We start from the raw sequence: 144,179 nt of genomic DNA, 5'->3' as shown, positions 1-144,179 counted from the left end.
TCCCATAAATCCACCTCTAGAGAGCTCACCAGGGGTGTGCCACAGGGCTCATGTCTAAGTCCCACATTATTTAATGTGTATGTGGCCCCCCTGGCCGACTTAGTGAGGTCCTTTGGGTTTACCCCGGTGTCCTACGCCGACGACACCCAACTTCTATTCCCTTTTAAAACCTTTACACCTGCCCTGCAAAAATCCTTTGCAGATGGCATGAGGGCAGTGTCAAAGTGGATGGCTGAGAACTGCCTCCAATGTAATGTGGCCAAAACAGAGGTATTACTGTTTGGGGATGCGGTGACACTATGGTCTGATGAGTGGTGGCCCTTAGAACTGGGACCAGTTCCCATCCCAAAGCAGACCGTGAAAAACTTGGGAGTGTTATTCGATCAATCCCTGACATTTAAAGATCATGTCAACCAAGTTGCCGGCACATGCTTCAGGGCCATTGGACTATTGCGAAGGGTGTTCCCCTATCTTTCCGACAACCATAGAAAGACCCTAGTCCAGGCACTAGTTATCAGTAGAATGGACTACTGTAATGGCCTCCTTTTATCAACCAATGAAGGCCAATTTAACAAACTACAAGTAGTCCAAAACACGGCGGCGAGGTTAGTCCTTAACGTACCATCTAGGACCCCCTCCCGACCTCTACTGGCTGAACTTCATTGGCTGCCAGTGCGGCAACGCACCAAGTTTAAAATTTTGTGTACTATTCACAAATGCTTGTTAGGAAAGGGCCCAAAATACCTCACAAAGGCCTTTTTACCCTATGTCCCAGGCCGTTCGCTACGTTCCAGTAACCTCCAGTTATTACAGATCCCTAAAATAAAGAAATCCCGACAAGGAGGTCGTGCTCTGGCACACGCTGGACCAGCTCTTTGGAATTCCCTTCCTCTTACATTAAAACACATTACCAACCACCTGTCCTTCCGAAAAACCCTTAAAACCCACCTTTTCACTAGTAGTTAATCACCCCTCGTGCCCCAGCAATTCTCTGCAATGACCTGGTACAGTACTTGCTCCTTCTTTATGGCAAAGCGCGGAGATACCCCTTCGGGGGTCTATTCATGCGCTATAGAAGCACATAAAATGAAAAATTTAAATTGTAGAGCAGGAGGTGGGAGGTAAAGAAACCAGCTGGAAAAAGGCAGGGTGGGGAAGAAAGAATAGACAGATTTTGGGCTAGGGGAAAGAAACAACAGACAGCGGGAGGAGGGCAGGTGGAAAGCAACATGAGAGAGCAAGCAGCAACAGCAGGAGGAGAGCAAGGGCGAGACAGAGAGGGACTGCAGACACATGCACACTGTAAGAGTGCATGTAGAAAAGTTAAAAACCTGTGCCTGAAAAACGTGCGGCCAGTGTACGAACAGTGGCTGTAGAAAGGAAGCTGTACTTGGGTCATGCGCCATGGCACGGACAAACACAAAGCCCCAGAAGGAAGACAAGAGGAAGCCAGAGGAGAAGGGGCTGACCAATAAGAAGGAAGGAAACAAGAGTGATGTGGAAGCCAACCAATGATAAGTAATAGTAAGTAATGGGTGGGCTCTAAGCCCATTTTAAACTTTTTTTTGTTACAAGAGATTTTGCAAGCACAGCGCAAACGATGTGATGCAAAAAAAAGTGATAGTCATCATTTTTAGGGATACAATTTACACTATAAGAAAGGCAGATGCAGTTGCTCCAACTGGAGGGTTCCAAAGTAAAAAATTGCCATCTATGCAGAGACTGCAGGGCAAGAAGCCTTGAGAGAACAAGGTAGAAGACTCTGTTCTTAACATTAACATATAATTAGTAAGACAGTAGCAGTTTATGGGGAGTACATAATGAACTAGTGAATGCAAAAGATAGAATTGTAGCCACAGTGGGACATATGTCTTAGAACCTTGGATCATCTTCAAACTGGTAAGAGCTACCTGAAACCAAGCCTTACTTCTGTACAGTATCTACAATAATCCAGTGTTTATGGTGCTGAGCCCCAAGCCTCATTTTAGACTGCCGGGACAGATGCATTTGAAAACATGCTGTGGCAAACAACAAATTGATGGAAGGAATTTTTGAATTAATATCAGTCATGGCCATTGCTAGGGCCAGATTACAGACAATTGTTTTTTTTGCCCACTATGACATTGTAGGCAACATGCAAATCAGCTTTGGTCCTGTTCCAATAGAGACAGTCTAGCCCGAACTGCAGGGCAAAGTCCCCTCTAGACAAGACCATAAGCAACTTCAGATTAGTTTGTGGCCTAATTACACCCTCTCAGTTATAGCATGATTTCTATGCAAGTCCCGCTGGGAACTAAAAGCAGCTTTTGCAAAAGAGTTGATACCAGCCAAGCTCCCCTTGTCCCCTCTTATCTCTTTCCCGCTCTTCTTTGTTCTTTCCTCTCTCTGTTTCCTCTGTCTCCTAAAGTACTCGCTGTGCCATCTGCAATTCGCCTGGTGAACTAGAGAAGCTAACAGGAGTGCCAGCAAGTGCCTACTGCTTTCAAAACTGCCCTCAAAAGACTCCAGTCCACAGAGGAAATGCCCAGTGGAATAATTATACAGTCCAACACTGGTTCTGTGGCACAATGACCACTGGATCCACATCTGGGCATGCCCATCGCACTTAGGTGTCTACTTACAATCAACAAGGTGAAGGAAGCAATGCTTAAATTAATGTGAGCCAGATGTGATAGCTCAGGCTGCATTCCTGACCATTGTTTTTCACTCACTGTACACCTCCAGACAGAGACCTACCAAAAGCAAATCGATGTTGGTTATACTCTAATTGGAAAAGTCCATCCAAAATTGCCAGGTCAGGTCATTTCTAAATGGGAACACAAGTGCCCCCAGATTGATTTTGACTCATCGGTGAAACGTAGCTTGAGTCCTGTGGTGCAGTGAGCACAGGACCATTTCCTGGGCATACCCTGTCACAACAATGTCATTCTGGGCTGTAATCAGCTATATGCATATCAGTTTTGGTCCTGTATCAATCAGAATAGCCCAGGCAGAACTGTTGCGTCAGGTATTCTCTAGACTGAAGCAGAAGCAACTCCCAAACCAGTTTTGGTGTTCTTCGGCCTTGTGAGTAAGTTATAGCCTAGTCCTGTGGTACAGTGAGCATGGAACCCATAATTAGGAGTTGGAGGAGGACTGTTCCTATTGGATAATGACTAAGACTGATTTGTATTATAACCGGAATCTGTCTAAAGTGGCATAATGGGTGAAAAATTATGGTCTTGTTTGCAGCCAAGCAATCATTAGTGGCTGAAGCGAATTTGAGTATTCCTTACATCACCTTGATGTTTTTTGCATCTAAAAAGATGACTCATGTGTCGAGATGCGGGTGATCAAGATCATACAGATACAATAAGTTGCTGCACTATTCTTTATTAGAAGTTCCCTTGCTTATTCTTTGTTCTTCCATATAAGTTCAAGTTCAAGTTCGAGCATTTGTATAGCGCACTACTCACCCAGAGGGTCTCAAGGCGCTTGGGGAGGGGGTTCATTATTTGTCGAATAGCCAGGTTTTAAGATCTTTTCTGAATGAGATGTGGTTTTGAGTAAGGCGGAGGTGAGAGGGGAGTGAGTTCCAGGTCTTGGCAGCCAGGAAGGAGAAGGATCTGCCACCCATGGAGGATTTTCGGATGCGCGGGACTGTGGCGAGGGCTTGATTGGACGATCTTAGTTGGCGGGTGGGTTTGTAGAAGGATAGTCGGGTGTTGAGGCATTCGGGTCCTAGGTTGTAGAGGGCCTTGTGTGCGTGGGTGAGAAGACGGAACGTAATTCTTTTGTTGACGGGAAGCCAGTGGAGGTCCTTTAGGTGTCCGGTGATGTGATCTCGGCGAGGGATGTTCAATATGAGTCTCGCTGATGAGTTTTGGATGCGTTGGAGTTTTTTCTGTAATTTTGCTGTTATTCCGGCGTATAGTGTGTTACCATAATCCAGCCGACTCGTGACCAGTGCGTGGGTCACGGTCTTTCTTGTTTCGAGGGGGATCCAGCGGAAGATCTTTTTGAGGATGCGAAGTACGTTGAAGCAGGAGGATGAGACTGCTTTAACTTGTCTGGTCATCGAGAGAGAGGAGTCTAGGATGAAGCCGAGGTTACGTGCGTGGTCTGTGGGAGTGGGTGCTGTGCCCAGAGCGGAAGGCCACCAAGAGTCGTCCCAGGCAGAGGGTGAGGATCCTAGGATAAGCACTTCAGTTTTGTCTGAATTGAGTTTTAGGCGGCTCTGTTTCATTCATTCGGCTACATCTTTCATGCCTTCGTGAAGATTGGTTTTGGCGGTGTTCGGGTCTTTGGTGAGGGAAAGGATTAATTGGGTGTCGTCGGCGTAAGAGATGATGTTGAGGTTGTGTTGGCGTGCGATGGATGCGAGTGGGCTCATGTAAACGTTGAAGAGGGTGGGACTGAGCGATGATCCTTGTGGTACTCCGCATATGACTTCTGTGGCTTCTGAGTTGAATGGGGGAAGTCGGACTCTTTGAGTTCTCCCGGCGAGGAACGAGATGATCCAGTCCAAGGCTTTTCCTTGTATGCCGATGTTGTTGAGGCGTTGTATAAGGGTGCTGTGGCAGACCGTGTCGAAAGCGGCGGAGAGGTCGAGTAGAATAAGGGCCGCTGTTTCTCCGTTATCCAGTAGAGTTCGGATGTCGTCTGTCGCTGCAATGAGGGCGGTTTCGGTGCTGTGTTTGGCTCGAAATCCGGATTGAGATGGATCGAGGGAGTTGTTGGATTCAAGGAAGGCGGCGAGCTGGCTTTTGACGGCTTTCTCAATGACTTTGGCGGGGAAAGGGAGGAGGGATATGGGTTGGTAGTTTTTAAGTTCAGAGGGGTCTGCTGTGGGTTTCTTCAAGAGGGCGCTGAGTTCGGCGTGTTTCCAGCTTTCTGGGAAGGTGGCAGAGTTGAACGAGCAGTTGATGACATCACGAAGATGAGGTGCGATGATGGAGTCAGCTTTGTTGAATATGTGGTGGGGGCAGGGGTCGGTTGGCGAGCCAGAATGGATTGAGTTCATTAGGCGGATGGTGTCTTCAGTGGTAATTGTGTTCCAGGCGCTAAGGTAGTTAGTTGGCGGAGTGGTATCTGAGGGGTGTGGGGAGGGTTGGTCGTTGGGAGTATTTTCGAAGCTGTTGTGGATGTCGGCGATTTTGTTGTAGAAGAAGGAGGATAGCGCGTCGCAGAGGTCTTGGGAGGGGGTGATGTCGTTAGATGCTGCGGTGGGGTTGGTGAATTCTTTGACGATGTTGAAAAGTTCCTTGCTGTTGTGGGTGTTGTTGTCAAGACGATCCTTGAATGCTGATTTCTTGGCGGATCGAATCAGTTGGTGGTGGTTGCGGGTGGCTGCCTTGAGGGTGGCCATGTTGTCGGTGGTTGGGGTTTTTCTCCATGTTTTCTCTAGGGTGCGGCATAGTTTCTTGGAGTTTTTGAGATCATCATTGAACCAGGAAGCCTTTTTGCTGGTTGATTTGGTCTGGTGCTTTTTCAGGGGAGCTAATTCGTCAGCACTGTGGGTGATCCATTGCTTGAGATCGGTGGCCGCTTGGTTAGGGTCCAATGAGAGGGTGGGAGGATTTTGGTTGAGTGATGAGAGGAGTTGGTCGGAGGTGATTTTGTTCCAGTTTCTCCGAGGAATGGGTTGTGGGCGGTTGTCGTTCAGGGTGGTTTTGTAGCTGAAGTGAACACAGCTGTGGCCCGTCCAATGGAGAGCTGTGGTGTGATCGAAGGAAATGTGCTTGCTGGAGGAGAAGATAGGGTCGAGCGTGTGTCCGGCTACATGAGTGGGGGTGTCAACAAGTTGTTTGAGTCCGAGATTGTCCAGGTTATCCAGAAGGGTGGAGGTGTTGCTGTCGTGTTTGTTTTCAAGGTGGAAGTTGAGGTCTTCCAGCAGAATGTAGTTCTCGGAGGTGAGGGCATGTGGGCTGACGAAGTCGGTGATGTCATCGCTGAATTGAGAGCGGGTTCCTGGAGGCCTGTAGATGAGGGTGCCTCTAAGTGTGGTTCTGGGGTCGGTGTGGATCTGAAAGTGGAGATGTTCGGCGGTTGCAAGATTGTTGTCGGAGCTGGTCGTGATTTTGATGGTGTTCCTATGGATGATGGCGATGCCTCCTCCTGTTTGGTCGGATCGGTCTTTGCGGATAATCTTGTAGTTGTCCGGTATGGCTATGGCGATGTCGAGTGCTGATGATGTGTTCATCCATGTTTCTGTAAGGAAGGCGATGTCAGGTGATGTTGTGTTGAGTAGGTCCCAGAGTTCGGTAGCATGTTTGTGGACCGAGCGGGTGTTAAGCAGGATGCACTTCAGGCGGTTAGAGTCGGAGCTGTGTATGGAGGAAGTGGATTTGGTGAGGGTTCTGAAGCAGTTGAACTTGCAGGGGAGGCAGGCGAATGGGCCGTGGGTACGTCCTGGGGTGGCTTCGTAGCATTGTGGTGTGCGTCCGGGGTTGAGGGCGAGGAGAGTTGCGGCGTCGTATGTGAGTCTAGTGGGCTGGGTACGGCGGGGGCCAGGGGGTCTGGCGCTGGGCGCGGTCCAGGCGCGGACGGGCGTAGACGGGCTTACCTTTGGCGCACCTTCGGCGCGACTGGGGCGCGATCGCTGCGCGCAGAGGTTTTGGTCATAAGTGGATAGTGGGGGGAGGGGCGAGGGATGGTCAGCTGGGAGGCGGGAGCTGGGCGGAGATCTGGGCAGGCACAGAGGGAAGGCACAGAGATCAACAACAACAATCACAAAATGGCCTCAGCCAGAATCGATAGCGCAAATGGGGCAGCGAGGTGAATAGCGCTACTCTGATGGCAGTGGCACCGGTAAAATCAGGCAGCAATTAGAGAGTCAGGCGGCACAGCAATTTAAGTAATGTAAGTTACAGCGTAGATAGGCAAAACACAAGCGCTACGAAAATGCAATGCTCGGCAGCCTCTCAGGCAATCTAGCTCTACTGGTAACTTGCTGTTTCGAGGCAGAGCGAGGTGAAGAGGCAATCAGCTGGTCGGGTGGTGGGCAGAGCGGGAGGCAGCGTCTGGAGTCATATAAGGACTAGCTCATCTTTACCCAAGCTAACCCTGCAACAACAGGCGTTTGAGTTTTTCTGCATCTCCTCACACACTTTGATGAGGTCCCTGGTGCACAAAGTGTTGCCATCTCGCCTGGTTGTGAACCTGGAAATTCCACAAGTAGAATCATAATATCATCATTAGGACATGATAGCTCCCCTTTCAAAGGAAAAACAACCCAACATGACCCCCTTAACACTTGTGCAGAGAGCCCCTTGGCCTCTTTCCAGGCACATGATTTGCTCAATGAAAGGTCTCTTGATTTTGGATCAATCAGTGACTTTGGTAATTCACAGTAGAGAAGTGAAATACTTTTTGAATCAGGGATGATATAAGATGAAGGCCTAGACATCAAGCTTCAGTTATTCTTGAATGCTCTTCCACCACAGATTACGCTTGATACTGCCACATTTTGCATAGACCTGATAAACTCCTATTCTTCACTTTCTCTGTCGGATGACTGCTGTTGACATAATCAATGAGTGCTGCATGGTTTGTTTGTTTGTGTTGTTTATCTCTCATCTCTGTACCTCTCTCCTGAGAACGAATATTGTCTCTCTGTTCATCCCCTTTATGATATTTTTCTGTGGTGTATCAATGTACAGATTTTTCAGATGTGGTTATATTAACACATTTTCTGCAGCTCATTTTCTCTCCACTCTTCCTGGATATGCTATTGTCCATGCCACTTTTGTGCACCTCTTAGGGGGTATCTGTGAGACTTGACACTTTGTTTGACATCCACACCCTTGCTTCTTTCATACCTAGATAGAGTGGATTTTTTTTAGACAAAGCCTGCACTTTGCTCTCCTCTTCTGGTGTGTGAATGGTTGAATGATGGCTTTGGCTGTTATGATTCAGTGATGTCCATTATTTGCTATCATAAGACCTATCCTTGCTTGTACTCCTCCTTCTCCTCCAGTCTCCTGGACTCTTTTTGATGGCGCGTAAGACTGCCCTTCTTTCTTGCTCTCCTTTCCATTGCTATTTTGCCTTTGGCCATCTCAGCGGCTTTGGCTCTCTCAAGTATTTCCTATCCTTAGAGTGGCTTTTCAGAAGACTGCATTGTGTAGTTGCTAACAGGCTGTTCCTAATGATCCACAGTGGATTTGTGTCCTCATTTATAATGGTATCAAATACACAGTGTTGTACTAGATTTCCAAGTCTTGAAACAAAAGCTGTCAGGGATTTGCGTAGCTCTTGGCATGCTTAAATGAAAAGGTGGAATTCTTGAGCTACATTTTTTGTGATAAAATTGTACAAGCAAACCATCTTTGGAGTCTCTTTCTTCAAGCATGGTGGTGCCTTAAGGCACTCTGCTACCAACATGACTTTTCTGCTTTGCAGCTTTTTGTTTGAGATCACTTCCCTTGTTTGATGCAGCCTTCACGCTCACCTGACTCTGTGTCCTACAGTTTCTTTCAAGACTTCTCCCATGTTTGGATGCACTATCATACGTAATGCAAGAATACCTACAGGTGTATACATAGCACATTACATTGCTTTGTGGTATTGTGAGTGTTGCAAGTAACAAGAGATACTGTTACTCAACCCAATAGTGCCAAATGTATCGACCTTGAAAAGATGAGTGGCTTAGTCAGTTCTAGCGGGCTTCAAAATTTGTGGCATGGAGATTACTACTTTCTTCACTGGTGAGTGCTTAGATCACTTACACATGCTGCCTACATTCACTCTGTTGAATCTTTCTTTACTAACTATTCTTTAGTATTTGTTTGCTGCTCTGTACTTTAATCCCCAGTTTCTTTGCATTACATTCACTTGGTATTTAATATTAGTGATATCAGTACATTGGTTTCTTTAGCAGTGTAAGTAAAAGATATTGGCCTACATTTATCAAGCGCATGTGTTGCACTTGTGTCATGTATGGCGGCGCAAGGCAACGTAAGACGTTACACTGCGTTGAGAAGGTGTTCCATGAGTGGAGCATGGGTGTTCCCATTCATCCATAAATGTTTACTAAGACTAGTAAACCTGGAAATGCATCACAATGCTACACCTTCCCAGGTGAAGCATTACAAGGAGAAATGTTTATATTTCCTCTTTAAGAGGAAAATGTCTCTGAGTATTGTTTTTGTATCAGAAGGTCCCCCTTCCTGCACAAAAACAATCCTGCCTGTAACGCAGACACCTTGCAAGGACACCTGTATTAGCAGCCACAAGTGCTCCAACGCAGAGAGAGAGCAGAATTCCGCCATATGTTAGTAAATATGTGCATTCCTGCTCCCTCCATTTGTCGCAGCACAGCAAGTTGTCTTGCTGGGTTGCGTTGCACCAGACATTGACATATCTTGTCTTTTGTACTGTATCTTTGTATAGTAGGGTTGATCTCCAGTGACTCTACACTTTAGGAGCTTGAATCTTGTGGTCCTTGGATTGTAATTTGTAGTGGAAGTATACTGTCCAGAATAGGCTGCCAAATTCCCCTGCACATGAGACACTATCTGGGCATTTCCCAAAACGATTACAAATCATTCCTGGAAAAAGTGGGCTTTATTGAATGTAATATTGTTTTTTACCATCTGTTCTTTTTTTCATGCCTCATTTCTTTGGCTTTCTCATTCGTTTTTTGTATTCTAATAATTTGCATGTTTGTTTACTTGAGCACCTGGCTCACTCCAATGTGGCCACCACCTTGCTGCATTTCACTCATTTTGTGAGGTGGCCTGCGTGCTCTTTTTTGTTTGTTTGTTGTCACAAGACTATTTATGGACAAGTGTCATGTTCCCCCATGCGAGTTTGTGAGATCCATCCACGTGTTCCTCGGAGGATTTGTTTTCTTTAAGGGAAAACAGACTACTTATAAATCGCCCCACTCATGGGCCTGGTGAGTTATGTGTGTTATTTCTGCTTTATTTTTTCGAAGCTTGTGCCTCAATTTCATCCATTGGGACAGCAGCATTTTGAAAAAGGCCACCACTCTCAGAGTCTTGCAGAGGTCATTGCGTTCCCTGACATCGACCTCATTTACCATGGTCGCCGCTACTGTGGGACTCCTTTAGAGTTCCGTGAGCCCTTTCTTGGTGCATGCATCTGTGCAGTTCCTCCTTGGGCACTCACCAGCCATGTGCTACTTTTCACCCGCTTCCACTTATGCCCTGCTCTTCTCCATTTCTATGTGTGTTCTGGGGGCAGCAGCGCTCCCGATCTCCTTCACACAGCTTTGAACCTGCAAGGGTGGACGTTCCCCTGGTTGTGTCAGTGTTGTGCAGCTCCTGTTCGCTTTTAACACCTGACTTCGTATGGTCATGCCGGGCCCCCCACCACATCATCTGCCAATGGTTCCCTTCTATCTCTTTCTTGAAGGTCATACAGCACATGTATGTCACAACTTGTCTAGGCAGAAGTACACAGACAAGAGGCTGCGCCCTAGGCCAGGTACTCACAGCTTCTTTGCTGTATTTCACAATAGGATATGGCAGATGCCTAAAACATCACACTTGAAAGCATATCTTACATCAACAGGATCACATGAATTTGTTACCCATCCTTCTTCGCCAGTTGTTGTTTCCGGGGGTGACCAGGCAATGCAGACGGAGGTAGGTTGTTGCACTATTCATTGTTAGAAATTCCCTCATGTACTCGTTTTTCTTTTAGGTATGGAGGAGCTTATTGTTACTTATACTGTACCTGAGGTGCCCTGAATTGCGATTCTCCTATTAACATGACTAGAGAATCTGGATTTCATTAAAGACACGGAGGCTAACATTATGCATATGACTTTTAATGCAACTCCAAACAGCCGCATATGTCACAAAGCAATAGTTCCAATGGAACATTCTTAACAAAACAATTCTAGTAAGCACTAGGCAATCGGCCTCTTTTAAATAAGGAGTAAAGGAGAGAAAGGAAATGTCCCAATGAGAAATTCAACGATGAGGCTTCATATAAACCAAGGTAGATGAAAGGGAAGTGAAAGCTCCAAGATCCGTAGAGAAGGAATCAGGAACAAAAGTTCACGAGAGGTTATCTGAAAAGAAGAGAAGTGTAAATAAATCTAGAAATATAAACAAAGATAAATCCTGAAAAGGAATTTTAAGAATTAAAATAAAACATTCTATTAATTATAATATGTTCATTGTTAAGGCAAGATTATTATTGCATATAGAAACATATTTAGAAGAAATAAACAGTAAGTAAAATATTAATCATCAACCACCCAGGGAAGGGTGGGAGGGATAATGTTAGCCTCCGTGTCTTTAATGAAATCCAGATTCTCTAGTAATGTTAATAGGAGAATCGCAATTTCATTACAAGACCGGAGGCTACCATTATGCATGTTGGTAGCTATGTAACGCAACATCAGACATATGAGTGATTGGTTTACAATAATGATGAGCAAAAGTTCTAGAATTCGACCAATCAGCAGCTTTAAGAATATCATCCAACTTACCTCCTGACCAGAAAGACTTACTGGCCATAGCACCTCTGATAGAGTGTGGTTTGAAGATATTTAGATCAACACCAGCAAAATTCATAACAATTTTGACCCATCTTGCAATAGAGGCAGAGGAGATACCCTTATGAGGTTTAACAAAGGATATAAGCAACTGATTAACACCACAAGGGCGAAGAGCATGCATTCTCAAATCATATTGTTTCATACAATCTACAATACAAAGTTTTTTACAAATATCAAAACGAGGATAGAAAATGGAATCAGACATAGTTTTAGTTCTTCTGTGGAGTTCAAATTTAACTCCAAACATATCATAAGATCTATAAGAAATATCTAGAGCTTTAACATCAGAAACTCTACGACATGAAATTAAACAAAGTAGGGTAGCTAATTTAATAGAAAGGTTCTTTCTGTTCAAAAGTGAGTTATCTGGCCAATTACAGAAAAGGTCAAGAATTAATTTAACATCCCACAAAGATTGATATCTAGGTTTGGGGGGGTCTTCTAAGTCTGATACTTTTAAGAATTCTACAAATGATAGGATTTTTACCTACCGTTTTACTGTTGACCAGGGAATGACCAGCAGAAATAGCCGATCTATAGCAATTGATAGATCTGTAACTTAAACCTCTGTCGAATTGTTCTCTGAGAAAATTTACTATATCAACGATAGGTGCTTCCACGGGATCCAAGTCCCTTTCCAAGCACCAACTTAACCATACTTTCCAGATGTTGTTATACCGGTAGTGTGTTCCTGGAGCCCAAGATTCTCCGAGGAGAGTTGAAGCTGTAGACGAAAGTCTTGCGAGATCATTGGATCTCCTGACACTCTCCAAGCAAGAAGGTTCAACTTCCCTATTTGAACAAGAGGGTGAATTTGACCGTCTATGTCGGTGAGAAGGTTGTTGAGAGGAGGAATTAGGAAGGGAAGATCGTAAGACATCTCTAGAGTAGTTGGGAACCAGGCTTGTGAAGGCCAAAAGGGAGTTATCAGGACAATGGAGCCATGTTGAAGTCTCACTTTCTGGAGGACCCTCTGGATCATGGCAAAGGGAGGGAAGGCATAAGCGTTGACTCCCGCCCATGATTGAAGAAAGGCGTTGACTGCTAGAGCACCCGGATCGGGCATCCAGCTGTAATAAGGATCTAGTTGAAAAGTCAGTCTGCTCGCAAAAGGTCTATTTGAAAGGGACCCCAGAAATAGTTGAGGGATCTGAATACTAAGGTGTTGAGTTTCCAATCGGAATGATCCAAGAGGAATCTGGAATTCCAATCTGCAGAAAGGTTGGAATCTCCTGGAAGGTATTCTGCTCTTAAAGATATTTTGTGTTCTAGACAAAACATCCAAAGTTTTTTGGTTAAATTTGACAAGTCCTTCGACTTCGTTCCACCCAGGCGATTTATGTAAGCAACAGCGGAAATATTGTCCATTTTTAGAATTACTGATCTGCCTTGAAGAGAGTGTTTGAAGCTCATTAGAGCATAAAGACCAGCAGTCAGTTCCAGATAGTTTATATGGTGAGAAGACTCCTCTCGAGACCAAATTCCACCAGTATTTTGATCTAGGAGACAGGCACCCCAGCCATGAAGGCTCGCATCTGATTCCAAAATAAAATCTGGCGTTGAACCGAATATTGCTCTGCCATTCCAAGCATCCAAATTCTCCAACCACCAGGTTAGTTCTGAAACAGATTCTTGATTCAGGGAAACACGGTCTCCGTACCAGAGACCTGATCTCAAAGCTTTTCCTTTTAACTTTTGGAGGGCTTGATAATTCAGAGGGCCTGGAAAGATGGCTTGAATGGAGGAAGAGAGAAGACCGAGGAGTCTGGCTAGTTCTCTTAAGGAAAGATTTTGATGTTTGAGGACATGTCTTATTTCTTTTTCTTCGGGGGAAGAAGGAGAAGACAATTGGAGGTGTCTACGGTGAAACCTAGGAATTCCATGGACTTTGAGGGGGACAGTATTGACTTCTCTTTGTTTACAATAAAGCCTAGATTTTCTAGAAGATCCATAACAGTTTTGAGATCTTGAAGAATTTGAGTAAAGTCTTGAGACATGATAAGGATATCCTCTAGGTAAATAATCATACGAATCCCTTTCTCTCTTAGAGAGGATGCAACTGCTCTCATTATTTTGGTGAAGCACCAAGGGGCTGATGAGAGACCGAAGGGGAGAGCTTGGAATTGATAAAGTCGGTTCTTCCAAATAAATTGTAGGAAGGATTGATCTTCCTTGGCCATAGGGATGGTAAAATAGGCGTCTTTGAGATGTAGTTTGACTAACCAGTCTCCTTCTAACAAGAGATCTCTCAGAAGATGGATACCTTCCATCTTGAAATGTCTGTAAACAAGGAACTTGTTGAGTTCCCTGAGATTTATGACGGGTCTCCAACCTTTGTCCTTTTTTTCCACAAGAAAGAGAGTACTTATAAACCTCAGAAATTCCATAGGGACTTCTATGATTGCGCCTTTCTGGAGCATTGAAGAAATCTCCTCTTCTATAATTACTTCTTGATATGGAGAAAGAGACATTACTCTTGGGAAAGAAACTTGAATTGGGGTATCTATGAAATCTATTGTAAAACCGGTAACGGTGTTCAGAACCCATGGATCTAGTGTGATAAGTTTCCAGTTCTCGAGAAAGAATTTTAGTCTGCCTCCCACTTTCGTGGGAGGGGAAAAGGAATCAAAGCACTTACTTTGTGGGTTGTTGTCGTTAGGTCCTCCTCTTGGTCTGGAACCTCTCGAGCGGAAGCCTCTTCCTCTTGGGGGGTAAAATTGGGATTGATAGGAGGATTGGTAACTGCCTCTAGTGTCAAAGCCTCTGGATCTACCGAAGGGCCTACGATTAAAACGGACGAAAGATTGGCCCCTTCTTCCGGCCCTGCCAAAAAGGTTATTAGTGTTGGGGTTGAAGACTTTCTTCATATTCTGATGAGCTCTATCCAGGGCTGTAAAGGTTGACACATATCTACCTAATGTCTTGATTAGGTCTTCACCAAAAAGTAGCCCTTTGGGATTGAGAGAGGGCTCTTTATCAGCTAAGTCGCTCAACTTTGGGCTAATTTTAGTAAGGACGACTCTCCTTCTTTCAGAGTTGAGACCGGCATTTGCGTTTCCTAAAAGAACTAGTGCCCTTTGACTCCAACCACGGATAAGGTTAGTATCCAAGGTGGAGCCATTGATGTGACTATCTTCAGCGGCATCAATAATTTTAGTGAGGGGACCTAAGATATCAAGAACTCGGTCCTGGCAAATTTTAAGGGATCTCTCCATACCCTTCCTGGGATCCCTACCGAGTTTGAAGAGATATTTTATCAGCTCTGGATCGAGATTGGGTGTCTGGCAGACTTTGCCTTCAATAGAAGGTCTTGAGCATTCCATTTGTAAGAGATTGCGAGTATTTCTCTCAAGAGGATTCCTGATCCACTTGGTGATAAATTTGCTAACATGTTCCAAAGGAGCCCAATCAGAGCTCCTAGGATGTCTAATGTTAAGAGGAGAAAACATTTCTTGACCAAGAGGGTCTAAAATGCTATCCTTTGAGGAGGAGGGTAAATTATCATCAATAGATTCAAAATCTTGGTCATCTTCATCCAAATCGAGGCAGTATCATTATAGTCATCATGGAGAAGGTTATCAAAATCATCATGACAGATGGATTCATTATTTCGAGCACTTGAATAGGTTGTGCCGCTGAGGACACCTTTAAAATTTGTGCCGCGGTGGACACCTTTATATGTTGTGCCGCTAGGGACACCCGAGGTACTAGGACCTGAAATAGTGCTCTTAGGGGTAGAGTCAATATTTTTAATTTTTTTAGTCTTTTTACCCCTTAAATCAGTGAGGTCATTATCATTATCAAATCCCTGTTGAAATTCATCCTCCTCTTCAGGAGAAAGGGATCTCTTAGATGTCGTGACTTTAGAAAGTGTAGAGAACATACAAGACCTCATTTCTTTATGAAAAGAGATTTAAATGCCTCATTGTCAATGTTGGGGAGAGAAACATTGTCTTGTTCTGAGTCTGAGTCAGACATTATAGATAGGAGAAAGGAAGATATAATAATAATAAATAATTCTCTCTCTTGTTCTCCCCTTTTTTTTTTATATGAATTAAATAAATAGTATTCCCCTTTTTTTTTTGGTATGTGAATTATGTTGTTATAAAGGGATTAAAATTCGTATGTGAATTATTTTGTTATAAAGGGATTACAATTCGGCTTAAATTAAGGTGGTTCTAAGCTTAGATAACGTGAAAATGTAGGCAAAGCGAAGTCAGCTGATCGCGTCGGAAAACTGACAGTTTCCCCGATCGCGATCAGCTGGTTGCTCAAAGACGCTCATTGTGAGCGTGCGGTCCGAGGAAAGCAAGTAGGCAACCACAACACGCAGCGTGTGTGTTGCTAAGGGCTTTTCCTTGAATTTGTGAACGGCAAAGACGGGGAAAAAGGAAAAGCAAGCCGGAGGTGGAAATATACCGAATAATTCCGGGAAAGGTAGGCGATGAGGAGTAATCGGTGATGGGGGTTTACACGTGGTAGAAAAACGGGGAAAACAGAGACATCGAGGGGGAGCCGACCTCCATAAATTGGAGGTCGGAGGCTCGAACAGACAAGGGGAAGGGGAGAAAACAAAGCCTTCCGAAAGGATTGAGAGAAGCAATCAGCAAAGGGCACATTAGCATCCCGCGTGAAAAACAGTAAGGAAATCAAATAAAAACATCATGATTTACCAATTGATAATGGCAGAAATGTAACAGTATTAGGGTAACAATAAATACATGTTAAGAATAGTGATAAATAAACATGAGTAGCAATGAGAGTAAGAGAAAACATTACTTATCTGCTTGGAGCCGCATTTAAAAGAGGCCGATTGCCTAGTGCTTACTAGAATTGTTTTGTTAAGAATGTTCCATTGGAACTATTGCTTTGTGACATATGCGGCTGTTTGGAGTTGCATTAAAAGTTATATGCATAATGTTAGCCTCCGGTCTTGTAATGAAATTCAAGTGTGTCTAGCTCCTCACAACTCTTCATGTTCATTTCCTTGGGGCAGGATGTGGTGTCCATTGTCCTGACTGAGGAACTTAGAGGAGTCTATTTCAGAGGTTCCTTGAGTCCTCTTCAGGGAATGAAAAAATAAATTTGGGGCATGCTTTTTAAGATGAGACATTTACAGACATGCACAAATAAGAAGAAATAATGGCACTTTGTGATGCTTTGGTTGCCCCACAGTGTCAGAACACAAGGCTGATCAATAGCTCTCGGGTAAGGTCATGTAGCCCTTCTGCTAGATGACGTAAACTACATCCTAGCCACCAACCACTGGGTAATTGAGCTGGGTGAGTCAAACACTACCCTGCTTTGCATTCCTCAAAATGTCCTTGGTGACACTTGAAGTGGACAACAATCGTTTTGTTTGTTTGTGGCTGTCACTCAAGCCAGAAGTGTATAGGAGACAGGCTGCAGGCACCAAGAACATTATATACAGAGAACTGTCCACTTTCTTAAAAGTGGTATTTCTACAACAGTAATGATAAATTCAACTTCACCAGTAAGGAGGATTTATCATTACCAATGCAAACATATGAAAACATGAAAAAGCTACTCTTCTCTGATCCGGAATTACAACTTAAAAGTGTATCAAGGAATTCCCAATGCTGACCTATGAGAGGGGTAGGCCTCACAGTAGTAAAAACAACTTCGGCTGTTTGTCACTACCAGGACATGCAAAACATACAAATACATGTCCTACCTTTTACTTACATGGCATCCTGCCCTTAGGGTTACTTAAGGCCTACCTTATGGGTGACATATGTAATAAAAGGGGAGTTTAAAGCTTGGCAAGCAGTACTGAATGCCAAGTCGAAGAGGCAGTATTTCTACACACAGTCACTGCAGTGGCAGGCATGAGACAGATTTGGAAGGCTACTTCTGTGAGTGACACAATCAGTGCTGCAGCCCACTAGTAGCATTTGAAGTACAGGCCCTGGGTATACCACTTTACAATGGACTTACCAGTACAACAAATAATCCAATCATGTATGCACCAATGTCATCATGTTTAGAAGAGAAGCATATGCCCTTTAGCACTGGTTTTCAGTGGTAGAGTGTTCAGAGTCCTATGGCCATCAAAAAGAATCAGAAAAATTAGGAGGCAAAAGACAAAAAGTTCAGGGGAAGACCTCCCTAAAGATGCAGGGTCTAACAACCATCGTCAGCCACCTCTAGTTGCCAGTGACAGCCTGGCTTTGCTTAATATGTGATGTCTTAGGCACCCCCTAAGAAGATGTAAGGCTGCTGAGTATCCACCAGCAGAGGGTCATACGTTCACCACTGCCTATGCACCAACCGCAAAGACTGCTGCCCAGTATCACTAAACCACCTCCAAAGTCCAAGTGTTTAGTTGGGTCATCCTAGCCCGGCACATTCTGTAACTGTGGCTGTCCCTCAGCTTATCTCAGTGCATTGATATTTAAGACCAAGTTTGAGTGCTCTTTGGAGCCATTAAAAATAAGTAACTGTGAAGCGGGGCTTTTCTCAATTAAAATCTCACCGGAATGCACGATCATGGGATATATCATCTACCCCCCCCCTGGGGGCTCTTCACTGTTTGCCGACAGCCTATTGGAATTGGTGACTCAGCCAGCCCTACGCCACAATAAATTTGTGTTACTAGGTGATCTTAATCTTCATTTTGAGGATACGAAATGCATAGAGGCGCAATGTGTGATAGCCTCTTTGAAATCCCTTATGCTGACTCTCTTGGATGAGATGCCTACGCATCAGGCGGGTCATTTGCTGGACCCCATATTCTCTAACTGGGATGGCATCAGGGTGCTCCCTCCTATCAGAGTACCATGGTCAGACCATTATCTTATCCCATTCAATATAACTGGAAGATCTAAAGGGTACTCACCTAAGCGGCCTATTGCAAGTAAGCGTAGGAAATGGAACAACTTTAGTCAGGAAACTTTCGAATCCATGCTTATGCTAGGGAAACCGCCTCTCAGCAAAACTCTTAAGGAAGCATGGAAGGAGTACGAGGATTGGGTGTCAAAGATTGGGTGTCAAAAGCCTTAGACGAGGTAGCCCCTTCGACCCATAAAGCTCCAGCTCGCAGGACGAAGTCCTCCCCCTGGTATAACGAGGATTTATGTGCCGAAAAAGCCAGATGTAAAAGACTTGAACGGCTGTGGCGCAAAGACTATGACGTTAGCTCAAAAGAGCTATACATGAGTAGTCTGAAGGAGTACCATAGGAGTATCAATAAGGCGAAAGGGTTATTCTTCAAAGAGAGGATAGAATCCGCTGATAACTCCTCAAAGGAGCTTTTCTCTATATACAAGGAGCTTACGGTTCTCACTATGATGGAGACCAAAGACCATATCTCTATTGAAATATGCGAATCCATAGCTGATCATTTTGTACATAAGGTGGAGAGGATCTATGTGTCTTTTCTGCAGGGAACTCCTGATAAAACATCGGCCAGGGATATTGTCATTGGATCGGATAGTAACTCAGGACTTAGTGAGTTTATGGTCCCCCCACAGGAGGAACTGACTAAGTTAATCTTGACCATTCAGTCAGGTTCCCCTCTGGATGTGGCACCACCGAGGATCCTTAAGAATCATGTACATCTCCTAACAAGCTATATAGGTAATCTGGCTTCTCTTTCTTTTCAAGAAAATCTAGTACCAGCGGAATGGAAACTTGCTCAGGTTGTACCAATCAAAAAGAAGTCCGCCTTGAGAATCTCTAACCTGGATAACCTTAGGCCCATTTCTCTTCTGCCTTTCTGTGCCAAAGTGGTGGAAAAACTGGTGACCAATCAGTTGGTTAATTATGTGGAAGATAACCAGCTTTTACATCCTTCCCAGTCTGGTTTTAGGGAGAGGCATTCGACTGAATCTGCCCTCCTGTTTTCCACAGAACTGCTTCGTCAGAAAGCGGATGAAGGTCAGACGGCCGCCTTGATATTGCTGGACTTAAGTGCGGCATTTGATACCGTGTCGCACCCGAGACTGCTAGCTCGTCTGAGGGAAATTGGAGTGGCCGGCCCGGCATATGAATGGATGGCCTCCTTCCTAGCGGACCGACAATTCCAAATACACTGTCCCCCCTTCAAATCCACTCCCCGAATCCTCAACCAAGGTGTCCCGCAGGGTTCCATCTTAAGTCCTGTATTGTTTAATCTCTACATGGAACCTCTGGCCAGGCTGGTGGAATCGTACGGGGTGGATATCGTATCATATGCAGATGATACGCAACTGGTGGTCACTCTATCCCACAACCCAGTTGAGACGGCTGGTAAGTTCACGGAGTGTCTTGCGGCATTAGCAAGTTGGATGAAGTATAACTGCCTACGCCTCAATGGCAATAAGACGGAACTGCTTGTGATTGGCCCTTCACCTTCAATCTGGTCATCAGCTTGGTGGCCTACTGATCTGGGTCCTACTCCGATCCCCTCTGACACAGTGAAGAACTTGGGTGTTCTTTTGGATTCCAAGCTTACTTACGCCCAACACATAGGTAAGATAGCAGGGAGATGCTACGGCATCTTGAAAATCCTGCGGAAGATCTTGGATCTCTTACCTATGAAAGATAGGAAAACTCTGGTCCATGCTCTGGTTACGTCCCATCTTGATTATGGGAACGTCCTGCTATGTGGCCTCAGTAAAAGGGGATTGACCCAGTTACAATGCGTTCAAAATGCCGCGGCCAGGCTCGTGCTGAAGCTAACGAGAAGATCTTCAGGTAAACGGGCGCTCCAGCGCCTGCACTGGCTTACTATGAGGGAACGCATCAGGTTTAAGACCTTATGTTTTAGTCATCTTATTGCACATGGCAGGGGTCCGGCTTATCTTCAAAAGCTGCTAACCATCCATCGCCCTAGGCGACTTTTGAGATCTATGGGCAGCATGCAGTTCACGATTCCTCGCATATATAAAACGCGGATGGGAGGTCGATCTTTTAGATTCCTGGCCAGCAAACTATGGAATGACCTTCCTGTCGAACTGCGCATGGAGCCGTCGGAATCCAGGTTCCGGCAGAAACTGAAGACTTATTTATTTCCGGATGAATAGCTTCTTCTTCTCTGAGTTCCCCTCCTCTTCGTGGCCTGCTGTTGGCTCTTTGTGTTGGACCACATCTTAGCGCGGAGACGCACTGTTTTAGTGTATTCAGGCGCTTAATAAATGTTTTTATTATTATTTATTTATTATTGCAACATGTAATTGGCCTTACGTTAAGGAAAAGGTGGGTAAGCTAGTACCACTTCAACTCGCTGCATCAAACTACAGGCAAATATACTTTGTCAAATCATGACTAGGCCTGTGCTTACATTAACAATCCAAGTCTTTTTGTAGCTATTTAATCTCTCTGTTCAATGGCTGGCCTAAGTACAGCCTGATAGTGAGTGAGTGGATTCCAAGTGGTTGTCAGTGAGAGTCAGTGCATGCCAGAACTGGAAGTATCAGCCTGATATGAAAGAAGAAGAAGTACAAATTAATATTGTTTTCGAATTTATCCAAAATGCGAACTGATATTGATATTTTAATGGTGTGAAATTTGAAAGACACACAATGTAAATGTATTATGAATTGCAAACTACACAAATCCAGGTTGTGATTCTTGATATAATACAAATTCCATACTGTTACTATGTAACATAGGATATTAAAGCATATGTGCATGCAATATAAAGTTTTAATTAAAGCAATCTTACGCACTTACGTCTTTCACTGCCAGGATGTTTGGGGATTGTTTGGGGATTGTTAAGTTGTTTAACCACATGTACATCTCTGGTCTCTTTCTTTACCAATAGAAACCATGAGCCTGATTAGCAAAAGACCTCCATGCTCATGGCGGAGGCACCGCAGCAGTAAGGGAGTCTCCGCACTCAAGGCTTAATCTCCGCAATGAGAATTCTAATTGAAGATATTCCGCCCTGAGTGTGGAGACTCCCCCACAACTGCAAGGCCGCTGCCATGAGTGTGGAAGCACTTTATGAATCAGGCCCTATATGTTTTTGCTGCACATTCAGAGCTATGTATTATTGTAAACCATTAATCAATATCATATTGCAGTCGGAAGAAATAATAAAAATGTGAAGATATTTTGATTTTTTTTTCAACAAGTTTTTGGCTGAATTCCTAAAAACGAGAAACATTAATCCCAGAACATTAACTAAGGCAATATTGCCATGAATATATGAAGAATGGCAATGATAAATAAGTGTGGTTTACCCTAATGAATGCAGTCTACGCAATAATTTAGGTAATATTGGTGCAGATCATTAAATTAAGGCAGAATCACTGTTTATGGTGCTACGTTCATTTGATTTCAGAACAAAAGGGGGTTTGGGCCCAGTGGGAAAGAGGGTAGGTCGGGCCACACTATACTGTGAAAATAAGAGGGTTTACCTAAGCTTCTGTGAATTCAAACAATAAATGTTGATTTGCGGATAACCAAAACTTTATTGATTTATCCTGACAATGATTTATGTCTTTTTTCTGAATCATTAAATGCTTTTTATATCTACACAGAACAAAGAACGTCGTCAACTTCATGTATTGCCATATGTTTTAAAACACAATGAAAAACAAATCATCAATACTTACAATGACAAAACATAATAGTAAACATGTGACTATACATATAACAACAATGTGCTTGCAATTTTACTAAAACATGGAACAATTAATAATTGCTGAAAAACTCAATGATCACAAATCTCAATCATCAATACAAAACATGAGGGGTGAAGAAACTTATCAGATCTCACCCCGTGTCCTGATACAATATAAATCTATTCATATGCAGATCAGGGAATAGATGCCGATTGGTGGACAATTCTCGCTGGCATTGAATGTTATTAAAGGAAGAAATGCCGACGCGTTTCGAGTCCTGCTGTTTGATTCAGAGGACTCTCATCAGGGCGGTATTAATCAGGTCCATGGAAACTATTTACAAAAAAAGCAAAAAAGCAGGGGGAAATTTTTACAAAAAGGGTCCTCAATCCATTAAATCTTTAAGTAAGTTGCATCAACACGATGCGGCATACCTTGTTTTTTCGTAACCAAGGGTGCGCTTGCTTTAAAGTGTCGTCAATACCGTAGGTGTCAAACTGCAATAGAGTGAATTTTGGTTCAGAGGAAGTTCACAAAGTGAGCGTACTACTGCTGGTGTGGAAAGGGGGGCAAGAGTGTTATTTACCTTGAATCTTCTTGTTCTGGCGGCGTGTCCGCCGTCGTGCAAGAGAATTAGTTTTTCAAATCGGTTCACATCTCTGAAAGAATTCAGACATTGATTAAGAATTTTGTATGTCCGCGGAGCGACTGAAACTCATTAGGAGGTAAAACACTTACTCGTGGAGGGACCGGGAAAGACGCGGAAATCAATGCCGCTGCTACTTCCGACAGGTTGAATTCTGTGGAAAGTGAAATAGCGGGGGAGAATAACTAAACTGTCCCAACATTGACCAACTGGGTAGGCATACCCCCCTACTTCAGTGGCTTACCGTTGAGGGGTACGGTTGACAGCGTTAGTCAGATTCACTCAGCCACAGATTCTTGCAGCTATTGGGAACCGCGAAAATGCCGACCAGTTTAAGATTCGGTCATGTGATGTTGGTGTGACCAATCAAAACGTGTGGGGCTATAGAGTCAGTTGCGGTGTCTTATGGGAGTTTTAGTTGGGCCAAGCTGCTGAAATGGTACATGTGGCTCTCACGCCCTATTTACTTCACTTAGACAATTAAGTCCTTTGTTGACACTATCAAATTTCATGATGAGATATGCCTCTTTTCGCAACAATTCAGTTTCCACACTGGACTGATATTTAGGGTCAATCCAGACCAATGTTGTCCATTTAAAATCATTTTCACCATGGTTGCTATTCAAGAAATGTTCAACCATCGGTGCGGACAAGACTTTTTTCTTTATTCGCGAACGATGTTGTGTGATCCTTACATTGATGGATTGGCAAGTCTTACCTATGTACACTCTATTGCATGGACACACCACAGCATAGACCACATTCTTGGTCTTACAATTTGTGAACGCATCGTGTTTCCATTTGACCCCATCATGGTCAAAAACATTTCCTTCCAGTGTCATGGAACAGGACACGCAGTTGCCACATTTGTGGTGCCCACATATAGGTTTTAAATACCACTGCGCTATCAAATCACTTTTCTGCTTGGGAATATGACTGTCCGCTTTTATTAGCTGTTGACCTAAACTTGTGTTTTTCCGCATAGCGAAAATTGTTTTTTGTAGGGGATATTCGAGCGTTTCCAATAAATGCCAGTTTTTTAGAATGATGCCTTTAAATTGATTTGTGTGCTGGCCAAAGGTCGTTACGCAAACCAATTTCTCTAGCTCACTTTTCTCTTTGACCTGGAGAAGAGTCTCTCTCGGGATAAATCTAGCCCGTTTTTTTGAATGTTTTTGTAGCTTTTTTGGATACCCCCATTTCGCCATTTCACTGCAGAATGTTGTTGCATGTGACTCAAAATCAGACACATTTGTACAATTGCGTCTTATCCTCAACAGTTGCCCGTAAGGCAAGTTCTCTTTCAATTATTGTGGATGTGAGCTTGTATAATGAAGAAAGGTGTTTCTATCTGTTTGTTTTTTGTATATGGTGGTTGTCAGCGTTGCTTCGCAGGTGCCTACTGTGACGTCAAGGAAGGTCATTTTGTGTTTACTGGAATCCAGCGTGAATTTGATATCATTATGCCGGGAGTTTAGCCATGCGTGGAAATGGTCGAGCTCGGTCTGGCTCCCCTGCCACAGGAGCCAGACGTCTTCGATATACCTAAGCCATTGGTTTATGTGTCCAGAGAATGGGTTGTTATTGTATATGAATCTTTCTTCATATTGTGCCATATAAAGCACTGCCAGCTCTGGCGCATAAGGGCAGCCCATGGTAGTCCCTTTGATTTGGACGAAGAAATCGTTTTCAAATTTGAAGTAATTACTCCGTAAAGTAATTTCCGCCAACGACACAATGAATGAAGTGGGAACCCTGTGGGGTCTGTCACACTGATCCAGATATAGTTCTATCACTTCTAGTGCCTCATGTTGAGGAATTTGAGTATAGAGAGAGGCGACATCAAGTGTCACCATCAATTGAGTTTGTTCATCAAATGTTTGCCCCTCTATTTTAGTGATAAAATCAGTCGTGTCCCTCAGGTACGATTTCACCTGTAGTATGAAAGGTTTTAAAAAGAAGTCAATGTATCTGGAGACAGGCTCTAGTGCGGAGTCGCAACCCGACACAATAGGTCTGCCCGGTGGTGCCCGTTCATTTTTGTGTATTTTTGGCAGGAAATAGAGAACTGGTGTTCTTGGCGATTTCTTATTTAGATATTCAAACTCTTTTGGACCTAGAAAGCCTTCATCCAGTCCTGTCTTTGAAATTCTTGCAATTTTGTCTTGAATTGCGTACACGGGTCCTCTTTTAAAGGCCTGTACCACTCCCGATTGTTCACATGTGATTGACCTTCAACAAGGTACATGGAACGGGGCCACAGCACCACTGCCCCGCCCTTGTCAGCCTGTTTTATTAGGATGGATGTGTCTGATTTAAGATCACGAATGGCTGCAATTTGGCCTTTACTGATGTTGTTTTTCACAAAACTTTTTGTCTTTTCAAGTTTAGTGAGAGATGATAAGACCGCTTGTTCAAAGGCAATGATTTGCCTCGGAATGTTTTGTGTAGGAGTGAACCTTGATTTGACTCTGAGGCCAGTGATTTCCTGACTTGACGTCACCTCGGCACCCGCAAAGAAGGCCTTTAACCTTATTTTCCGACAAAAATCCAGTGCCTCTAGTTTAAGTTTCACAAAATCGGTTCTTTTGTTAGGGACAAACTTGAGGCCCAGGCTCAAATGCATTTCTTCATCTTTCGTGAGTTGTTTATTAGAAAGGTTAACTATAGTAGACTTCCCTAGTTCTTGTAAACCCTGTTGCGAGTTCGCATCTCCCATGGCTGCTTGAAACAAACTCTTGATTGGCCGCCTCTGGCTAAAAAAGAAGATACTGCTGGGGCACCTCGTCTTTTAAAATTATTTTGCCTAGAGTCTGGGGAAGAATCAGATGAGGTTGTGTCAGAGAATGTTAGGAACCTATTCCTTGATCTACCTTGAAATGATGTAAGTGCCCCCCGCGACTCCCCTGAGGTATAGAAATCTTCTTTGAGAAAGGGGTACTTGTTCCAATTTAAATGATTTGGAGTCTTGGTCAAATTGGGCTGCTTTAACGTTAAGAGTATTGTCTTTAAAGAGCGCAATTTCTTTTTCAATCTTGTTGAGGAGCACTTTTGCTTCAGTGGTAGTCTGATTATCAGTGATGGTTTTGAATGAGTTCCTCAATTTCTGAATAGTCTGATTATCAGTGATGGTTTTGATGAGTTCCTCAATTTCTGAAATTGAGGAACTCATCAAACCATCACTGATAATCAGACTACCACTGAAGCAAAAGTGCTCCTCGACAAGATTGAAAAAGAAATTGTCCTCTTTGAAGACAATACTCTTAATGTTAAAGCAGCCCAATTTGACCGAGACTCCAAATCATTTAAATTGGAACAAGTGTACCCCTTTCTCAAAGAAGATTTCTATACCTCAGGGGAGTTGCGGGGGGCACTTACATCATTTCAAGGTAGATCAAGGAATAGGTTCCTAACATTCTCTGACACAACCTCATCTGATTCTTCCCCAGACTCTAGGCAAAATAATTTTAAAAGACGAGGTGCCCCAGCAGCATCTGCTTTTTTAGCCAGAGGCGGCCAATCAAGAGTTCGTTTCAAGCAGCCATGGGAGATGCGAACTCGCAACAGCGTTTACAAGAACTAGGGAAGTCTACTATAGTTAACCTTTCTAATAAACAACTCACGAAAGATGAAGAAATGCTTTTGAGCCTGGGCCTCAAGTTTATCCCTAACAAAAGAACCGATTTTACGAAACTTAAACTAGAGGCACTGGATTTTTGTCGGAAAATAAGGTTAAAGGCCTTCTTTGCGGGTGCCGAGGTGACGTCAAGTCAGGAAATCACTGGCCTCAGAGTCAAATCAAGGTTCACTCCTACACAAAACATTCCGAGGCAAATCATTGCCTTTGAACAAGCGGTCTTATCATCTCTCACTAAACTTGAAAAGACAAAATGTTTTGTGAAAAACAACATCAGTAAAGGCCAAATTGCAGCCATTGGTGATCTTAAATCAGACACATCCATCCTAATAAAACAGGCTGACACGGGCGGGGCAGTAGTGCTGTGGCCCCGTTCCATGTACCTTGTTGAAGGTCGATCACATGTGAACAATCGGGAGTGGTACAGGCCTTCAAAAGAGGACCCCGTGTACGCAATTCAAGACAAAATTGCAAGAATTTCAAAGACAGGACTGGATGAAGGCTTTCTAGGTCCAAAAGAGTTTGAATATCTAAATAAGAAATCGCCAAGAACACCAGTTCTCTATTTCCTGCCAAAAATACACAAAAATGAACGGGCACCACCGGGCAGACCTATCGTGTCGGGTTGCAACTCCGCACTAGAGCCTGTCTCCAAATACATTGACTTATTTTTAAAACCTTTCATACTACAGGTGAAATCGTACCTGAGGGACACGACTGATTTTATCACTAAAATAGAGGGGCAAACATTTGATGAACAAACTCAATTGATGGTGACACTTGATGCCGCCTCTCTCTATACTCAAATTCCTCAACATGAGGCACTAGAAGTGATAGAACTATATCTGGATCAGCGTGACAGACCCCACAGGGTTCCCACTTCTTTCATTGTGTCGTTGGCGGAAATTACTTTACGGACTAATTACTTCAAATTTGAAAACGATTTCTTCGTCCAAATCAAAGGGACTGCCATGGGCTTCCCTTATGCCCCGGAGCTGGCAGTGCTTTATATGGCACAATATGAAGAAAGATTCATATACAATAACAACCCATTCTCTGGACACATAAACCAATGGCTTAGGTATATCCACGACGTCTGGCTCCTGTGGCAGGGGAGCCAGACCGAGCTCGACCATTTCCACGCATGGCTAAACTCCCGGCATAATGATATCAAATTCACGCTGGATTCCAGTAAACACAAAATGACCTTCCTTGACGTCACAGTAGGCGCCTGCGAAGCAACGCTGACAACCACCATATACAAAAAACAAACAGATAGAAACACCATTCTTCATTATACAAGCTCACATCCACAAGTGCTTGAAAGAGAACTTGCCTTACGGGCAACTGTTGAGGATAAGACGCAATTGTACAAATGTGTCTGATTTTGAGTCACATGCAACAACATTCTGCAGTGAAATGGCGAAACAGGGGTATCCAAAAAAGCTACTAAAACATTCAAAAAAACGGTCTAGATTGATCCCGAGAGAGACTCTTCTCCAGGTCAAAGAGAAAAGTGAGCTAGAGAAATTGGTTTGCGTAACGACCTTTGGCCAGCACACAAATCAATTTAAACGCATCATTCTAAAAAACTGGCATTTATTGGAAACGCTCGAATATCCCCTACAAAAACCAATTTTCGCTATGCGGAAAAACACAAGTTTAGGTCAACAGCTAATAAAAGCGGACAGTCATATTCCCAAGCAGAAAAGTGATTTGATAGCGCAGTGGAATTTAAAACCTATATGTGGGCACCACAAATGTGGCAACTGCGTGTCCTGTTCAACGACACTGGAAGGAAATGTTTTTGACCATGATGGGGTCAAATGGAAACACAATGCGTTCACAAATTGTAAGACCAAGAATGTGTTCTATGCTGTGGTGTGCCCATGCAATAGAGTGTTCATAGGTAAGACTTGCCAATCCATCAATGTAAGGATCACACAACATCGTTCGCGAATAAAGAAAAAAGTCTTGTCCGCACCGATGGTTGAACATTTCTTGAATAACAACCATGGTGAAAATGATTTTAAATGGACAACATTGGTCTGGATTGACCCTAAACATCAGTCCAGTGTGGAAACTGAATTGTTGCGAAAAGAGGCATATCTCATCCTGAAATTTGATACTGTCAACAAAGGACTTAATTTTCTAAGTGAAGTAAATAGGGCGTGAGAGCCACATGTACCATTTCAGCAGCTTGGCCCAACTACAACTCCCATAAGACACCGTAACTGACTCTATAGCCCCACACGTTTTGATTGGTCACACCAACATCACATGACCGAATCTTAAACTGGTCGGCATTTTCACGGTTCCCGATAGCTGCAAGAATCCGTGGCTGAGTGAATCTGACTAACGCTGTCAACCGTACCCCCCAACGGTAAGCCACTGAAGTAGGGGGGTATGCCTACCCAGTTGGTCAATGTTGGGGCAGTTTAGTTATTCTCCCCCGCTATTTCACTTTCCACAGAATTCAAACTGTCCGAAGTAGCAGCGGCATTGATTTCCGCGCCTTTCCCGGTCCCTCCACGAGTAAGTGTTTTACCTCCTAATGGTTTCAGTCGCTCCGCGGACATACAAAATTCTCAATCAATGTCTGAATTCTTTCAGAGATGTGAACCGATTTGAAAAACTAATTCTCTTGCACGACGGCGGAGATGCCGCCAGAACAAGAAGATTCAAGGTAAATAACACTCTTGCCCCCCTTTCCGCATGAGCAGTAGTACGCTCACTTTGTGAACTTCCTCTGATCCAAAATTCACTCTATTGCAGTTTGACACCTACGGTATTGACGACACTTTAAAGCAAGCTCACCCCTGGTTACGAAAAAACAAGGTATGCCGCATCGTGTTGATGCAACTTACTTAAAGATTTAATGGATTGAGGACCCTTTTTGTAAAAATTTCCCCCTGCTTTTTTTCTTTTTTTGTAAATAGTTTCCATGGACCTGATTAATACCGCCCTGATGAGAGTCCTCTGAATCAAACAGCAGGACTCGAAACGCGTCGGCATTTCTTCCTTTAATAACATTCAATACCAGCGAGAATTGTCCACCAATCGGCATCTATTCCCTGATCTGAATACGAATAGATTTATGTTGTATCAGGACACGGGGTGACATCTGATAAGTTTCTTCACCCCTCATGTTTTGTATTGAGGATTGAGATTTGTGATCATTGAGTTTTTCCAGAAATTATGATTTGTTCCATGTTTTAGTAAAATTGCAAGCACATTGTTGTTATATGTATAGTCACACATTTACTATTATGTTTTGTCATTGTAAGTATTGATGATTTGTTTTTCATTGTGTTTTAAAACATATGGCAATACATGAAGTTGACGACGTTCTTTGTTCTGTGTAGATATAAAAATCATTTAATGATTCAGCAAAAAGAAAAAAGACATAAATCATTGTCAGGATAAATCAATAACGTTTTGTTTATCCTCAAATCAACATTTATTGTTTGAATTCACATTAGAGGCTTAGGTAAACCCCCTTATTTTCACAACGTTCATTTGATGGTAGCTATCAAATTCAAAGCTATATGAAAAGTATAAATACTATGGGCCAGATTTATTCGTACTTTGTGCCAGGTGAGTGTCACCAAAAGTTGATTAGGGATTTACTTACTAGTAGAAAGCTTGTTTTGCATTGGAAGATAGCACTAAAGTAATGCAAAGTAGTGCTATGTGCTGCTTAGTGGTACTTTGTGTCAAAGGTGCATCCCGCAGGGCAGAACAAGGCCGTTACAATGAACACAATCAAGGATTTTGATGCAAAGCTCTATCTACTAACATTTGAAGACACAGCTATGGATCAAAAATATATACCTCCTCGAAGCAGGTATACAGCTATAGAAAATATTTTTTTCAGCAACCTTTTTAAATATTGCACCTGTGCTGTACTGTATAGCACGCATGCAAAGTTGGAACATTTTTAAACTGTTTCTAGATAGCCTGCCAGTACAAACCTATGCTATATATCTTGCAGCCAACCGGGAGTGCAAGACCTAAGGCAGTCTAAAGAGCTCCAGCAATGAGGGAAAGATTAATAACACCAGATCTGCTCTCTCCCTTTCATGCAATGTTGTGCAGCAACTTTTGGTTGCTGTGCTGTGTGACTTATAAGAAATATGCCTCCAAACATTTTCTAATTCTGTGCAACCTAAGTAAACTATTGGTGCAAGCCAGACCTTGCTTGTTCTCACTGGGTATTGTCCCTGGGCAGCATGGGAACATATCACAAGCATATATTTTTAACAGTTACACATTCTAATGTTTCTTTTGCTTGTTGCCAGACAAAGCTCACTGTGATCGGTTGGCGAGGGAAATCACTGAACACAACGTTTAGCACCTTTTTGCATTTTATTTTTTGGAACATGGTAATTTTCTCCAGTGTCTCTCACAGAGAAAAATATCTCCGGCAGGGCTTGATCCTCAGCTATATTCCTGTCAGTCTCCTGAGTGTGGTGGAATCAGAGAGCATGGATCTGCTATGGAATGAGGGTGCCCACAAGCAGTAAACTGGGAGCAGTGCACTTTGTAAATGTTGAAAGCAACTGCAAGCAAATTGCCCGTTGGCATGACTGCAGTTTTCTTCAAGAAGCATCAGCTCCTTCACTACAACAGAGAAAGGATAGAAAAGAGTGTTGACACACCCTTTAACATGGTGCATGATGGAAGCCAGCAGCGTTAGGAATCGATATATATATATATATTCATTGAAAAAAACATAGGTTTCAGGGGTGTTATAATTAGCTGGACATTTCACTCATACAAAACCATTGAAATTCCTCCGTTATAATTAGTTGTACTAACTGTAACTCTCGCGCCCGTAATCCACTGGTGATGATGCCACACATTACATCATTCATGACATGGTCAGTGACATCATTTGATGTCATTTGAGATCTCGTCAGTGATGTCATCAGTGATGTCACTGACCATGTCATGAATGATGTAATATGTGACATCATACAACTAACTAAAACGGAGGAATTTTAATGGTTTTGTATGAGTGAAATGTCCAGCTAACTATAACACCCCTGAAACCTATGGATAATTCCTAACTATAACCTGCTTAAAACCGATCGTTTTTCAGTGAATTTCAAAGGTTTTTTAAATGATAATTCCGAACTATAACCTGCCTGAAACCTATGGTTTTTTCAATGAATTTCAAAGGTTTTTCAAATGACAAGTTCTAATTATAATATTGACCACTTCCCCATAATTTCAACAAGAAACCAAATCTGCAATGCTACCTAAAAAAACAGGCAATAGTTCCACTTACCACTAACAAATTAACATCAATATTTAACTAGTGTAAGGACATTGACTATGTACTGCGTGAATTACATCCAACTCACACCCATATTTAAAGACGAATATGTGATAGAGGTACTAATCATATACCTCCGACACCCAACAAAATCACATCACCCAGCGCCACCACAACCACCCCCCTGGACCCCTCCCCCCTACTACCTCAGAGGCAGCACAAAACAGGACAACGGACCTTCCCAAGATACCATATCCTCTCAACCGCACAATAGCTGAATGTTCAGAGATGTGGCAACCAACTATGTATAAGGGAAGGAACTCGCACATCAAGAATAATTTACACAATGCCAAGAGTACCGGTGAAATGCTATACACAACTCACTATAGAAACCAAAAACTTTTCCGTGTGTAGATATACTATTGATACGTGTAGTGTACTGCATAGTGAACACAACCATATTATCTCAGAGACTGGTAAGATTTCGGTCATGTAGCTGTGATTCCCCCCCCTTGAAGCAGAAGCGGAGTGGACTGGTCCAACTACGAAACGTCAGCGTAAGACTATAAATAATTAGGCTACGCCTTGGGCGTGGTTCACTTCTGCTAAGAGAAGAGACTCCACCACAGCGAAGGTCCTCACCCTGCCACGTGGCTGCCGCCCTAACCACGTGCCTCCTCGATACAGGCCCATTGCGAACACAGCTCCACAGCACCGCAGACTTATGTTTGTATCGACTACTGCCTTCAATCTACAGTGCAGACAGCACGGTTCAGAACTTAAATTCAGCTTTGGATCTACACTACGGACAGCATTGAAGTTAGCCTTGATGTATGGAAGGCAGAGACAATTGTACTCTATAACCTCAGACTTTGTTAAAATAAGTGACAACAATTCTTCGTCAATATCTGTGCTGACTATTGCCTTCGATCTACAGTGGGGTCAGTAGAGTTTACAACTTGACACCAGTTGCAGATATGTACTACAGACAACATTGAATTCAGTCTCGATTTATTTAAGGCAGAGACAATTGTACTATGTTGTCAGATTTTTTTTAAGTATGTGACAAAAAGCATTCCTCGAGGTCTGTGTCAACTACTCCCTTCGATCTACACTGCGAACAGCAGGCTTCACAACTTGAATTCAACTTTGCATCTACACTATGGACAGCACTGAAGTTAGCCTTGATTTATGTAAGGCAGAGACAATTTTCTTAAAATTATGAAACAAAAAACATTCCTCAATGTCTGTACTGAGTACTGCCTTCAAATGTACACTGCGATCAACAGAGTTCAGTACTTGATACCAGAAGTGCATCAGCTCTACAGACAATATTAAATTAATTCTCGATTTATTTAAGGCAGAGACAATTGTCCTCATATTTTGTTAACTGTGACAAAAAAGCATTTATCGATGTTTGTGTCGACTACTGCCTTCGATGTACACTGCGGACAGCAGGGTTCACAACTTGAATTCAACTTTGCATCTACACTATGGACAGTAGGGAATTCACCCTTCATTTATTTAATGCAGAGATAATTGTACTGTATATGTTCAGCTTTTGTTAAAATAAGAGACAAAAATCATTCGTCCATATCTGTGCTCATTACTGCCTTCGATTTACAGTGCGGACAGCATGGTTCACAACTTCAATTCAGCTTTGAATCTATACTACGGACAGCATGAAATTTAGCCTTGATTTATTTAAGGTAGGGATAATTGTACTTTATGTCCTCATATTTTGTTAAAGGATGTGACAAAAAGAATTTCTTGATGTTTGTGATGACTACTGCCTTTGATCTACATTGTGAGGAGTCATGATTCAGGTGGAATGGCGATTGAACATGACGCATTCCAGTAGGCAAGAGACATTGTACCAGTGTGACCTGCCCGAACCACGAATCATCACAGGGTGCGCACACGCTGAGTTCTTCAGGTACCACTAACTCACTGCACTACAAGTCATCTCTCTGTGGCCTTATTAAGGCAGAATTCACTAAGCAAAAAACATTTCTCCTAGTGCGGCCTTCCCGGACCACGCATCATCGCAGATTGCGTACACGCTCAGTGCCAAAGCTACTACTAACTCAGTGCACCATAATTCATCGCCACGTGACCGTATTGAGTCAGATATCTTATTTTGAAGAAAACATATCATAGTTTTTGGTGATCTACTGCAACTTAGTCCCGTAAAAGGACAATCAGTATTTATAAGAAAACTTGATTTTAAAGAGTTTTCTACCTGTGCGTCCTGCTCGGACCACGCATCATCGCAGGCTCCACAGAACCTTGTTGCTTCAGGTGCCACTAACTCTGTGCACCACTTATCATCACTGGCTGCACACACACTAAATTACCAATACTGTGCAGCTCTACTCAACGCCACATGGCCGTGGGCTCTTGCTAACTGCTGCCTCCTGCCTACACTGCAGTCATCAGAGCTCACAATTAATTAGACTGTTGATTCATTATTTTCAGAGTACAATACCAAACTAAGTATAACATTCATCAAACCCTATACAATATCCCTTTAGTATGCTTTCTTCAAGAACTTCTTTTATATCACTTATAGATGTAGTTCAATAATAAAATTGACGCTGCAAGTGCAAAGGCACACTTGATGACAGTCTACACAGTAGAGAGCATATGTCAAAATTTGAACTTCACTTTTTCTTCATTGGAAACCTGAATTTCTTTTTGGGATACAAAAATGGTCACACCACTGGAAGAATCATGTGATTCTGATCATTTTGTTGCTGAAGAATTGATAACCATCCATGGCATTTTATTTCCACTTAAAGTACATGCAGTCCAGTATGCAACAGTCAATACTTTGAGTGCAGCCCGTTCAGACCACGCATCATCGCATGGTGAGCACACGCTAAACACCAGACGGACCACTAACTCAGTACACCATAAATAATCACTGCAAGGCTTTATTAAGGAAATATTCAGTAGTCAAAAAACATTATCCCCAGTGAGGCCTGCCTGGACCATGCATCATCACAGGTTATGTACGGGCTCAGTACCAAAGTTAATACTAACTCCATATACCATAATTCATCGTCACATAGCCGTATTCAGGCTGAATTCAACTGATTCTTCATTTATTATTTATAGAGTGCAGTAACAAACAAAGAATAACGTCCCTCAAACTTACACAATATCCCTTTAGTAGACTTCCATTAAAAAATAATTTGATATCAGTTCTAGGTTTAGTTGAAAACCAAAATTCACGCTGCAAGTGCAAAGGTACACTCAATGGTAGTGTACACTGCGGACGGCACAGGTCACAACTTGAACTATAATGTCTCTAAAACATACATATTTCGACAATGTATTCCATACATGTTTCATCTTTTATTTCAGTCGTGATTACAGATCATGCAGTCCAGTAGGCAACACGCTGAGTACCATACGTGCCACTAACTCAGTGCATCATAAATAATTGCCACGTGGCCTTATTAAGGCAAAATTCAGTAGCCAAAAGACATTCTTACCAGTGTGGTCTGCCTGAACCACGGATCATCGCAGGTTCCACACAAACCGACCCTACCTTAGTGCACCACAACTCATGAACCCTTTACAATAGAATCTTCTGTGTATTATTTCACATGTTGTGCTCCTACCTTTGTACAGCAGAAGTCATAAACCGTTTACGATTGAATATCTATGTATGATATCATGATTACTATTCTACTTGTTACCAACAGCAACTTAATAAAATGGAGTCAAGCACACATGCCCGTACGAACTTCAACTATCTATCTGTGTCTGTGTATTTATTATGTTTGTAAAATGCTGCTCCTGCGCCCTACCACATTATATTGTGCTATAAATAGCATATACAACCATCTTACCTCTGACAGTAAGTGTGGGCTATTCCTCCTTTTTTTAGCATATTTAAATAGCGCAAAGACAACCCAAAACTATATCAACAATTTACATGAGCACCGTATTTACAGTACATTTTCAGGCACCCGTAGATTACGTAATTTCTCTACAATAACGGGGATGTGGACACGCTTTGAACACTGATTTCCAGCACCAAGTTCGACAGTATACCTGAATGACCACATACGTATATATATTATCTGCCTTTCATGTGCCAAAAACTGCAACTTAAACCTTTCACAGCCATGTATTACTACAGCTACAACACTCCACTGAATGTACAACAAACATTTATATTCGCAGAAATACGTCATGCCCACCATCTTTTATGTGTGCAACTATGAATGAATATAGGGTTACTGATATCCTGTACCTTCCATGTTAGCCATATTGTGGGACTTTACAGACATAATGACACATTTGCGTGTAAGACCCGGGTGACGGCAGCACTACAACACGGACACCCGAATCAGTTGATTGCTCATATAGCTTAAGGACGGAACCACGCCCATAGCTCTGGAGTCATCTTTCACAGCCTCGCGGACCACTGGCATACGTCAGGCCAACCCACTCCGCTTATGCTACCAGGAAAACACAACAACCGTACGTACATGGCCCAGATTTCCATTGTAGTGATTTCTTACTTCCAGGTCTAGTTGTCACAACAGCACACACACACTCCCTCATGGCTGGTATACACCCACACCACACCTATCCAGCACATACGTCACTACACACGTGACCCTACCAATAAAAAAGAAGGGGCGCACGTGCTCTAAACCATTTTAGAGTTGCTCCAATCGCAAGTTCTATGATGGCCCGTCCTAGTGGTTCGGACGCCTCATGTAGGCCAGTGTTGCTTCACAATTCACAATGCACTTCACTAAATACTTTGTGCCTTCAAATGGGAGACGGGATTGTCGGCATTACAAAACTTAGGGGTATATTTACAAGGACAACCGTTAAAATGGTCGCCACTTTAACGGCAGCAAACTATAACTAAAACAGCGATAATGGACTTCAAAATCCTTTGTTATCTTACCGGAAGATTTTTTCAACATTTCTGTTTGCTATGCAAGAGTGAGAGCCTTGGCTCTCGCCCTGCCATAGCAAACTTGGGGGCATATTATCAAGGACATCGTTAACATTTTGGTGTTTCTCAAAAGCCTATTAATAAGCCATTATGGCTGCTTTAACAGCACTTTCCTAACGCTAAAGTGACAATAATTTTAATGCTGTCCTTGTAAATATGCTCCCAATATTGCGAGAAATATAGCGATAATTTATGTTCGCAAGTGAAAAGCTTATTAATATAAGACTGTGGACTTAACATATCAATACACCTTGCATATTAAATATGCTTAAGTCTACTTCAGAACAGATGTTAGGATCCAACATAAACCGCAATTAGCGAGAGTTTTGCTATCGGTCCTCAAATCCAGGGCCGCCTTGTAAATACAACGCTGTTGTCATACCTTCCTCTTCCTTTTTATATTCTCATAGAAACACCTACCTTGCCACTGAGTACACCTACATTGCAAATCAGGGGAGATACGAGGCGGGCCCTTAGCAAACCAGCTGCTAACATGCATTACTGCATCTTAGCGTCACCTAGTAAATAGGGCGATATAATTTTCACCTAATTTTTGGCTTTTTTTAAAAAATTGCAGTGAAATGGCTCTTGTTAATATGCCCTCAAGTTTGCTATGACACAATGCGAACCTCGACTCCCGCCCTGCCATACCAAACAGCAGTATCCCGGGGGTAGACACCCTGAGACACAGCAGGAGCCGCTCCTGGGGGGTGATATTCCCCAAGGCTTTCGACTGCTCCAGAATGCAGACCACGCGGCCCCCTCTCAAAATATAAAAAGCCCCAGAGGGTGGTAATGCTCGGGGCTGAGACAAACCTTTTTAAGACACTACAAGCTCCCTCACCCATTTGTTTTGTAGCACTGAGGAATGGCAGTCCCCGGGTTCTAGGGCCCCTCTGGACCCCCATCAAATGTAATATTTTAGACCACGGGATTTGGCCCTCCCAGGTAGCTAATGCCTAAACAAGTACAGGAGCCCCCGCTTCCTTTTTATTTTTATTACGGCGGATCCATGCACCCAACGCACATTTCTCAGTTTTTTCCAACAACACTTTTTTTGGGGCGGACCCTAAGGGTCCTTGTGAGATCCCATAAGCAGGTCTAGAGGATTAAAATATTTCTTACCTGCCCCCTTTATACCTTTTAAGCACTTGTCCCACTGTTTTCTAGATCCTCGCTTCTACCGAGGCACACAATGGCTGCCAAAAATTCCTGGTTTCGAATGTTAACAACCACTTGACAGCCATCGAGATGGTGCGCTAAGAGTGCGGGCAAGATGCGCGGATCCACCGAGGTCATAAATATAAATGTATTTTTCATTGTAATTTTCCAAGGAACTACTGAACGGATTTACAACATTTAAGCAAAAGGCACTAGTCTGCACCAAGGACTACCACTTTACCAAATTTGGTGTAATTCCATTCAGCCGTTCGGGCTGTAGCCTTGATGAACAGTTCCTATGGAAAATTTCATGGGGAAAACACGTTTTGGGACCCCCCTTTTTTCTCGGCCCCCGCTTCAAATGCAATATTTTAAACGCTGGGATTTCTCCTTCCCACGTAGCTAATTTTTAAACAAGCACAGGAGCCCGTGCTTCATTTTTTTATTTTTTTTTACGGCGGACACCCTAAGCAGGTCTAGAGGGTCAAAATATTTCTTATCTTTATACGTTTTAAACACTTGTTCCACTAATTTCTAGATCCTCGCTTCTACCGAGGCACAAAATGGCTGCCAACACTTCCTGGTTTCGAATGTTGACAACCACTTGACAGCCAATCAGCATTCTGCAAGTGTACGGGATGGTGCGCTTATAATCCGCGCATCCACCGAGGCCATAGATATATATGTACTTTTAATTGTAATTTTCTCAGGAACTACTGAAAAGATTTACACCATGTAAGCAAAAGGCACGAGTCTGAACCAAGGACTACAACTTTGCCAAATTTGGTGTAATTCAGTTCAGCTGTTCGGGCTGTTGCCGCGATGACGGTACCTATAGAAAATTGCATGGGGAAAACACGTTTTGGGACCCCCTTTTTTCTCAGCCCGCGCTTCACGAATCACCCCAAGACTTTCAGCATAGAGCGGGCCCGAGCGCCACACCAGTTTTGAAACTTTCGCGAAGATTTGTCGACCGGCGCCAAAGTTATTCTAAATAGAATGTTGCGGATTTCCTATGGAAAATAGGTCCTAACTATAACTTCCTACTGGCGACCGCCAGTAGGATATATATATATATATATATAAGTAGCTATAAACACATGTAGGATGTTGGAAGGTGAAGCTATGATGTTTTAATTACTTATGAGGTTAGCGCCGACTAATACTAATTTTGGTAAGACATTTTTTAATCCTGGAATTTTGATATGAGAAGTTTTTAATATCATTATATCTATGGTATTTTGCACATCGCACCATTTTGCGCTTTAAGAACTAATTGCACGAGCACTTTATTAATTTGATGAAGTCATATGGCAACTTTTGGAGCTTAGGATCTGATATATGATGTTTACATATAGGACCTCAGCCACTGGGCTTTAATCTGATAACATATCAAGCAGCTAGAGAATCTGTGTATATAGTATGAAGAAAAAAAAAATAATGGCATTAATTGTTTTTACTATCCTGTACAGATTATAAACTATGGTTGTATGAAATATATAGTCCTGAAACTTGTTGTTGTTATTTATATAAGAAATTGTAAGTATTTATTTATAAACTTCAATCAGGACGTTACCAGATCCAGGTAGAGTGACTATGTATAGTAATAGTATTTTGTCTAGCTCCATAGCCATGTGATCTATCAAAACAGGATGTCACTATTTAAACACTTGAAAAAAATCCGGAGGGTCATGTGAACAAGGCTGTCGTGACGCAGCCGAAACGTGTCATGCGGATACACGGAGGAATAAAGCACTTACTGATTTGAATTTTCTGCGCGTCTGTGGTCTGTACCTGGGATGGTCAAGTAAGCAGTAGCTTGATTCAGGACTGTTGGTGATATATATATATATATATATATATATATATATATATATATATATATATGTCTATATATATATATATATATATATATATATATATATATATATATATATATATATATATATATATATATATATATATATATATATATATATATATATATATATATATATATATATATATATATATTACCTACTGGCGGTTGCCAGTAGGTATATATAGTTAGGATTGATTTCCATAGGGAAATCGCAACATTCTCTTTGGAATAACCTTGACGCCGGTTGAGCAATCAGGCTGTATTTTTCAGCAACTTTGCCTCGCGGTGCTCCGCTCCTTCTCTGAAAGTTTGGGGGGATTCGTCAAGCGGGGGCTGAGATAAAAGGGGGGTCCCAAAACGTGTTTTCCCCATGTTAATTTCCATAGGGCGGTCTGTCGCACTTTTAGCTCGAACGGCTGAATGGATTTTCACCAAACTTGGCAACATTTTAGGGAGTGGTAGTCCGATGTGCCTTTGCTATGTCTCAAGATATGTGCTCCAGAGGATTTTGAGTAATTTAGGTTTAAAAAAAAATGATATATCTGTAAGCGCGCCCCGGAACGCGTACCGGGGAGCGCTCCGGGCGCGCCACGCGACTTGCGCACGGCAAGCTGATTGGTTCTCGGGTGTCTGTAAACATTCGAAACAGTCAGCAGTGGCCGCCATCTTGTGTCTCGGTAGGATTGAGATACAAGAGGTGGCAAAAATCAAAGGGGGAAATGAGCAAAAGGGGGCAGGGTACACCCCCCCTGACCCCCTAGGTTTGATGTGAGGGCCATAAAAGGGTCCCTTGGGACAACATTTTTTTTTTTTCTTTTTGATTTTCGCGGGGGGAGCGCCCTGTACGCGCACCGGGGAGCGTACCAGGGAGCGTACTTAGGTGTAAAATAGTGAAAATAATAGTGTAAAATAATCATTTTGAGTGATTACAGGTAGTTTAGCTCTGAAAAGAGCTTTTGGGTTCTGTGGCTGTTTTAGGTACCTACAAGTGTGTCCCACACACACCCACATGCACACAACCCCACACCCACACACCCACACACTCCCCAGACACACTTCACACACGCACACCTCCACCCACACTCAAACACCCCACACCCCCACATCGACACCTTACACATCCACACCCACACCCACATCCCACACACCCACACTCAAACACACACCTTACCCCCCTTCCACCACACACACACACACATGCACACACACACAGATATCTCACAGACACAACCCACACATCCCACACACACATCTCCCCTCCCCCACACACACAGAGACAACTCACAGACACATCCACACATTCCACACATACATACACATCCTAAACACATACCTCCCACACCCACACACACCCCACACACACCTCACACACCCACACTCCCACCTACACCCAAACACCCACACACTCACACCCACACACACACCTTACATACCCATATCCCCACCCACATCCACATACCCCACACACCTATACATCTCATCCCCCCAGACACACACACACACACATACACACCTCACAGACACCCCCCGCACATCCCCCACACACACCTCCCCCACGCCTACACATGGGGAAAACTCAGTGAAACACTAAAATAATAATTTAAAGTGCTTAGTGGTAGGGTATCTCTGAATAGAGTTGTTGTGTTGTTTGGGTGTTTTAAGTACCAACATGTAGGTACCAATGCTGAGTCTTAAAGTCAATGTACACCGTTTCCTCTGTAGATAATTTGCATGTTGTTACAGAAGTTATTGTGGTATATGGAATCTATACCATAGTCTGTCAGGGAAGCAGAAACAACATGGAGGCAGGAGATGAAAAGGAGATGTCAAATACACATTGGAGATAATATAGTGGGAGAAAGGAAGTAAATATGAGCAAAATTACTATGTAACACAAATACGTTGCACAGTATACTATAAGTCTGACTTTATATTATAATCATTTGACTGTCCGAAATGTTCTCTTGTTGAGTGAACATAACTTCCAACATTTGACTGTCAGAAACGTCCTCATATTGAATTAACAAATCCACAGATTCTACACATTGTAGAAGTTCATGGTCCCGTGATTCATACATGAATTCCAAGTCAATGGGTTCAATGATTTCCTCATTGTTCATCTCTAGGACAATTTCAAAGGAAACGTTCTGTTCTCCTTCCATTTTTGTGCTGAAATTTGCATTAAAAAAATTCAGTAGAAATATAGCACTGTAAATTTAAGTTCAGACAGGTAGTTTTGATTTTTTAATAGTGAAGTTAACTTTGGGCAATGTATGGTAACAGGCAGGAAGTAGAAATATTAAAAAGTGCCTGTGAAGAAGCGTAAGTAAATTCATAATTATAGCAGAGAAGCCTAAGTCAATCTATAAATATAACAGAGGAGCCTATCTCTATCTATAACTATAGCAGAGGGACAGTAAATAACTATCAGAAAATGTTTTTAAAAAATAACTCAAAGTGCCCCTTACAAATTATCAACTTACTTTACAGAGAGGTGAAGAAGACAAAATGCGAAAATCCTTTCAAGATGTACCTCAGGTAGTTGTAGTCAAAATGGCCGTGTTTCCCTCTTATTTTTCATTTATATTCATGTACATAACCAATCAAATGTCAGGAAAAAAATTGAAAATGAAAGTAACATTTTAATTGGTTGTCAATTCTAACACTTCAGATGTGTTTTTGTTATGTAATTTACCTCAGGATATTTAGACAGGGCTACAGGCCAAATGGCTCAATGGAATTCCACTTTATTTGGGAAAATGGTAGGGACTGGTATGTAGTATGAGCTAATCTATATTTGGTGAAAGTGTCTCCAGTGATTTTTAGGTAAATTAACTTTAAAAAATTTTTAGGGGAGCGCTGCCCGGTATGCGCTCCGGTACGCGTACCGGTAAGCGCTACGGGAGTCCTCCATTTTGTGTTTTGGTAGATTTGAGACAGAAAATGGAGGACAAACAACGTTGGAAATGGGTATAAGGGGGCATCGTAGGCACTCCTTGACCCTCTAAGTTTTGTGAGGGGGTCTTAGGAGGCCCAAATAGGCAAAAAGAAACAAACAAAAAAAACAAAAAAAAATTCGCGGGGTGCGCCCGGTACGCGCACCGGGGAGCGCACCGGGGAGCGTGCTATGGTGAAAAATAGTGAAAAAAGTTTAAAAAAAGATAATCATTTGGAGTGATCAAAGATAGGGTAGCCCTGAAAAGGGCTTTTGGGTTCTGTGGCTGATTTAGGTACCTACAAGTAGGTACCAATGCACAGTCTTAAATTCAGGAAGAATATTCTATTCCCCTCATCAGAAAAGTGCACACCATCTCCCCTGTAGATATCTTGCATGTTGTAACACAAGTTATTATTGTATATTGAACCCATTCCATAGTCTCTCATGTAAGCAGAAACAGATTTATTCACATGTTTCCGTGCTTTCTCAAATTGTGGACTAAATTGATTGGACCACTTCCATTTCTGCCTTTGGCATATATTGGAATATACCAAGGCAGTTTGAGGAAAAAGTGCCATCAATTGATCAAAGGTGTCCTTTATAAGCATTTCCAGACCTACCCCAGTCAAAGTGCCCAAGTCATTTCCTCCAGAGTGCACAATTAACAGGTCAGGGTGTGGAAAATGCAAAAAGGTTTTCACCAATGGTATCAATTGGTGACATTTCAATCCTCTGTGGCCAATCCATTTAATCTTCACATTTGGTAAGTCAAGGTTGTGGAAATTTCTGGTAGTTGCATACCTTTGAGCCCAGTGGATATAGCTATGTCCAATAATCCAGACAGAATACATGGTGAGAGGAGATTCTGATGCAGTCAGATGAAGTGTGGAAAAGAAATGGCAGTTGGAACAATAGGAGTTTGCAAAAAAAAAACCTGTGGAGTTTCAGTGCTATTGAATCACAAGCAATGATTGGTAGAATGAGATAGTTGAAAACTGAAAGTTAGGGTGCATGGTTGTGTTCTGTGTAAGAAGTAATTTGAATGGTTAAAAAAAAGTCATTTAAAGAAACCTTGCACCAGAAAAGCTGGTGTATTCGCAGGTCAAACATCCTTGATGAGGTGATTTGCAACATTGTAGAATAAACTTTTAACCCTGGGAGCTCAGTGAGGAGGGAGTTGCTATGGTAACAGGTGGAAAGGGCTGAGGGGGGGGAAGGGTGTTGGTTTGTAAATAGAGAGGGAAGAGTTTTAATTGGTTAAAAAAAAGGGATATGTGTGTAGAATTAGAGGTTTTCTGTGCCTTTATGGTTGGCAGTGTCTGGAGAACATACCTTTTGCTCTGCTAAAGAAATATTGGTGTGTGTATCTGACACTGTTCTGAATCTCCTAAAATATTTGTAAAGGTGAGTTATGATTCATTTAATATACATAGAGACTTGTATACTCTATGGAGAAGATTTGGAAGCAAATTGTGGTCTTTAAATGTTGCTTTGTGTCATGCTTTTTGATAATGCTTGGTAAAAAGTTTTTACTGCATAGAGTAATTGTATTTTGTAAAATTGTGACTAGGCTTCATGAAGCATATCCCTGTCTGCATTCTTAGACATAGGTGTCAATTTGACTCTTTACAATGATGTTAGCTGTGTTTTAAAACAGTGTTGGAAGCATATTGAGTTTGTTTGCATAGAGGAATTGTATTTTGTAAAATTGTGAAGCTCCATGAGAAAGCGTTTGCCTCACTCTTATTCCTGTTGTGAGGCAGGTGCAAGATTTTGCCTCAGTCTTATCCCTGCTGTGAGGCAGATGATTGTAAATAGGATCTGTGCTGTGTTTCCTAAATGTAATGTCAAAAACGATTTTGGGGAAAATAAATGTTTTTTACATTTTTTAGTATAATGTGGCGCAGAGGTTTAAAAAGGAGGTGCTTAGGTGTTGAGGCTTGTGTCTAAGAATGCAGTGGACTAGGCTTCATGAAGCCTATCTCTGCTGCATTCTTAGACACAGGTGTTTTGAGGCAAAATCTTGCACTTGTCTCACAACAGGAATAAGACTGAGGCAAACGCTTTCTCATGGAGCTTCACAATTTTACAAAATACAATTCCTCTATGTAAACAAACTCAATATGCTTCCTACACTGAGTTAAAACACAGGTAACATCATTGTAAAGAGTCACATTGACACCTGTCTCTAAGAATGCAGACAGGGATATGCTTCATGAAGCATAGTCCACTGCACTCTTATATACAAGCCTCACCACCTAGGCTCCCCAGGAAAGCCCAAACATGTACCTTTTCCCCCATATTTTAAAAGTGACGCATGTAGGTAGATGCGTCATTTTTTAAACCTTTGCGCCACATTATACTCAAAAATGTAAAAACCATTTATTTTCCCCAAAATTGTTTTTGACATCACATTTAGGAAACACAGCACAGATCATATTTACAATCATCTGCCTCACAACAGGGATAAGACTGAGGCAAAATCTTGTACCTGCCTCACAACAGGAATATGACTGAGGCAAACGCTTTCACATGGAGCTTCACAATTTTACAAAATACAATTCCTCTATGCAAACAAACTCAATATGCTTCCTACACTGATTTAAAACACAGCTAACATCACTGTAAAGAGTCAAATTGACACCTGCGTCTAAGAATGCAGACAGGTATATGCTTCATGAAGCCTAGTCCACTGCACTCTTAGACACAAGCTTCACCACCTACGCTCCCCAGGAAAACCCAAACAAGTACCTTTTTGCTCCATATTTAAAAATTGATGCATGTAGGTAGATGTGTCATTTTTTAAACCTCTGCGCCACATTATAATCAAAAATGTAAAAACCAATCATTTTCTCCAAAATCGTTTTTGACATCACATTTAGGAAACACAGCACAGATCCTATTTACAATCATCTGCCTCACAGCAGGGATAAGACTGAGGCAAAATCTTGCACCTGCCTCACAACAGGAATAAGACTGAGGCAAACGCTTTCTCATGGAGCTTCACAATTTTATAAAATACAATTCTATATAACTATATAACTCAATATTTTCTTGGGAAGCATAGGTGGTGAAGCCTGTGTATAAGAGTGCAGTGGACTTAGACATAGGTCTGATCTTCTTTGTACTTGTGGACAGAGCTGTCTTCCACTATACTTTTCAATACAGGCCTCACCTTTTGTGCACCACTGGAGAATCCTCACCTGATCTGTAACCCTGTATAGATCGTTTGCTTTTTGTCATTGCTTTGTTGTTTGGTAATAGTGGTCTATAATGTGCTACTGTTTTTCTTTAACACAGATTGAAATCGTTATTTGAAGAAAAAGCAAAGATGCCCACAAAGGAAAGGACAAAGAAACAACGTAACCGGGAAAAATCAAAAACAGCAACGGAATTACAGCATTCTTCCACAACAGATACTTCAAAAAACAGGAACAAAGCTCCTGGTAAGACAACTAGGTCTTTTTTACGTAACATATGTACAACCAAAAAAAATGATGGACACCATGTAGATAAAGAAAATGAGAGAGTAAAATTGAAAAGGAAGGAGAGAACTTCGAAGAATCCTAAAACTGGAGCAAATGAGAATAATATGTATAGGAATAGAAGGCAGAATCAGTTTAGAGACATTCGTAGACCAATGTTTCGCAATAGAGTGGTTTTAAATTTGTTAAAAAACATTAGGAAAGGTAAACAGAGAGCTGCTTTTTATAAGAAAAAGAAAAGTGTAGAGAAGATTGTTGATCAGGCTTTTGAAGTTAAGAAAAAATTATTTATTTTAATAATCAATAGAATTAGGACACTTAACAAGACAATTGATGATTTCAAATCAAACAGTAGATGGAAAAGAGTAATTAATCGGACTAATTTTTGTAAAGTTTTTTTGGAGAATGGATGCACAGTTCAAGTTGTGAGCTATTTTTTAATGAGGAGAGTTACTTCCAGGAGAATGATTTAGTGCATGCAGTTGACACCAGTGGTCCAGCGTATGAAGTGAAAGACGGTTGTCCGATTTAAAAAGAGAAACTTGTGCCTAGAGAACCAGAAGAGGTGTTATCTGATGGAGTTTTAGGGAGACGTACTAAGGGTCCAGTGTACACTTGGAAGTGTAGTAGTATTTGTAGTGTGCGACAGGAATCAATTGATTTGTTTTGTAATTTCTTACGTACATATAGTAAAAAAAGTATAAAGCAGAAAGTGAAGTTGTTGCAAGATTTAGATCCTTGCAGAGTGAGAGGAATCACAGGTTTGCAAGGCCATTCACTGGCTTGTCTTTCTAGAAAAGTCTGTCAGAGTGTTTTTCATCATTTTAGGACGTTAGCAGTGCATCATACCAAAATGAGGAAATTAGTGAGAATGTTGTATTATGCAAAAAGTCCAGCACTTAAGCTTAAACAATTAAACAGTGCTCTTTTGCATGGAACAGAATTAGATGTGAAGAAGATTTGTGAAGAAATTGAGATTTGTTATTTTCATGAACAAGAGGACAGTGTATAAATTGAGACAGCAATTCAAGGTAATGTGGAAGACAATGTACAGATTTTGAATACAGAAAAGTTTGAGAAGGAAATTACCAGGTTTAAGGTGAAATCAAGTGAAAGGCCGAATTTTACTTGTGTGTGTTGTCGACGGACTCATTATAAGATTCAGACTAGGTTAGTTGATTTATATGCAAAAAGTGAAAAGATGGATAATTATGAGTGGAAAGATTTTGCAACTTATTTGTGGGTGGAGAATTCTTTTGATTTGAGTTCTGATCAGCGTATTTGTAAATATTGTTATGACAAATTAAATCAAAACAGAATGCCTGCTAGAGCTGTTCATAATAATCTGGAGTTGATAGACATTCCCCGTGAATTGATGGATTTAAATACATATGAGTCTATTTTGATTCAATGTGTCCATCCGTTTCAGGCAATTGTTCGCATGGAGCCTAAGATAGGGAAATTGCCTCCTACAGATTTGCAGAGAGGATTAAAGGGAAGAGTTGTTTATTTGCCCCTAGATTTGAAAAAAAATATTGATGCAATTGGTATAGAAAAAGTAGAAGAGGAACCTTTAGTTATTCTAGTTAATGGGGTTCCAACAAAGAATAAAAAAATCTGGCAAGATTTAGTGGATGTTAGGAAAGTCAAAAAGGCAACGTTGTATTTAGTCAAAAACAATGAGTACTACAAAGATGTATGTGTTGCAGCAGAGGAAACAGCTGCAGATGAAGACAGTGATTGTTCAGGCGGCCAAATTGAAAAAGTTGATGTGTCTAGAAGTGAAGAAATATATGAACATTATACTGTTCATCCTTTGCATTCCAAAGAAGTAATGGGGAATGGAATTGAATTGTTTCAAATGAAAACAGCAAAAGGAAGTCCCATTAGTGTATGGGAAGAAAGTTTGGAAGCTCGTTGTTTTCCACAGCTATTTCCAACAGGTCGAGGTGGACGATATGACGATCGACCACTTCAAATTCCTGCATCTGAATATCGAACTGTAAGATTATATGCTGAAGATGCAAGGTTTCGTCAATGCATTCCCTATTTGTTTCATCTACTGTATGAAAGTGACTTGTTTCGGCTTTCTTATGCAGTAAACCATATTCTGAAAAGTGGAGCACATCTACAAAATGTTTCGGCGAGGGACTTTATGGAGAAAGTGAATCTGCAAGATAATATTTTAGAATCTCATCTAATCAATCTCATGGCATGTCAGCGTGGTACAAATGAGCATTGGTACCGTCGCCATGGGGAATTGAAATGTATGCTAAGAAACTTAGGAACTCCTACATGGTTCCTCACTCTTAGCTGTGCCGAGTATGCATGGGAGGACTTACTTCAATTTCTACGAGAGGCCAATGCTAATATACAAAATATAGAATTCAAAACACCTGGAGGACTGTGTTCTTTGAATCCAGTGAATGTATGCAGATATTTCAATCATAGATTTGAAGCTATGATGTCTTTTATTACCAACAAAAAAAATCCTTCCCTTGGAGAGGTTTTGGATTTCTTTTGGAGAAAGGAGTATCAAGCGAGAGGTGCTCCTCACATACATATGTTGTTATGGATTAAAGATGCACCCAAATTTGGAACAGATTCAGATGAGACAGTCATGAGTTTCATTGAAGAGTATTCAACATGTGCTGTTCCGAAAAGTACGGAAGAAAACAGTTTAAGGCAACAAGTTTTACGCTTTCAATCCCATCGTTGTGGAAAGTACTGTCGTCGAAAATTCAGAAACAAGGACAAGTTCTACACAAAATGTCGTTTCGCTTTTCCACGACCAGTGATTTCTAAAGGATGAGTAAATAATTTAATGTCTTCTCTGCGACATACTGTGACGAGGAAATCACCAAAAAATACATACAATTTAAAAAGAGACGAAGAGTCCAAGTACATCAACGACTACAATCCAGTGATTTTGTCCATGTGAAATGCTAACATGGATATTCAATTCGTTGCTGACAACTCTATTGCTGTAGCTCGATATGTGACGTCTTACATCACAAAAAAAGAAAAGACAGAACTGAAGGAAATGTGGGAGGACATTTCACATGAATAGAGTCTAAGCAAGAAATTGTACAGTTACAGTCTGAAGATGTTGTCGCATCGAGAAATTGGAGCATATGAATGTTCTGATCGATTGTCGTCAGCAAGTCTCTATGCCAAATCTAGAACCATCATTTGGGTGAGTCTAGGTCTTGCTGCAACATGAAATCGAGTTTTGAAATCTGTACAAGAGATAGAGTATTTGGAGGAGAAAGAACCAGAAAGTACAGATATTTTGAAGACAAACATGTTGGATACATACTATCCAAATAGAAGTCATCACCTTGAGAACGCTTGTCTCTATGAAGTTTATTTATTTATTTATTTATTTTCTAGATTTCTAAAGTGCTTAGCTACCCTGGGGCGTCCCAGCGCTGACATACAACCTATTATTCCAGAGGGGGAGGGGGAGAGCTAGATTTATGGAAAGAGCCAAGTTTTTAGTTGCCTGCGGAAAGTGAGTAAGTGGTGTTCTCTTCGAATGGACAGCGGAAGAGAGTTCCACAGTTTAGGGGCATTGTAGGAAAACAATCTTACCCCTGATCGTGCTCTGTTTATTCTTGGAATGCAGGCAAGGGAGAGAGAGTCAGACCTGAGTTGTCTGTTAGGGTGTTAGGGTTTGATGAGGGATTTCAGGATTGGCGGCCTTTGCCTTGCATTAGCTTATGTGTAATGCATAAGGCCTTGAAAGTGACCCTTTCTTTGATCGGGAGCCAGTGGAGACTTCTGAGAGCCGGTTTGGCCGAGCATCTGGACTTGGTACCTGTAAGGATTCTGGCGGCTGCATTTTGGGCATATTTCAGTTTTTTTAAGGTTGCGGCCGGAGCTCCTAGGTACAGGACATTTCCGTAGTCCAATCTAGAGTTCACCAGACCCTGGATAAGCATTTTCCTAGATTGGAAGGGGAGAAGATGGAGGATCTTTCGTGCTTGTTGGATGAGACCGAAGCAGATGCCAGAAGTTTTCCTGGCCTGGGTCTTAAAACTAAGCTCCTGGTCTAGCCAGATCCCCAGGCTCTTGACTTCTGCCTTCGGGGTAGGAGGTGACCCCATGCATAGAGGCCAAGAGAGGGACGTTGGGAGTTTGCGTGGGTTGCCTAGCAGTAGAATCTCGGATTTCTCTCCGTTTAACTTGAGGCGAGATTCGCACATCCAGCAATGGATGTTATTTAGGCAGTCCGCCAAGTTGTCCAGACTTTGACTTGAGTGGTTTAAAGATACCACTAATTGGGTGTCATCAGCATACATGACAGTTTTTATTCCAAATGGGGTAATGACGTCCTCTAGGGGGGACATGTAGACATTAAAAAGCGTGGGGCTCAGGGAGGAGCCCTGAGGAACCCCACACTGAAGGGGGAACGTCTTGGACAGCACAGGTCCGTCGGACACCTGAAAGGTTCTCCCCTCCAGGAAGGATTTGATCCAGGACAGGGCGGTATCAGAAACTCCTGCCGAGCTGAGTCGGTGGAGAAGAATGGAGTGGTCCACCGTGTCGAAAGCGGCACTTAAGTCGAGGAGGATCACTGCCACTGATCCTCCTGCGTCTATGATGGTTCGTGCCTCTTCGACTACGGCAAGAAGTGCGGTATCGGTACCCTGCCCCGGTCTAAACCCTGTCTGGGAATGGCGCAGGAGATTGTTGGTCTCTAAAAAGAGAGACAGTTGGAAATTAACAATTCGTTCGGCGATTTTTCCCATGGCCGGAAGGAGAGAGATGGGTCTAAAGCTGGATACGTCTTTAGGGTCCAGGGGAGGTTTTTTCAGCAACGCCCTAACTGTCGCTTTTTTCCAGTTCTCTGGAACAGTGCCGGAGGCCAGAGAGTTATTAATCAATTGGGTGAAGGGTGGCGTGATAGTATCGGCGACCAGTTTTAATTTGCTCAGCGGAGCAGGATCTGAAGGGGCCCCACTTTTCACTGATTGTAAGGTAGATAAAAACAGATTAGTAGTGACCACAGGGAAAGCTAGGAGGCGTGGGGTTTCTGCACTCGGAGAAGGGATGCTGGGAGGTTGGGAGGGGGTGGGGGTGTTTGGGATTCCAAGATATTACTGATTTTTGTAGTGAAAAATTCTGCTATTTGATTGCATCTAGTACCAGATGGGTCTGGTGCAATGACAGGAACCGGGGTTTTTGTAAGGAGGCGCACAATGCGGTAGGTTTCTTTGGAGGAATTAGAAGCTGTCTGTATTGCTTTCTCGAAAAAAATTGTCTGTGCATTTTTTATACAGGATTTATAATGTTTTATAGCTGATCTGTATGCGTTTTTGCTTTCCTGTGCCCAGTCCCGTCTCCAGAGGCGCTCAAGTTTTTTACACTGTTTCCTAAGCAGGTGCAACTCTTGGGTAAACCATGGGGATTTAAGACTTCTTCTCTTACTGGGAAGGGGTTTGACGGGAAGGGTTGTATCCAGGGATTGAGCTATCCAGTCGCGTAGTTGCGCGTCTGCCTGGGATGGGTCGTCGTCTAAAGCTGGCAGGGTCTGAGCAAGTGTTTGAGCCCATACATTTGTGTCCAGTTTCTGCCAGGGACGGGATGGAGGTTGCTCCGGGGGAGTCTCCGGTATTTCTGCCGATAACTTAAGGTTAAAGGGGATAAGGAAATAATCTGACCAGGGGATAGGGGTAGGGGTGTTCACTATTAGCCTCGGAAGGTTTGAGAATATAGGGTCTAACATATGGCCCAAGGTGAGGGTTGCATGGCTGTTTTTTGAGTTAAGACCAAGAGAGGCTAGATCGTTTTTGAGATCGGCGGCTATTTTGTTGTTTAGATCGTCGAAGTGAAGGTTTAGGTCTCCCAGGACCGTAAAGTTGGGAGTTAGGCAGGCCAGAGAGGTGATGGTTTCTACTAGGGAATCGCAGAAGAGTCGTTGATATCCTGGGGGGCGATAGACTAAAATCCCTGAGAGGGTTGTATCTGGTGGTAGGTGAATGGAAAAGTGGACGTTTTCACAGTCCTGGATTGGGCTGTCCTTGAAAGTGCAGGACAGGTGGTCACGGTAGATAATAGCTATCCCTCCCTCGGTACCAGAGGGTCTGTCCAGATGTTTTATAAGGTAACCTGGGGGGAGTGCTTGGGTGATGTCTGGGTCCGAGTTGACATTGAGCCACGTTTCAGTGAGGAAGAGAACCTCAATCTCTAAGGGCTGTAGAAGCATGTTGATTTCTACTTGATGTTTTGGGAGGGATCTACAGTTCAATAAGGCCATGTTGATCCGGCGGGGGTCTGCAAAGATATATTTATAAGAGGAACATCAGAGAATATATCAATAATGGAATATATGGAGTCATTGGATGTGAAGGATGTCTAGTGAAACACAAAAAAGGTCATTTGATTGATCATCGCAAATTAAGTTGTGATAATCCAGATAAAAGAGAATTTTATTATTTGGCTCTTTTGCAACTGTTTAAACCATGGCGTGAAGAAGAGGAACTTCTTGGAGATTTTCTCTGTTATGAAGACTCCTTTAATGCAACGAAGGATACCATAGAATGTCCTGTTTTTCCAAATTATCTGCAAATGTTGAATGAAGAAATAGAGCAAGAAGCCACAATTGCTGCAGAGATTGCGAGAGACAGTTCTCAAGGTAGTCAGAGTTCTGCTTCATTGAGTCAGGATCCACTAGGAGGACCAATTATCCAAAATGAAGCTGCTACTGCCATGGATGAGGTGGAAAGAGCTATGGAACAAGCTCAAGATGATGAAGTTAACTTAGAAGATTTGGTGAAACAACTAAACCTTGAGCAGAAACAGATATATGACGAAGTCACAGAACAGATTGAACATGGATTCAGTCATGAGAAAAAAGAGTGCTCATGTACATCATTTAAGCCTGTCCAACTGTACGTGAGTGGAGAAGCGGGAACTGGAAAAAGTATTTTGATTAAAGCCATTGCAACTTATCTGCAGAAAAGGACTGAATCACCGCTGTCTTGTGTTGTTACCGCTCCAACTGGGCTGGCAGCACATAACATTAAAGGGATTACTTTACATCGTTTACTGATGCTGCCAGTGGAGCATGATAACAAATTGGAGTATCATAAGCTATCTGGAGATGCGTGTTCCGAAGTTTCGAGAGTCCTGAAGAAAATGAAACTTCTTATCATTGATGAAGTAAGCATGGTGTCAAATATAATGCTTGCTTTTGTGCATTTGAGAATGCAAGAAATTCTTAGAACAGACTATGATGTCTTATTTGGAGGAAAACATATTATTGTTTTTGGAGATCTTCTGCAGTTGACTCCAGTGAAAGGACAACCTGTGTTCAAAATACTCACTCATGAAGATACCAGGAAGTGCTTAGGGAGCATTGGAAACGTTAATATATGGTTAAACTTTAAATATGCAGAACTGCTTCAAAATATGCGGCAGGCAAAGGATGAAGATTATAAAAATATTCTATAAGATGTAAGGATCGGAAAAGTAAGTCAGCAAGGGAAAGAAGCTTTACATGCACGAATAATTTCAAATTTGTACCCAAATGAAAACATTCTTCCAGAGAACATTTTTAAGAAAGTTAACGAGAAGAAATCTGGCATATGTTTGTTGCCAACTCTGAAAGAATGTTCCATGTTCAACAACAAAATGTTACAGTTAGAAAATGAAGAGATAGTGAAACTGGAAGCTATTGATAAATAGAGCATATGGGAGCAACAATTATTTTGTCTGAAAATTTGAAATCAAAATTGGATTCATTAGAGAAGACTATATCTAAAACTGCTGGTTTTGAAAAGACTCTGAATGTGTGTTTGAATTGTCGTGTAATTTTAAGAAGGAATTTAAATGTTGAAAGAGGTCTGGTAAATGGAGCAATGGGTTATGTTGTTGGTTTTGTGAATTACAAAAATAGAGATGGAATTGAAATTTAAAAAATTAAATTTGATGACATTGATGAAATAGAACAAATTTGACGTTGTTCAGCTAGATTTTTGCTTGTGAAAGACTTATATGTTCGCCGAAAACAGTTTCCTATTTGTTTGGCATATGCGGTGACAATTCATATGTTTCAAGGTTTAAGTGTAGATAGCGCTTTGGTGAACATTGGAAGTTCTGTGTTTAAAGAGGGTATGGCATATGTGGCATTATCACGAGTCAGAACTTTATAAGGATTGTACTTGATTGAGTGTGATGAAACAAACATTTGTGCAGATCTAGATTGTGTAAAAGAATACAATAGGTTAAGAAAAGAGTATGCTCCACATTTGCCTCAATATCCTCTGATTGAAAAATGTGTGGTAGGCCGACAAAGAAGAAATGAGAGTAATTGCAATGAGGTATCAGCAAAAAGGCATAAAGTAGATAAAAGTGTAATTGTAAAGAGAAACAAAAAGGATTCTGTTGAGATGTTGTTGGATTTCAGTTTGAAAACAGTTCTGGTGTCAACTGCTATGCTAATGTAGTAGTTAATGTTGTTTTTTTTCTTCAAAATTTACAAAGACAGATTGTTGAAAATCAGGAACAAACATTGTGCTGTTTATTGAATTCTGTGTTAGACAAATGTAGTAGTGATAGAGCAAAAATAGAAAGTGTTTCAGAAATTAGAAATCTTCTAGATATATGTTCAGGTCAAAATCAATTTTCACAGAATATTCAGCAGGATTGTCAGGAATATTTCATATATATGTTTGATGTATTACAAGATGAAGGAGTAGATATAAAAAATCTATTTGGCCTTTCTTATCAATGGCAACATGACTGTGATAACTGTGCTTCATCAAGTACTACTAGAATAGACTCTGAAAGATTTATATATTTAACTTTACCAGACTGCAAATCAGTGTCTTTCAATAATCTAGTTAAAGCAGCGGATCACAATATGGTGTGTACCCAATGTAAGTCTGCAATGCTGTCCACATTATTTCTACAAAATTATGGTCACTATGTTATTTTAATGTTCCAACGATGTAGACCTGATGGAACTAAATTGACAACTTCTATTAAAAATTTCGTGGCTTCTCAGTTATCGGTATCAGGAAGAACCTTTGCAACTGTAGCTATTATTTTTCATGACGGTCCTTCTACAACATCAGGGCATTACACATGCTATTTAAAAACTTCTAAAGGTTGGACCCAATGTAACGACACTCATTTGACTTTCAAACAACGTTTGCCTTTTGGCTTTATAAATTCATACCTAGTGTTTTTACAGCCAAAATTTAGGTAAAGGTAATTGGCCTATGATGACGGGAGGAGTACTCATATATACTCATACATCTGACACTATTTGGCCAAATGGAAAGGTGCAAGAATGAGTAAAGAGTCATGACTGAAAAAAAGGAGTATATTAAAATTTTGAAAATATTTCAGATGTTCTTGGAGCTTTTCTTGTAGAAAGTCGATGAAATGGATTTCTAAGTGAACAGCAAAGTACTATGCAACGAGAAAAGGACCTCCATGATATACTATTTGGCTTCAAGGAAAAGTAAGTCAATCAAAGATTAGCGTACATTTGTCATTTGTCAGTATATAAGGTTTTTTTTAAAACACAATCTTTTAGATTGTGTTTTTTTTTCCCCGCTGTCATATGATGAGTAATTTGAACTCACTGCTTTAAGTGAAATTCAATATATTCTGAGAACAGCAAAAATAAACTATGTAACATGTTGTAGAAGTTATTCTATACTTTGGATTGTGTAAATTAAATTGTATTCCCATTCTCTGACATCCACTCTCCCTCGCTTATCTTTGTTTGCTCCTTACTTTTGACCTCTTCTCTCTATTTTTCGTTCACTACTTCTCTGTGCTCAGTGCCTCACTCTACTTGTGTTATTTTCACTTGTGTTTATTTACCTTCTATTACTTCTTTTACAACAACTTCACTGCTCCTCTCTCATCGTTCTTCATCCCATTTCTTTTACTCTGGTTCCGTTACTATCCATCATTTCCTTTCTTTCAATGTCCTTCTCTTTACTTTCATCACCAAATTATTTTCACTCAGTACCACTGTTTTAGTCGTCTACTCCTCTCTTTCCTTTTTTTTGCTCACTTACTTTTTTTCTTTTCTCACTCGTTGTACTCCACCTCACTCAGTTTTTCTCTTAGTGTGTCTACCTTATAACTTCCTCAGTCCATTTCCTTCAATTGTTGTATATTATTCTGTCTCCCTTCATCCTTTCACTCTATGACTGTTCTTCACTTACTCTCAGTTATCTTCTATTCCTCATTCTTCTAAATGCATCCTTAATTAGACTGTTTTCTGTCTCAGTCATTATCTTTTTACTTACTTCTGTTTCCTGATTTAGTTTTGCTAACTCACATTGTTTTAGTATCTTTCTTACCTTCAGTTCATTTCTCTATTCTTCTCTCTTTTTTGCTTAGTGAATCCCTATGCCTTACTCTTTGTAATTTGCTCTCCTTCTATTTCTTTTTCCCTCTTTTTGTCCTTCTACCTTAGTTTATTTCCCTTTCTGTGTTCTTCACTCTAACTTTATTTCTAAATAGAGTGTTATGATGTTTTTAGCTCTTCATTTGTATCTTTTAATTTAAAATACATATTTTACTAATTTTAACTTATTTTTTCTTCTCTCTTTCACAGATACCAACTGTAGTAAAAAAAAAATAAAGTTACATTTATTATATGGTAAGTATGACTAAAAAAATGTAGTTTGTTATCACCCTTTGCTTTAAGGTCACTAACATTTTCTCAATCTACCTCACTCCTGTGTTTTTACTCTGCTTCTCTCACTTATTCTTATTCTCCATGTTTACTCCCCTTTCCCTATTTACCCTCTCATATTCAACTTCTTTTGATCCCTATTCTTTACTTCACTTACCCTCTGTTCCCTTCCTTTGCTTCTTCACTCATTCTCTTTTTCTTAATTATTTACCTTACTCCTACACATATACCTCATCCCCTCCTAACACATACATACACCTGTAACATACACCCCACACACACACCTCATACACACAAAAAAAAACTCCCACACACACTCCTCAAAAACACACACATTCCATACACACACATACATCAAACACATATACACCCCACACTCATACACTTCTCACACATATTTCACACACCCTCATCTCTACCCACACCAAAACACTCCACACAACCACACCCACAGACACACCTTACACACCCACACTCCGACCTACACCCACTGACTCCCTGTAAGTCACACACACTGCATTACTTATCTTTTTTTGCTGTTTTACTCAAGCCCATTCAGGTACTGTTTCCTTTACTCTCTTTGTCCTCTCTCTTTGTCACTCACCATGTGTTATCCTAATTCAATATTTCTCCGTCTTTCACCCCTCTTTACTTATACTATGGGTAGCGCACCGGGGAGCGTAACAAGGGAAAAGCCAAGAGAAACAGTAAAATAATATTTTAGAGTGCTTTGAGGTAGGGTAGCTGTTGTGTTGTGTGGGTGATTTACTTACTGCACTCCTTCCACTCCTTTTCTCAGTCCCTCTGTTCTCACAGTTCCTCACTCCCGTTCACTCAGTCCGTCTCTCTTACTGTAATTGTCTCTGTTTCTTCACTCTTTCACTACTTGTTCATTATGCTTTCTCCCTGAAGTTCAAGCACACTACGTTATTTACATTTCTTTGCTGCTTCAATTATTCCATTTCTGTTACTTCTTCTTTTCTTCTTATAGTTTTTTCTCTCTGTCAATCCACATGTTTTAACTTTAGTCGATTTTATCCATCTTATTTCATCCCTCTTTAGTTATGCACACTACTTTTTTCTCTCTCTCCCTCACCAGTGTTATTTAAATCTGGCTCCGTTATTACCTTTTATTTGTACATCATTTTTTCTCTTTCCTTTTACTCTTTACAGCCACTCACATTCTTCATGTGCCTCTGCTTTAGTATTCTTCTTCTCTCTTTCTTTGTTTCACAGCCTTATATTTTTTTCATTTTCTCTCTTACACTTTCTTATATCTTTTACACTGTTTTACTATGTATTACACAGTACCTCTGTGTTGCTCTCTCTTGCTGTCTGTCTCTTAACATTACTCTCTCTTTCTCCTTCTCTTATGCTCTCCTTCTCTTGTTTTTTTTTTATTTATTTTTTATTGCGCTAACGGGGCGCTCTCCGGGGCGCGCACCGGGAAGCGCACCCATGAGAAAAATGAAGTCAAGAGTGCTAAAAATTTTAGTAATTTTTTAAAAATGGGAGGTAGTTCTGAAAAGAACTTTTTTTAAATGTTTTTGTTGTTTTATATATTTTTTTATTTTTCTGAACATTTTTTTTTGTGTATTTTTTTAACAATTTTATGTTTTTTTTGTTTTTTTGGGTGGGGAACAACGAAAAACAGGCATTAGAAAGGGCTCAACAGGAGCAAAAAAAAAAAATTACTTCTTGGGGCGTTTTGAGCACTTGTTGTTTTCAAATGATCTATTAATTAAAATGATACTCATATTCCCATATGAAATTAGTTCACCACAATAAATGCACACTAGCTTCATGTGCACAAAATTCTGTTGAATATTTGGGACCGTCTCCCTCGCTTCTGGTCCCGATAGAGTTTCCTGTGACGATGTACTGGCCACAGGAGTTGGTGGGTTATCCTGGAGGTGACGCAGCTCAGCAGCGCTGTAATTGATTGGATGCCACCTCTGCATGTGGCGGTGCACAGTATAGTTTCCAAAACTATACTTTTTGTTTGTACCTCTAGACAAAACATCTTTGCAAATGAGGCATGTCACGTATCGGGCATTGACCTTTTTTTGGTCTTGAGGGTAAGAAAAAAATTGCCATATAAAATTGGCTATGTGGTGGGATTTCCGGGGCTCTTCACGCAAGAACTGCCTCGGCCCTACGTCCTCTTCCTCTTCTTCTTCCTCTTCCTCTGGGTTTGAAAGGAACTGTGCAGGTGGTCCTTCCTTCCTAGGTGGTTGTGGTGGTGGTGGGGGTCCACCAGCTGCAGCTACTACAGATGTCATTATTTTAACAAGCAGAAACAGGTCTTCCTCTCACAAAGATGAAAGTCAGAGTGAGGAAAAAAGGAGGGGTTTTCATCATTTGGGAAAAAAATAGTTCTAAACCAATGAAAAGTGTTATTTACAGGTCACATGACCTGTCACGCTCACGTTACGCGTCCCGCTCCGCACCCGGAGCGCTTCCGGTGTGCTGCGCTTCGCGCCTCGTTCGCGCACTGGAGCACTTCCGAGTGCGCTAACGCGGCGCGTCATAAGACGCATTACGCGGCAACGCGATACGTCGCGCTTACGCGACGCGTCACGATGTTGTTCTCGAACGCGGCAGTTGTGCAAACGGAACGTTTCCCGGTGCGCGGATCGGGTCCCGGCATAAAATTGAGCTAACGGGAAGCTACCCGGTGCTATTAAAAAACCATTGAAATTCACTGAAAAAACCATAGGTTATAGACCATATATAGTTAGGAATTAGCATTTACAAAACCTTGAAAATTCACTGAAAAAACCATAGGTTATAGACCATATATAGTTAGGAATTAGCATTTATAAAACCTTATTTTACTCACACAAAACCATTGAAATTCGCATATATAGTTAGTTGCACTAACTATATATTTCGCGCAACCGCAATCCACTGCTGATGATGTCACATATTACATCATTCATGACATTTTCAGTGACATCACTGATGACATCACTGATGACATCTCAAATGACATCACTGATGACATCTCATTTGACATGACTGATCACATCACTGATGACATCATTCATGTGATAATACGATGAACTTCTTCAGACTCTAATATAACCTTATATACACTCAGTGTAAACAGACACTCACAGACTGTCACTCATCCATGGAGTTACTCACACACCTAGTCAGTCATGCAAAGAATCAATCACACCTCCATTTCCTCAACTATACAGTTATACACACCTTACTTATTCAAACAGATACTAACACATATTTACTCTCTTATACAATCCCTGATACAATTTCAGAATGATCCATACAGCCACTCACACATTCACTGGCTCTTATGCACAGTTAATTATATATTTCAACTCTCACATATACTGTGTTTTACATATGTTCTTACTTTGACATGTAGCACTGAGATATCCATTCACTCACCAATACACTCATGCACACAGTCAACCGCCCATACAGCTGTTTCCACATGCACTTTTGCACCCATACATCTAGTGAATCAACTGCTCATACATCTATGCACAGTCTTACACCTCCCAACCACCCACACACACACTCAGTCTCCCATACAAATACTTAGGCAACCAATCAATAACCCATATAGTTACTCATATAGCTACTGATCAACATATGCAGCAGTTTACAGAACAACAGACATAATGATGCACAAATTAAGACAGTTTAGTCACTAACCCATGCACTCAGTGAGACACATTTAATCACTTACTCATACAGTCAGTCATGCACCTACTAAATCCTTCATTCAGACACTTATACATCCACTCATTCTTCAATATGTAAGACATATTTAAACTTTACAGAAACATACAGACACTGGATGTTGATATCAGTGATGTCATCAGTGATGTCATTTGAGATGTCATCAGTGATGTCATCAGTGATGTCACTGACCATGTCATGAATGATGTAATATGTGACATCATCAGCAGTGGATTGCGGGTGCGCGAAATATATAGTTAGTGCAACTAACTATATATGCGAATTTCAATGGTTTTGTGTGAGTAAAATAAGGTTTTATAAATGCTAATTCCTAACTATATATGGTCTATAACCTATGGTTTTTTCAGTGAATATATATATATATATATATATATATATATATATATATATATATTCACTGAAAAAACCATAGGTTATACACCATATATAGTTAGGAATTAGCATTTAAAAAACCTTATTTTACTCACACAAAACCATTGAAATTCCATATATAGTTAGTTGCACTAACTATATATCGCGCACCCGCAATCCACTGCTGATCATGTCACATATTACATCATTCATGACATGGTCAGTGACATCACTGATGACATCACTGATGACATCTCAAATGACATCACTGATGACAACATGCAGTGACTGTATTTTTCTGTAAAGTTAAAATATGTCTTGAGTGGATGTATAAGTGTCTGGATGAAGGATTTAGTAGGTGCATGACTGACTGTATGAGTGAGTGATTAAATGTGTCTCACTGAATGCATGGGTTAGTGACTAAACTGTCTTAATTTGTGCATCATTATGTCTGTTGTTCTGTAAACTGCTGCATGTGTTGATCATTAGCTATACGAGAGGCTATATGTGTTATTAATTGGTTGCCCAAGTATTTCTATGGGAGATTGAGTTTGTGTGGGGGTGGCTGGAAGGTGTGTGACTCTATGCATAGATGTGTGAGCAGTTTATTCACTAGGTGTATGAGTTCAAGAGTGCATGTGGAAACAGCTACATGGGCAGTTGACTGTGTGCATGAGTGTATTGATGAGTGAATGGATATCTCAATGCTACATGTCATAGTAAGTACATATGTAAAACACAGTACATGTGAGAGTTGGCATATATAAATAACTGTGCATGAGAGCCACTGAATGAGTGAGTGGTTGTATCGATCATTGTGAACTTGTATCAGGGATTGTATAAGAGAGTAAATATGTGTTAGTATATGTTTCAATAAGTAAGGTGTGTTTAACTGTATAGTTGAAGAAATGGAGGTGAGATTGTTTCTTTGCATGACTGACTGGGTGTGTGAGTAACTCCATGGATGAGTGGCAGTGTGTGAGTGTCTGTTTACACTGAGTGTATCTAAGGTTATATTAGAGTCTGAAGAGGTTTATCGTATTAGCACAAGAATGATGTCAAATGAGATGTCATCAGTGATGTCATCAGTGATGTCATTTGAGATGTCATCAGTGATGTCATCAGTGATGTCACTGACCATGTCATGAATGATGTAATATGTGACATGATCAGCAGTGGATTGCGGGTGCGCGATATATAGTTAGTGCAACTAACTATATATGGAATTTCAATGGTTTTGTGTGAGTAAAATAAGGTTTTTTAAATGCTAATTCCTAACTATATATGGTGTATAACCTATGGTTTTTTCAGTGAATTTTCAAGGTTTTGTAAATGCTAATTCCTAACTATATATAGTCTATAACCTATGGTTTTTTCAGTGAATTTCAATGGTTTTTTAATAGCAAATATCATAAGCTGTCGAATGTCAAGTACGTGGTAAGTAAAAACATTTTCGTGTTTATGCACACTGATCTGCTTTGAATACTGCCCCCCACCCCTCATTTCTATTAGGAGTACTCTCTCTTTGCAGATAGTGAAGGGTAGTTAACGCAGCCCTTTGCCCCCTTTGTAATACGTCGTGCCTGCTTCTCTCTCCATTTGATTGATTGTTCTCTTTGGTTCATTCTCTATTTACAAACAAGCACAGAGTCGCAATACTCTGTTTAGTCTTTGCAGATAGCGAAAAATCGTGTAAAAAAACAAAAGGAATCGAGCAAAATCAGTAGGCCACTAATGGGATCTCTTTTTGACCTCGCTAAAATAGAAACATTAGGAACAACCTGTTGAAAATAGCAATGCGTATGTACATAAGCGGCGTTCATTTGTGTTCACAGTACCACTTGTTGATTGTTTCAATCGAGCATTGAATTGTTCGAAGTTAATTCTCTTAAGGATCTTCTCTACCTGCAAACGAGGAAGAATAGGAATATTCTCTCTCCCTTTGCAGATAGTGAAGGGTAGGTAACGCAAGCCTTTAACACGTCGTACCTATTTCATTCCTCATTGATTGATTGATTGTCCGAACATTGACTGTTTGGGAATTAGTTATTTTTGGAGGTATTCCCTGTTTGCATATAAACGTAGGAAAATCTTTGCAAGTAGTGAAAGGGTACGTAATGCGGACCTTTCTCCCCCGTTGTAATCTGTCATGCCTATCTACTCCCCACTGATTGATGCACCTTTTTCACCCGGACCATTTACTAGAGATACGTCATCTGGCCCGACCAGAGAGCACCCCTAGTGAAAAGGACATATGCAATAATAACGAAGTGATCACTGTATCCTGTTAACAGAAACTTTACCATGAAACAACCTGGAAAGAAAAAAATAGGAAAACGAAAATCAGTAGGCCACTGATGAACATGAACTTTTATTAAACAACAAACAAAGAAACGATAACATAACGTAATGATAAAACCTATTAATGTCCTAGAAACAAGAAAACGTTAAACTATGCCAGTGGTGAGAGACCAGAAAAACAGTCCGAGAAACCAAATCCGAGAAACCAAATCACCCCTCGCTGTCCCAACTCATGCACTCTGAAAGTTCAAAGTTTTGAGGAGTGCTTGTAACATTGTCTGAAGCCTATTTGCAATTGCTTCATCTTCACTATTCTTAAAGTAAGTGGGGGCTGTTGTGATGCGGTGCCACCCTGAACCGCTTGACGGAGGCCCCCGAGGGACGGTGTCATGTCGCGGACTCGGAGGGGGCGCTTGGCTCCGGCCCCCTCCCCAAGTCGTGTTGCCCTGGTGTGGCCTGAGATCGCCCCCGACATAGGTGGCCGGCTCCCGGGGTCAAGCGGAACTTTTTTCCTTTTGGTGACTCTTCCATTCTTCACCTTGTCCCACAATCCGTTTCACCTAAAGACACGCTGTAGTGGGGCACCCCTTTTCCGTTTCATTTGCCATTCAGCCCGCTTTTGCTACACTGTGCCTCTTCCGCTATTCAGCTGTTTACCGCCCGCTCTTTCGACTACAGCGTCTCGCTCACCATGTACTTGAGTTGCTCCCGCTCTTGCGGCGCAGCGATAGGCGGCTGCCACAGGACTCTCAAAATGGCGGCCATCTCTTCAGATTTGGGCGTGGTCCACTAAAATGGGCCTGCGACACCTTGGAACTCGGACGCTTGTCTGCTAGAGCTTGGGCTCCATTCTCGAAAGCGTCCCCTCATCCTTGAAGATTCTACAAAAGTCTTGGGGGGCCCCCGACTCCCGCAGGCTTCTGGTGGGGAGCGCCTAGCATGATTGCTCGTGGAATGGCCACGACGGAGCTACGAAATGGTGGTGCTCTCATGCTAACGCCAGCTTCAGTCTGAAACATCCAGAAACACTGTAGACTACCAATTCGATCAGTTCCGGTAGCGCTCCAACGTGACCCGGTAGAGAAGAACTTGCCCTCCCCTCTTTGACTGATGGTTCTTGTTGCCTGTCCCTTCTGTTGTCATTTAACAGAACTATTTAGCCTGCTGAAAGGGGTTGTGTGCCGTCCGCTGGTTGGTGGAGACATTTTCACTATATTCTGGACCTGCGTTGTCGCGTAATGCGTCATATGACGCGCCGCGTTAGAAAGTTTAATAAATTATTAAACACAATAAACAATCCTTAAAAAATAAAAGTCTATCATTCATTTTTCATTGCAGTACGCTGCCCAGAAAGCTTCCCGGTTCCCGGACCGGGCGCTACCCACGCAAAAAAACAAAAAAAAAATTATTTTTTTTTGCCCCGCGGGGCCGTTTTAAAGCCTCCACATTAAACCTAGGGGGTCAGGGAGGATCTACTATGCCCCCTTATGGTTATTTGCCCCTTTGTTTTGGCCTCCTCTTGTCTCTCGATCCTACCGAGAGACAAGATGGCGGCAGCTACGGACTTTTTGGAATGTTGACAGACGCCAGAGAACCAATCAGCTTCGCTTCACAAAGCTCCGTTGCGCGAAAGGTACGCGTCCTGGAGCGCTGCCCGGTCCGCTGCTACAGATATATATCTTTTTTTAAACGTTAATTTCTCAAAATCCACTGGAGCACATATATTGAGACCTACAAAAGGCACATCGGGCTACCAGTCCCTACAATTTTGCCAAGTTTCGTGCAAATCTATTCAGCCGTTCGGGCTAAAAGTGAGGCTAACCGCCCTATGGAAAAATCAATGTTAAAAACACGTTTTGGGACCCCCCTTTTTTCTCGGCCCCCCCTTGACGAAACCCCCCCAAATTTTCAGGGGCTGCTCAGAAACAAAATGTGCCATTTTCCTGAAAATTTCAGCCAATTCCGTCCACAAACGCCAAAGTTATTAGACATAGAATTTTCAAAAAACCCATAGGGAAAAAATCCTAACTATATATACCTACTGGCGACCGCCAGTAGGTAATATATATATATATATATATATATATATATATATATATATACTTCCCCCATACCCTCCCTCTCTTCTCCCCCCTTCCAGGTTACTTAGAGATTTTAATTTGCCCAAGCATCATTGTATGCATTAGCATCTTAGCATGGGTCACCTTATGGTAATATGTGGAAGACACTGATTTGAAGGAGACACAGTGTGATATAGTGGAAAATATTTACAGCTTCAATTGGGATACACTTGTTATATATTGAGAAATGTGTAGTATATCTAATTTGACCTGAAAGAAGTTAAAAAACCCTTGTTGTGAATTTTTGGCCTATAATTTACTTGATTTAGGATCCCATGAACCATTAGAATTTAAGATAGAAATAAATAATAGCATAGCAAAGGGCACTAAGGGGCAAGAAATTTGGGATTTGATCGGGCACTGACACTTTAGCATAAGTCACTTTATGAATAGGAGTGCAATAGTAATATTTGAAGATGTTATTTATTGGGAGACCCGTTTAAAAAAACTAATTATCGCATTAGAATCAGTCTAGGGGGTGTAACATTAACAGAGAAAGACTCCATGAATTAAGAGATAGAGAAGTTGAACATGAAAGTAGTCGATTGGTGGAGTACCCAAACCTCAAATAAGGCACCAGCACCTTAGCATATGTCACTTTATCGATTGAAGTGGAATGACAATGTTGTTAAAAAAAAAAAATAATAATAAATAATGAACATTTCATCATAGAAATATTTGAAAAGTTGTTTATAAAAAGTATACCAACATTTCCAATTGTAATCTCGATATTGCAATTTTGCTGTGACTCATTTTTGTTGAAGGAGAAAATCTGAGGTTAATATGTCATTCAAATTAGAATGTGGAAGAAGAAAGTGAATAATAGGAATTGGATTTGATGCAATAAAACGAATGTTATCACATATTATGGTGAGGAAGAGCAGACAGAATGGGAGAAGAGTTCTCATACTAGTGTTTAATTGGGTACGGAAAGTGTAAATGGACAGTAGATAAAGGGTGTTCACGATCACCATGTTGTAACTTTAGGCCCAGTAGAAGGTGGTAACCCGAAACGCGTTGGCCTGGGTAATATGTTTGTCTGCAGGTTTTGTACTGAAAATAACCTTCCTATAGGTTTTTTTGTGCTCTGTTGAAAAATAAAGACTTTGCAACTTACTGAGGATATTGCTTTGGACGTTTTGTGCTGGCGCATTGCAGTTCACTAAGGACGACAACGCTCGTATGTGTATATATATATATATGTGATCAAGGCCGGGGCAACCCGTCTGAAACGCGTCATGTTGTGAGAAGGCTTCAATAAACTGCACTAAATTCTAATCCTTTTGTGGTGGTCCGTTCCTGTGAAGGAGTTCGCTTTTTCTACTCAGGATTTGTATATATTTGTATATATATATATATATATATATATATATATATATATATATATATATATATATGCACGCTCCCTTTTTACACCAAAAAGAAACGAGTCACTCTCACAGCGGGCGCTTCGAACCGCGTTGGTGTCCGCGGTAAAATATAGCAGCTCCAAAATCCCAAGGAATACCCAGCCGGGTTAGTCAGGATAAATAGCACTCACAAGCTCGACAGTCGCTTTCAGCAGGGGGTAGGTTTATTTAGATAGACGCGTTTCTGGAGATGAACTCCCTTCGTCAGTATTTACATCTGTGCAACCAAATACTGTGTCCTTATCTATGTTTATCATACGTCATGAAAATAAACGAGGGACTATGTGAAGCGCCACATGCGCGCCATCTTTAAGTGTACAAATACATTGTTTAACCAAACATTGCTTGTAAGTATGTTGCATCATGAATAAAGCCGTGAATCGGCATGGCCATCATCATAATAATTACCCGCATCAATTATCAACAGACAACTATTCATATCTGAATTGCGTGGCTAGGATGGCATAAACTTCAACCTGTGTTTCAAGTCATAATCGGACATAGAGACATCAGGAAAATCTCGCCGTGGATCGGCAATGGCAGCCCATATGGACTGCCTACTTGAGGTGCAACTAAGCATACAGCAATGTATAATACAAATCTTAACAAAGAGTTAATAAAGGTGGCATCTTTCACCACCCCTTGTTGTAAATTATTTTGTCCACCCTAAGCGTGGAAGGGTATACTCAGATGTGAGTCCCTTGCTCATTGCACCATCAGGATTCAAGCAAGCCGGGCCGAAGACGCCTGAAATGGCAGAAACCGGTCCCCGGAAGCTTGTTTCCTTCCCAGTGTAAGAATTGGCTTTTGTAGTCTGGTCTGCCCTGTTCCCATGATGCACTGGGCCAGGGACAGACTAATTTGCATACAGCCAGGTTCTGAAACTGGGATGGTGCAATGAGCTAAAAAACGGTGTTGGATCTAGCCCTGATCTCTTGACTGGGTGAGAGTACTCTGCTTAATTCAGAGACTCTGTCCATCACCACCCCTTGTTGTAAATTAAAACATTTTGTTTCTGAGCAGCCCTTGAAAATTTGGGGGGGGTTCGTCAAGGGGGGGCCGAGAAAAAAGGGGGGTCCCAAAACGTGTTTTTAACATTGAGTTTTCCATAGGGCGGTTGGCCTCACTTTTAGCCCGAACGGCTGAATGGATTTGCACGTAACTTGGCAAAATTGTAGGGACTGGTAGCCCGATGTGCCTTTGCTAGGTCTCAATATATGTGCTCCAGTGGATTTTGAGAAATTAACGTTCAAAAAAAGATATATATCTGTAACAGCGGACCGGGCAGCGCTCCGGTTCGCGGACTTTTCGCGGTACGGAGCTTTGTGAAGCGAAGCTGATTGGTTCTCCGGCGTCTGTGAACATTCCAAACAGTCCGTAGCGGCCGCCATCTTGTCTCTCGGTAGGATCGAGAGACAAGAGGAGGCCAAAGCGAAGGGGCAAATGACCATAAGGGGGCATAGTAGATCCTCGCTGACCCCCTAGGTTTGATGTGGAGGTTTTAAAAGGGTCCCGCGGGGCAAAAAAAAATAATAATAATAATAATCGAACGGCTGAATGGATTTGCACGAAACTTGGTAAAATATTAGGGACTGGTAGCCCGATGTGCCTTTGCTAGGTCTCAATATATGTGCTCCAGTGGATTTTGAGAAATTAACGTTCAAAAAAAGATATATATCTGTAACAGCGCTCCGCTTCGCGTAACGGAGGTTTGCGAAGCTGATTGGTTCTCCGGCGTCTGTAAACATTGCAAACAGTCCGTAGCGGCCGCCATCTTGTCTCTCGGTAGGATCGAGAGACAAGAGGAGGCCAAAGCGAAGGGGCAAATGACCATAAGGGGGCATAGTAGATCCTCCTTGACCTCTTAGGTTTGATGTGGAGGTTTTAAAAGGGCCCCGCGGGGCAAAAAAAAAAATAATAATAATAATCGAACGGCTGAATGGATTTGCACGAAACTTGGCAAAATTGTAGGGACTGGTAGCTCGATGTGCCTTTGCTAGGTCTCAATATATGTGCTTCAGTGGATTTTGAGAAATTAACGTTCAAAAACAAGATATATATCTGTAACAGCGCTCCGCTTCGCGGAGATAAAATTATATCTGTATTACCTAGCTGTTGCTAACACCAGTTAGCGACGGCTAGTAGGAGATAGCGACCATCTTGGGCCCCACTTTGCATGTGAGTGATATTTATCACTAATGACATGCAAAGTGGGCATGCCAAGATGTTAGCGACTGGAAACAGTCGCTAACATCGCTATCTCCTATTATCAACTTTTGGAAATATTCGTGATAAGCGCGAATATCTCCAAAAGCTAGCACCTGCCCTGAGCAGTTCTTAGCCATGTTATCCAATGGGAGGTGGATAACATGGCTAAGAGCATTAGCTCGGTAATGCATGAATATCGCTGAGTTTTCAGCGATATTAATGCATTGCGGTCGTTTTTTATCGTATTTGCAATAAACCTTGATAATAGCAAGGTTTATCTGCGATAATTTCTGACGATGCTTAGCGGTAAAAAAATCGTTGCTAAGCATCGTTAGGGATAAATATCGCTTAACTTTGGTAATATGCCCCAACGTCTGTTAACGTTCGATTCGAAGGAAATCAGGAAGTGTTGAAAAACATTGTCTGCGCCATCTGGTCTTTTTTCAAATGCCACACTTTTGTCGTGCACGGCAGTCATTTTAGATGCCTTGACCAGACCCACTCTGTGCACGCTGTCGATCCTTAGCATGGCTCCCCACCCTCGCAAGCATCTCCCCCAGGCAGTGGTCACCCCCGCTCTCTGTCTTATGCATGGGTAATAAACCTCCCCCCATCTGCGCTGCTCTTCCCTGAGAATCACACCCTGTGCCCGCCCGACACCTCCCTTTCGCCCTATTCACTACCGCACCCTCTGACACTCCTTTTCCTCTGTGTCCGATTGTCCAGGCCGGTCCTAGGGTATCAGCTAGCCCTGCAGATGTAGTTTATGGCCCCAGCTGTAAAGAATCACCCCTCTTCAAAGGAGTTATAGTAGATCAAGGCCCACACTCGATGAGATCCGTCACAGCAGACGCGTTCCTATTATCTGAAAACCATCCTGTATTGTGATTGGGGAGGGGACCGAGCCTGAAGCGGAAGATTCCAGGGATGACTCTTTGTACATCAAAGTTTTTACAATTATGTGTCACATTAAAAATATATAGCACTCCGACAAAGTAGTAAGATTATAAAACTTTAATAACTTATAAATATATACAAGAAAACAAAAACAGTAATAACATATAAACATTTTTAGGGAAAAACAACGAAGTAGCGGTCGGCTGTGCGAATAGTCCCAACGCAGCACAACGTCCAGATTTCTGGCGTGGGGCGTCGCGGGGGGTGGGTCATCAGTAGCAAACTGTTGTGCGAATAGTTCCAAGGCAGCAGAACGATGGCACCAAGGTGATGTCCAGTAAGTTGCCGCACTGGTTTTGGTATCCTACAATGCTGCTCCGAATAACGGCGTGGGGCGCCCCGGGGGAGGCGGCGTGAACGGGCCTCTCCAGGTGGAGTCTCATCTGTTGTAGTGGGGCGCCCCTTTACCGTTTCAGTTGCCATTCCGTCCGTTTTTGGTCCACTGTGTCAAAAGCCGCAATTCAGCTGAGTTGCGCCCACTCTTGCGGTGCAGCGATAGGCGGCTGTGACAGGACTCTCAAAATGGCGGCAGGCTGTTTCCTTTTTGGGCCTGGTCCACTGAAATGGTCCTGGGACACCTTGGAAATCGGACGCTTGTCTGCTAGGTCTTGGACCCCATTCTCGAAAGCGTCCCCTCCGCCTTGAGGATTCATCAAAAGTTTTGGGGGCCCCCGACTCCTGTAGGCTTCTGCTGGGGAGCGGCTGCCATGATTGCTCGCGGAATGACCACGACGGAGCTACGAGATGGTGGTGCTCTCATGCTGACGCCAGCTTCAGTCTGAAACATCCAGAAACAAGGTGGGGCTTTCATCGTTTGGGAAAAAAAAAAGTTTTCATCCAATGAAAAGTGTTGTTTTTAGGTCATATGATCAAGCCTTCCATCATTAGGAAACCAAAAGTAAAATTAACCAATGAAAAGTTTTATAAACAAGTCACATGACCTGTTATGCGGCATAGGGTATAAAATGCGGAGAAAATACGTTGGCACGTGAGGCGGCGTCAGTAGCGGACCGATGTGCGAATAGGCCGAAGGCAACACAACGCGCCAAGATCCGGATGGCACCGAGGTGGTGTCCAGCAAGTTGCAGCACTGGTGTGGCCATCCTACAATGCTGAAAGTCGGCGTGGGGCGCCCCGATGGCCTGTGAGTTTGCGTCAGTAGCGGACCGATGTGCGAATAGGCCGAAGGCAGCACAACGCGCCAAGATCCGGATGGCACCGAGGTGGTGTCTAGTAAGTTGCCGCACTGGTGTGGCCATCCTACAATGTTGAAAGTCGGCGTAGGGCGCCCCGTTGGCCTGTGAGATGGCGTCAGTAGCGGACCGATGTGCGAATGGGGCCAAAGGCAGCGCAACAATATTTTCGGAATAGAAGATACCACAAGGCGCTGAGATGCCAAGATCCGGATGGCACCGAGGTGGTGTCTAGCAAGTTGTGGCACTGGTGTGGCCATCCTACAATGGTAAAAGTCGGCGTGGGGTGCCCTGTTGGCCTGTGAGATGGTGTCAGTAGCGGACTGATGTGCGAATGGGGCCAAAGGCAGCGCAACAATATTTTCTGACTGACACCACAAGGCGCTGAGATGCCAAGATCCGGATGGCACCGAGGTGATGTCTAGGAAGTTGCTGTACTGGTGTGGCCATCCTACAATGGTAAAAGTCGGCGTGGGGCGCCCTGTTGGCCTGTGAGATGGTGTCAGTTGCGGACCGATGTGCGAATGGGGCCAAAGGCAGCGCAACCCCTTTCAGCAGGCTAAATAGTTCTGTTAAATGACAACAGAAGGGACAGGCAACAAGAACCATTAGTCAAAGAGGGGAGGGCTAGTTCTTCTCTACCGGGTTACATTGGGGCGCTACCGGAACTGATCGAATTGGTAGTCTACAGTGTTTCTGGATGTTTCAGACTGAAGCTGGGGTTAGCATGAGAGCAGCACCATTTCGTAGCTCCGTCGTGGCCATTCCGCAACCAATCATGGCAGCCGCTCTTTATCGTTATTTTGGGCGGGGTGGGTGGCGGAGCCGAGCTGTTTTGCAGCCATCATTGTGTGGAGTTCAGTTCATTTCACTAGTTTTGTATTTGTCATGAGGGGTTGTTCCTAATGTTTCTATTTTAGCGAGGTCAAAAAGAGATCCCATTAGTGGCCTACTGATTTTGCTCGATTCCTTTTCTTTTTTTTTTACACGATTTTTCGTTATCTGCAAAGACTAAACAGAGTATTGCGACTCTGTGTTTGTTTGTAAATAGAGAATGAACCAAAGAGAACCAATTCTAAAACAGTAAATACTTGGATAAAAATCAATCAAATGGAGAGAGAAGCAGGCACGACGTATTACAACGGGGGCAAAGGCCTGCGTTAACTACCCTTCACTATGTGCAAAGAGAGAGTACTCCTAATAGAAATGAGGGGGGGGGGCACCATTCAAAGCAGATCAGTGTGCATAAACACGAAAATGTTTTCACTTACCACGTACTTGACATTCGACAGCTTATGATATTTGCTATTAAAAAACCATTGAAATTCACTGAAAAAACCATAGGTTATAGACCATATATAGTTAGGAATTAGCATTTAAAAAACCTTATTTTACTCACACAAAACCATTGAAATTCCATATATAGTTAGTTGCACTAACTATATATCGCGCACCCGCAATCCACTGCTGATGATGTCACATATTACATCATTCATGACATGGTCAGTGACATCACTGATGACATCACTGATGACATCTCAAATGACATCACTGATGACATCACTGATGACATCTCATTTGACATCAATGACCACATCACTGATGATATCATTCATGTGACAATACAATGCATCTCCTCACATTTTAATATAACCTCTGTTTCACCCAGTGTTAAATACAGAGTATAATTTTTGAAACCATTGACACACCAATACTAGTTACTACATATTTACTCACTGATTCCTACGTCTACACACACATTCACTCATTCACCCATACAATCATTCATACATACAATCACTCATCTTTACAACACTATCATATGCACTCATACACCTATACAGACACTCACACTCTGCCACTCATCCATGGAGTTACTCACACACCTAGTCAGTCCTGTAAAGAATCAATCACACTTCCATTTTCTTGTCTATACAGTTAAACATAGAGCACCTTACATTTTCAAACATATACTAACACATACTTACCTTGTTATACAATCATTGATATAAGTACACATTGATCTGCACAGAGTCACACACCTCCCAGCCAGCCACACACACACTCAGTCTCCCATACAAATACTTGGACAATCAATCAGTAACCCATATAGTTAATCATATAGCTACTGATCAACACATGCAGCAGTTTACAGAACAACAGACATAATGATGCACAAATTAAGACACTTTAGTCACTAACCCATGCACTCAGTGAGACACATTTAATCACTCACTCATACATTCAGTCATGCACCTACTAAATCCTTTGTCCAGACACTTATACTTCCACTCATTCTTCAATATGTAAGACACATTTTAACTTTACAGAAACATACAGTCACTGGATGTTGTCATCAGTGATGTCATCAGTGATGTCATTTGAGATGTCATCAGTGATGTCATCAGTGATGTCACTGACCATGTCATGAATGATGTAATATGTGACATCATCAGCAGTGGATTGCGGGTGCGCGATATATAGTTAGTGCAACTAACTATATATGGAATTTCAATGGTTTTGTGTGAGTAAAATAAGGTTTTTTAAATGCTAATTCCTAACTATATATGGTCTATAACCTATGGTTTTTTCAGTGAATATATATATATATGTGTGTGTGTGTGTGTGTGTGTGTCAGAGGAACCCTCCAACCCTAACAGGGTGGCCCCAGTGCACAGGAAACGGACACCCGCTAAACATCAAGTTTACTTTCCAACAGGAAAACACCACACCTGATTTCAGGACCTTCACAGTGAGCCCTTTATTTGTCAATTACAATGGACAGCAGGGCACTAATTGATCCAAAGCGTTTCAGGCCCTCCTTTAGGCCTTAATCATGGATAGTCAGCTGATCGTACAAGTTTTTCAAAGGTGACACTGTCAGAGAAAAAAGAATCATATTAGGTGTGCCCAGTCTTTTTTCCAAAACAGAAAACAGCATATTGTGTAATAAAATCAACGTATTCCTTCAAACTGTGGAATGTTCCATTACATTATTCGTACTTTACACAATTCACTTTCTTATTAGAATAAAACACAATGCGCAATTATATTTCTCATTAATCATCTTCTCAGCAGATCGCATGCCTCCATGTTGGTAAACGCAAAGTCAAGCATATGCTCTGTAGTTCCTAAATCCAAGAGAAAACCACATTTTTCATCATGTTACCCTTGACCGTAGTTATCTCCTTCAAATGTTGGTTAGAAAAATCTATACCAGTGCATAAGCGGTTAGAAGAACGCCATACCTTTACATTCTCTAGTGAATTGGAGTGTGAGGCTCTCAAACATGAGATGCGAACTCCTCAGAATCCGGGTGATGCACAAAGATGTCCACCGTTAGACATCCCCAGCTCTGATAAAAAAATAAAACACAGAGTATTAGGGCAATCAAGAGAGGGAAGGGGATTAAGAAGGGAACAGCTGGGAATAGGAGACCTGCAAAAGACAGAGAACATAATGAGGAATATGTGGAAAACGTTCCTACTCTCATATGATGTCACTATGAACAGAGCTATACCTCAACAAGATGGCTTCTTCTCAAAACCTGCCTCTGACTCTGAAAAGAGCTACCAAGCCTCTTGGCAAAAAGACCAATAGAGATAAAACCAGTATTACTTCAAATCTCTTCCTTCAGTTAAACATCAAACACTGATTTGGTCGCACAACAGTTATACATACCAAAGTCATACATATGAGAAAAAAAATAAAAAAGGATGTCAAAATTTGGGAGGTGTAAAACATATTTAGGCAAATACTTATTTACTATACCAAGTATTGCCTTAGAGTCAAGGATCTTTCTTCCCAAAAGAAAAGGAATTCATGACATGTCACTCATTCCTCAGCTGCAGAATACACTTGAATGATTTACCAATGCAGATGCCTTTTAACGGATATAAAAATTCCTGGAATCATGACTTTTCTGAAATATCCGGTCTTTCCATTGCCTGCAGGAAATCTATTCATGTAATAGAGCTGCCAAAGAGTATATCAAATAACTTCCTACCTGGAAGTCGGTGCGCCCATCATGGCTGAGAAGTGAAGGAAAAAAAGAAACTGGTAATAATCTCTTACTGCTGCCTTAGTACTGACTTTCTGGAAGCTCTGAACTTGTCTGAGATACAGCCCAGCCGGCTGTAAATGCTGCGAGTGTCTTTCCTGCAATGCGGTTAGAAATTGTGTCAACTGCATTGTGAACTCTGGAGAATCCTCGTAGTAGCAGAGAGCAGCCACTCCCTGCCAACGTAAATTGCCATGAGCCCAGATGTAAAAAGCTCTGATACACAGAGAGCCGCTGAGACGGACACCGCTGAATGCGACACCCAGTCGCTGAAGAAACTCGAAGTCCTCCAATCCACGGAATGTGAGGAAACTGACTTGTTCAGCCGAATGAGTCCAAATGAAGGAAGATTTAGAATTACGCATTTTGGCCAGCGTGCGGAAGTAGAATTAATATCCAGTGCCCCCCCTTCTTTTCTACTCAGACTACTGGGACTTGTAGTTTTTGGGAGGCCAGGTATGTGTAACATGTCAAGAAGGCGCTACCGGTTTTTGATCCTGACACTGAGAACTGCGGGCAGGTCATGCTTCCTTTTAATGTACAAACAGTTCCACTTTTGTCCGTCAGAAGAAGCCTCCGACCCTAAAAGTGCGGCTACAGTGCATGGGAAATGGACACCCACTAAACATAATATGTATCTTACCTACTGGCGATTGCCAATAGGTAGTTATAGTTTGGACCAAAGTTTTCATTTGAAAAGCATTTTTTGCTCTGCCTGTAATGTTGGCGTTGCTTCACAAATCTTCGAGACATGTTAAAACAACTTCTCCCTTTTGGTGCAGCAGCTGGGTTGAAAGTTTTGGAGTGATCCGTCAAGCAGGGCCCGTGAAAAAAGGGGGGTCCCAAAATGAGTTTTCCCTATGTTATGTCAATGGGGATTTTTCATTATTTGAACACGACTATAGCGCGAACTGCTGAACAGAGTAACACCAAATTTGGCAGAAAGCTAAATGTTGGTCAACAAAGCATGCTTTTTGTTATTTGGTGTAAATCCATTCAGTAGTTTCTGAGATATTTAAGTTTAAAAAATAAAGATATCTGTGGACCCCAGGCAGCCCTGTGGACCACCACTACCATCAGCGGCTGGTGCATGTAAGCACAGTGGGGCAGGGCAGGGCACAGGGGGGGTGTCGACAGACAACGGAATAGGAGTTATTTATTTAATTTGCCCTATTCCATCATCTGTCGGCAACCCCATCGCCATGCCCCACACCTCACCGCTCTTACCTGCACCGGCCACTGCTGCCACCTCCCTGGGGCACATTAGAAGAAAGAAGGGTGTGTCATTACTGACCATGTTGTGAGGGATGTAATATGTGGGGTCATAAGCAGTGCATTGCGTAAGGTATAGGTAGCTCAGGTACCTATAACTTCTGAATTTCACTGGTTTCGTAAGAGTGAAATCTGAGCCTAACTATAACGTCTCTGTAACTTTTGGTTTTTTCAGTGAATATTTATGTGTGTGTGTGTGTGTGTTCGTGCATGCCTGTGTGTGTTAAGTATATGGGCAACATTACAAACAGGAAAACAGTGAAAACACCACACAAAAAGATCCCACGGGAGGTTAGAAAAATAGACCAAACTTTAATAAATAAAACAAGACATAAATGACAAAAATCCAATCAGTAGAACCAGAGTAATACTTTTTAAAGAATGAAGTGTAAAATAGTGCCTAAAAGCAGGAACAGCTAACTAGTCGCTCGGGCCGGGTTAAAGTCAAAAGTTCAGGGCGACTGCGATGGAGTCGAATACAGACCCAGGTTAGTCCTGCAGAAGTTTTACCTTCTCAAGTTTTGTGCCAGAAGTCCAGTTTGCGTTGAAGAGGGTCATGGAGAGCAAGTAGAGCACCGCAGATGGTTCTCAGCATGGGGCGTAGAGCAGGCTGGGTATTGCAGACATGCGGGCCGGAGCTTCTGGTTGGCGATCCCCCACGGACTGTAGATGCTGCTGTGTTAAGAGACAGGCTGGTGGTACTCGTGCTAATTTTCAGTGCAAGCTCTGCAACCTCAGTGCGAACGGGCCTCTTTGCAATTGTAAAGAACCCATACACTTGATTTAAGAGCCCATGAGCCACACCAAGGGTCCAGAACCTGAGACGCACCACTTTGGGGTGGGTAACGCACTGCAGCTTGGTCCAGGAGCTGGTTGAGGAACCTTTTATGTCCCCAAAACTCAGCTCAAGAAACCAGCAGACTAACCCTTGGAGTCAATATGGGGTCCTGGGTTCAAGATAAAGTTACAGATTGACTTCTTCGTCCCCAAGCAAGATGCATCAGGCAACAAATCAGCACAGCAGGGTAGCAGTTCCTTTAGAGCAGCAGATTTGCAGTCCGTTTAACAGCCAAGCAGTCCTTCTTCCAGGCAGAGTGGCCACATGGTCAGAAGTCTACTGAAGAGTTGGTGTCTGAGGTCCTTATTTTATTCACAGTTGTGCCTTTGAAGTAGAGAGAATCTTCTAGAGGCATGCCTTTAAAGTGCTCAAATGCCCTACCTTCCTGTCCCTGGCTCCAGAATAACTACAGCGGTTATGCAGCCTTTGTTCAGAGACAGGACACAGCCTATTCCAGTGTAAGGGGAGCGGAGCCCAGCTCCTCCCACTCATCCTGCCAATGATGGCCCATCTAGTCATACTTAAGGTCTGCATTGTGAGTGGATGTCCACTGGAATACACAAAGCCCAACTGTAAGCTACAGTCAATCATATGACCAGAGACAGGCCCCAGGCGCCAAACGGCTAAGACAAGAAAATGCCAACTTTCTAAAAGTGAAATTTTCATAATTGTAATTTAAAATCTGACTTCACCATAAATTAAGTTTTTAAATTGTGATTCCAGAGACACCAAACATGAATTGGTTATCTCTTCCCATCTGGAAATTCCACTTATAAAATGTAATAGGGCAACTCCAATGTTATCCTATTGGAGAGGTAGGCATTGCAATAGTGAGAAATGAATTTAAGAGTTTTTCACTGCCAGGGCATATAAAACTTAAAAGTACATGCACTGCTTTTTAAATACAATGCACCCTGCCCTTCGGGCTGTCCAGGACTTACCTTAAGAGTGACATATATGTACTCAAATGGAAGGTTAGGGCCTGGCAAACTGTTTTTCCAGGTCAAAATGGCAGTTAAAACAAGCATTTTAGCACTGGTTAGCAATGGTAAACTGCACAGAGTCCTAAGGACAACAACAAGGAGTGAGAGGCAGTGATGGTGTTCGAGTGAGGAGGAGCCGCTCTCCAGTCACCTGGCCACAGTGCATGCTGGGAGAAATCCTCGGAGATGCTCGGCACTCGGCAGATCTTGGATAGCGAGGAGAGAGCGAGCTGCAGGCAACTGGACGAGCCGTGCGATCTGTCTAATATCGCTGTTCTAAACTGCGAGATAACAACACAGCAACGGTTTAAGGAGCTGGAGCCGAATGGCAAGAGGGAGAACCGGTTCATTAACTCATCAGTGCGGACGCTCTACCCCGCCCGATCAAGGTGCCTCGCAGAGAGGCTCTTCTGCTGCCTTTTAACCCTTTACCCATCTTTTCAACGTAAGCTGATTTGCACTGCTCTTTCGGAGCTAGCGAACATTAAAGGCAACTCTCCCGTGCTGAGGCGGGGGTCTGACCGGGTAGCCCGCCAATTTTGGAAGTATCTAACTGCTGGCAAAATGGCCAAGAACAAAACAACAGCGCCAAAAACGGAGGGGGAGAAGGAGAGCGAAACCACTACCCAGCAGCAACAACAGCCGAAAGGTAAGAGAGACTTGGGGGCCATCAGAAAGACTGCCAAGACTAACCTTCTCATGGGTGCGGGTAGCTCCCCCTCCATAAGTCTTCATGTTCCTGTGGTTAAGCCGGTGAATTCAATTGACAAGGAGGGGGGGTGTTGGAACCGATGAGAACACGCCCACTTCTAACCCCCAAGTACCCTCTCCTAACACTGAAACATTCACCTCCAGTGGGGCGCAGACAACTCCCCTAGCCATTGGGGAAAGTGAGAACCGGTCTATGGAAACTGGCCTTAACGAAACCTCAAGCTTGAACCCTGCTCAGGTGTCTAGTGAGGGGGAAGTTATAAACACGGCGCTTACACAGCTCCAGGCTCTGAGCTTAACACCGAAAAGTTTTACTCGGTTACCGACGGATCGCTCTCAGAATCAGGATCATGCAGAGAGGAGACATCATCTGCAGAAGGGCAGTCAGAGGATAATGAGTCTGAGGAAGAAAGCTTCCCTAATAAAGCTCCTGAACCCGATACTGTACTAAGGAAAAGACATTCCAGGCGCAAACGAAACCAGCTTAAGGGAGCTCATTATATTTCACTGAGTTTACCTGTTCCTAGTGATGACCACAGAGCCTCCAGCGCATCTAATGCATCTAATACCATCTCACTTCAGAAAGATGACGCTGGATGCACAGAGAATGGTGAAGATCTTACTTTGGTATCTATACTAAACTCAACCAAGGCATTCCAGGATAAGGGACGGGCTGACAATCTGGCCACTAAAACTACCTCTAAAAAACTCCAAAGCGGGATGAGAAAACTCAACAAGGCGTGCATAGATATTGGTGACAGGTTAACTATGGTTGAAACCAGGACTGAGATTCTAGAAGGGGAGGTCACAGAGGCTAAGGAACAAAGGATCTCACACGAGGCATGCCTGGTAGATTTAATGACCAAGCTGGACGACCAGGAAAACCGGCAGCACCGTAACAACCTGCGACTTTTAGGAATTCCGGAGGGAGTTGAGAGAGAGGACCCTAGAGGCTACATAGTAAAGCTCTTGCAAGCTGCATTTCCCTCAGAAACTGCCTGGAACTGGGACCTAGAAGTCCAGCGAGCGCACAGGTTCCCCTTTAACCTGAAGCATAAAAGGGGCGATGGCAATCTTAACGGCAAACCTAGGGTCTTCCTCGTATTCTTCGGGAACTTTCTTTTGAGACAATTTGTCTATGACAAGGCAAGACCCAATGCACAGAAAGAAGCTAATGGGGTAAAATTTTTCGCTAAACCGGATTTCTGCCATGCAACGGTGGAGCGTAGATGGAGACTACGGCAACTGATCACCCCATTCCAACAATTAAATGCCCAGGTTTATTTAATGAACCCTGCCAGATTAAAAGTAATTATTGAAGGTAAAACGAGGGTCTCTCTTTCTGAACTAAAGGCCGAAGAATTTCTAAAAGAAATTAAAGATAGAAGACAGAAGAACTGAACCGAAACCCTATGACTATATGACTAAGATACTCCAGCAGATACCCGGTAGCTAAGTTGCTTAGACACTGGCACATGGGACATTGTCTAAAGGGTACTTCTAAGTATAACCAGGGATTTCACATTAACATTATTTTGTTATTATAGAATGGCTGGGTGGCTGGCCCTCACTCATGATCACCATCAAAACGAGTCACCTCGACTGCTCAATCAGGGAGGGGGGTGGGGGGGGACCTAAGAGAAATATAAGGGAAAGAAACAGGGACACTAAGGACACTAATGGCACAAAAGGTACATAAGACATGGAGGGTACAAACAAACAGGAGGCTTCATGCTATAAAGTACACTTCAAGAAAGTCTTACACAAGCAAAGGGCAGATAAGGGGATTAAGAATTGGCAGGATCTTATAGGGATTGAAACAACTATTAAGTTAGGATGACATAGTTATGTAAAATTAAAATTCTGTCTAGCAATATATGTGGCTTAAATGATCAAGCTAAAAGACAGAAGGTGGCACAGGGCTGACGATCACTTGGTCCAGATCTGATATGCCTTCAGGAGACACATGTGATGGGGACACAGAAGCAGCTTTTTTCCTCACTGGGTTATAAGGTAGTAGCAGCCACAACACAGGGGGTCAAAATAAAAGGAGTAGCCATACTCGCTAGTCACAGACTCAAAGTGCAGGTGGATAGAGTAAAAACAGACTCTTATGGCAGATGAGCTATTGCAGGATGCACTCTTGACTCAAACTGCAAGTTTACACTATGCTCAATTTATGGTAGTAACCTACATGAGTCAGGGGACCTAGATTGGTTAACAGGGGAGCTAGCCCACTGGCAAACGCCCATAATCTTGTGCGGGGATTTGAACTTAAACCTACCCGTGGGCTGGAGATCGAACAAGGGCTGGAGATATTCGGGGAGGAAGCCAAGAGTGTTTCAATCACTACTGAATTTAATAGAGACTCATGGACTGCGGGATGTCTGGTTGGAGCTAAGACCTAATCAGGATGGGTTCACTGTTTTCTCAGCTCCTCATTTAAAACTCACAAGAATAGATTACTTCTTTATCTCCTCATCACTGGTTAGCTCTTCTAGCATAGATTTAATACCTAGATTTATGTCAGACCACAATCCGCTGATATTACATCTGGATAGCTTAAAAATTGAAAACAAGAGAACAACCTGGTCATTTGAGAAAGCACTGTTATACTATATCAAATATCAGACACACATGAAGAAATGGATAGAGGAGTTATTGGAGATAAACTTAGACTCCGCTCCCCTAATGGTGGTTTGGGACACTTTTAAGGCCGGGGTCAGGGGGGAGACTCTACGTTTTTCAGTTAGGAAAAATAAAGCTGAAAGGATACAGGTTCAGGAGTTACAGGAGAAATTAGGGCTAGAAGAAACAAAGCTAGCACAGGCAATAAAGGCAGGAGGGATGGTGGATGAAACCCAACATGCAGTCGCTGTCATAAAAGCCGAGATTGCCTCAATTTTTGCTGAAAGAACAGCGTCCAAATGGGCAGCTACTAAAGGGAAATTGTATGAATGTGGGGAAAATATTGGACATCAATTGGCATTAACAATTAGACAACAAACAACTTTAAAAACAATAACGGAAATTAAGACAGACACGGGGGGGCAAACTAAGGATCCCACTGAAATACTTAAGGCTTTCAAAGACTATTATAGTAAATTGTACACAGAGGAGGATGTCAGGCCCATAGGAGATCGGAACTTGAATGCTACAGGCTATTTAGATTCTATAGATACACCTAAATTAAATCCAATCGAACAAGAGCCGCTAGAACTCCCCCCCCACCTGGGAGGAGATACATAATGCGATTAAAAGTCTTCCAGATGGAAAGGCGCTGGCCTTGACTATATCCCTGCTGAATTCTATAAAATCTATGAAAGTCAGATTAAGGAGATACTCTCTTCAGTAGTAGGGTCAATATTTGGAGGCACAACACCACCAGCTTCTTGGTCACTTGTGAAAATTATAATTTTTGCTAAAAAGGAAAAATCTGCTTTAGAAATGGCATCTTATAGACCAATCACTCTAATTAACACCGACTCAAAAATATTTTCCAAACTATTAGTTAACAGGATATCACAAAACATCCAGAAATTGGTCTCTAGCTGGTAGCATGGGTTTATACCCAACAAAGGAACCACAGAACATGTCAGGAGGGCAATTATGTTAATGGATGCAGTAAGGGTAACAGGGGACCCCAATGCTTTGATATTATTAGATGCTGAGAAAGCATTCGATCGGGTCTCCTGGTTATTCTTGTGGGAGATCCTAAAAAGGTCAGGCTTTGGCCCGATTATGATACAGGCAATTCAGGCATTATACCAAAAACCCAGGGCCCAAATCATGATCAACGGAAATTTGACCAATCCAATTACCCTCACTCGGGGTACCCGGCAGGGGTGCCCTTGCTCCCCTCTGCTGTTCGCATTATACATAAACCCACTTATTACAAAAATGTTAGCAAATCCAGAGATTAGGCCGGACGTCAGGCAAGGAGTAGAGACAAAAATCCTGGCATATGCTGACGACCTGGCGATAATTACACCCGATCCCGATAAGTCCATTAGAGCCCTGGAATATGAGACACAGAAATTTGGAGAGATATCGGGCTATTTTCTAAATAGAACAAAAACCCAGGTAATTATAAATGAAAACATAAGCTGGTCCAGCCCCCTAGTAGTTACAAAAGCCAAGTATTTGGGGGTAAGCATCACTGCAAATCTAGACGCAATAGTGGGTAACAACCTGAACCCGCTTGCCAAGGATACTAAAAAAGCATTAAAAAGAATTGATAATTTACACCTAACAATAGTCGGCCGGAGCAACGTAATAAAGATGACTTACTTTCCAAAATTGCTATATTTTCTTAGAACTATCCCTTTGGAATTCAGTGATGCTATCCTCTATCTATTTGAGCAAATTTTTAGCCAGTTCATATGGTCTTACTCTAATATAAGAAGGTCTTACAAATGGCTATCTTTACCAAAAGAAAGAGGGGGGTGGGCGTTACCGAATCTTAAATTGTATTATTGGGCGGTCGCTTTGCAGCATAGCCCTTTGTTGCTGCTCGATGACGATACACAGCGCGCCTCAGATCTTCCGTCTCCTTACATATCATTAGTTGGAGTGAATGCTCGAGGATTATTATGGAGACAACTCGAATTTGGTTATTTCAAGCGAGTGCGGTTTAAGTCTTTAATAAATATTTACTGAGTTTTTACGAAAGTACGAAAACTGGTAGGATTAGGCAGACTAAATGACTACACTCCAATTAAAGATAATGTAACACTTCCTGCAATTTTTAAAGGTTCATATCTTTATAAATGGTACAACGGGAGGGTTATCAAATTGGGTGATCGGATTAATCAGGAAGGGGTTCGGACCTTTCAGGACATTAAAACATGGTTTCAGATAGATGAGAGACAATTATTTCAATACTATGCGATTAAAAAATTTTTGGAGCAAAAGACCGGTGGACCAGCCGGATTTCACAAAAATGTCATTATGGATAGACTGCGCTCAAGTAATCCGCCAAGGATAGGAACCATCTACTCCAGTTTTAATGATAAAATGCCGGATGATTTAGAAAGGATTGGTCTGAAGTGGCAAACAAAATTGAATATCGAGCCAAATATTTTCACTAATGCTCACGATCTGTCTCAAATTTTTTTACTTTCCACTAAACTGCAGGCACAGTTTTATAAAACTGCTTTTTTTCTTGTACATTACACCGGGCAAGATAGCTAATTGGGGGAATGGGGCGGGGACTGTATGCCCTCGATGTCAAGACTATGCAGCAGATCAGATGCATATGTTTGCCACCTGTATAAAACTAAATCCACTCATTCAGCAAATTCAATTATTTGTAGGGGCGGTTTTAGAGCAAAGGATAGAATTCACCCCTGCTGAATTGCTGCTAGGGTGTGATGGCAACACTAGACCAGGGAGACCATTTATCTTTGTAGCTATGACTATTTACAGAATCTGCATCGCAACATACTGGAAAGACCCTAACCCGCCCTCATTCACACAGTGGCAGGCCAGACTACTGGCGACTTATAAACTGGAAAAGGCAATCTATGCAAAAAGAGGGGAAAAAGGCCAGGAAGAAGGGTTCTCGTGCTCTGGGAACAGCTAGAGAAATGGGCTGAGGGCATAAAAAGCTGAATTAAGTTGTATGCTAGCAAAAATTGTTCTTTTATTGTATTTGCTTTGGAATGTTATGTAGTAGTTTGGCATTAGGAATTGTTTGTTTCTCTCCTTGCTTTTTTTTTTTTTTTTCTTCTCTCTTATTTCTTTTGTACCTAATACCTTCGAACTTACTCCCGCTCATTGTTTGAAAATACAAGAGTGAACGATGGTAAACAAATGTTGTGAGCCGATGCCATGGGGGGTCTTGCCAGAAAAAAAAAAGAAAAAAAAAAGGACAACAACAAACAAATTCAGCAAAAATGGAAGAGTGAAGGCAAAATGTGTGGGGCTGAACCTGGAGAAAGGGCCAAGTCCTTGTCCAGCTATAAGCCAAGGTAGACTAATCAGTACCTTGATGACTTCCCTGCTTAGGCAATATATTATGATATGATATATTTTTATTGATTGATTAATTAAAATCTTTACAAAAACGCAAATACTCCATTAAATAAATTTGAATAGCAATATATCATTAAAATTGCATTTTAAATAGCAGTAAATCTTTAAAATGTTATACATTCATTATTAAAACTGCTTATAATAAAACAAATTCATATGTTAAAAGTTAAAGGAAAATATAATCATTATAATTTCCAATATCAAATTGTTCTAATTTTTTCCATACTATTGTTAAACATTTTGTCAAAGCAGAGTTAATGGATACATCGTCGGAACAAAGCCATCAAATCAAAGCTTGTCTGCATGTCCTTATCCCTCTTTCATTAAATAACCTTTTTAGTAATGTTAATCTTTCATTTTTTAGTTTTGGACAGAGACACAAGAGATGTATATTATTTTCCTCTCCAGATTTGCACAGCCTACACAGTATGTTATTTTCAAGTTTTTTCCAAAGTGGTGCGTGAGATTCACCCGGCCATATCGTGCTTTGATGAAAATCTGTTTACTTCTCAATTACTATGCCGTGTCCAAATATTGCTGAGGCCTCATTTTTGTGTAGCCATTTATCATGGACCATGCATGTTTCCGTTGCTTAGGCAATAGAACATGAGCAAAGGCCCTGTTATACAGGGGCACTTGTCAGTTCTATGCCTTTCTGAACTCATTTGAATCTCTATGTCTATACTCTCCTGAGCCTCTGAACTGACCCATAGGGAACCCTTCTTCTCATCTATGGGCCCCATCTGTGCAGCACATAACCTTAACTTGCTGACGGATGCATCCCAGTAGGCAGACAGTACCACCATGACCAACAAAGTGAAGTGTTCTATTCCACCCCTTGGATCTGACGTCTGTCCCCAACCCAAGAAAAACTCTGCCCATAAGGTCGACAACCAACAGAGGCCACTGACAGCTGTTAGTATCAAGTGCCAGGCCCCAGGCCATCCAGGTTTCACTGACCTCTGAGGTTTCTCAGAGTCGGTGGCTACAGCCCAGAGTTTTAGACACCCTACTTCCCCTCTACCTCCCACCAGTTATGGGGTGTTAAGCTAAGACTGGTCACTCAGCCCAGGGTTGGTTCCCTGAGGCTGAACAGGTGCCTGGCGAGCTTGGACTTTAAGGAGGAAACTATCACCCCCTTCAAGAGTGACACACTCTGTCTGTGTCATGCAGGAGTCTGTCTGGTGCAGGTCTCCAGCCCTCTATCCCTGTGACAGCACGAGGAGCACCCCTAAGTCAGATGTGGCCTCACCAGGGTCAGTCTTAGGGGGCTCTGTTCTCAGAGCTGGCAACACCTTATCAACAGGTCCCCCACTGAGGACTGATTCCACATTCTGCCCCTCCATCTGGGCCTCTGCACCCACTGCTGTAGAGCGGTACCTCCAAAAAATGAGCTGGTAGTGCTCCTTGGGCAGCCGCCTCCCAGCTGCCCTGGCACTGTGTTGCTCTAACCAGTGGATGGTATCTTGGTGCAAACCAGATCTCCCTGCTTGTTCCCCCACTGGGAGCAACCTGAGTACTGGGGTCAGAAATAGGGTGTGCTGCGACTCATCAACAAATACTTCCCCTCCTATGCTTGGAAGGGACATGGGTACTCTTTCCACCCACACTATACTGGGACCTGTTCGGCTCACTGGGTACATCCCACTCACTCAGTTGGGGGGAACCTGAGCCACCCTCCTTAGGATCACTCCAGAATGCCTTCCTAGATGCCTTGGAACTCATCCAGGGACCTGCCTTCTTTATAAGCTCCCTGGGGTCAATGAACTTGCAATGAACTACATGTTGGAGTAGATATGGAGGACAGTGACTGAACATGTGCTCTCTAGCGATCAAATTGTACAGCCCCTCATAGTTGTTTACATCACTATCCTTCTCCCAACCACCCAGTGCCTTACCCAAGAAACCCCAAAACTCCCCCCCCCCCCGGGCTGCTGAGACAGTTTATGGCTGTCCCTGAACCTCAACCTGTGATCTTCTTTGGTGAATGCATATTTATTGACAAGGGTCTCCTTCGTCATGGGATACCTCATCCTATCCAAGACCTGAGGCACCACTTTCGGGCCAGGAACTTGCTGCAGCTGGGTCCAGGAGCTGGTCGGAGAGCCTGAGTCATTCTGGGGTCCTGGGTTCAAGATGAAGTTGCAGGTTCAGTTCTTTTTTCCCAGACAAGAGTGAAGCAGGCAGCAGATCAGCACAGCAGGACAGAAGTTCCTTTAGAGCAGCAGTCCAACAGAGCGATGGTACTTGTAGCAGCACAGTAGCCCTTCTTCCTGGCAGAGTATCCACAGATCAAGAAGTGTACTGACGAGTTGGTGTTTGAGGTTCTTCTTTTATGCGCAGTTGTGCCTTTAAAGTCAGAAGAAGCTTAGAGAGGCATGCCCTTGAAGTGCACAGATGGAGTTTATCTAAGGCCAAGAGAAGATCCATCCAGATCATCACCGGGGCACAAACCATTTACTTTCATTTAGCCACATAATATCTTCAGTTTTAATTTGTTGTGCACATTATTTGAGACCCTAACATAAAATGAATGCCACATGTAAAGATTGGTGACGACCACTGTAAATCAGCAGTTGTCCCACCCCCCTAAACCTGAAGTTCACCACTGTATTTAGAGCGAGTGGAAGTGTTGGGTTTACACCTGCAGAGCATCTTAGTTTCAATGGCATAAACCTTTGATCTGATAACCTGTTCACAAAAGGGTTGGTAGGCCAAAGTGACAGTTGCACGGCCCTATTTGGTGTCGGGCAACAATCCGTATCCTAAGGACCTCACTTTGGAGGGAAGTGAAAATCCTACAATTTCTGGAGTAAACACTCAATAAGGAATAGAATCCTTGGGATTCATTTTTTCCACAAAACCATCTCGATATATGAGGAAAATCAGCTAGTTCCCTTCAAACGCTAAACAAGGTCCTAAAATACAAAGCAGCAGTTAGTGCTTGAACACAAAAAGAGTATCCACAGATCAAGAAGTGTACTGACGAGTTGTTGTTTGAGGTTCTTCTTTTATGCACAGTTGTGCCTTTAAAGTCAGAAGAAGCTTAGAGAGGCATGCCCTTGAAGTGCCAGATGTCCTGCCTTTCTGTCCCAGGCTCCAAACTAAATGCAGGGGGTATGCAGCCTTTTGTGTGCAGACAAGGCACAGCCTTTGTAAATATAATTGGAGCTGGACCCAGCTCCTTCCACGCATCCTGCCAGTGATGGCTCTTCCAGTCACACAATAAGCTCCCCATTGTATGTGGATGTCTAAGGGGACTACTCAAAGCCCAACTGTCAGCTGCACCCAGCCATGTGACCAGAGACAGGCTCCGGGTACCAAATGGGTAAAGCAAGAAAATGCCAACTTTTCCATAAGTGGGATTTTCAGAATTGAAATGTAAAATACAACTTAACTATAAGTTAAGATTTTAAATTGTGATTCCAGACACTCCAAACATGTACTATTTATCTCTTCCCATTTGGAAATCACACTTATAAAATGTAATAAGGAATCTCTAATGTTATTCTATGGAAGAGATAGGCATTGTCGTAGTGAAAAACAAACTGAAGAGTTTTTCACTACCAGGACATGTAAAACTTAAACATTAATGTCCTGTTTTTAAATACATTGCACCCTGCTGTCTGGGTTGCCAACGGCCTTCCCTAGGGGTTACATATGTTTTGAAAAGTTCAATCCGTCCTGCAGACCCACTAGTAGCGTTTAATTTGCAGGCCCTGGGCACATGTAGTGACACTTTACCGGGGACTTATAACTAAATTAAGTATGCCAATAGGGTATAAGCCAATTCCACCATGTTTTAAGCAGAGAGCACAAGCACTTTAGCACTGGTTAGCAGTGATAAGTGCATTCAGTCCTAAGGGCAACAAAAATGAATTCAGCAAAAATTAAGGAGTGAAGTCAAAATGTTGGGGCTGATTCTGCAGAAAGGGCCAAGTCTAATAGGTGCCATCTAAGCAAGCCACACCACCTAGGTATCCTCCAGATGTCTAATGTTTAGTAGTTGTAGGTTTCCCGAGGTGCCAGGTGAGCCCAGGCCCAGAGGTGTGTTTCTGTGCCACAACTAGGAACGAGTAGCTATTTGGATTTTTTATTAGTCTAAGGAAAAATCCAAACACTCTGTGGCCCCTTGTTTGGGCCTGTAACCGAGCAAGGAGACAGTAGTTGTTAGGGCTTTTTCTTAGGCCAAGAAACATTCCAAACTGTGTCTGGGTGTGTGCTGGGGTACAAATGTATGGTTCTGTGGTGCACGAGAAAGCCTTAAGCTTACTGGTTTTTTTTTGCTAAGGCTCAGAAACATAGTGCCTCATTTACAAGCCGCTGCGTCACGTTTTTGATGCAGCTGCAGCACGATCAACGTTCCACACTGCACCATATCTACAAATGTATTCATCAGTTTGTAGAGCCCTGCATCACATTATACATGCGCCAGGTATAATATATGCGGGGTAGGGATTCCCACACAAGAAAAGCCCCGTAGAATTGGGGCAGTGAAATTTACATAATTTCACTGCATCCCTCTACAATTTCCCTGCATCAAAATCCTTAAGCTTGCTCATACCAGGCATAAAGAATGACGCAGGGCTTTTACAATGGGCATCACCGATGTGTTTTGAAGCATTGCTGCAGTTGTGTCAGTTTTATGACCAACTCTAACAATGCATCACTTTTGCACCAACAGATGTGTCAGAATTTCTGATGCATCTGTTAGATCCTTACACCATGGAGCCCTGTATAGCAAATACAGCACATCCACAGTGTTGCAAGGACATTTGGTGCAGGCGCAAGGAAACTGAGGGCCGCAGTTATGTGCCTCAGTAAGAAGATGGGTACTTTTTGGATTTCTTTTCTTATGCTTAAACAGCTCCTTGCTGGGGAAGTTTATATATATGTGCCCCAGGAAGAAGTCAGATATGGTTTATGGAGTTTATCTAAGGGCAAGAGAAGATCCATCCAGATCCTCACCGGGGCACAAACCATTTACTTTCATTTAGCCACATAATATCTTCAGTTTTAATTTGTTGTGTACATTATTTGAGACCCTAACATAAAATGAATGCCACATGTAAAGATTGGTGGAGACCACTGTAAATCAGCAGTTGTCCCACCCCACTAAACCTGAAGTTCACCACTGTATTTAGAGCAAGTGGAAGCGTTGGGTTTACTCCAGCAGAGCACCTTAGTTTCAATGGCATAAACCTTTGATCTGATAACCTGTTCACAAAAGGGCTGGTAGGCCAAAGTGACAGGTGCACGGCCCTATTTGATGTCGGGCAACAATCCGTATCCTAAGGACCTCACTTTGGAGGGAAGTGAAAATCCTTCCATTTCTGGAGTAAACACTCAATAAGGAATAGAATCCTTCGGATTCATTTTTTTTTTCCACAAAACTATCTCGATATATGAGGAAAATCAGCTAGTTCCCTTCAAACGCTAAACAAGGTCCTAAAACACAAAGCAGCAGTTAGTGCTTGAACACAAAAAGATTGTGGTCAGTGGCTAGTGCCTGTTTGGACACTGGCATTTATTTTCTTGCAAATTGAGAATTTCATCTGGACAGAATGAGCCAGTGATGGACCCTGCAGTTACCTTCGAGGCATATTCCCCTAACTCGGTGACTGAGGAAAGAGTGATTAGAGGCCTCACGCTAGACATAATACGTTTGGATGTTTTGTTGCCCTGGAGGGAGGTAAAACAAGCGCGCAGAGTACTGCTCCAGTCTTCTGTAAGGAAGTGATCATTTCTGAGAGAGATCTGACATGGCATCTCGGAGGGGCAAGGACAGGTGCGCGTGACTGAGCTACAAAGAGCCTGGCACTGCAGGCGTGGAGAGAGGGGGGTCTGCGAGTGTGCAGGAGTGCACTGTTTAAAGGCCGCAATCAGTATTAAACACTGATATTTCAGTCTCCTCCGTAAACATGTCAATAATTGAGAAACGACTTGGCTACGTACACATTTACATGTCTATGTGAAAAATGACGAGCATCAATTTGCATTGGATGGCCTAAAGCCCTTCTGGAATCCTGACACACAGTCACTGTGCATATTGAGTCAAACCGAGGTTTCTGATAGTCTGGGGGTCCTGGTAGAAGTACTGACATTACCTTGTGGGATATCGTAGCACGGAGCAATATTAAAATATGGTTAAGCGTGAGATACTGAATTCCACGAAATAATTTCCTCTCCGCCCTTATATTCTTTTTGGTTATTCATACAAAATAAAGAAAAGAAAGGCGAGGACGTAGATCGTCGATTGTGGTATGTTCTGTATACTTTAACTGAGTATGCAACATAATTGGAAAGAAACACAAAAATGTTGAACATGCTAAACTGTTTTGGAGTTAATGTAGGTAAGGGTAATATTTCTACTTGCGCTATGTTAATAAAAAGGTAAAGTTGTTGGTAAACCATAATAAAAAATAGGCCATAAAACACAATATATTGGTGAAATGTAAGACATTATCACTGTAGTGATATCAGAGATACCTTGTGCAGGTGCAGAGACAAGGGCGGTCCATCATTCGCATGGGGTCACGACCTTATGCAAATGAGTGAATGTCCCCTTGGGGGTTGCATGTTTATAAAACGTGCACCTACTTAATTCATAGTATATAAAGGGGCGGCACTAGTGTGTGCAGCCCCTTTTGTACCATCAAAGTACGGTGGGATCACAAAAAACGGGTTTAAAAGCCAATAGAACTCGCAGTGCACTTTTGGGGGCCATATCATGTAAATATGGTGGGATAGTGCCAGAAGCGTAACGCAAAAAGATGCCCCCCCCCTCCAGAATGTGATGGGAGTTCCATATCTCACAGATATTCCTTGGGCTGAATGAAGGCATCCTGATAGGCTGGGGTCTGCCTTGTGGACAACCCCCCTAACCCCCTGCCACTGTGACTGCATGGGCTGTTACATTCCTGGATAGTGGGGTGTGGTGGCTTAGTGGATTATTGTGTCCACTCGATGGATCTGTGTTCGACTTCATAGTCACAGGTTCAAGTCCCGACGGGTCCACTCAGCCTTTCATCCTTTTGAGTTTGATAAAATGAGTACCATTGAGTTGGGTAACTAACACCTGCTATTCAGCGCCAAGATGCCCTTCTGGGTGAACATGTGCTTTACAAATACATGTTATTTCAGAGCAACTGGTGTGGCCAGGGATGATGTGCTATATTTAGAAAACCATTTCTCTGCCAAGTACAGGCAAAACTGTACTTGCACTGTTGACAGTGCAGAACTGAAGGGCAGAAATGCTACTTAAAACCATTACTCTGCCCTTCAATGCAGAAGCAACGACTTGCTTTCTCAGAGATGTCAGGATTCACCTGTATGTGACTGCATTGTGTTACAAGAACTGCTTTTGGGGATGCCTGGGTGGTCCCCTTCCCTCATGGGGCGCCCTAGCCATGCAATTTCATATGTGGCACACAATTGGCTTCTGTTAATGTTCTGCTTGCCTCTGTTGCCATGCAGGCGCCCAGGCTAAGGCAGACCCTCATTTGCACGCAACAATCCCCCAAGCAAATGATGGAATGACCCCATGGGTCTGCTTGTGTGTGAACTGTGTGCTGACATGATCCATATTACAGAAAGGACTGAAAAAGCGGTCCGCCTTCCGTTTTGTAGAACCAGTATGCCCTATCAGTGCATAAAAATGTCTGAAATACCTGTGGCACTTGGGTCCAGGTGAATTAGCCTTTAGAAGAGGAGAGGTTAGACCAGTAGGTGAGGCTTTTTATTGTAGGGTGTGATTTGATGTCATCCTCGGTGTGTGTTTCATAGTTGGAGTAAGCATGAAGGCAGTTAGAGTGTATGCTTTGTAATGTAAGCGCCAAATGGGGAAACATCCTTTACAACGCAACTTTTACCACGCAGTGCCTTTACGATGCAACTTTTACAACGCAAACCATTACAGCGCATTGCGCTGGGGGGCGCTCTAATATAGGGAATAGATTTAATTTACTATCCAACACCTTCCCTACTATCCACGGGGACTGGAGTTGGAATAGTAAATTAAACTATTCACTATCCAGCACCCCAAAGCGCTATGCGTTGTAAAGACATGCGTTGTAAATACCGCGTTGTAAAGGCATGCGTGGTAAAAGCATGTGTTGTAATGTCATACATCCGCCAAATGGGGTAAATTGTTGATGTGCTTTAGAAACTGAGGGCAGGACTACAGGAAGGGACATGATGAGGGGCGGGAAGCACTGGGCATTGTTTATTTTACAGGCCGTGGTAGAGGGTGGCCGGAATGCATATTTGCATAGTATGCATGGTGTCCAAGAGACACAACAAATCACGAATCTAGGCTGCAACCTCAAATCTGCAAATAAAGTATTATATCACCATTTGCTGCCCTCACGCTGTCATATTGTATGCACAGTGTGTGTTCATTTTCGCTGTAGCAATTGAACAAAACAAAAATGCTGCGTCACGTGGCGACAGTGATGTGTATAATGAACCAGCTCACACTGGGAAGCATATTGTCTGGAAACTATCCTAAAGAGAAGGAGCTGAATGCGCTGCAATTGTTCATCAGCAAATTCAGCATGCACCATTTTTGGTTATTTCAGAAAATGTTAGTTAGTATTAAAGACAAGCAGGCGGATGCCTAGAGGAAGACGGTTCAGCATGAAACTGAACTCATATGCCAGGCAACATGTTAAATTAGATGTAAGAGCATCTCAGCTGGTCTAATTCAAGAGCGGGTGTTCTGCCGGCGCAGAGCCAGCCTCTTGAAAGCAGCGGCGAGATCAGCCATGCAATTATTCTCAGCCGCTCTGACCCGTGCAGGCCCGCAGCAAATGAAAGAAAGAAGGCTCCGGCGCTCTGGGATAACAAAGCTGACTGAAGGGCTCTGCACGCGCGCCACACGAGCAGCGTTAGAAAGCATGAAATATTCCGCAAATGGAGCAGCAAAACAGAGATATACTGAGCTCTGCTTTAGTGAAAGATGAAGGCGCGCAGCTTCCATGCTTCTACTTTGGCCACAGAGCTAAGGTAGCTTGTTCTGCAATTTTTAGATTTGTTTAATATATGTATGTTGTCTGGAGCACTGTAGGCCTGGGTGAAATTTCCATTACGCCATTGTAATTTTGGAAATTTCGCAATGTGCTGGTTATGTAAAGTTACCGAAATTGCACCACATCACGTAATTACACCTTATTAGAAGCAAAGCCAGAACGATGCTGTTTGTGGTGCTTGCGTTTTTTTCAGCTATTATAAAACGTTAAATGAATTGACATGAGGGCACATAGGGGTATATTTATAAGAACTGCCGCTAACTAGCGTTAGCATTAGTTAGCAGCAGTTTTCTTGACACGTCCTATCACAGAAAACTATCGCCCTGCTGGCGATGTATTTACAACACTTCGCCCCATAGCAATAGTATCAGCTAGCCGGGATGAAAACTGCTGCTAACACTAGCGTCAAGGTAATAACAAGCATTGGAAATGCAATAGGTCTCGCATTTATTTGAGTTAGAGCTAATGGCATTGTGAATGGCAATGTCGTTTAGCCATGTGTTATGGAGTGTATGCATGTGGTGTGTAGTGGAATTGTGTGGGTTGGATTGGAATTGTAGCAATGGTGGCATGCTGCGCTTTAGATGAATATGTTTAAAAGTAAAGTGCACCATACTGCGATTGCTACAATAGTTAATTGTGAATGCGTTAACAATTTATGCGTGCACTGATGGCTTGTGGTGTGTGTGCCTGTAGAAATTGTGCACTGATGGCTGGTGGTGTGTGTGCCTGGTGGAAGCGTGCACTGCCGGCTGGAGGTGTGTGTGCCTGGTGGAAGCGTGCACTGACGGCTGGTGGTGTGTGTGCCTGGTGAAAGCGTGCACTGATGGCTGGTGTTGTGTGTGGCTGGTGAAAGTGTGCACTGATGGCTGGTGGTGTGTGTGTTTGGTGAAAGCGTGCACTGACATCTGGTGGTGTGTGCCTGGTGGAAGCCTGCACTGACGGCTAGAGGTGTTTGTGCCCGGTGAAAGCATGCACTGACGGCTGGTGGTGTTTGTGCCAGGTGAAAGCATGCACTGACGGTGTGGTTGTGCGTATGTGGCTGTGTGTGTGTTTGTGTGTGTGGTTGTGTGTGTGGTTGCGTGTATGGTGGTGAGTGTGTGGTGATGAGTGTGTGGTGATGAATGTGTGGTGTTGTGTGTGTGGTGGTGTGTGTGATGTGGTGTGTGTGGTGGTGTGTGTGTGTGTGTGGTGTTGTGTATGTGGTGTGTGTGTGGTGTGTGTGTGTGGTCTAATGTGTGTGGTGTTATGTGTGTGGTGTTATATGTGTGGTGTTATGTGTGTGGTGTTATGTGTGTGTGTGGTGGGCTTAGTACAAGTTTTCATACCCTGCACATTCCCACACTGCCCCTACACACTCACACACTGCTCACCCTGCACACTCACACACTGCTCACCCTGCACACTCACACACTGTTCACCCTACAGACTGACACAATGCTCACCCTGCACACTCACACACTGCTCACCCTGCACACTCACACACTGCTCACCCTGCACACTCACACACTGCTCACCGTGCACACTCACACACTGTTTACCCTGTACACTCACACAATGCTCACCCTGCACACACACTGCTCACCCTACACACTCTCACACTGCTCACCCTGCACACTCACACACTGCTCACCCTACACACTCACACACTGCTCACCCTACACACTCACACAATGTTCACCCTGCACACTCACACACTGCTCACCCTACACACTCACACAATGTTCACCCTGCACGCTCACACACTATTAACCCTGCATACTCACACACTGCTCACCCTGCATGCTCACACACTGCTCACCCTGCACGCTCACACACTGCCCACCTTGCACACTCACACACTGCGCACCCTACACACTCACACACTGCTCACCCTACGTAATGCGAAAAGACCTAGCTCTGCTCTTTGGCCTGTGTTGTAATCGTACAGTAGGTTGTGAGTAGTTGCGCTTGATTGGTTGGGGCGTCCCCTCCTTGCTGCTCCCCTCACAGAGGGCCGGGTGCCTCCATGAAGCTCCCAAGACACGTGTTCAGCTGTTCTTTGTTTTAGCTCCTGTGTGTCAGTGCACGGTGTAAGTGCACAAGCATACCCTGCTCTCTCTGGAACACTCACACTGCTGAGTCTCTCTCACACTGCTGTCACTCTCACACTGTTGTCCCTCTCACACTGCTGTCACTCTCACTCTGCTGTCACACTCACTCTGCTGTCTCTCACTCACTGTCTCTCACTCTGCTGTCTCTCACTCTGCTGTCACTCTCACTCACTGTCTCTCACTCTGCTGTCTCTCACTCTGCTGTCACTCTCACTCTGCTGTCATTCACTCTGCTGTCACTCTCACTCTGCTGTCCCTCTCACTCTGCTGTCACTCTCACTCTGCTGTCACTCACACTCTGCTGTCACTCTCACTCTCAGCTGTCACTGCATGCGCAGTGTACGCTAGGCCCGAGACCTAAAAAGACAGAAATAGGGGTGGCGTGAATGTATCACACTGATTGTGCAAAGGTCTGGAAGGAAATCCCTGCATTCTTTCGACTCGCCCCTCAACAGAGCCTCCACCCCTCAACTTAGCCTCCACAGCTTTTCAAAATCAAAAGATCATACCAAGAGGGGGTAGCAGTTGCTCTGAGTGCAAGTGTGCACTGAAGCAGGTACTGTAGTAGAATTTGCCTATACCATGTACTGCACTGTGGCATTTACACAGCACTTCGGAGCGCTCCGGTTTGCACGGAGACCATAGGTGCTAAGGTTTAAGATGGCGTGGGTTTGAGCGTGACCAGTGCCTGTGATGCTGGGTAACGCGTGTGAGGTCTGAAGACGGGGACTCTGCGCAAGCGCAGATCGTCCCTCTTATATGGCTGGTTATACTACTTTGCGCAAGCGCAGACATGCCCTCCTTCTTACATGGCTGCGCAGTCAAGTTGTAATGTGCTCCAGTTTTTCTTGCTGTTTGCAAAGTCCTCTTATTCCTGCTGGCAGGGAGTGGCGCATCTTCGGCGTTTCACCCGGTGCGAGATTTGTTGAGGAAGGAACAGATAGGAGAGGGGCTGCTCCATGACACAGTGGTTGCCTTGACAGTAGGTGCTCACTTTTTTTTTGCTGGGGGGAACGAGGCCATGAGCTGTGGAGAGCGTGACGCACTATGCGCTAACTTTAAAGGCGATAGCTACATCTAGCAAACGCTAGAGGGCTATTGCAGGACAGTTGTTCGGACTACTAGTATTATTCGATTTGGTGGTCGCAGTGTTTTCTGCATCATTTTGGATTAGATGCACTTGCCACATAATCTACCATCAATATGTAGATTTTAATCAAATGTCTTTAGCCCACCGTATCAAAAGCTGCAAAAAAACCTGCCATACTTGTTGCAACGCAACGGTAGACCATTTGGTGCACAGAGGCAGGTCACTTGACAGTTGCCGATTGCTGTATTTCGATGTAAAACTGATATTAATGAAGTGAAACCTTTGCCCATACGATTGTTAACGTGTAAAAATGGCACACAGTGAAGTAATGCTGCCGCAAAATGTGCCACAGTACGCTGCTGAATTGGCATTTTCCTACCACATAATTTAGTCAACCCTGCCACATAATTCCAGTGAACCCGGTGATTGGTAGCTGGTACTACCGAGTCAAAGCTAGTTTTTGTTTGTTTCGTTTTTTTAGAACGGGTTACGTGGATGCAATTAAAATTACTCTGATTACGAGCACTCATCATCGAGTACAGCAAACAGGTCCACGTTCACATAAAATGGTAGAAGAATTTGCATACGCTGCCGTGACAGCTTGGCACATAAGACATCCATGTCATCTTTCAACAAGCCTGCAAAAAAGACAGCCTTGTGTGGAGAACACCCAGGAATTCTGTATTTTTTTGCAGCCACAAAGTGCTGTAATTAAATAAATTACTACACTGATGCCAAGAGAAGGAGCAGCAAACGGAACATTGTTATTTATTTAACAATATAGCTCAGGCTGTCCGAAGAGGGCTTTCGATCGCTTTAGGAGGTTTGGGCGTGATCCAGCGCCCCTATGGAAAATATGTCATAGCAACACTACCCTACTCTATAATACTCACCATTAATCATAAATCACTCACAAGGCCCATAAATCTATAATGACATATTTTGAGCAACTGAACCATGTGGCCTAATTAATAAAACCTTATCTACAAACCATATATACATTTATTTACAACTGCGGAATATTGACTTTACCATAGATTTATAATTCTTCATTTAATTAAGCCACACAGGCGATAAGATCAGCTGATGGTAACTAAGTTCTTTTAAATAACAAGGCCAGCTTGTGTTTTCAAAAAACTTATTTATTAACTATTTATTCAAAGAAAAGTTTATTTTTATTAGAATCATTTTATTTAAGCAGCATTGGTTTGAGGAATTGCAAATTAGTCAAGCAGTTTTCAAGCAGAATCAAATAGTATTTTAAAGAAGAATAAACAGTTATTCATCACTTAGACCCTATTTCCCTGTCTAAAACTCACTTCGTCTAAATTATATTTGGAATGTCATAAGGCCCTAAAAATCTTACGTGCTCCAAAAAGAAGTCCGTCAGCACGTCACGCCTATCTGGATTTGGAAAGCGAGAAGCGCCCTCCCCTCAAAGAGGCCAGTTTTTATACCTTTCCTAACTAACTAATCTAAGTAAAAGTATACTTTTCATTTTTGAGCAAAACGCTGATTGGCTGTCGAGTGACAGACCACAGCATGTCATCACATTTTTTGAAGCCCAGTTCCGACTCTTTCTTAGAGACCATTGTCCTTTATTTTCATGTCAGGTAGCTTCCTCCAGCTTGTAACATTTAAAATTATTGTCCGTGACTTCCTTAGCTTGTCAAACTCTCTGCCAGTTCCTGACCTTGGTCAAGCCAGCCAAGGCACGAAAAGTTCACTTATTTAATCAAGTTTGTATTTTCTTCTTTTTAAACAACACAGCAGAAATTTTCCACACTGGGCTCTTGCTTTCACTGAGCAGGATTTTGTCAGCTGCATAATAAGACGTACTAGGCCTCAAGCCTCTTTCTTTGCAACTAGTATATAAACAAATACAAAAGAATAATTAATGCAAGAATTAGAAGTCATTCTGTTACCCACCCACCTTTGCTAATTAATTAACCCATTAATCTATGTTACCTAGCAGAAGCAAACAAAGCAACAAAACAGACTTGTGCAACATTTAAAACGAAAGACAAAACGTGAGGACACAGAAATAAGCACATGCCATTATTTAAACAGCCACATTTAATTCTAACATCACGATAGACAAAGTAAATTTTATTATTTCTCACATGCAAGCACTTTGCACATAATGCACATGTATGAGCACACATATTAGTTTCCCGCGTGTATTGGTCTTCAAGTTTATTCTAGGTTGGTTAGTATTTTTCACTGCACACATTATTAATATTATTATTAATTATGGAAGTTTAACTTTGGGAGCTAAAATAAATATATTTCTAAATCTCGATCCATCAGGCGTGGAGGGGTTCGGACGGGGTACAGGGCTAGTTACACATGGTCTACGGTTTATGCTCTATAAATAAGGACGATACAAAAGGGGATGATGGACGGAGCGTTTGAGCAAATCAAACACTCACCCCCAGTCAACTGATCTGGGTTTAAACCATCACCATTCTTTAGCTCACTCGGCCCCCCCCAGTTCAGACATGGCCATATGCAAATCAGTCTGACCCTGTGCCTCATGGGAACAGTCCAGCCCGAACTGCCAAGCCATGTCTTCCCTGGACCGGAAACAAGCATCCTGGGACCGGTTTCGGATTCATAATCCTCATCAGCCAGGCTATCTTGAATCCAGTGGCCAAGTGAGCAAGGGACTCACGTCTGAGCATACCCTGCCACATCTAGGGCGAACAAAGCGATACAAAAGGGGATGATGGACGGAGCGTTTGAGCAAATCAAACAGTCACCCCCAGTCAACTGATCTGGGTTTAAACCATCACCATTCTTTAGCTCACTCGGCCACCCCAGTTCAGACATGGCCATATGCAAATCAGTCTGACCCTGTGCCTCATGGGAACAGTCCAGCCCGAACTGCCAAGCCATGTCTTCCCTGGACCGGAAACAAGCATCCTGGGACCGGTTTCGGATTCATAATCCTCATCAGCCAGGCTATCTTGAATCCAGTGGCCAAGTGAGCAAGGGACTCACGTCTGAGCATACATTGCCACACCTAGGGCGAACAAAGCGATACAAAAGGGGATGATGGACGGATCGTTTGAGCAAATCAAACACTCACCCCCAGTCAACTGATCTGGGTTTAAACCATCACCATTCTTTAGCTCACTCAGCCACCCCAGTTCAGACATGGCCATATGCAAATCAGTCTGACCCTGTGCCTCATGGGAACAGCCCAGCCCGAACTGCCAAGCCATGTCTTCCCTGGACCGGAAACAAGCATCCTGGGACCGGTTTCGGATTCTTAATCCTCATCAGCCAGGCTATCTGGAATCCAGTGGCCAAGTGAGCAAGGGACTCACGTCTGAGCATACATTGCCACACCTAGGGCGAACAAAGCGATACAAAAGGGGATTCAAGATAGCCTGGCTGATGAGGATTATGAATCCGATACCGGTCCCAGGATGCTAGTTTCCGGTCCAGGGAAGACATGGCTTGGCAGTTCGGGCTGGACTGTTCCCATGAGGCACAGGGTCAGACTGATTTGCATATAGCCATGTCTGAACTGGGGTGGCTGAGTGAACTAAAGAATGGTGATGGATTAAACCCAGATCAGTTGACTGGGGGTGAGTGTTTGATTTGTTCAAACGCTCGGTCCATCATCCCCTTTTGTATCGCTTTGTTCGCCCTAAGTGTGGCAGGGTATGCTCAGACGTGAGTCCCTTGTTCACTTGGCCACTGGATTCAAGATAGCCTGGCTGATGAGGATTATGAATCCGAAACCGGTCCCAGGATGCTAGTTTCCGGTCCAGAGAAGACATGGCTTGGCAGTTCGGGCTGGACTGTTCCCATGAGGCACAGGGTCAGACTGATTTGCATATAGCCATGTCTGAACTGGGGTGGCTGAGTGAACTAAAGAATGGTGATGGATTAAACCCATATCAGTTGACTGGGGGTGAGTGTTTGATTTGTTCAAACGCTCCGTCCATCATCCCCTTTTGTATCGCTTTGTTCGCCCTAAGTGTGGCAGGGTATGCTCAGACGTGAGTCCCTTGTTCACTTGGCCACTGGATTCAAGATAGCCTGGCTGATGAGGATTATGAATCCGAAACTGGTCCCAGGATGCTAGTTTCCGGTCCAGGGAAGACATGGCTTGTCAGTTCGGGCTGGACTGTTCCCATGAGGCACAGGGTCAGACTGATTTGCATATAGCCATGTCTGAACTGGGGTGGCTGAGTGAACTAAAGAATGGTGATGGATTAAACCCAGATCAGTTGACTGGGGGTGAGTGTTTGATTTGTTCAAACGCTCCGTCCATCATCCCCTTTTGTATCGCTTTGTTCGCCCTAAGTGTGGCAGGGTATGCTCAGACGTGAGTCCCTTGTTCACTTGGCCACTGGATTCAAGATAGCCTGGCTGATGAGGATTATGAATCCGAAACCGTTCCCAGGATGCTATTTTCCGGTCCAGGGAAGACATGGCTTGGCAGTTCGGGCTGGACTGTTCCCATGAGGCACAGGGTCAGACTGATTTGCATATAGCCATGTCTGAACTGGGGTGGCTGGGTGAACTAAAGAATGGTGATGGATTAAACCCAGATCAGTTGACTGGGGGTGAGTGTTTGATTTGTTCAAACGCTCCGTCCATCATCCCCTTTTGTATCGCTTTGTTCGCCCTAAGTGTGGCAGGGTATGCTCAGACGTGAGTCCCTTGTTCACTTGGCCACTGGATTCAAGATAGCCTGGCTGATGAGGATTATGAATCCGAAACCGGTCCCAGGATGCTAGTTTTCGGTCCAGGGAAGACATGGCTCGGCAGTTCGGGCTGGACTGTTCCCATGAGGCACAGGGTCATACTGATTTGCATATAGCCATGTCTGAACTTGGGTGGCTGAGTGAACTAAAGAATGGTGATGGATTAAACCCAGATCAGTTGACTGGGGGTGAGTGTTTGATTTGTTCAAACGCTCCGTCCATCATCCCCTTTTGTATCGCTATAAATAAGGACAACACGTCAGCCTTGGCGCACATGAGAACTGAAAGACCAGGAAACATCACAGATGTCATAAGGACATCCGTTTTATGAGCGGAGGAGCAATCACACGCCGTTCTACTCAAAAATACTCAAAGTGGTCAAATTCACGAGGAACTACTCGGACTCCGAGAGCTCGAATTGGGTCTTTTTGCTGCAAGTTTCTTTTTTCTTCCGCTAAATTATCCACCCTAATCTTTGCACGCCGCCCAGCCTTTCCAATACTGACCCTTGTCTGACTATCCAATACATGGAGCTATTATTACTCAAGCAAGAGGCTGCACAATTCAAGCGCCCATCCAAAAGAAGGGAAAGTCAATCACCAAGCCCACGAAAAAGACAAACGAGAAATGAAAGCGACCAAAAGCGATCGCGAACTACAAAAAAAAAGCTAGCGAGTGGTGCGCGCGCGCGCGCCACTGCGAGCATATGTTTAGAATTATCGCACCTGTCAAGCCGCGATAATTCAAAACATATGGCCTCTGGTGCGCGTAACAGACACCAATAGGCCATAGGCGGAGCTACGTGACCACCTATGGCCTATTGCATGTTCTGTTAAAAAACAGCACGCACGCAAAGGCCATTGAAAATGCACCTTGTAAATAACACGCACAAGCTGCGTGGAATTTCCAGGTCCATTTTCAAAACGCCGGGAATAGGACTCTCGCTGCGTGACACTGCATGCGCAGTGTACGGCAGGCCCGAGCCCTAAAAATGTTGACGTTTGCGAGAGAAAAGTGACGAAAGGCAAATTAGCAGCCAAAAAACTCTTGTTAGTCAGAAAATAAAAATAATGGAATGCAGAATGGAGCAGCCAGGGCCAAGTGTAGCACAGATCAACCTCATACTCTCCAACAGCCAGGCTTACCAGACAGAGTCCCAGGGGAAGAGGAAATGCAGATTCAGGGCTACATTTATGAAAAGAGGCGCATCGTTGGAAAAAAACAGAGATGCATCACTTTTCATAGCACCCTTGCAACAACATGTCAGCCAAAACCTTGAAAGTACCGACAGTCCCCTGGAACCTGCATCTGTGAACCGGAGTGGGAGGCAGAGGTGCTGTGGAGTTGCTGGGCCTTGGCAGTAGACATTGAGGCATTGGTGATCACCTTTACTTGGTGGTGAAGTCTGGCAGGTCGCATGGAGACACTTTGCTGACTTGTGTGAGAAGACCACCTGGTGCCCCTTGGAGCTGTGAATGGTAGAGGCACTCCTGCGCACCAACATAGAGAGGTCTGCATCACATACCACGTGCCACCAATACACCGGGGTGCACGGAGAAGATTCCGAACGGTGGGCCATGCCTCTCTGCATCACAGGCCGGGGATGTTGCGCTGTCTAGACGCTGTGGAGAGTGAGGCCCCTAAGCTGTGCCAAATTTGTATGGCAGGAACGCTGCAACTTCACACCTAAGGGGGATGCTAAGTTCTTTTCCTGCCCCTAGTATATCAATATACTTAAGGTTACTCCTTCTGTATTATGTGGTGTGGTCCAGTGCAGATACTCTTATTTGAGATCAAGTTTACTGTATCATTTTTTAAAACTGGCATAAGAGAAGAGGGCGAGCCCCTCTAGTCACACATTTGACGAGGGGGGTGTGCCTACACGGCACCAGGAGGGACCAAAATTATGGCGGTGCTCACCCTTGACGACTGTGTGACTACATGGGGCCAGCCTCTTCTCCTGTGCCAGTTTTAGAAAATTACATAGTAAACTCAATCTCAAATAAGAGTATGTGTACTGGACCACACCACATAATACAGGTGGAGTAAACTTAAAGCTCAGCGAAAGGGTAAAAAATCTCCGCGAGCACGCAAAAGTTCCGCGAACACACGGTATTGTTTGTTACGTCCGTTCACGATGCTTTTTTCCTGTTCGCGAACGCTGTTTGCATGCTTGGGGAGAAATATCTAGCGAACACGCATTTTAAAAGCACAAACAAGCAAAAAATTCCACGAAGCTGCAGATTGTGGAATTTTTGGTCAATTCCGCGTTCTCCGCGGAACGCAAAATTACCCAAATTCCCCAAATTCCACGAGTGGAATGGAATTTACCACCCAGGCCTACATTTTCTACTAGATCGTACACTTTTTTATTGCCCCGCTTATGCTCCAAAATTTGATTTTGAAGAAAGCATATCATCTTTATAATTGTCGTCACAGCTGATTTGAAACAATCACTAGATGGAACTAGATGCTGGAGCTCCTGTTTTCACTCTTTCCATTAAGGATACATTTGAAACTTAAAACAGATGTTTGCGCTCTGTGGACTCACATTAAATTTTTGACCTGGGCTCACAAAAACTTCTGATATGCCTCTGCCACCTCTGTCACAAGTACTTTGAAATCTCCCAATGGTCAATGAAGCTGAGAAGCTCATCTCAGAGATATGATAGAGATGTACTCTGAAATGACGTTAGTGTGACCTAGACTTCCAAAATTGTGTATTGAACAGGAAGCTTGAGCTGGATTGCAATGAGAACAAACATATATTGCTCAACATTGGGGTGGTACAACCCTGTTGTTTGATTTCATGGTCAATCATGGAGGTTACATTAAATAGTCATTAGTCCGATCTAGACATTACAATAGCCTAAGTGAATTCCTTGTGTTATACAAATTTTTAATATCTAGAAAATCCATTTCTAATTTAAGATGAAATTATATGTTTATTGCACCTGCTTCTAATTTAGGTAATAGAAGTGAAAACATCAATAAAACCCTTGTGGGGCGGATGTACAAATCCTTTTTGGAGATCACAAAGGGCCCTGCTCTCAAAATTGGTCCATTTGCGCCTTACAAAAAGCATTTTGAAATGTACAATAGCAAATTGCAATTCGGTAATTACGATTCTGTATTTAGAAGAAGCATGATTAGGGCGCTCCTAAGTACAGAATCATAGTGGTATGTATTAATGTCTTGAGACCAAATTGCCATAGCAAAACATTCAATTTTTACTGGCTACTCAAAGGTAGTGGTAAACATTTGCAAATGGTAAGGGTTCCCCATGGGGCACCGTCCCCTTTCAGAATGTTTAACAACATATTTTTAGGAACAGTTAGTGGTCCCACGGAACTACTGCTTACTCTTAAAAAAAGAAACTTGAACATTTGATTTTCTATTTTTAAAATGCATCCCATTTTCCTTTAAAAAATAAAAACCAGACTGTCTTAAACAAATTGCTTTATTAAAAAGCAATCACAGACATGGTGGTCTAGTGTCCTCAGAAGGCCACCATCCCTGTGATGGCTGCCATTTCTAATGGGTCACAAACTGTAACCTACGTCAATCATGCTCAAGAGGTAGGTCGATTTGAGACCCACTAGGAATCACTAATTGACAGTTCTAAGTTTTCTCACAATAGGAACTGCGATTTTCTAATTGCGATTCGGTACGAATCACAATTTGGAAATCGCAATTGCTAACTTTTGTACATCTGGCCTGTGGTGCCTCACTGAAGCCACTGGCTCAGAATCTGCTTCTAGAGGAGGCTAGAAAAAAGGAAGATTGTTTTCCCTCAATAATTTCTGCATATTAGTCATCACTTTTTGCACGTGAGCCAGGAATACAGATAGCTGTGTTCCTACATAGGTGCTTTCTCTCCCTTAATCAAAAATTCATAAAAGTAAATTCTGGATACGCGTGATGTGACCCTGCTTGAATGTGATAACTTTAGCCAATGGACACACAAGTGTTTATAAAGAAAGAGGAATAGGGCAGAAAAATGGGGGAGTCTTTCAAGAGATGACTGAAGCTCTAGATTAGTATTCCCATAGAACAGCATTGATGGCATCAGCAAAGGAACATTTGTGCCCCCTGCTGTTCACTGACATACCTCTATCAATCTTGAAACTGCTTCATCAAGATAGGTTGTTATATGCTTTAAAAACAGTTCTGAAATGTAATAGGATAACAAGAGCAAGTTGCTTGTTCTCTAATGATCCAAGACATGAGCTATCAGCATGTGACCTCAGGGGCCTAGCTATCAATAGTGCAGCAGGTGGAGTTGCATTGGGCTCCTGGGGCAAGACTGGCCCACTTCACCCCAGTCATTGTCTGTTTTTTGCTACAAAACCAGGTGAAGGTAAGCATAATTTCCTTGTTTGCATTAGGGCCCATGGCACCCTGGCAATGTCACAGCATGACCTGTGTTTTAATAATAGGGTGTCCAGAGCCATTTTTATTGAATGTTCTGGACTTCAGCCTCCCTGACCTGTCTAGCATCTGCAGGATTCGTCATATATATATTTATTGAAAAGTTCTCTTTGGGAGGTGGAAGGTAAAATATGTCAAGTAGGGTGTGTAGGAGAGTCGGCAAGATTCAGTGTTTCACAATAATAGTGCACATTTACATTCCAGGTTAAAGATCGAAAATAATTAACCCAAATATTGTTTCTGTCTTGAACTGCCATGAGCAAACACATTTTTTATATCGTAACTTTAAACTGTTTTTCATTTTTTATTAGTATTGTTAATATCAGTTTACACTGGGGCCTTAGGGATTGTGGTCTTTTTATTGCCCCCACACACTACATTTCTGAGTCCAACTTTGACTTCAATGTACATGCATAGTGAGTGTGTCCAACATATGTCCAGGAGGATCAATCCATGCCTTTTGTCAAAATACTTTCATATGGCATATTTGTGTAGAGCGACTCTAAATTTTAATAATTTGCATAGTCAGTGGTTACACCTGAAAATATGGTATGGATCCTTCCCATGTGAATCAATAATGGACTTCCTCGATTGATAGTAGCTTTGTTCTTGACTTCACATGTAGAAAGTCTGCTGTTAATTATTGATTAGGCCTTGGCGAAATGTTAATTATGCTGAGTAATAAGAGTAATTGTGGTAATCCTGCGTTACTCTTATAATGCAAAATTACTGAATATTATACAATTACTCCCATTTATGTAATTGTGAGTAATCTGGCACAAGAACTGCACCACAGGAGCACAGGAACAACAGACGTAGTGAGTGTCAGTGGCTGCTAATATTCATATTATGTTGCATTAAGCGGTACTAGCTTAGTGTAAATTGCAACCTGAGGTTTATTTTGGACGGAAGGGTTAATTTTGCACTAAGAAAATAGTGCTAAATACTATGTTATACTCCTCATATAATTCCCCATAATCTTGAAAAATGTTGCTGTAATGTTGTGCTAATATGCTACAGATAATTAAGCAAGATACAGCCACCCTTAATATTGGTTGTGCGAAAATGAGTGAAGGAGGTAATGTGTTCCTGGAACTGCATAGAACTATAGTATGTCCTGGGGCCACAAAAAAGAGTCTTTTATTTAAGTATCTGGATGTCTGAGTCACATCAATCAATGAATCAATCAATTAATCAATCAATCAGGAGTTTATAATACTCACCCGTGAGGGTCTCAAGGTGCTGAGGGGGGGAGGGTGCGGGCAGCTCCGTGGTCATCGAAGAGCCAGGTCCTGAGGTCCTTTCTGAATACGTGCAGTGTCGGGCTTCGTCTGATGCTGAGGGGGAGTTCATCCACTCTAACACTACTTTCTCACTGTAATATTTCGTGAATTAGCACCTGCTCATAAGTGAGTATCAATGTTCAAGCAAGGAGTGCAGAATTTCTTCTCATACATCCACATACTTGGTTACATTTTAAGCCCGAGCATTTCATGGTCACTACCCAAGACTCAGCACCATGTGAAGACCGTAGGGGGGAATTAAAGCATCACTTGCGACAGAGAAGCCTGGAGGAATGATGACTTCACAAACAGATGTATTGGCTCTCCATCCTCTTGACTGAGACTTGCCTTTGTCTCAGCCTGCCTCTGACAGCCAAGTGAATGTCATCAATGAGTGAAAAATACGTTGGGAGCTACTAGGCAGTTATCTGGTAGTGAGGAGCAAAAAAAGAAATGTTGAACCGCCAACATGTGTTCGCTGCACAGGAAGCTTTTGGAACAAAGTAAAGAGGGATGTAATTGTAGGCTCTGTGAAGAAGGGTGCCCAAAGTCCAAGAACTGATACCATCCAGTCTTATTCAAAATCATGTGTGTGTGTGTGGGGAAGCAATTTAAGTTCTCCATGCAAGGTCAATTTGGACCCAAGCCTGGATAATTCTTCATCCTGGATCATTCTATTGCATCAAATCTTGTGCACACCAGAATTGCAGGATGGCATGTGGCTTACTACTCCTGTGTTAGGCTAATAATGAACAACAGAGGGCAAAGGTGTATCTCTGGGATGAAAGAAACCTTGAGGGAAAAATAAACTTGGAGGAAGTTAGCCAAGCCAGTAGTCAAACAGTCACAATAATTGTAAGATAAGTTATTAACACAGAAAAAGACGTAGGCTTATGCAGCCCAGGAATGTGTCTAGAAAAACTAAGGACAAGCACATTTAAAAAAAGAAAAAAATTCTCAAGAAATGTAGTTTAAAAAGGACTAGTTAAAAAATATATATATATTTGTTTATTGACTTTTCCAAAGAACAAAGACAGGCATGAAGAAGTATACATAGCACATTTCCCAAGATATTCAAAGGTTACACTATGGGAGTCCGAGTAGAATGTATACTTTTGTCAGAACTGGGGGGATAGGGATCGGGGGAAGGGGAGAAAGAAAAACGGGGGGAGAGGCGACTCAGCAGATAGGTAAGAAGTGGAGAATTATGGAAGAGCTGTGTGGGTGCACCAAACAGTACTCCTCAGTACAATCACTCAGCAATGTTACATTCACACAAGCTGGTGGGCCGGCATGCATTAATGGAGCTCACAACCACGATGGTCTTGTTATCTCCTGTATTAGCTTGTGCTCTCAGAAACGCTTCTAGGAGGGACCAAATGTCCTTTTGTCGGGCAAGCACTGGCATCAATTCCCAAAATGCTGACAGCAGTTCCTGACAATATCCTGCATCATGCAGCCAATCCCCCCTTTTTGGAGTGGGTCGTCGGCCCCAGTGTATCGCAAGCAACCTGTCGCTTTGCTAATAAGAGGAGCATCACGTTAATCTGCGTGCCTTAGGTGCAACATCCCTCACATAGCCTAATAATGGAATGTGCGGTGAGTGCTCAATCACATACTCCACACAATTTTCTCGATCATGTCAAAGGGCGCTGACCAAAAGTCCTGTATACCGTGGCTGCCCCACGCAAGATGGAGGAAGTCAACTGCGGGCACCGAGCATTGCAGGCAGCGCGCATCCTCAAGTAAGCCCACTCTGTGTGTTTGCACCAGTGTGTGGTAATTGCGATGTATGAATTTAAAATGTATAAGGTTTAGTCTGTAATTTGGAAAGAGGGCCCTAGATTGAGAGCTGCAGTATCTCCTCTATCATCCTGTTATAACTAGTTATAAGGCGGCCTTAGTTGTCCTTCCAAAGATCATTTAGGTTCCTACTGATCCATATCCCCAGATATCTAACCAACTCTAACAGTAATACAAGAATCATGTGATGCATGAGTCCTAGCCTGCTATGTGAGTTGGGTTGCCTCAGTCTCGCCACTAGCCGCTCCATGGGAATGGCAAATATTATCGGAGATAGCAGGCAACAATTATGTGTGCCTTTAGTGACCAGGAAGCGGGTGATTCAGTACCATTGATGCGCAGACGAGCAGTAGGGCTATGGTTTAGAAGTCAAACTAGACAAATGAATTTCGGGCTGAGACCTAAATGTGACAGTTTGGCGAATAAGTAGGATTCAAATGCCTTTGTGGCATCTAGGAAAACCACGCAGGCATCGAGGTCAGGGTTTATGGTATGCTCAAGAGCAAAAACGGTACGCAAATTACGAATCGTTGATCTCCCAGGCACAAATCCAGCTTGGTCTGGCCTGACAATGAGCGGCAGAAGGGATAATAGTCTGGATGCAATCAGCTTGGCAAGCATCTTATTGTCAAGTTTGATCACTGACAAGGGGAGGTTGGACCTGCATTTATGAGGATTCTTGTCAAGCTTAAGTTTCGTGACAATCAGGCCTTCTCGTAGAGAAGACCTGAAGAGATTCTTCATACAACATGAGAGTTGAGGATCTGAGCGTATTCTTTATAGAAGGCCGCCTTGAGGCCATCCAGCCCAGGGGTCTTGTCATCAGGTAGCACATTGATGACTTGTTTAATCTCTTCTGTCGTAAACGGTTCATCCAGATATTACCTATGTCCATTTTCGAGCCAAAGCAGCTTCACCAAGTGTAGATAGTGACTATGGTCCAAAGGGGTCTCAGGTTGTGTGGCAGCATAAAGAGAAGAGAAGAAGGTGGTCATCTCCTCCTGTACAGGAGACCATTAGACTGTGTTTCAGGTCCATGAAAATGGAGCGGATGTCTGTTTCCTGAGATGAGCCCCCTGTTGGTGGTTGACTTGAAAGAACTCCATCAGTGTTTGAATCGGCAGCATGCATCTGCCTGCTCTTGTCGAAGATCTTGGTCTGTCTGGCGTCAGTCTTGCCCATCTCTGTTTGGCATCCACTTTGGGGAGGGGTGAACCTGGAGGGAGCCTTCGGCAGCCTATTGCACCTAAAGTTGGCGTAGCTTTTGTGATCCTGCCTCTGCCCTGGAAAACGAGTGCTGGTGGGGGGTACAAGCAGACCCCACTTGGTAAATCTCTGCCTGCAGACAAGTCAGCATCATGCATGAGTAAATAGGGATTCGGGACCACAGCAGCGACAGAACTTCCAGAATACTATGGGGTAGGAAGTGGGTTCTCCAGGGCAGGCTTCGCCAGCAAGTGTTTGCGCTTCACAGGTCTCCCCTCCTCACCAGCAGAATGGTGGGTGGCAGGGGGGAAGGGCCAGACCCCGTGCCGGAAAAGTCAGAGAACGGGCCATCCAACGATGTGGTGATGTGTGTCAGGGGGTGTCACATGTAGTACTGGTTAGAGCCCTGTCTCACCCTGGGGAGGCTTCACAGGGGGCACAAGCAGGCTGGCCATGTCAGGGGTCTCGACCGCAGTCTCCTCACCTGGTCTCACACTCACATAGGGGGATGCCCAGTGCCGAAATGCATCCCGGTGTCTGAGTCGGCCGCAGTAGCTTTAAATGAATAGTTGGGGAGACGATCCGCAGAGCGGTCAGCGCCACTCCCATCAGCGCCTCAGGGCCCTGCTCCACAGCCACAACTCACGTCGCAGAGGTAGCCGCAGTGCCACATGTCCCAGGTAGCTTACAGCAATGCAACCCAGCAGCCACCAGAATTGAAACACAGGGCTTGCCCCTCGCAGCAATAGTAGCTAGGCCCCACACAGTCGCAGGCAGCAAACAGCTTTGCCATGTCCTCAGCGGCGAGGCCATGGGGGTAGTAGTTGGGTTCATCTGGGCATCACAAATGTGGGCAGCCTGCCGACGAGTCCCAATGCTTCCTTTTAGGGTGGATTATTAGTGGATGAGCAGCTCCAGCCGGCAGAGCCTCACACAGTGGCGGCCATCTTGCAATTAGCTCTCTAGCATCCCAGTTTAAAAGGAATAGTTGACCACTGCAGATAAGTAAGGGCTTCTAGAAAATTAGCTTGCTAGACTTTCATGTATGATTGGCAAAGAAAGAAATTACATACTTTACACGTAAGTGGCTCCAGGATATGTCAGAACACTACACAAACGTAAAATTAGAAAAAAAGACAAAAATTTAATCTGTGCTATCGCAACGAAATGTGGCTTATCTGTAAAACAGATTATAAATATATGTTGTCAATAAGTATCCCATCGCTAGCTGATTCACAGGAGAGCACATGAAGACCGAAATAGCCTCTTTGAAATCAGAACAGGTTTAGGTTCACACGTGCTGCCCTTCAAGGTTTTTAAATCTATATAGAAACTTGATGGCCTATCCTGAGAAAATGATACTGCCTTGCTTCCCTGCTTCGCTTATCCTAGAGTTCCGCTGGTCATGGAGGACCAAAGTTGTTGCTTCCATCTATCATGGACCATTGACCAGCTGTAAGTCTTACAAGCTAATAAGTCTCTAACATGTAGCTCTCAAACACTCCACAGAGGTGATTTTATTGGACAGCCAGGCAGAGTTTAGTTTGTAAAACAATAAGTGCCAGGACATAACGTTTTTTCTCAGAAGCCAACGGGCCGGCACTAGTGAATGTCAGGGTGCCAAAGATGAAGGCTGGCTAGTCTTGATTCCACCTCATGCCGCTTTCATCCATCACCTTATACTTTCTTCCCCTTTACCTCTCTTTTGAAGGTTCTTTTTTATCCCTTCTTTCTCCTTTAATCACGGTTTTTACCTCTTTCTGTTTCACCCCCTATCCCCATTTCCTGTCTTTCTCTTTCTTGTCCTGGATCAAAATATAAAGGTGAAAAATAAGTACCATTACCCAAAATTAAAGTGACTGGGGGCCTTCTGGCACCACCGGCTAAAATTAACCACTACCTTCAGAACTGTCTTAGGCAGTAAGATTTCAGTCAACAGTAAACTACAGTTTCATTCTGCATACTGATCAAAAAATATTGGCATTTCATTGGTCAAACTGATTAAAAAATATTGGCATTTTATTGATCCAGCTGGCAGGACCAGGCAGTGAGAGACCTTTTAGAAGACATTCATGAAACCCAAACTGATCAAGGTGGGGTTTCATGGTGATCAAATTATGTGTGGGTTGAAAAGCAAAACCATTTTTGGTACCAAACAAATCTCAGTGAGTGGTTCAAAACTTCATAACAGTAAAGTTGTAGTACCTGCTGACAACCTTTGTGCTGAACCTCTTCTCTGGCAACCTCCGCTTTCTCTTGTAGAATATCTACCAAGATCCCAAGCCATACTGAAGATGGAAACAATGCATATTTTTTCCGTATTTCTTTCAAGAATGGGTAATGCTTTGACTGCAGCAGATGGACTATTACAATAGCCTCTATCTTATAGAAACCAATAATTTGATTGCTCAATCAATGAGTGTCTTGTAGAGCGTGACTACTCACTCGTAAGGGTCTCAAGGTGCTGGGGGGGGGGGAAGAGCTGCAGGTCCGCTGAGGCGCTGTGGTTTAGCCGAAGAGCCAGGTCTTGGGGTCCTTCCTGAGTTGAGGCATTAACGGTGTTTGAGGTGGAGGGGCAGGGTGTTCCAGGTCTTTGCTGTAAGGTAGGAGAAGGATCTTCCCCCGGCTGGGGTCTTGTAGATGCGTGGGATGGTAGCCAGGGCCAGTTGGGCCGAGTAGAGGTCTCTGGTGGGTACGTGGAATGAGAGGTGGTGGTTGAGGAACACAGCAGGTCCCACGTCATGTAGGGCTTTGTAGAAGTGTGTGAGAACCTTGCTGTTTAATCTTTTGCTTACTGGGAGCCAGTGGAGGTCGCTTAGGTGGCTGGTGATGTGGGTGTGGCGCGGGATGTTGGGGGTGAGCTTGACAGCAGAGTTCTGGATGTTCTACAGTTTCTTGAGGAGTTTCTGGGTGACACCAGCGTAAAGTGCGTTGCCCTATTCGATTCAGCTGCTGACAAGTGCATGAGTGATAGTCTTTCTGGATTCTGTGGAGATCCATTTAAGGATCTTTCGGAGCAGGTGTAGCGTGTGGAAGCAGGATGATGAGACGGCATCGATCTGGCAGCTCATGTTGAGCGAGTAGTCTAGGATGATGCTGAGGTTCAGCGCATGGTCTGTGAGTCATCCCAGGCGGAGGGGGTGGAGCCTGCGATGAGGACGTCTGTCTTCTCTGAGTTGAACTGAATTGCTAAATTGCATTCACTTCTAAATTTAGCAGTGCACTTAGTTTTGGGAGTAGACAGGAGGACATATATCTCTCCTTACAGATGCTCTCCTCAGTGGCTGCCAGTTCAGGGCAGGATTTCCTTTAAGGCTCTGTGCTTAAAACATAGAGATATTAATGATATCTCAATTGTCTTGCACCTTGCTCAGTATCTGAGACCAATGGGGTCATGCCTTCAGCTGGATTTCTGCTACCTTATGGAATAATCTTCCTCTCTCTTTTAAAGCCATCAATTTACTTTTAGGAAAATACTGAAAACTTTCCTTTTTGACTGACTCCTCTAGCTCTATTGTCTTAGTTATTTTTTTTTTGTTTGTGCTTTTTAGCACCTGGACACCCACTAGGGTATCAGCTGGTTGGATATAAATATGCTAAATATTTTGAAGGGCCCTAGTGTAAGCAATAATAATGTTCCCCATTAAACTCATTAGACACTAAAATACATGAGCCGTCAGGGTTCAGAGGCCTCTATGGCACTTTGCCACAGTCCTACCCCATCTGCTGCATCAATGATAGCTACGCCCCGAACTAAATGAATGAATGAATGGATGAATAGCCTTGTCATTTGTGAAGTGCAACAACCACCCTGAGAGGCATCTCAGTGCTAAGGCGGCAAAAAAAAGGAAACGTGTCCATCCAGAAAATAAACACTTACGTTTGAGTGAACAGCCATGTTTTCAGAAGCTTTCTGAAAGTAGCAAGGTTGGCAGCTTGCTTTAGAGTGAGCAGAAGATTGTTCCATGCCTTTGTCCCAAGAGCAGATATAGATCTGCCCCCTAGTTTGTAACTTGAACTTAGGAATAGCTGGAAGATTATTACAGGCAGATCTCAACGTTCTCATGGCCATTAGGTAACAAAACTATCATGAGGAATGTGGGAACAGTTTGATGATAGGCCCTGTACACTATAGTCATACTTTTAAAAGTATCTGTTTATCAACTGGTAACCAGCAGCACTCACACAAACCATCTGTGATCGAGCTTTGACAAGGGAGTTGAAGTACCAGTCTCACTGCAGCATTTTATGCCATCTGCAACTTCTGGGTCAGATAATTAGTCAGACCCAGGAGGAGGCTATTACAATGGTGAAGCCTTGAGGTGATCAGGACATGAACAAGTGACTTCCTTGGTGAAAAAGTTAGAAGCCAACAAAGTCTTTAGAGACAAGGGGGCATATATACAATGAAATGTCAGAGCCCGGAACTGCATCAAATTTGGCAGCGCCGTGCTCTGACATTTCCAAAATGCAGGTATGCGCCATATTTACAAAAAATTGGGGCACCCCTGTGCATCTGCATAGCGCTGCCTTTAAATTTAGCTGCCTAGCGCCAATGCAAGAACCCTTGCACCATAGTGCACCATAGTGCAAGTGTGCCTACTTTGCAGGGAATTATTATTTATGTGCAGGAAGGTGTCCCTTCCTGCACATCAACAATCCACAATGGCGATTTGATACTTCTATGGGTGTTGCAGAATGCACCACACATAGAAGTAGCAAATCGTCTTTATTAAATTATTGTTTATTTGCATGAAGGGACACCTTCCTGCATATAAACAATCATTCGTGGCTTTTTGTTCTTTATGGGTGTGCTGCATTTTGCAGCACACATAGAAAAAGTAAAAAGTAGGAGAAATACAAGTATTTCTCCTCGTATTGGCATTCTAACACCTGCTCGTGCATTGCATTAGCTTTGGCGCTGCCTCAGATTTAAACATCCTTGTAAATCTGGGGCAGTGTCAAAAAGCAATGGGTGTTGCAGTGGAACACCCACAGTGATACCCATTGCACCCCCTTTCATACAGATACCTGCCTGAAAGAGTACCATATTTACAAAGTGGCGTTAAGTCACAAAATGTGGCTTAACGCCACTTTGTAAATATGGAGCAGGGCACTGTGCCACAGGAACATCGTTAAAAGTGATGTTCCTGTGGAGCCAGGACCCTGTAAATATACCTATTAATCAGTATAAAACATACCCCTGACACAGAATTTACATGGCGTTAAAAAGGCAAATCATTATTGAACTTGACTCCAAAGTTCTTTACCACTTTCGTAGGTGGGGGGCAGGCTATCATGATTGTCTGGCCACCAATTCGAGATAGAGAAGTGGTTGTTCTTCACAAAAGGTGAAATGTCCGTTTTATCAGCATTGCACTTTAGAATATTTTCATTCATCCATGTAATAGCTTCTGAATGGCAGTTTTAAACATTTCATTCAGAGCTGTTGGAGTTCTTGTCAAGAGTAAGAATCAGTTATGCAACATCCACTTAAGGCAGGGTGGAGATCCCAAAAGATTTGAGAAGACCTCTGACTACCTTTCCTGTTCACACGGTATATGGTATTGCTCGGCGGAATCGCCACAACTATGTCTGCTTTGGAACACTCATTTAACCACGTTTCTGTGAGAAAAATAAAGTCTAGATTTTACAGTAAACTGTAAGTGTCCAAAGTGTGTTTAGGGAGATATCTAACATTTACAGTCCCCCCTGCAATTTGATATTATTGCTATAATTTTATGAGCGCCTTTATTAAAACCTGGGGTCTTTTTGCACATGACAAATTGATCATACAGTGTAATAGTGATAGCCTCTCAACAGATGGCGCAGTATCATGAACCCATCAATTTACCAAGATTCAAATTTAAATTGCAACATGTCTTCTTACCTAAAGCCTTAATTTCATTAAATGATGGGCCACGCTGTCCTGGCAACATGGTCGGCGACAGGCTGCCGCCCCCCTCTCCCAACTCACCACACCACACCCAGGATACAGGCACATGAAACATGGTTAACTTTTGGAAGGCAGGGGGGGGTCGCGAAACCCCCCCCCGGCCGTATTTATTAAGATATAAGATCATAAAATTTTTAATTGCATGATAAACGTTTTATACAAAAATCATCAAGACATTAGATACAATGTTGTCAACAAATGTGAGAGCCTAACCTTAACAGAGATTCTAATACAGCTTGTTCCTAACCGAATCTAACATCCTCATCTAGATTTTTGTATATGACATTTCTGGCCATATGGCAAGGTCGCTAACCGGTGTCAGGTCCTACTAGCTGCGCCTTACCTAGAGATGTGCGCATGCGCAGCCGGGCCCGTTAATTACCTCGGTCCATGCCGTGAACTCCATTTACCCACTAAAGGAGGGCCCTTACTCTGCGCCATCAGGTGACGTCATAAGTATGCGCGCGCTGGGTGGCTACCGGCCTAAGGAAAGCGTGACTACTCCAACCCGCGGCCCTTTGAAGCACCAGTTACCTTGCCCCTGAAGTTCTAGGAGGGGCCAATGGCCCCTCCCCCTGGGCGGGAACCTCCATGGGATGATGCCCGCCCCCTCAGACCTTAAAATTAGCTGCTCACCGGTCATGACCTTACCGCATGCCCCACACCTAATAAATACGACGACCTATGGGAAAAAGATCTAATGAACAACTACTCTCTGCTATATCACATCACACATCAACGTATCTACCAAAGGAAAAAAGGGCCTAGACACAATTGGAGCCACAAAACATATTTCAACACATATCCCTAAAAAAGGGGGAAAATTTCCTAAAGAAAGCATCATCAGCAAAATAAACATAGCCATAACCTACACATTTATACCTAAACCCAACTAGTACAGCATTGACCATTTTTTGTTCCAGGGATGGTGGGAGGGAAAATAAGAAGCCCCCGAGCGCGGGGCACGACAGGCTGTGGGGGAGCGTCCGGGGAACAAGAGGGTCTCCCGGGCGCTCCCTGCCTCTTTATTCCTGAGGGGTCCGAGGGGGTGGCGGCTACGCCCCCCACCCGGCCCCTCCTGCGGCCCGCCCCCCTGACCCGGAAGTCGTAAGGTGACATCCGGGTCAGGGAGGGCGCCACCCAATCAACGGTGAGGCGCGCCCAGAAGGGCACGCCCCACCACCGAGAGGCCCGGAGAGGGAGGTGGTCGCCGCGCCGCCATGCGGGCGGGGGGGCCAAGAGCCCCCCCTTTTCAGACTGTCAGCTTGGCTGGCGCTGGATGCGGAACGGACAGGAATGGGCTTGCCTTTGGCATACCTTCGGCATTCCAGAGACGCATCCGTGCTGTGGGTTTCCTTATGAGCATTAGCTCTGTCAAAGTTCCCTTCTCCACTGTTGAACAACTAGACTGCTAACTGCCAAAATGGTGGCAGAAATCAGGACAACAATGGACCCCAAAAGCCCCAAAGCAAAGGGTGACTAAGGCAACAAGAAAATCTACCTATTCATTAAAAAGTAACAGCACTCAAATTATTAAAAACCCCAGAAAACTGTTAAAAATACCCCAAGTATTAAAAGCTCCCATGTCAACAGTAGTAACTAAACCAGTATACACTGAAAAGGAAAAAGGACAGAGGATTTTAACTTAGTCACCCCCAAACGTTGAGGTGCAAAAGTCATGTAAAAAATTGAGAAACAGAACTAAATGATGTTTAATAAACAATGAGAAACTACATTTTGGTATATTGTGCCTATAAGCGGTAAACAAAAAAACAGTAACTCTTTCTGGAAGGAGATGACTGAGTTTACACACTTCCCACTCTTGCTATCCACAGGCAACAACTACAGGCCACAAATTGAAGACAAGAATAAAGGAATAAATATCAGTGGGAGACATTCTCAGCCTTACAAGGAAACATGGACTGCAGATCGCACAGCACCTGGGAGCAAAGCATCCAGTCAATTATCAACAGCAGTGTGTGGTAAAAAGCTGAATTTTCGGGACTCTGCCACTGAAGATTGAGCATTATTGATTCTTGCATAAAACCACTACAAGCAACTTGAAGCATGCTCATGGAAGAAGACTGCTAATGCTCGTAACTGGCAAACAAGAGAGAGATGATCCACCATGTAAGCTAGCTTTCATGATGGCATGTTGGCCATTAGCTCAAGAATGGAAATAACTGCCTTAAATTAAACTCAGAACTTTGGCAACCTTGCCCCAGGATGGTCTCTGACCTGGTGGCCAGCTGAGTTGGGATCACTCCCCACCCCTGTTAGGAAGGCCAGAAACTTAGACATCATATTTGATGAAAGCTTATCTTTTAAACATCATGTCAATGCAGTGGTCTCTTCATCCATTTATGTTTTAAGGATGATAAAGAAATTGCTACCTTTTCTCCAGACTAGTTCTGGAAAAACACACTTCAGTCCCCTAGTTATGTCAAAGGTCGACTACTGCAATGGTTTTCTAAGCAATGCCCAAGAAAAGGTTCTGAGCAGGATGCAACTGATACAGAATGCAGCCGCCAGAATATTGTCAGGTACTCCAAAGTTTAAGTCAATTTCTAATGTGGTACGCCAGCTCCACTGGCTGCCCATAAAAAGCAGAACAAAATTTAAAGCGCTATGCATTGCCTACAAGGCAGTTCACAGTATAGGACCTAAATACCTGAAAAAAGCTCTTCTGGCATACGCGCCCAGCAGAGCCTTGTGCTCAGAAGATGCCAACCTTCTGATCGTTCCCAGAACAAAAAAGGTCAACGCGGATGATAGAAGATTTATAGCGACCACGGCTAAACTATGGAATTCGCTCCCCCTACAAATTAAGAACAGTTACACCTTGCTATCATTCAGAAAACAAGTAAAAAAGTGGCTATTTAAGCAATAAGTAGCCAGTCCTCCGCTAATCTTTACAGTCCATAGCGCCGAGACACCCATGGGTATTTGTGCGCTTTTGAAGTTGTTAAAATAACATAAGTCCATCCAAGCACAAGGGTGGGGGAGTTGCCTCTTCTAGAGGCCAACTGTGACCCTCTAAGGCCGAGCTGCAGTAACGCAGTATTGAAGGAACACATTTGAGATGTTAAAAAGGAGCGCTAGCACAGAGGGGCCCGCGTGTCTACCCTCAGCATGTGATCACCTAGCTGAACTTCCACCCACAATATCAAAATATGTAGTGTAGAAGGAGGAGGAAGGGACTAGTATGCCTCTGTGAGTTACACAGTACAGATGTTTTAGAGTAAGGAGAAGAGAACACAACAATAATATACAGCTGCATTCCTTTTAGTTTTATAAGAGGTGAGGTAGGGAATCTGTGTTTGTGTTTTCGTCTATTTATAATGAATTCATAGGGTTAAATATTCAAAGGAAGAAATAGCTATTATTACCACATCCAAATGTTCTCATTGGCTCACCTGAATGGGTGAACTGATGGGTACGCAAAGATCTCAGCAAGTTAATTTACAGTGCTATTTTACTCAGCTTTGAATGTATTACGTTTACACCAAAAGCAGATCAACCCAACAGGTTCAGTTTGGATTCTGTAACCAGCATGTAACAGACACATCTCTACAGCAGGTGCTGAGCCCTCTGAGCTGGGTTAATGATTTTGCAGCCCCTGCATTGCTGGTCAAGTTGCACAATGATTTCTGTGGCAGACCCTTAATGAACTAGTTAAACATTCCATTTGGGATGAAACCTGATATCTTCAGGCTGAGGGATCTCTGCAGGTTGGATGCCTCTATTTTGAGGTTGAGGTTGACAATATCAGCCTACAAAAAAAATTGCATCCACCATATTGCTTACTACTACATTGCAGGGTAAGCAGACATTTACTGCTCCCAACTAGACATCTACTGACCTAGACTGACCATGGCATATAGTGATAGCAGATGACATATGGTTGTCATGTGATGTAACACACGCAGTCAACATAGGCCACACGTCAAGCTTTGTGTACGGTTCGTTGAAAATCTGTTGTAAGAACATCTTCAGTGCAGGTATGTGCAAGCATGCGAGCTTGAAGACTGCAGCTTGTGCAATGGTGCCTGAGTCGCATGCAAGACACATTTTCTGAGATCTGGTGGGAGGTAATAGTGTAGAAAGTAAGTATGATGAAAGAAAGAAACGATGATGCCAAGGATGCTGAGGTAATGGTTTCTTGTATGACTCAAGGATGGCTGTTGACTGATGGACGAGCTGCGTATACAGTTAGAGTGAGTGTCTGAATGCATGACCTCTGCACATATCTCAACCCTAGGATCCCACTGCATTATGGGAAATTATACTTCCAAAAATGAAGACCAGTGCACGGTGAAGATCAGATTCGTGATGCACTTTAGGAACTCCAGTCATTTCTTAATAACTACATATCTGTCTATGCGGATCTGGATAGAGGCAGGGATGTTCCGAAACATGAGGGGGACCTGGTGCAAAGTGTAAGGATGCGTTCTCTTACTCTAACTTTCAAGGCTAATGTTACAGGTAATCTGCAGCCCTGTGTTACGCAGTCAGTGGAGGCCGCTGATCTTTTAAACTGGTGGGGCGTAATAAGAGCCCGATTTTCACCCGATTTTGTTAAAAATTTCCCTCTCTCCTTCTCACAGGTACTCTTTTCCCTAGGGGTGAGAGAAATTGGTGACATTTGATTCCATGGAATTCAACGTAATTACATTGAAATGCCTTGAGATTCCACAGAATACTACGATGCGGTGGAAAGGGCTTTTGGCACTATTTTCTTACCATAAAATGTCCCCTCACATCCAAAATTAGATTCAAGGATGCATTTTGCCAAAGAAAATAGTGTGACATATGCAAAAGAAACAATTGATGGCCGTAATGCTGGACAATGCAAACATTCACCCCCAGTCACAAGGATCTGGATTTAATACATCATTCTTTTTCTCACCACACCACCCCAGTTGGGACCCAGCCATATGCAAATCAGTCTTGACCCTGTTCCTTGTGGGAACAGTCCAGCCCAAACTGCTAAGCCAGGTCCTCCCGGACCGGAACCAAGCATCCTGGGACTGGTTTCAGGGCATCACCCTTCATCAGCCAGGCTAGCTTGAATCCAGTGGTGTAGTGAGCACGGGACCCACGTCTGGACATACTCTTCCCCCTTAGGGCGACATATGCAAAAGAAGCAATTGATGGCCGGAATGCTGGACAATGCAAACATTCACCCCCAGTCACAAGTATCTGGTTTTAATCTATCATTCTTTTGCTCACCACACCACCCCAGTTTGGACCAAGCCATATGCAAAGCAGTCTTGACCCTGTGCTAAGCCAGGTCCTCCCTGGACCGGAAACAAGCATCCTGGGACCGGTTTCAGGGCATCACCCTTCATCATCCAGGCTAGCTTGAATCCAGTGGTGTAGTGAGCAGGGGACCCATGTCTGGGCATGCCCTTCCCACTTGGGACGACATATGCAAAAGAAACAATTGATGGCCGGAATGCTGGACAATGCAAACATTCACCCCCAGTCACAAGGATCTGGTTTTAATCCGTCATTCTTTTGCTCAACACATCACCCCAGTTTGGACACAGTCATATGAAAATCAGTCTTGGCCCTGTTCGTTGTGGGAACAGTCAAGCCCGAACTGCTAAGCCAGGTCCTCCCTGGACCAGAAACAAGCATCCTGGGACCGGTTTCAGGGCATCACCCTTCATCAGCCAGGCTAGCTTGAAATCAGTGGTGTAGTGAGCACGGGACCCACGTCTGGGCATACCCTTCCCACTTAGGGCAGTCAAACATCACCCGGTGCCCTTACATACTCTGCAAAGATTACTGTGATGTATGTTATGGTGCCGTCACCGAGTGGTATGCAGCGGTTTCAAAATTTTAGAAACCACTGCAGATCACTTCTGTGCTGTGCAGTGATTTTTAGGTCTCTCCTAGGCAGCGCATGCAATGTCTCTTCGAGACATACTGTATCTAGGCTATGGGCTTTAAGCAACACCCATTGTTAGAAATGGGATTACTGGTTAGCCAGGGCTAACACCTAAGCTAGGCAGAAACCACCACTCTAGTCAGGGCAAGGGAGTAACACACTGAAGATAACCCCTGCTCACCCCCTTTGTAGCTTGGCAAAGCAGTCACGCTTATCCCAGAGGCAATGTGTAAAGCATTTGCGCAACTCACTCACACAACAGCGACACACTAGGCACACCACAAAAGAAACTCCACATAAGGTTATATCAAAAATAGCCTTTGTATTACTCATAAAACACATTAGAACACATCACATATACACACTGTGCCACCAGGCACTTGTCATGTATTTGCAGGGAATTATATACATTACGGGCCACTGTCATCATATCACAACTTACAGTAAGTGAAAGCAACCAGTAAATACTGGTAAGGATGCACTTAGCAAAACACCTTAGGCATAAAACCTCACAGGTTGGCACGTGTACCAAATATTATGCATACATCATATAGTGGTACTCAGCATAGCCCCTTATGCCTACCCAGATTCAGTAACAGTGCACCAGAGCATCACCCATCATGCCCCTCTTAGGTATAAACATAACTGCACCTAATGCCACACATTATAACCACATCTGCGAGACAATAACCCTGTACAGTATGGCATAAAAACAATCAGCAGCAGCGCACATTCTAGCATTATTAGCGTGCATATAACCTCAGCACATCAGACCCATAACTGCGGGGAGCCCTGATTCACATAGAGGGCATATTCCCTGTCCCGACCTCCTCATTGCTATTAGGGCACCACACTCTTGTGCCTCTACTTCGGAGTGCAGTATTATCAGGGAGGTTCCTTCTCCTACAGAACTCGGGGGCCTCCGTCAAGGCTTACCCCGGGTGTCTGAAACCACAACAATGTCCCCCAGTTTGATCAAGTTGCTCGGATTGGTCAAGGCAGCTGTCCACTACCACATGGGGCAGCTGCTGCACCGGACCAGTAAGGTGGCACCGTCTAGGTCCCTTGACAGGCCAGCACCCGTGCGCAGGTGTTCTGCACTCCTCATAACAACGGGAGTGGGCCGTTGCCGAACAACACGGAGGGGAAGCCCTTGCGCTACTTGCGTTGGCGGGAAGACCCCTTCTGGGTCTCCCGCCGATGATTTCACGAGGGAGCGGCCTGACTGGTCACCTTCTCTCTGTGAGCGTTGGCTCCCTGGCAGACCACGGGGAAACTCCGGTCGGGTCTCGCTGGTAGACGTCTCTCCTCTCCGGCCTTTCACTTCCTGGGATTCGGTCCCTTTCAGCCCTGCCCACAATCAGGCTTGGCCACGAGGCCCTTCACTCTTGCCTGGCTTCCAGGGCAATCTCAGAGCTGCTGCCCCGGGGAGGAGAGGGCTTTGTCATCAGCTCTCTCCACTGGCCCCTTCAAAGCCATGCAGGCAGGGCAGTGCTGCATGCGCCTGTTGTATATAAGAGAGCTTCCTCACTGTAGTGGGCCCCACCCACAACCAGGCTCGAGAAGCACAGATGGCTTCTGGTTCCGCCCATTGTCAGGCTCCTTCGCCTGTCTTCTGGTTTCTTCCTCTCTTGGCCACCGCAATGAAGCCCAACACACGCTGCACGGCCGCACCCTGCTCTGGAGCACAAAAATGACCAAAGCGCTCCACAGGCTTGACGGCAGGATGAGCCCTCACCAGGAGTTCAGTCCAATAACCTCAGCATGCACCCAGCCCAGTTCCAGGACCCAGAGTCCAAGAAAATCGAAAGCACTCGAGTCTGCCCAGGCCATGGGCACAGCAGCACTCCTGGGAGAGTGCTGGGGACGCCAGCAGGGCTCAGCCAGGCAGGCCAGCACAATGGATCTCAGGATGCGAGGGGCAGTCCTTCCCTCAGCCCCCACTCAGAAAAGTCCAGTCCCAAGGCGGTTCCTCCTGGCAGTTCGTCCGACAGCCTGCTTGCCACAAGTCCCCCGCAGAGGCGTCTTCAATTCTAAGTAAGCACACAGCAGCCATTTCATGGGGTCCCAGCTCCAATATTTATATGACCAATGTCTTTGTTCTTCCCCATGGCACAGGGCTCTGCGCCCGGTCCAAACCACTTCTGGGGGTCACTTAAACATTTTATTTACAGTCCACAACAATCTCCTTTATTTGTGTGGGCTCTGGCCACATACACACCATAGGGGGCGGAGCCAGCATTGTGGAAGGCAGGCACAGTCCTGTGGTGCTACTCCTCCCACCTCTCCAAATGCAGATTGGCCTATTCAGCCTAGCGCTGACTCACCCAGCCCCTTTGGAGCCACTGCACCTCCCCAGCCCCTGTCACTCCAGAGCCAGACATGCAATGCACAACAGGCAGGCACAAAGACACAGAGCACACAGAAATGCCCACTTCTAAAAGTGGCATTTCTAAAATAGTGATAATAAATCTGCAAACACCATTATGCAGTATTTGTTACCACTATTCCAAACTTACCAAACTTGACCACGCTACTCCTCTCATGTCAGGAATTACCACTGAAACACATGTTAGGGAATCCCCAATGCATTCATATGAGAGGGCAGCCTCTCAGTAGTGAGAAACCAAAATGGCGGGTTTTCACTACCAGGACATGCCACGCAGTTAAGGCATATGTCCTACCTTTTATCTACAGCACACCCTGCCACAGGGCTAGCTAGGGCCTACATTAGGGATGACTGTTATGTAGTAAAAGGGGAGTCACAGACGTGACAACTACTTTATGTGCCACATCACAGCGGCAGTAAACAGCGCGCACAGGCCCTGCATTGGCAAAGGCCAAAGACAGGTTTGAAAGGCTACTTTGGTGGGTGGGGCAAGTAGCGCTGCAAGCCCACCAGTAGCATTTAATTTACTGGCCCGGGTATAAGAGATACCACTTTACCGGGGACTGACAGGTAAATTGAATATGCCAAACAGGTGTAGACCAATCTTACCACGTTTACCATGGAGAGTACATGCTCTTTACACTGGACAGCAGTGATGAAGTGCCCCGAATCCTAAAACCACCAACACCAAGTCAGAAAAAATACCAGGAGGAAGGCAAAAAGTTCAGGAATGACCCTGCAAAAAGGGCCAAGTCCAACACCATCCTTCTAATTGTCTCTTTTTACTGTCCTTTGTTAATGGCTGCTTTTCATCGGTTAATATGGTCACTAGTCACTCCTTTTTTACTTTTGCAGCCTCCCGAGATGACAGCCCCTGTTACATGTGGTGTTACTCGTCATGCTATTTATTACTATCTGAGCACTCCTTTTTTCTTTTTTACTTATTTAGGCTCTGGAACTCACCTCCCACCCTTGCCTGGCCATAACCCAGTCATGTTAATTACACTTACAGCTATTGTTATACTGAATTCTAATTTTACTTTTAATTATGTTACTCTGTACGTGATACCAGCACAGTGAAAATGTTTGTGGTTAGAGACCAAGGGGATCTCGACATTCTGTGCAGGAGGCTACAAAGGCAGACTTTTCAACCACATGCCCAACAGCTTGTGAAAAATAAAGCATGAATACCTAAAGTTTTTAAGAGAGGTAGCAGTGACCTTTGCATCAGAGTTCAGCAAGCACATTGCCAAGCTTTAGTTCGTAGTGACAGCAGGACGCAGTAAGACTGAACACAGTTACTCTAGCACTGCAGCGCTTTTTTATCAGCTTTGTCCATCTGCTCCATAACCTAATATATGCCCACTAACAACAAATGCTGCTTGCCATGCAGGGCCTCTCCAGAGTGCGCCAGGGAAACAAGACAACATGCTTGCTATTCAACTTTTCTGGAGCTTAAAAGAAACCGAAAATGAGAATGCCTGACTCCTCTGCCAGCCTGCCCCGTAACATTGCAAAGAAAACCAAAAGTGGGTGAGAATTCGCACACTTGCCCTAAATGCAGAAGCCCGCAAGCTAATTTTGCCCATTTGACTTGGAATTGCGCAAAGATAGACGCCTATTGGAGAGCTGTTTTTAGATTATTAACAAACATGATACACCTTGAGCTAGAGCCTAAACGAGGTCGCCTTGTTGTGTTATGTGGGCGATCTCCAGAAAAGTTGTGGAAATTCACGGTCATTGCCCTTGTACTTGCAAAGAGGGAAATAGCGCATAAATGGGGCAACAGAGCCTCCCCCACAGTGAAAGCTTGGCTTAAGAGCCTTACATTTTGTAATACAATTTGAGAACTATATGCTGCCACTCAACCCCCAACATCCCTGCCGAAAGATATTTGGGGCCTTGCAAGTGCTATTTACTGGACATTGTCTCTACCCCCATTCCGCAGCAGTCCGCTGGGATAGTCTCTACCTGGGTGGGGTGAGTTATGCCCTCTCAACGTGCTAAATAGTTGTATTTACTATATTGGGGAGGGTGGAGCATGGAATACTGGGGGGAGTCCTTGGGCTCAAGTGGATTGGCTGTTGTTATTACAATGTATAATATAGAGTTTACCCCGTAACAAATGTGTGTTAAATGTTGGGGCATGTATGCTTGGAAATGATCACTTTGGAAAAGCACACGGGGTCCCCTGTGAAAAGGTATGTACCCTTACAGGGAAAACTACTTTTTTGGAATACGGTCTTGCACTGGGCATAGTACTAAATACTTAATTGTGCAGCAGCCGTAACATAGAATCCTGGATAATCATATACTCAATCCTATTATTTTTACAAAAATATATCTTTTTTTAGTTCTCTTTAATATTACTTATCATGACAGATATCAAATGTAAAAAACACATACATACATATAATCAATAGTCATTTATGATAAAAAAATGCATCTCAAATCCTTTCCTATATATGAATTAACACGGAAATTACAATGAGGTATGGTCTACCTATAAGGCACCAATAGCTTAAAGACAGACAAATGTGTAATCACAGTTGTTTACAATCTTTATAAGTGATTTTCAATGGCATTCAGTCACTTGGTGAATATCACACATATTATCTACACGTATTGAATAAAGAACAACACTGGTTACAAATAGTTATTGCCACCAACGCGTTTCGGGTTTAAGCCTTCCTCAGGGTGTTCTCACCAGTGGTAAACTAGAAAATGGAAAAAGATTTCATATGAAAATATTTCTATGCTGCAGCTGCAAGTGCACTAAACACACTTCATACAATGCTGATACCCCCCCCCCCACATGTATAAGGATTCTTGGATTCAAAGTCTCAGTTTCCTGCTTGGAAATTATCTTCATTTTTTCTATTTTTTCCCTTCTTTCTCCTGTCTATTGCTTTGAATATTCGCATTGAGTAACAATGCAATGTCTGTAATAATTAATACTTCTTTTAAAATTGAAATAAAAAAGTGGGTGAGAATGAAGAAGGAAGAACACTCAGGTGTTACCACCCACTATTAACTTGTACTTATCTGTCTGCTCCACTCCCATTCCATTACTTCAATTGAGTTGTGCTAACCCCAATCTGGGCCACAGCAGTAAACATTCAAATGCAGAGCTATTCAGCCCTGTTATAACTTGCCTCACCCAACACCATGATGGGTGAGGCCTTGGTTTGTGCCTCCAGGGCGAGGACTTCTCGGACTGGTGCATGCATGCTCTATGATCCTAGCACCAATCCCTCACACCAAAAAACAATCTAGGCTGAAATACTAGCATCTGTTTACTCTTTTTGCTAAACTCATGGAATTTCTTTCTCCTTCTCCTCCATTTTGGCAGGTCAGCACCCCTTACAACCTTGAGAGGCATCCCTGTTCTCTGTATGTTTTTAAAACACTGACATATGAGACTGCTTCTTCTTCCCGCCCTGTTAAAAAATCACTGTAGTGCATATCCCTTGGCACATTCACTTAAGAGTATGTAAGTGTGCCGAGGGGTATGCACTCCAGTGGGTACCCCTCAGCACCCTTGAACCACATTGTTGCACTTCCTTTCCTCTCTCCTGTCGTCTCCTCCCGCATCCTCCCTCTATTTCTGTCTCTCCTTCTCTCCTCTCTCACTGTATTGAGACTGAACTATTTTGTCTGATGCCCGATGGAGCTACCTGGTTTAGCTGTAGGGGAGATGGGCCGTGGATTACCCCCTTGGTCGTCACCTACCCAGTCGGTCTTTAGACAGACTTCCTTTTGTCTCCCCTGTTGTCTCGTCCCTTATCCTCCCCTACCCCCTCCACTACTTTTCTCTCCCCTTTCTCTCCTCTCCTAATTGTATTGCCTATTTTTTGATGTATTGTGTAATTGTTGAACTTTTTCTGTTACATTGTTGATTCTCATGAAAAGCGCTCTGATACCTTCGGGTCTAGCCAGCGCTATATAAAACTCTTTAAATAGGTAAATAAATAAATAAACCGTAACATACTCTGCAGTAATTACAGGTGCCTAGATGTGGAAAAAAAGGATGAACAAAAGTGCACTGTCAGCGTTCATGAAGTCCCAGGATTAGGGAAGCTGTGCAGTGAATAGATCACATTAAATACGAATATTGCTAAGAGAAGTTACCATTACTAGGATATCAATGCATGGTGATAAGATGCCAAAAGTATATATGGCACAGGATCTCAGTCACACATACACATGTATCCTATTCATAAACACACATGTGCATACATCCTCAAAGACCACACTCTCACTAACACACATGGAAGTCCTGTTGTAGTGCTCATAGTCAAAGTATTTTGTTCAAACCATAGTATCTGGTTTATGGACATTAGGCTTAAAGACAATGGAGCTAGGAGTGAGAGTATCTGATAACAATTCCCGAGTTGCTTAGCCTTTAGTAGCTTATGATGATTTTCATTGATCAGAAGTAGCTCTTACTACTGTTGCAAAGTCATCCTGTGCCCTGGGCACCTCCCAACTTTTTGCTGACTGGGACTGGTGGTAACTGACTCTGACGAACCCTGGGCTCTGTTTAACCAGGCCCATGGCCAGTGCCAAGCTAAAAGGAACATATTAGAATGCAGTTAAGACACCCAGCATACACTAGGGTACACTATAGTATGGCGGGGTACCCCTGTAATTGGCATGACCTACCCCATAAGCCCCTAGTATGTAATAGGGCAGGGGATTGAAACTACCTAGAAGTCTCCAGTATCCTGGGGCATGGCAGTTTAGAGGCCAGCAGATTCTCTGCACCAGCATGTGTGCAGTGCTGAAGCCTGGGGTCAATTTAAAAGCAGCACTGGTTGCCAGGACAGCTTTTCAACCTTACATTGTGCCCAAACTCGCCTTGGGGGGGTAGGGGACCTTACAAATGAAAATCCTACCAAGTTTTTGCATATTAGGGACCCCCAGGGTCACCTCTAGGTATCCCAGGGTTGGGGGCTCAGTTATCTATAAGGTACACCCTTATAAAATGAGTTTTTATATGCCTGGGTAAAGTGAAATGTTACATTTCACTTCCCACATTGTATTAAAGAGCTGCTCAAATTCGACTTTGATACTAGAAAAAGTGGGTGTGGAGGAACTCAATATTTCTGCAGATTCAGAAACCCTGAAGTCTCCCCTAGTTGCATAGGGGGTGGGGGTCCTGTAGAGATTAGGGAAATACTTATAAAATATGGTTTTGTAAGCCCAGGTGCTAGAAAAGTGGCCCAAGTCACTTTCCCCATTGCAAACCCCATGGCCCATAGGTTAACATGGTAGGAAGTTATTGACTAATAAATATTGATAGGAGAGAACTAGCCGGACCATTCAAAGACTTCCCAGAATGGTAGTAGTAAATCCAACAATATGATATTGTTGAATTTTTCCTAAAGTGTACATACAAGAAGTTATAATACTTTCTTGTTTGTAAGTCCAAATTCAGCCTTCCATTGGTCTGCCCTGATTGGTCAGAGTTAAGTGGATTAGCCAGGCTGCTTTGAAGAGGTTATGAAGAACCCCTAGCTTTAATCCCTCTGCTGGGAGGGCAGTGTGCTGGTCTATAGGAATGCCAGGCAAGGGGGTGTGAAGGACTGAGCTATTTAAGGCCCAGCGGTGCCAGGGGACAACACCTCAAACCTTCGTGGGTTACCTGTTCTGGCGTACGAATGACAGAGACACGGGACACTTCCTTCGGCGTCAAAGATCAGTGTTTATTACTGCAGGGACACAGAAATCGCAAGAAGTACAACAGAGTGTAGGTTCTGAGAGTCTGCTTCGAATTGCAGAAGTGAATCGCTCCTTTTATATACATATTCGCCTTTGCACAACATAACTAACAAAAGGTTACAACTCAGTTCCCACAGTAAACTTCAAAAGGATCTCATTCATGTTTTCAGAAGCCCGGAACATGATTACAGTAATATTGCCGGTTCCCAACTGTAAAAGCACATTATCTTGCCGCTAGGCACATTCCACTCTAGTTGTAAACGAGCGAAAGGAAAAGACAGGGACAGGTGCAAGGAAGACAGACAACAGAAAGGAAAGAGTGTGGGGGTAATATTCGGAAGCATGGTCACAGGATCAAAGGAGTCGAGCCTAACAAATGCAAAGCTGAAACAATAGACCAACACGGCAGGATAAGTCTCGAGCGGAGCCATCTGCCTTTGCCGTATCACGCCCCCAGTCATAAAGACGAATTCAAAGAATATTCATCTTCTGCAAGAGCTTGGGAATCCCAGGGTCACGAAGCGGACATTGTCAGTTCCCTGGCTACGTGAGGGCAAGAAACAAATTGGATGCCTTATCTGGAATGGAACCCGAGGGTTCAGATGGAAAAACCCGTAAATAAGACGAACCCTTCCAAGTAGTGTAGCGAAAACACGCACACCCACTAAACGCGTCATTTGCGGTTCGTAGAGAGCAAACTCGTCCATATCTGAGCATGCTCAAAACATCGTTAAGATTCTCACGGAACCTCAGGCGCTCCTTTTGCCCTCATGTAGGCAAGCACTAATCGAAATCAGAATCAATTTCGATATTCATCAGATCTTTCAGGTGTTGCTGGAACATTATCCTATCCATCAATGTCTCTTTGGTAACAGGTGGCCTTCTTATACACGTTGTAGCACAAAGGCCACATAAGGCAGGACCACACTGCACGCAAAGACAACACGTGAACAGAAACGTCATAACAACCCCTACAATCATCAGAATCTTCCAACCCCAAGTCGACATCAGACCCCAAAACCATCTTAGAAGCGTCCAATCCCCCTCGTCCACGTGTATGGACTCTGAGATTTTATGCAACTTTGAGATGGCTTGATAAACAGTCGGAGCGTTATCAGGTATGAAAATACAGCAGCTCGAATGGATCACCTTGCACACAGTCTAGAACCATACGGTTCTGTAGCGTCATAAGTCTATCTGCCTGAAGCTCCGCTGTCAGGTTACCAAGGGCGCCTGCAGTGATATTAGCAGTCAATTCCACCACACGAGTTAACTGTCTCAAGTTCCTACTATTAACCATAGGGCCCCAAAACGGTAGGAAACCCTTAAAGAAGTCTCCTGCCTCTTGACCGGCAGTGTCCTCTTTGCTAATAACGCCTCTCACAACTCTAGTCTTGTGATAGTCTGAGGCAACTGTGAAAGTTGGTGGTAAAAGATTCGCGATATAGCAGGTGCCCGAAAAGTCACAAGGCAACCATGTATAAGCACGATCGTAACACTTAAAATAAGTACCCTTGGCAGTCAGGAACACAGGGGAAGAGAGCATCAGCAAAACATACGTCTCAGTACAAGCACTCTTCCCAAGTTGAGCTCTCGGATTTCGACCAAGACCTTGCAGACAGAAATGACCAAGATGGGGTACGATCCAGATCGGAGACGAGCTCTTAAGCTGTCTATCACTCACCGACATACTATACTCAACCCCACTCAGATCCATGTAAGCTCGCACCTCTTCCTCTGGAATGAGTGCTGCATCAAAAATATCTTTATCTAAATCAGCAATTGCTATTGCCAAAGGCTTGTGGTACGGGCCGGAACCAAGGTCTGTGGAGCGAGGCTCTCGATGGGGGTAGGAATCTAGTGCACTACGGAACATGGTTTGGAATGCTCGAGCTGACCCCTGGGAGCTGTAGGGAAGAACCAAATACGGAATACCTTTATCCATGGTATGGGGCATTAACCCAGACACCCAACAATTGGTAGTATTCATCACCAACTGATGTTGATGCAGAAGCTGGACAAAGGAATTGTTCATAAATTCCGCACGTCTAACCTGTTCATGTTGGGGCAGAAGATGAAAAGAATGTGGAGAAACAGTGGCAACAGAATTCGGATCGTGAGAAAGAGGAGTAGGTGAAGTGGAAGGCAAAAAGGACTGAATCCCAAAGTACACTCCACCCACTAGTAGCATAGAAACAGTTAGGAACAACATGGAAACCTGCAACAAAAAGCATCTTGCTTGAAAAACCTCATGCAATTTAAATCTCTGCGCCGACATCTTCTCCATTTCCGACAATCTAGAGAACTCCATCCTCTAAAAAAAACGTCCGTGACGTCCTTGACGCACCTCGTTCTGAGTAGCGATTATCAATTCCCAGGAGTTCCCAGGAACCGACAAAAGTAACCGACCTAGTGTCAGAAACCTGCTAAACAGAAGTAGGTACCCGCACGGCCCTACGGCCAACCCAGATGGAAGGGTATTCAGTGTTACATTCAGTTCAACATAAGTCTCTTAGCTGTACGGAAAACAAAAAGGCAATTTTTATTAGTCCTTAATCGCGCGATCGAAGAAAATATCGAAATTTTCCAGGTCGAGTTTGCTCTTCAAACAACGGTTCAGATGGCCAAAGGGTGTTCGATTGTTCAGGTGACAATTCAGAACTTGAATTTTCAAATGCTGAAGACGATGATACAGTTCCAAATGTCTCAACAGGTACATAAGTCTGGATTGAATCGTTTTTTACAAGTTGGGCATCACTAAATGGCACGTATTGTGAAGTGGCATCGGTCTCAGTCGGGGCAAATCCTTTCTTAATCCAATTATCTGCTGGCAATGGGAGCGGGACTTTCTTGGTATGGGTGGCATGCACACAATGCTTCCTGCCTTCCAGCCGAACTGCAGTCCTCGTTGCCAGCAAGACTTGGTAGGGTCCCACGAACCTTGGCTCAAGATTGCGTTTTCTCCCAAAATTTCGGGTTACGACCCAATCGCCAGGTTGGAGCCGATGACCCGGACCTTCTGTTTGTGCCGGTAGAGCCTCGAAAACCTGTTGATGAATCAAACTCAATTTAGCAGTCAGTTCATGAAGATAGTCAATCAACATTGGATATTCAAGTCTGTTAAACTCCTTAGGCCTCGGAACTCCCCAAATGTTCGCAGGACGGCCAAACACAATCTCATATGGGCTGAGCCCTACTCGAGAGTGCACAGTCGCCCTGGTTGATAAGAGCGCTAGAGGCAAAGCATCAGGCCATGATAAACCAGTCGTTGCCTGGATTTTGGCAAGTTTCAGTTTCAGGGTACCATTGTATCCTTCCACTAAACCCGCCGACTGAGGAGGATTGGCACTATGAAATTTTTGACATATTCCCAAACCACTACACACACTCTTCATCACACTTCCCACAAACTCACTTCCGTTATCCGACCATACAATCCGTGGCATGCCATACCTAGGGAAATATTCCTTAAGCAGAACTTTTGCTGTGGACAGGGCAGTATTATCCTTAAGAGGGTAAGGCTCAATCCATCTAGAGAACGCACAAACTACAACCAAAACATACTTCAGGTTATTGCATCTCTCCATATGGATGAAGTCCAACTGAATAATTTCAAAGGGACATGAAGGAGGGGCAAAGTGACCAGGTGGAGTGGGGGTACCCTTACCAGGATTATGCATCAAACATACCATACAGTTCTTAACCACTCTTTCCGCACACTTAGTAATCCCATTATTCTTCCATACTGGAGACAACAATTTACATATGCCTTTCACGCTAATATGTGACGTGCCGTGAGCCATAGTAACAACGGCAAGTACATATGCATCCGGTAACATCCATCTCTGTTTTTCTGACAAATCAACCCAACATCCATTTTCGTCTAACTTCCCCGTGCTTTCTTTCCACTGAGTCTTTTCCATCTCAGTAGTCTCATTCTGTATCTCCTTCACACTCTCAACTGTGCTCTCACACATACTAGTCTCCGCCGGCCATCTTACTGAAGTCGCAACATACATTCGATTTGTCAGATCTCTGGCTGTCTCCTTAGCAATCTCATCCGCAAACTCATTACCGCGGCCAACATCATCTGTCACTTTCCGATGCGCGCTACATTTGATTATTGCCACCTGCTTAGGCAATGTAAGTGCATCCAAAAGGTCATTCACCAGCTGTCCATGTTGGATCTTCGTGCCATGCGACGTAAAAAACCCTCTTTCTCTCCACAATCGACCAAAACTATGCGCTACGCCAAATGCATACTGACTATCGGTAAACACATTCACCCGCTTTCCTCTAGACAACACACACGCTCTTGTTAACGCAACCAGCTCAGCCGCTTGGGCCGAATTCTGACTCAATCTCGCAGATTCCACAACCGTACTCAACGTCACTACGGCATACGCAGTCGTCACATCACCATTCGGCAACTTGAAGCATGAACCGTCAACATACAAAGTACCATCGGGATCCACCAATGGAGTGTTTTTCAGGTCAATACGACCCTTCGTCTCTTCTTCGGTTCTTAAGTAGCAATCATGTGGTGCTACATCACCTGATTCCATGTTGATCGGCAACAATGTTGCTGGATTCAACACATTACAACGTTTTATCCGTATATGACTTGCCAAAAGTGTCAACTCATAACCAGACAGCCTTGCGCTCGTCAGGTGTTGAGTTTTTGTTCGATTCAAAAGAGTGTCAACTGCATGCGGGACCATCACCGTAAGCATATTATCCATGACCAGACCTGCGGACTGTCGAATGGACGCCGCAGCTGCCGCTGTTGCTTTTAAACAACTCGGCAATGCTCTAGCCACTGGATCTAAGGTCGAAGAAAAATATGCACATGGACGTTGTTTGTCGCCAAATTGTTGCGTCAAAACACTCAACGCACAACCATCCCTTTCGTGAACGTATAGTGTAAATGGTTTACTGTAATTGGGAGTACCTAACACAGGAGCCGAACACAACGCATCTCGTAATTCCGAAAAACTTTTCTGACACTCTTCAGTCCAGGGCAAAGGAGTCGGAACATCCTTGTACGTAAGGGCTAACAATGGCTTCGCCAGCAATGAAAAATTTCGAATCCACTGTCTGCAGTATGACGTAATACCTAGAAAGGCACGTACGTCTCTCTGAGTTTTTGGCACAGTCATTCGAGCAATCGCTGCGATTCTTTCTGGGGTCAACCTTCTCCCTTCTTTTGACAATAAGTGACCTAAGTAGGTTACTTCTTGACAACAATATTGCAGCTTAGAAGGTGACACCTTGTGATGTAAGTCACATAAATGGTGCAACAATGAGACTGTAGTAGTTCTGCAAATAACCTCGGTGTCAGCAGCTACCAATAGGTCGTTAACGTACTGAATTAAAGCCGCACCCATCGGTAACACAAATGCATCAAGTTGACTTTTAAGTGCTTGACTATAGATCGATGGACTCTCACAGTAGCCCTGTGGTGCGCGTTTAAATCTAAAACTGCGACCACCTAATGAGAATCCGAATAGATCTCTGCTTTCCTCAGCGATCGGAATACTAAAGAAAGCATTCTTTAGGTCGATCACCGTGAACCTGGAGGCGGAAGCTGGAATCAGGGTCAATAAGGCCGTGATGTCAGGCACCACAGGAAACTGTGGGATCACTATTTTATTCACTTCTCTCAAGTCAATTACAAAACGGTACACAGGAGTTTGAGATGGATCGGTTCGTTTCAAAATGGGTAACACAGGACTATTACACACATTTCCCCTAGTTTCTTCAATGACATCCTTTTTGATCAGGTCATAAATGATCGTTAATAGCTCTCGCTCACCGTCAAGAGAGATACGATACTGAGGTATACGTGGTAATCGCACATTTGATTTCAAGTGGACCACATAAGGTGGAATGTCCAACAGGCCCACATCATTGGGACCCGTGGCCCATAACGACGCAGGAAGGGAACTCAGTTCCGGTGGGAACTTATCGATTGACAAGTACATAGGGGAGATGACTCTCTGACCTAATGTAAGCTCCACTCCCGCAGGAGAGCAGTACAAAGTCGCATATAATCGTTTTAACAAATCCAGACCCAAAAGATTCTCACCACAACCAGTAGATAGAATCAATGGAGCCTCTAGCTCACGAGGACCAATCGTAAGGGACAAAGGGCTAGAGACAGGATTGCTAACAGGGGCGCCAGAGAATCCAATGGAAACATTCGTTAAGCCAGACAAAGGTGCGCCAGGGAGTTTTGAATGCATGATGGAACTTTTTGCTGCACCAGTGTCCAACAGAAAGGGTTCAACTACGCCAGATGTGGCAACTGCGACGTAAGGCCCTCTCTGATCAACCGGAACTGACACTACTCCCTCTCTTTGTCGGTGGCTGTCCTAGTAACGGTCGTCTGCAACAATCTCATGTCCAACGTAATAATCGTCCACATGGTACTGTGCTGATCCATCGGATGTCGCATTTCGCTGGTCAAAACAATTATTTGCGTCCGACGAAGTAGTAGGGCGCTCATTCTGATTTTGAAAGGTGCCACGACCTCTACCTCGAGATGCCTGTTGGGGACCAACACGGCCTCCTCGGGCCGAAACACCATTAAGTCGGTCACGTAAAGCGGGACAATTATATTTCAAATGGCCCTCCCCCCTACAATATGCACACTGATTATATCCAAGCATAGGTCTAAATGCAAAGGAGTCAGAACGTGACTGCATCCTAGAAGACTGTAACTGTGGTCGGTACTGTTGTTGCGAATCATTTTGATTAGAACGCGGACGATACGCTTGCTGCAATAAAACCTTTGTTTTAAGCTCCTTCGTTTTCTTATCTGAACGATCATTTTCTTCTTTTTCCCTATTCTCGTAGTATTGAGCCGTTGCTAATATTTGAGCCGTAGTTGAAACAGCCCATGCACTTTCTGAATTTTTCAATTTGTTGCATAACTAAGGCAACAAATTCAACACGAACTTATCAACAAACAACCGCTGGCCTCCCTCAGTGCTCATGTCCTGACCACTATGATCGAGAAATGCCTCCTCAAATCTAGTAAAGAAATCTGAGACACTCTCGTCTTTCTTTTGCTTACAAGCCGACAATTTGTCCCAATTCACCCTCATCGCTGGCATAAGTGTTTTCATGAGCGTAATGATTCTTTGGGGCAGATCCGTAATTACCTGCTCAGGTTTAGCCCCACCAATTTGTCGTCCATCAGCCGCTAATATTGTAGCCCAATCAACGCCCAACTCAGCTAAATGATTCTCTTGGCGGATTTTCGCCCAAATCGGTTGTGGTACGACATTACCAAACAACATGTCGATGTCAGCAAGGTTCATAATAGAAGCATCCACCAGTTGGGATAACTCTTTATAATAACCTGCCGTATTCTTGCGTGGATCAGGCAAAGATTGCTTCACCTGCAAGACTTCTGCTCGTTTCCACGGGAGGTGTATCCAAACTCTTTGGAAGTATGGCAGAACCACAGGATTAGCAGCAGGATCACCTGGCATCCATACTGGCGGAACCTCCCTCATAGGATACTGACCAGAGTTCGTTTTCTGATTATCAGAGTCATCATAAAAAGACACTCGAGAAGGCACTGTGGACCTGAAGGCTAACAATCGTTCTAATGCACGTCGTACATCTCCACCTAGGATCATACCGTTCGAAAATTGACTCTGAAGTTCAGTCATATCGGGCGATACATCATCTAAGTCATCATTATCCCACTCTTCTCTCAAGGAGTTGCACATTTCTTCAAACACGAATCTCTGTGTGGGCTCATTAAACTGAGAAAATGTATCGAAAACTATGCGCGAGGTGTATTTAGCAGGGTCTCTAATCCATCTACGCGCCATAGTTTCTAACGTCGCTCTCTCCCTTCCACCAGCGATTTGGCTTCGTCTCTGGGGAGTTTCGGAGACCGCGGATTGAAATAACTATCCGGTAAGTGGGGAATATAGGGTAGCAACAGAATTAGGGATACGATTACGAACGGAAGGAGAAGAGGAAAGAAGAACAGGAGCAACAACGTTAGAAGTGATCGTGGGAACAGTGGCGGCAGCAGGAGCAATAGACTGAGAAGGTACGGGCAAAGTGGCAAGAGGAAGAGGAGCAGGGAGAGGGACAAGAACAGGACCAACAACAGGCTGACCAGCAGCCGCCAAAACAACAGGAGGGGGAACAGGAGGAACTACAGGGGCTGTAGCACCCTGCGCATAAGGAGGTGGCGATTTTAATAAATATGCTAACAAAGAATCCTTTTTCGAATCTTCTTCCTTTTTATCAAGACTTGACGATAACACCCGATAACATTTATCCGCCCACATGTGATGCAGTCTGGTAGAAACTTCCGTTTCTTTATCTGCTTTATCTCGCTGGTGTCGTTCTGCATCTTGCATTATCGTAATAATACTACTCTGTTTCTTATTTATCTTAAGCTGTTTTATTTCTTTCTGCCTGGCCTCTTTACGCCATAACCGAAAGGAATCGAACATCGCCGGCCTAGATTTCTTTTTAAACAATTTCGCTTCGAGATTATCTATAATTGTAGTGTCAAAACTTCCGTGTGGTGGCCAACTAAGGACACCATCGTTTTTCGTATAACGAATCCAATATTCATTATATATAATAGGGCCCACACCATGTCGACTATAGAGCTCATATATCGGAGTTCCAACTGGAGGTAGCGGACACGAGTCCTCCAACCGGGAATCCATGTCATAACATTTAAAGAAACCAAGAAAGCCACTATGGCTAGGCATCGTGCCCACTAACCAAGTATCAAACTTCAAGGGTTATCAAAGTACGATATCCTCGCAAAAATGCAAGACCCTCGGCTTTGGCAATTGCAACTGTCAAATAACAACTAAGGACCAACAACTAAGAACCACAAATGCAATGGAACCATGCAAAAAACTAAGCTTAAACAACAACCAAGGACACTTGGAGCGACCTACCAATACTTAACTGAGAGCACAATGGCGTCACCAGGAAGGCCCGTCTATCGTCTCGCCGTACAAAGGACTACGCCAGGCGTCAAAACAGGTCGACAGTCAGAGCATCGGTCCATCGTAGCCGTCAGGAGGCGGGGATTTTCGCAGGAAAAATCTTCGGACCACTTATTTCGACAACAGTATCGATGAAGCGGGGTGCACCTTCCCTCAGAGATTTCACACGAAGTTCCTCACGATCGTCAGGCTTTGGACCGGTACCGCTGATGTCGCCCTGCGTTGGGCGCCAACTGAAGGACTGAGCTATTTAAGGCCCAGCGGTGCCAGGGGACAACACCTGAAACCTTTGTGGGTTACCTGTTCTGGCATACGAATGACAGAGACACGGGACACTTCCTTCGGCGTCAAAGATCAGTGTTTATTACTGCAGGGACACAGAAATCGCAAGAAGTACAACAGAGTGTAGGTTCTGAGAGTCTGCTTCGAATTGCAGAAGTGAATCGCTCCTTTTATATACATATTCGTCTTTGCACAACATAACGAACAAAAGGTTACAACTCAGTTCCCACAGTAAACTTCAAAAGGATCTCATTCATGTTTTCAGAAGCCCGGAACATGATTACAGTAATATTGCCGGTTCCCAACTGTAAAAGCACATTATCTTGCCGCTAGGCACATTCCACTCTAGTTGTAAACGAGTGAAAGGAAAAGACAGGGACAGGTGCAAGGAAGACAGACAACAGAAGGGAAAGAGTGTGGGGGTAATATTCGGAAGCATGGTCACAGGATCAAAGGAGTCGAGCCTAACCCATGCAAAGCTGAAACAATAGACCAACACGGCAGGATAAGTCTCGAGCGGAGCCATCTGCCTTTGCCGTATCACGCCCCCAGTCATAAAGACGAATTCAAAGAATATTCATCTTCTGCAAGAGCTTGGGAATCCCAGGGTCACGAAGCGGACATTGTCAGTTCCCTGGCTACGTGAGGGCAAGAAACAAATTGGATGCCTTATCTGGAATGGAACCCGAGGGTTCAGATGGAAAAACCCGTAAATAAGACGAACCCTTCCAAGTAGTGTAGCGAAAACACGCACACCCACTAAACTCGTCATTTGCGGTTCGTAGAGAGCAAACTCGTCCATATCTGAGCATGCTCAAAACATCGTTAAGATTCTCACGGAACCTCAGGTGGAGTCGTAAACCATCCTCTTCAAAGGCAGAGGGGAGGCCTGGGTTTCAGTTTCCCTCTGACACTCTTGACCCAGAGTCAGGGCTAGACTTAAGGAAGGTATGTGCAGATGGTAGGGGGAGAGTCCATGGAAATAAGCCATCCCAGGGGGTGTGTTTAGCCAGATCTTACCTCTTTGCTGGAAAATCAGCCTTTATGGATTTGGAAGAATGATGCACTCTGGGACAAACTAATGCCACACTCTACAGGATGTGGTCATAACTATGAGGAGTTGCCCTGCTCTCATTGGTCAGAAGTGACCTGGTGCTTGACCCAGAGAATTTGGAATAAGTATCTGAGAGGGGCAGAGCCCTCCAGATCTGCTGCTTGAAACTTACTGAAGCAAGAAGTGCCCTGCTGAAAGAAGTTTGCTGTGCAAACATTTCTAAGGCCTGACCTCTGAAGACTGCACCAAGTGAAACTGAAGCCCTGTGGATTACCTTGCTGCAAAAAGACTCAGTGGACTCCCTTCAAGCTACAGGTTAACAGAGCTCACCTGGACAGCCCCACAAAGAATTCAAAGCCTGGAGTACCAGGGGATTTGTAAGGGTTTTGTTCAAGTGGATTGCGGAATTGAAGTTTCACACTTTCAAGGACCCTCTTGGAGATTGCAGAACCTTGGATTGTGTGTTGGATACTTTGGGACCCGCAAGCAGAACTCCAGGAAGGAGTTCTAACTGAACCCCGCTTGCTGAAGAAGGCAGCCCACCACAGTGGTGAGAAAATTCTTCAGAACAATTCATAAAGGTGTGTCCCTGTCAGAGAATACAAAATGACTAAAAGGGGCACTGTTGGTTTCTAAGCACTAAGACTAATCTTTAAAAATTTGTATCTCTGGTTCCCTACAGTGGATTTTATTTTCGTTTTGGTGTCATTTAAAAGATAAAAATATTACCTATTTTTATAAATTGGTTTTGGATTTTTATTTTGTGTTTTGTCTTAATTATTTACTGAAATTGTGTTTTTAAATGCTTTACGTACCGGTCTTTAAAGTTAAGCCAGTCTGCTCGCAGCCACGTTACCAAGGGTTGAGCATAGGAATACTTTTCTAAAACCTATGCTAGGTCCTATCATTTGTTAGTGGCCTTATTGCCAGTGGCAGACCTACATTTGCCACTACCAATAACCTACTTTCCAACAACTACCAAAAAGGTTGAAGACCCCTGACATAAAGGGACTGCTCCCTTTTCCCGTCCTGCTTAAAAATCACTACAGTATATATCTCTCAGCACCCTTACATACCCTGCATTAATCACTGCAGAGTATGTAATGGCGCGAGTATATAAGGGCACGGATATGTGAATAAAAGGGTGAAGGAAAGTGCCCTGTCAGCATTCATGAAGTCCCAGTAGTGGGGGAGCTCTGCATTGAATAGGCCAACTTAAATGCGACTATTGCTGAGAGAATGTACATTACTAGGAAATCAATGCATGGTAAAAACCTATTGAAATTGAGATTCTATTTGGTGAATTTACGTTGTAAGATAGCTACTGGGTGTATAATTCAAACATGGCTTTAACGTTTTAAAGTCCATTATTTTTCTGGTTTAAAGTGCAGAATAAAAAGCGGACGTTTAGTTCTGGTTAAACTGTGTTGTATTTAATTAAAGCTATAAGAAACCATTGTGAACTTACCATTTTTGTCATCTCAGGAAGAAGTCTCCAAATGTACTGTGATTCTGCTGTGACGAGAGGCATTTTATTTTTACATTTCCATGTAATGATGCAGCATTTCAGAAATGTGCCAGGAAATGTTAAATTACCTATTTTATGCCTAGCAGCAAATTCTGTTAATTAATGTGCACAAATTGTGCCCTGTGCTGTACACACAGAGATGAGCAAAGTTTTAATAGCAATTATAACATGTACGTGATCCTGGGATTAGGCACATTAGTTTATGCCCATCATGTGAAAAAGTGAGGGATCTTACAAATGAGGCAATCCCAGAGTTTTTCCAAGATGGGTTAATCTGGACATCTATGCTAAATGTGGCATGGTAGACTTCAAGGAAAGATTTTCATTAATCCAATTTATTGTCATGTCGGCCATTTGTATGGGGGTTTGCGGCATTTTACGGGCCTTTGGAAACAATATTGGATGGAGAAAGAATTAGAAAATATATCATACCTTTTCAAAAGCATATTTTTGTGTCTATTTGTTATCCAGTGCTAATGTGGAGTGGAGCATACACTACTTTACTGCAGCAAGACAAAATGCTGGGTGCCACAGGCTCTTTTAGCTGGGCAGCACGATTTCTGTCAGGTTGACGGGGCTGGGGCTACTGTCATCACTAAGTTGGGAGGTGAGGCCAACATGTGCCTGGCATCCATTACAGTGGACTCTGCCCCCTCCCCATGGAACCTAAATTAAGCCCCTGTTGACTCAAAGTTTGCTGACCTACCCTGGTGTCAACAACCACCAGACCCGTCTGAGCCCCCTCCAACAGATCAGACAGAACTCTGCATTGATCATATAGGGGGTTGGTGGTGGTGGGGGAAGTAATCCGTGGCCACAGTGGATGAGATCTCCATGGCCCAAATAGCAAGGCAAAGGTGCCAGATGTTATATAACTTTTTGTCCTGGTCATGACAGTGGGTTTGTGGGCATGCCTCAGTGGTTATCAGGCCTTCAAGACTCTGTAATGTTCAAAAGACGGAGTTGTCTCCACAGTCAGTCCTAACCAAGGGTAGGGGCTATCGCTGGGTAACTCATCTGTTAAATAACTCTCTTCCCTGCGCAGGCCGTGCTGTGGAATGCAGAGGACAGCTGTTCGGTTCACCACCAACATGCAAGACATATTTACATGCAGCAACTAAAAGGAAAGCTTCTAAGTCAGGGTTGGAAAGAGGCATGCTTAATTGCTCAACAGTGATGCTCCCACAGTAAAGGATGTGTGAGAGATATTAAGCAACCATTGGTTCCTGATTTCAGGTGGTGTGTGACATCATGTTCACCTTTCTTGAAGGTATTGTCACTTCCTTGGTTAAACGTAACATCCATTGTTTGCTGTATCTTTCCCAGGGGCAGCTTTTCCATTATGGCAGAGGAGCATCGCCCCCCCGCTGAAAGCCAGCAGAGGCAATCCACAAAAATAAAATGATAATAAAACATTTTTATTATCATGCTATTTTTGGCCCTGTAGGCCGCGAGCTGAAGGAGGGACGTGGCCTCCCGTACTGATGCTGCAGCAGCAGCACAAGGGAGGGAGGGGGAGTGGTGGGCCCTGCCAAATGCGCATGATAGTTTGGCCAGCCCTCTGTGGCCATCCAAGCCATCATGCACACTTAGCCTTTCTCCACCCAGCTGTGTTGTACAACTGGGTGGAAAAACCAACACGGGCTTCCTGTATATGTCTGAGGGCCGAACCGAGGTGCTCAGACTAATACCAGCACTGCTCACATGCTGGGAATACGATTCCCAGCTCTGCTAACATGCAGGGAATAGTATTTCCGAAAAGACCTATTG

This window comes from Lissotriton helveticus, chromosome 7 (genome assembly GCF_964261635.1).
Source record: "Lissotriton helveticus chromosome 7, aLisHel1.1, whole genome shotgun sequence".
NCBI classification, from domain to species: Eukaryota; Metazoa; Chordata; class Amphibia; order Caudata; family Salamandridae; genus Lissotriton; species Lissotriton helveticus.
The sequence above is the reverse complement of the archived record's forward strand: the minus strand, read 5'-3'. Positions refer to the sequence as shown.